General features: G+C 37.6%; 1 pseudogene; it reads left to right on the top strand.

The window, feature by feature from the left end:
• The first annotated feature begins 27624 nt into the window (after nt 1–27624).
• LOC149175564 (methionine gamma-lyase pseudogene) lies at nt 27625–112115 on the top strand (annotated as a pseudogene).
• Nucleotides 112116–144179: the final 32064 nt, after the last annotated feature.

Genomic DNA, 144179 nt, shown 5'->3' with positions numbered 1-144179 from the left:
AAAGATTTAAATCAAATTATGAGATTTTTAAGAGTGTACTCATTCATCATCAATCTAATTTTATATTAATAATAATAATTATAACTCAAGTATTATTTTTAAATTTATTATATTTTAATGATTATTTATAACTTATAGTATTTATTTAATAATATTTTCTATCTTTAAATTTGTATTTATGCTCTTCTTTAATTTTGAATTTATTTGTTATTTTTTTAAGAAAAAAATATTTTTTCCTATGCTAAAGTTTATTTTCATCTCAACATTCACTTTCTGAATGACTAACTTGATATTCTTTAAAATCTATATATTGATAAAAAAAATTATCATTATAATTAGAGTATAAATGTTTTTTATTAAATTATATAATATAATCTAATTAGTAAATTCACTAGATTATAAATTTTCATTGTTTAAAATTTATTTTTCAATATATAAATAGATTTTCAGTATCTTGAAAAACACCTGCAAAACTAAAATAATGGAAATTACAAAATTCCACATTATTATTTTCAAAACTCCAAGATAAATTCTCACATATGTACATACATACATACACACACACACACATATATATATATTACATTTTTTACATATATCATTATCATTATTATTTATTTATTTGTAAAACTCCATCATAAACTCTCACATACTTACATACATATATATATTACATTTTTTACATATATAATTATCATTATCATTTATTTATATATATTAATTTTTTACATATATCATTATCATTATCATTATCATTATTTATTTGTAATGATCATCATTGCAACTATCTAACCATCTTCTACTTATCACCCACACATTTGTTCATATCTTTCCACACCCACACATTGCAAGTGCCCTCCCTTAGACGCATCCTCTCCATCTTCGCACGTCCACACATTGCTTCTCTTTTGCTGCATCTTTCACCTTCGTGCTGTTCATTCTTCTTGTGCATCATTCTTGAATTGAGAGATTGATAGAATTTTGTCAATTTTGTCATTTTACGCCGAATTGCTTAAATGCCTTTCACATCAATGCATGGTTCTCCCACGCCAGAGTCATTGTAAATGCTTTGCAAATTCATTAGACATTGGACAATTTTTTTAAATTAATAAATAAAGACCATTTTAAAAAAATATGGTCATGCATTGTAGTTTAATAATGTATTTTAATATGTTTCTTTAGATGTTTTTGTGGTTTGGGAATTGATGAGAATATTGGAAGTGAAGTATATGGTTTGGAAAATTTCGACAGTAACTAGTGTTAAAGTGAGGTTAAAGAAGTTATGAAAGATTAAATGAAATTAATTATTTATATTTATATTTATATTTATATATATATTTCAAAAATATATTAATTATTTTTAGATAATTTTTTTATATTTTATATTAGCTAAAGATTTTTTTTGGAAATATAGCAATTTGATTAAGTTTGGAAATTTTATTTGTCATGTGATTGTTCGTTGATATCCATTTTGTCAATATTTATAGGGACATAAATAGTAGGCAAGTTATTTTATTGTTATTCAATGTTGATAATTAGGAAATTATAATTTCTTGATACAAGATTGAGCCATGTTTGAAAGAGGCTTTAATGTTGTGGAAAATTACATCCGAGTTGACTCCTTTTAAATATTAACTATTTGTATGAATGAACTAAACTACAAAAGAATCATATTCAACTTAGTCATCTTCTTTTGAGAGTTGATGCTTTCATTCTTGACTTTGTCACAAAGGTTAATGATATGCAATTTTCTATACACTAACACAACCATATTAAATAAATATGGTTGATAAACCTCAATATGCGTACATCAAACACATGCATATAACGATCAAACATAAAACCGACTAAAGAAGAGGATATTAGTTATAGATTCGAGCATCGCAACTTCACTAAGGTTTTCTCTGAGAAAGAACTTATTTTATATCTGGGCATCATCGACTAAAAGATACAAATCCCATGCAAAGAGAAGGGATAGAAAAAAAAACAAGCATTGATAGTTATACAATGTCCTCTTGAACCTTTCCATGCTCATTTCAAAAGTAGAACATGATCTAATACAAGGCTTATAATAATGGAAATGAAAGGAAAGAACAGGGAAAAAGACAAAACAAAAGCAAAACAAACTAACCTACTCCTAAACGAATAAAGGATAAACCATGCTTACGTAAAATGAAATTTCCAGTGCAACTAACAAAGAATCATTTGACCTATATTTGGGAGGGAACCAATGACAACAAAGATAATCAAGAACAACATATGAAAAGACAGATAAAACCCGATATGCTCCAAAGTTCGAAGACAGAAAATGCAAGCAAAAAAGTACGATAAGAAACATCTTCTAAACATTATGTTGATTCATCATGATGTTTACACATATCCTCATAGACTCTCATATCAAAGCATTGATTCTTACTTTCAATCTTGGCAAACATAAAGTAAGACAAGAACTTTTGTTTCGCAAACAGGCTTACCAAGTATGGCTCTTCCAACCATTGAGCAACAGGATCACAGAAAATAGGTGAAGGATCTTGATATTGAAAGATAGGTTGATTCTCAACATTTGCGATCACCTCATGAGGATTATTTCGAGGAAGAGTATCAATCTGATCATGCTTGGAAAAATCATCAAGATCATGAGAATCTGTCATAATCGTCAACGTAGGCTGAAGTGTCTCGACATCTTGACATGGTTCCGAGATATCTAAATATAGATCATAAAACATTTGTAGCTTAGAATAATTTATAATCGAAGGCATAAGATCATTATAAGATGAAACAATGAATATATTAAGACATGCATGATCAAATTTGATTTCTCGTAATGATCTGTAATTGTAAACTTGAATATTTTTAACAAATTGCAAGTGAAAATAATATCTATTTTGTTTAGAGGATCAATTTACTAGACACATAAAGAAAGTGAATTTAACTATAATTTACAGGAAAACAGAGACAAAATAAGCATATCTAAAACTCATAACAAAAAACATGATAAAGGAGTTCACCCCTCTCCTGGGCTACATCTCCTGGTCCAACTTCCAATGCAGGGCCTCTTTCATTAAGTGCTCAAAAGTGTGTTTACATACTTTTTCATTTCTCAAATAGAAAAAATGATGTCTTCAATGGATTCAACACTATCAAAATCCCCCATCTTGGTTCCTTCTACACCTCATTTGGCCAAAAATTGAGTAAGTTATGCTTGTTACCAATTTTTCCCAAATTCTATGGCTAGTCATCCCATAATTCGACCAAAATCTAGCTTGAGTGCCCCAAACCTGAAACCAACGCGAAAATCTAACGTACAATCCCACTTGATGAGAGAAATTGTAGGACCGTTATTCCGGCCATTAAAACCCTAGTTGTGAAAAAATTAGTGCCGTTGGCGGATGTGATGGCATTGGGGGCCGAGATTCTAGGGCCTAACTCCACCAATTGTTTAAGCCCCTCCGATAAGGCCACACTCTTGGTTGCATTGGATCTCGTTGACCTTGGGTTGTCTCCCTTACTCCACGCGCTCCTAGTTCTATGGTTGTCATGTGCCTTGGGGGTGGACCGCTTGGGTTGGCCCCCTCCGCATTTCCGCACGCCTGGTGCTATGAGGTGTCATGTGACCCTGGGGTTGGCCCCCTAGGGCTGACACCTTTAAGTTTCCACCTCCAGTCATATGCTTGGCTCCGAAGGTTTGTATGTGGGGTGATGTGGCCGCGGGTTGGGCTAAGGCCTACCCACTTGGCACCTCCTCTTGCGGTCCCATGGGCACTGGGGTGGCCAGGGGCTAGGGCTTATCCTGACCCCCTCCCCCATATGAGCTATGATTAAACTTTATATAGGACCTGTGGCCATAGGTTATAAAGAAACACTTGTGGCACTGTGGTGGAGCACCATGCTGCCACTTCGGAGATCTACTATGTAAATCCCATGGAGGCCCGATCTGGCCATAAACCAATTTTTTTGAACCAACCTTCGGAGGTAATGTGGTAAGCCCTGGTTGACCCACGTGGCCCTCCACTATTGGACCCAATTACATAGTCAACCAAACAATAATTAAAAATTTGAGCTATATGAGAATTTTTTTTTTTTTCTAAACATTAGAAATTTTGAATTATTTAACCAATCTAGTGAGGCCAGGTGGCAACCTGCCACTAGCCCAAATTGTCCAGTCACTTGTCCCTTTTGTCAAAACTTGTCTGTTTAGCAATTCGATAAGAACATGATATCGAGAGCATATGATATCGGTTTTGAGTGAAACGAATTGTGTTGGATTCAGATCACTGAGATCTATCCAATTGTTCAAGTTTAGATCTCTGTCGCACACTTTCAATTTTGAGCACACTTTTTGTCCCTTGGATCACTCCTCCCCATTTGAAGCTTTTGGACCTCCAAAAGCTCATTTTCAGTTAACAATTAGATGAGGGTACATTTCCCTGACCCTTCCAAACTCAATCCATTTGGCTTTGTTTGTTTTTGTCGCTTTGAGCTTCTCGTGAAAGTACTTCACTTTTGAAGTCTTTGTTTTTCTGTCAAAGATAGGACCTTGTTGCAATCCTTCAAGATGTTTATAAGAGAAAAAATTTGTTATATAAATTTGAACATTCTCTCCTCGACCTTCAATCAAAGAAGACATTCAATTTCAAATTCACTTCACCTTGAACATTATCACCATAATGATGCTTAGCATGTCTAGCCTTGCACATGGATCAACTCTTTACCAAATGTGATCACCATCACCATGCACCATCCTTCTTCAAAGCCAAAAAATTATGAAACCCAAAATAAGATGTTTTGGGACCAATGTCCTCTTTGTCAAATAGCCTTTTCATTTTATTTTTTTACCTCTAGATGCTTTAACACTAGAATCTTGTTCACACCAATGTTCAACAATGAAACATCTTGCTGCAATTGCACTTCATTTTGTTTACCTCTTTTAGGAGGAAAGTTGTTAGACCCCTAAAACATCTTATCACGTGAATTAAAAACCTCAATTAAGTCATATTCCAAACTTGATTCATATCCTTGAAAGGCTTTAGGTTCCTCAACATCTTTGTGCTTGAACATTAACAATGCAAAATTATGTTTTCATTTGTCCAACATTCACAAGAGATAAACTCAAATTCTTGTTATGCACTATAATAATGTACTCAATCACATTCTTGAACAAATGATATTTTTTCTCATGGCGATGAGAATTAGCTCTCCTATCATACATATATTGACTTTCCAAAACAATACCACATATATCAAGAAGAACTACATCAAGTTCAACCTCATCAAGAAATTTTGTAGTGATTTCAAATCTAAGTAATCATTTCTTTGTCACATGCAATTTTGAATTCTCACATACCTAACCTAAAGGATAAGGTTTAGGATGAGGAATGGTTTATAAATTCAACTTCTTGACAATGTCTTCTGAGATAATATTTGCTTGTGAACCACTATCAAACAGTGTATCTTTCTTGGTATGTTTTGAAATGACTCTTATGTGGAAAAGCTCTATTCTTGTTTTTTCATATTGGATATCATTAAGACACTTTGAAGGAATAGTACTAGTAATATCCTTACAGTTCAAACCCATGGCTTTGATCTTTGTTTCATCCCTGGAATCAGAACCTAAATCTTGTTGTGTAGTTGCATCAATATTTTCTTTCTCCTTCTTATTAAACTTTTTGGGTCTCATTTCAGGATGAAGTTTCCAACAGTGGTCTTCATCATGGCCTTCTTTAGAACAATGTTTACATGTGATATTTTCTCCTTCTTTCTTAACTACAACATTTTTTTTATCTTTGCCTTTAAATTTCCCTTTTCCTTTTTCTCCAAACTTGAATGAATTCTCACTAGTTTCTTCAGAAACATTTTTCACTCTTGCCTTAAAATGAGTTGCCTCTACACAAACTGCATCTAGTTTTGTAGGGTTAAACATGAGAATGGTATGTCTCAAGTAACTATGAAATCCTCCAACATATTTGCGAAAATTATCTTGAGATGACAAATATATAACCAAAATAAAATCTCTTTTCCTAAACTCTTGACTATAAGATTGCACATTTTTCCCTTTAGCTTGCCTAAAGTTTTGCCAATCCATGATAGCTTTTTGCATGTATGTTAATGGATTAAAATGTCTTCTTATTGCAACAACAAAATGATTCCAAGAGGATAAAACCTTACCATGTTTCTTCATGTCCTCTTGAGTTTTGGCTTTCCACCAACTTAGTGTTGCACCTTCTAATCTAATAGACACAAGTTGAATCTTGGTTTCATCATCCTTGATTCTTTGTATCCTGAAATACACTTCAATCTGATGAATACAATTATCTAATTTCTCAGCATCTACCTCCCCATTGTACATAGACAATTCAAACTTAATATCAAGCTTTAACAAAGGATTTTTACCATGTTTGTTTTGGAGAATTTGGTATCTACGGATAAACACTAATTCCCTAGATAAGTAGCCATATCTAGAACAATAGTTTAAATCACTTTATCCTTTTCCTATAAGCAATAGATAAGACAAAGAAGATGAGAATACTTACTTGTAGTTCCGCTTTCCTCTTGTCTCCTTTGTATCGATCATGTCGCTCCTTCTCGTACTAAACACACTTGAGAAGTACCTGTAAACATCAACAGAAGACAAAGAACCGATCAAAGAAAAAGATCTATTGATTACAAGTAAATGGAATCAGATACATTCACACATATAAGCATCACATGTCAAGATAAACATATGGAAAATGGTGCAAATACTTTATTGAATAAAAGGAAGAATTACAACTGTGAAGCCTGATTCGAAGTCACTCCTCCGACTTTGGTTCCATCCACATCACATCATAAGCATGACATTCTAGCATCATAATGACACTTACAATAGTATCAATTCTCAAAATAACATTATCTCCTTACAATTCATCAAAGTCCAACCCTTAATCACCTAGATGAGTGTTTAATTTATAGAAAGATGAAGGCGGTTATGTCATAAATGGGGGTATTAAATGGCCTTCCATACTTAGAATTAGTTCCATGGATGAAGGGATGAGAGGATAGGATGCATCTTAACTCATTCCTCATCCATTTTTAAGCTGATAGGAGTTGATAAGTGAGGGAAACTTCTAGATGATCTAGAACCAAGCAATATTCCTAGAACCCTATGCAAATTTCGCTCAATCTCGCCCAGCGCAGGTCAAAGTGGGCCGAAGTTCTTTGCAGAGCACCCTTGTATGGGCCTAAGTGCTTTGCAGAGTACCCTTACATGGGCCTACCTACGCTGGTCCTTCAAGGAGTCATTTCAGGATGTCTTCAGGCCATGAAACTATCTAGGAAGGAGGCATTCAATAGGTTAACTTGTTTAGGGCATGTAGCAACTGAAATTAGGGTTTGATGAGCCCTAAAAAACTAATCTACATGATGGAAGTGATGTTCCCAGATGGATTTGTAACAGTAGCCCCCTAAAGCATGAAGTCGAAAATAATAATGTCGAGTGATATGCTTTACAATGTGATGAGGAGGTTTCGAAGTGGATGGTGACCTACATCAATTACAATACGTAATATGATGATATTTTGATTTTTTTTCATGAATTGTTGAGGGAAGGCATACCCATGCTCAACATATAAACTTTCATTACAGGTACATAGATAGTCGTCTACAGATATAGACCCATGATCAGATGATTATCAATGTAAATCCATTGTAGGCATGATTTGGTACATTTCCTGAAATCGCAGCCCAGATGGATGAAACTAGATCCGGGGTCTTCTATCTCGTTCAATTGTTTGCTCAAGTATGAGTCTAACCATGTGAATATGTGATCTGAAGTCGAACATGGGGAGACACCATCTGATTACCAACTAATGATATAAGACGTTAACAGACAAGAGAGAAATCACCGATAATGATAATGATCCTCAAGGTATTGCAGTACATTTTGCATGATGTGAATGGATGATTTGATGTCTAACACCATACAAAGTCTTTCGATCGAAGGCTAGTGATGTCAACCTATTCCTGGAAGTGATAAACTTTCCATTGATGTATGCAAGCCTCAAGGTACTAGAAGGGTGTTTCTAGTCAACTTCTTGGATAATGTGTTGATGTTGACACGAAGTGACTCGTCGCAGGAGGGCCTTGATGAATCCCACATCAACAACACAAAACAAGTGTAATGATTTTGGAGACAAAATTTGACTAACGACACAAGGTTCAAGAATGGAAGTCATGAAAATGAAGGTTTATGGTACTATAAAGGATGAACTTAAACTGGATGACTTCTCTTGAACATGTCGGTGACACTGAAATGAATTGGTAGCATTGACCCAAAACAAAGTGATGGATGGTATGATAGACCAATGGTATCATAACCATTAAGTTGATAACCCAACACAAGTAGTCATGGTGATGAAGTGAAAGTGTCATGTTCAAGAGCGACTTGCTACCATAAAGTGGTTTTCCCCTTTTTCCATTTTCCCCAGTCATTGTTGACTAGTACCTATTTATTTTTATCAATCTTGAGGAGGATAAAATATGCTTGTTGTATAATTCCACCCTTTGGGTGAATCCATCGCTATGTGATGTTTTAACTAGTCTAGCGAAGGTGAAACTCGGTCTTGTCTAGATGGAAAATTTTGTCGCTATTTGATGTTATAACGAGTTTAATGACAAAGATAAATCGGTCCTTTTCATGTTTAGAGAGTTTGAAAAGGGACAAAAAGAAAACTCCACAATTTATTTTTCATAGATTTGTGTCTCAAGCCCGAAAAAGCATAAAACAATACGAGAGAGAACCTATTGACCATGTTCATCAACATATTCCTTTTCTGTAAATAATCTATCTCAGCCCGAAAAAGGGTTAAAATTATACTGATTAGATTTCATTTCCAATCCATTAACGAGCTGAAAAGGACAAGCGCTCGACAATATTTTCATATTTAGAGAGTCTAAAAAGAGCTTAAAGAGGACTCCATTTTGAGGAACAAGTGGTGTCTAGGGTAGCAACTGGTTCCGGTGATGTTGGAACTTCTCAAAACATGTTGATTTATGTGAAGAGGCTGGCTAATAAGACCACTCATTGCAACTGTTCCTCAAAAAAGGGTAAAAAAACCAAGTGAAAGTGTATGATCGTCCAAAGGGATGGTGGGCATGGGATGAAAACAACCAAGGCTCATCTGACGAAAAAGGCTGATAGAATGGTAATCATGAGGGTTAAAATGGAGATGGGTTCATTTTCACACAAGCTTGAACCATGGGGAACTATGCTTGGATTCAGTTTCATGTTTACACAAGCTTGAAATGAAAAACTATGCTTGGATTCAGTTTCATTTTTACACAAGCTCCAAACGAAAAACTATGCTTGGATTTAGTTTCATTTTTACACAAGCTCAAAACGAAAAACTATGCTTGGATTCAATTCATTTTTACACAATCTTGAAACAAAAAACTATGCTTGAGATTGGTTTACATGCCCCTAGCATGATGAAAGGGAGAGTCTCTTGTAACCAGATGGAAGTCGTTGTGGTGAAGCAGGATGGTTATCCAACACCTTTTTGTCTTTGTCCAGATAGGAACAAAGGTGAATGGGGTGATTCCCTTCACATAGCCTATAGGGAGACTTAACTTTACCACTAGGTGCATGCCCCCCAAGCTTCATTACATTCACCTAAGTAGACTACTTGTGGCTATCAGGTGGATGGAATGAAGGTTCATTTACGAGATCAAGTGAAAGACTCAACTGGGATTTTACGAGATGTACTCAAAGACTCAACTTGGAACTTTGCTCCAGGGGACCTTGTTTCATTTTTTAATGAGCTTGACACAAGACAAAGAACTCTTCTCAAATTCCTTGTTTCATTTTTTAACGAGCTTGAAACAAAACAAGGAACTATGCTCGTATTCCTTGTTTCATTTTTTAACGAGGTTGACACAAGACTAGGAACTATCCTCATATCCTTGGCTTCATTTTTTAACAAGGTTGACATAAGACAAGGAACTATCCTCATGGGAGTTGTTTCATTTTTTAATGAGGTTGACATAGTAAAAGAACTATCCTCATTTTCCTCAATCACGACTCATAAGAGGTCATGACTTCCAAGAGGTTCTCATCAGATGATAGAACAATTCTTTGGAAGGGATCCATAGCAAGGAGTCCATTAGAGAGATCTGGTTCCAATTCCCCCAGTACATAATGTACAACATCACTGAATTGATCGTCAGTTGATGTAGGCATGGAATGTGTTGCCACATAATTAACCCATGGCGGGGATGATATCATTGGTACAAAAGTACCATCTAGGGAAGACAGTTGACTAGAAGCCCTATTTGGACCGAGAAATGAAAGCTGGTCAACGGTGACAATTCTTCCTTCATGCGGGAAACAAATCACTCGAAAGAGTGTTGAAACAATAGCTCCCATGTCATAAATATAGTCGCAACCAAGAAGTAAATTGTAATCTAAAGGGCTTGGGACTACCATCACATTCAAATGTGCACATCAATGGCACTATTGTCCCACACACTCTGATTGATCTTGGGGCTGCCACTAATGTGATGACCAAGGACACCATGCTCAAGCTAAACCTCTAAGGGTCATTTAGAAAGACCACAACAATTATGAAACTTGCGGACCGTTCCACAGTCACCCCTGACGGAATTATGGTGGATGTGATGGTCTCCATTTACTCTTGGGAGTACCTTGCAGATTTCCTAGTTCTCCAACCTAAGGCTAAGCTTACTGGTTACCCTCTCATCCTTGGGAGGCCATGGTTGGCCACAGCTGATGCTTACATTAGCTACAGAGCTGGGAATATGACCATCAAGAATGGGCATATGTCCAAACAGTTAGTCTTATACCCTCCTGCTCAACCTACCCTAGAGAATGATTTAGCTTTATGGTTAGAGGAGGAGGAAGAAGATGAGGTTTATTCTACCGAACTTTATGCTTTGGAAGAAACCATAGGAGGAGGACAGAAATATGAGGATGACTTAATTGAACACCTGCTCTAAAGTCCAACTCCTAGTTCATTACCATTAGAAGAGGAAGTAAGGGAAACCTAGAGCAATCATCCTATTGACTTATGCTTGGCCAATTCCAACCCACTCCGTGTCAAAACCATAGAATTTTGCCTAGAGAGAACTTTGAAAATTAACTCATCTCTTTCTGCTTTAGAAGAGGAAAAGCTACACAACATGTTGAGAGAACACCTAGAAGCCTTCGCTTGGAGTTATAAGGAAATGAAGGGAGTAAACCCCTCAATGTGTACTCACCACATATACATCAAATAAGGTTACAAGCCAATTAGGCAACCACAAAGGAGGATGAATCCAGCTCTTAAATACATAGTCAAAGAAGAACTACAAAAAATGTTAGATGCAGGATTCATTTACCCTATCTCAGACAGTGAGTGGGTCTCTCCTTTAGTGTTAGTTCCCAAGAAAAATGGTAAGTGGAGGATTTGTGTTGATTATAGGGAATTGAACAAAGCCACAAAGAAGGATCATTTTCCCCTACCCTTCATTGACCAAGTGCTAGATGGCCTGGCAGGGAAGAAGTTCTTTTCTTTCTTAGATGGATTTAGTGGGTACAACCAAATCCAAATATGCCTAGAAGACCAAGATAAGACCACATTCACCTGTCCTTGGGGTAATTTTTCCTATAGGGTCCTTCCTTTTGGCCTATGCAATGCTCCTGCCACTTTGCAGAGAGCAGTATTGAGTATTTTTGCTGAATTAGTACATGATGCAGCAGAAATCTATATGGATGATTTTACACCTTATGCCTGTGATTTCCAAGAAGCCCTGACTAACCTAGGCAAAGTGTTGCACAAATGCATTGAAATGAACTTGTCTCTCAGTCCAGAAAAATGTGAATTCTTAATGACTAAAGGGACTATACTAGGTCATTCAATATCTCAGCAAGGCCTACAGGTGTACCCAAACTAAATAGCAATCATCCAAAGGGTCCCACCTCCACAAAAGCAGAGAGATGTAAGGAGTTTCTTAGGGTTAGCTAGATACTACCAAAGGTTCATAAAGGACTTCAGCAAGTTGGCCTCTCCTTTGTTTGGGTTGTTGGCCAAAGATTATGAGTTTATATGGTCAAAGAGTTTTCAAGAGGCCTTAGACATTCTAAAGGGTAAGTTAACCACTGCACCAATCCTTAGAGGCCCAAATTGGGGCCTCCATTTTCATATTCATGTTGATGCCTCACACAAAGCCATAGGAGCAGTCTTAGGTTAGGAAGAGGAGAAACTGCCCTATGTCATCTATTTTATCAGTAAGAACCTATCAAAGGTTGAGCTAAACTATATTGTGACCAAAAAGGAACTCCTGGTTGTTGTGGATTCATTAAACAAATTTAGGCATTACATTACAGGCTATCAAACATTTGTGCATATTGATCATGCTGCAATCAAATATTTAATGAATAAACCAGATGTGAATGCTAGAATCATAAGATGGTTTATTTTTTTACAGCAATTTGATCTAACTATTGTTGATAAGCCTGGTAGGGAAAATGTTGTTGTTGACTTTCTATCTCAGACGAATCTGCCTGCAGGTGAAGAAGTAATGGTAGTGACCAGTTACTAGATGAGCATTTGTTTGCTATTTTAGTTCTCTCCCCATGGTTTGCTGATATATCAAACTATCTGGTATCATCACAATTCCCACCAAACTTTCCCTCCAAAGAAAAGAGCAAGATAATCAGAAAGAGTACCCCCTTCACCTGGATTGGGGGTAGTCTGTTCAAAATTGGCCTAGATCAAATCTTAAGAAGGTGTGTAAGGGAAGAGGAAGTCTTTGGCATCCTTTTGACCTGTCATGATGGGCCTTGTGCAAGTCACTTTGTAGTAAATAGGACAACATTCAAAGTGTTGCAAGTAGGCTATTATTGGCCTACTCTTCATCAGGATGTGAAAAAGTATATTAGTCAGTGTGATCAGTGCGAGAGGATAGGAAAGCCTACTCCAAGAGATGAAATGCCCCTACAACCTCAAGTGACTTTCGAGCCATTTGACAAGTGGGGCATGGACTTCATTGGGCCTATCAATTCTCCTTTAAATAAAAAACAACACATCATTGTGTGCACTGATTATTTGACTAAGTGGGCTAAAACAAAGGTAATTAAGGTAGCAACATAAGAGAAGGTGGTTGATTTCCTAAGGGAGAATATATTCTACAAATTTGGGTACCCTAGAGAGCTAGTCATAGACCAAGGCAGCCAATTTACCTCCAGTTTGATTGAAGAACTACTCAGCCATCACAAATCAAGCATAGGACCTCCACTCCCTATCATCCACAAGCTAATGGGCAAGTGGAGGTGACCAATAGGGCACTGGAGAACATCTTAACTAAGGTAGTGAGCAGCAGTAGGAAGGATTGGGCAGAGAGACTAGTTGAGGCCACCTAGGCCTATAATACCACATGGAAGACCACCATTGTATTTACACCCTATGAGCTGGTCTATGGGAAAAAGGCTTTGTTTCCCATTGAGTTTGAATATAACACATTGAGGATGGTAGCCCAACTAGATTTGGATCTTAATTACGCACAGAAAGAAAGATTGTTACATTTGAATGGCTTAGATGAATTCAAAATGCAGGCCCTCCTACATACAGAGATAGTTCAACTTCAGATGAAGATCTCGCATAAAAAGCACATCAAGGAGAATCAATTTCAAGAGAGAGACTGGGCATTTTTATATGATTCGAGGTTTAAAGACTTCAAGGGCAAGCTAAGGACAAGATGGCTCATACCTTATGTGGTGGAAATATGCCATGACAATGGTTCAGTGCAAATCAGAACTATTGATGAAGAAGTCATTCCATTGCTAGTTAATGGACACATATTGAAAATGTACAAGAGGCATTTATCAAAACAAGAGTTCATTGATAGTATCAATAATACAGTGATGATGGTGGAGTAAGTTCTAGCTCCTCCCTCATCAGGTCACGGAAAAAGGGAAGAAAGAATAAGGATTCAGGTGAAAACCTCCATGAGGTGCCTTAATCCCATCTTTGGGTTGAAAACCTCATGAGGCGGCCCAAGGATGAAAAAAAATGAAAAAGAGTAAGAAGATCCCTGGGTGAAAACCTTCCTTGAGTTGCCCAAGGAAAATATCTAGGGTGAAAACCTCTCTGAGGCAGCCTAGGTGTTTCTTTTTTTTAATATAATAATAAAAAACAAGAAAAAAACATAATTGTTATTTGCAGGTGGGTGAAAAAGACAAGAAAGGAGCAAAGAGAAGATCCAAAGGGAACCCTTCCTCACATATATTCATCTCCTCCACTCCTTACCATGCATCCCTCCATCAATTCTATTGTTTTTCACTTCATTACTTCAATTCAGGTGAAGATTGTGTTTTCTAACAGAATCAACTCAACCATTACCATCATCCCTGCATCCACATACAATCCTACTTCCTCTGTCCATTCATTACAACATCCTCACAGTACCATCCAGCAACATGATCAATAAATTATAAGGGAGACACCAAACATTTCCAAGTGCTAATCTAGGAGCTCCACAGTAGCAGCAGCATTAGATCCAGGAGCTCCACAGTAGCAGCAGCAGCATCAGATCTTCAGTCACAGACACCTGCAAAAGCTAATAAACTAGTAGCAGATAGCATAGGAGGAAGAAGAATGACCATCAACAACACCTCTGGTCTTTGACAATTGTAGCATGGCATCAAGACCACAGGTAAGTATCCCACTCACTCACTCATATGCATCATTCGATCAAAAGTTGTAAAGGTTAAGAGGTAGTTGGTTTATAAGTGAAAAGGTGGAAAAAGGGAAATTCTTTAATAAGTCAAAATGGAATGCAAGAGTTCATAGATACAGTGTTGTTATGGCAACCATTTGAGAATGCTTGAAGAATTAAGATTTGGGGTAGAAATACCAATTCACCAAAGACTCATCATACCCTATTTCTTGATGCAATTGCTCATAAACTCCAGCAGCAAAGTAAAGGAAGGAAATTCCCAGTAGTTAGTTCACCATAGGTTGATCAAGATCCTCATTAAGGATGCCCTCCAAAGCCTCAAGATCCCCATAACATGGTCAGTCTTCAGAAACTTACCAGTAGAGGATGAAATCAAAACCCTCACCTTTGATGTTAGTCCTTATGTCAGTGAGGAGGCAAAACAAGAAGAAGAAGATATAGAGCTAGATGGGGATGAGATGGGTGAAGAAGAAACTAATACAGAGGAACATGCTGAAAGAAGACAAGGAGGATGATGCTAAAACAAGAGGAGGAAACAAAGGGAGAAACTAATGGAGATGTGAAAGAACAGCAAAAGGAAGAAGATAAGAAAAGCAGGGAGGACAGTTGCAGGAAAAGAAAGACCAACTAGCATATATGGCCAACCTCTCCTTGGAGGCCATCCAGTGTAGGATGCTAGCTAAACCCTATGCTCTTTAGCTCAGAGAACAATGGCTCCAATTTTAGATTAAAGCACTAGCATAAAGGGGCACCATGCCATTTCAGGGCTATAGACAGTTTATTGATCTTTGTTATCAAAGTGCACTAGAGGATAGGGCCAAAATGGCTGAGTTTTACTTGCACAATATGGCCCTCACAGACATGAATATTTGGGATCCTAATGCAAAGCTAGAATATCTACAATTAATGGTCTTGGCATCATGGATGAACCATGAGAAGTCAAGGGCTGCAAAGATGAAAAGAATATTGGCCAGAGAGAAAAATGAACAATTTTTTTTACCAGAGCTGAACAATCAAACCCCATGGCCCTAATCAACACCCATAATCTAATTGCAAATGATCCTTAGCTGGCACTTAGATATCTTACTTCCCAAGAGCAAGCAATTTCACATTTTGAGGATATGTTTAGGCTGCTAAGATGATAATATACATGCCTGCTAAAGGAGATGGAACACATTGCCACATAGCTTGAAGATCAGTGAATATCACTCCCCTTAAAGGTTGAGAAAAGCACTCAACAAAACACCTATGTATGAGAAATCAATGCAAAGGTTGAAGGTCAATTGGATAGGTCTAAAACTCAGTCCACCACTACTCCTAGGGATGCTAGAAGGGATAAAAGAAGAAGAGGAAAAGAGGTAGTGGGAGGAAGTAGAAAGGAAAGAGGCTACCAGAGCCATGAAGGACATGGACACTGACTAAGTTGCTCAAAGGATTAGCAACACTTTCACTTCCTAGCTTAGTCAAACCAGCTATTATCACAACTTATTGCATACTTTTGATTATATTTTGTTTATGAAATGAGTTAGAGTTGGATATTTGGCTTTGTGGTATAATGTGCATGTAATGTAGGAATAAAGGGCCTGACCCAAGCAGTCAAAGCTCCTCTTTACTGTACATGTATGCTTGCATAGAGTTTTGTTCTATTTATTTGCTTAAGTAGTTTCATGGTTTTCTATTCATTGGCTTAAGTAGCCTTATGGTTTTCACTATTTATTTGTTTAAGTAGTTGCACTTTCAGTACAACAACATAGCATAGATTATTCATGGCTTTCCTATTCATTTGCTTCAATAGCTGCATTTGTTGTAGTTTACTTCCATTTGTGTTTTTTTAATTAGTAGGTTAGCTAGAGGAAAAAGATCACTATTAGGTTGTGCTCAGGTGTCTCAACCTCAGCTCCTCCCTCTGGGACCATGACTTGAGGAAGGGACCCTTCAGCAACCCCAAAAACACAGGTTTCTGGTTCTCGCATGAGCTATGGTGTTTTTCGTTTGATGTAGTTATCTTTTCACCAACACTCATTTTCTCTGGTGCTTTCATTTAAAACCGCCTTCATCACATTCCTCATTCATCGCTTCCTTGCCATTCAATCACCAACAAACCTTCGCAATCACCGTCCGATTCATTATTTTCTCTAACTACTGCCTCACGTGAAGTCTTCCATTCACTTTATCATCTTTAAGTCCCCATCGTTGATCTGCCTCACATGATCTGACAGCTATCGTGTCACCTCTACACCTTTAGGTGCTTTAAACCCCCACCGTCGATATGCCTTGCCTGATCTGATGGCTATTGCTTCACCCGATCACCAACAAGCTTGGTCGATCTCCATCGTTGATCACCCCCGCCTAATCCAACGGTTATCGTGCAATCTTGCGTGGATTAGTGCACGAACATTATCCGCCCGAGAGCACGTGAGAAAAGTGGTTTTCTCGTGTTATGTGTCACACAGTAAGCCTAATTGCGTAAAAGTTCAAAATACTGCTTACAACCTGAAGGGCGCATGAGAAACTACTTACCGCCTTAGAAACCCGCTCCATAATTTCTGCACGTTTCTTTTTCCCGTGATACGATCTCTGCCGTCCATCTCTTGACTTCACCCACGCGATGAGATCTCAGTCATTCATCGCTCTTGTTAACCTCGTCCATCCATCTCTTGACTTCACCTGCGTGATCAGATCTCAACAGTTCATCGCTCCTGTTAACCTCATCCGCCCATCACTTGACTTCATCCCTGCGATTAGATCTTAGCCATTCATCTCCTTTGTTACCTTGATTCATCTATCCACTCACTTAACTCCTTGCAATACAATCTCCACCATTCATCCTATTCATCAACCCCATTCATCCATTTATTCACTTAATCCCCGTGATAAGATCTCCACCATCCATCTTCTATTCATTGATCGATCCAACTGTTCCTATGCGCTATTGCATCCTTATGTCCTCTTTCCGTTGATTTCAACCTCCGATTTATTTTTCCTCTTGAAACCCGATTTAGCCTAAGTTTCTTTGCTACACCTTAGTCTAGTTTAATGTTTTTTTACTTCCGCAACTTAGATAGCAGCATAAGATTAGTGTTAATTTAAGAATTCTTCTTAGCATAGATGTTTGGGTTGTTAGTTAGGTTATGGTATGGTTTATCATTTCATGTTGTTTTCCTCAATACTACAGTAGAATTACCTCTCCCAGAGGATAGATTTTCTCTTCTTCCATAAAAGAGTTAAGCTTCTTCTGACCCTATAGAATTCTGGCTTGGAACCCCTGGGGTCTCTTGGCAGATGAGTAGTGACAATACGCAATACCTTCACTTTTACTTGTGCATATAGAATTGTCACCTCCAAGTTTGTATGAACCCCGGTTTGATAAGTAAAGCTGGTAGCCCTAGGACTTGCATCATTCTTGTTGAAATACCTAGGCTCATCAGGGATCGACTGACAAAACTACGCAATTTTGAGAGACATTGTTGTGACAGGAAGCGAGTGTCTATCCCTCATGTTTGCGCAAATTCTTTAGTCAATGGAGGTAAGCCTGCTGACACATTCTACACAACTTTTGGGAGGAGTGAAGCCCCGGGTGATTGCCCAGTCAAATTCTTTGGTTGACCAAGGAGAAGCTTGATGGATAGTCTTGCGGGTGGTGTAGATTGAGATAACTTCTTGGGAAACTTATGCGTTGTTCTGGGTGATAGTCAGGGAGGTCGATTCCTGGATTGCACAATGCAGACTGCTTGGGATGCAACCTCAAGCTCTGCACAATTCTGGGCATCATTACTTGGTCACTGAGGCCTAAGACTGTGCAATGCATCTCATTGGAGATCCGGATGATGGAAGGTGGTCTGGTCGACAGATCTTCAGCAAAATGGTTAAGTGTGTGAGTGAGTGAACTCGTGTATACATGACGTTGTGAACACACACTCAACATGACTTGATGACAAGACACCTCAAACGAACAAGACGACATATGCTCAATGTGAATGACTAAAGGGTGCGAGCAACAAGTGCGACACTTGAGATAGATCGTTGAACGATCGCGATGACACTTGCATGAAATTGCATACAACTTCATGTGTGTGTGACAAATTCTAACATACTGAGCACAACTTTTACACATGAAGAAAATCCTTGAATATAGCCAGAACAAGACTACAAGCATGACATTGCAACCAACATGCTAAAAGAGGACCGACGAATGGTCAAGAAAAAAGGGTATAAATACTTGACACGAGCTCATGGGATGATCCTGAGTGTTTGCAAACATCAAGGAAAAACCAAGGAAGGCTCCAAAGTTGGATGTGGGCCAAAATTTTGGAGGGTGTTGCAGTCACTACAACAAAGGGATTAATATTTTCTCTACCACTTCTATCAAGCTATGAGAGATTAATGTTTGTACAAAATCATGGCATAAAAAAAACTATTGAATCTAAATATTTTGTTTACTAACAAGACAAAGGGACTTTTTATTGCTGAGAAATTTGGATTACATAACTCCAACATTGCATATAGCATGTGCATATGTAAAGACAATCTTATGACATAATATGAATGCTTTTCTAGAAAAGGGTAGGACATCTCAAAATTCAAACAACTACAAAGAAAGGCATAGATTCGCAAAGCTCCATTCTCGATGATATAGTGTGACCGTGCAATTTTGCATGTATGAAATGCATCTAGTACATAACTTGTGACTCAAATCAATGTGATCCAAAAAACTAGAATCTACGGGTGGCATCAAATAAGTTGCTATTAATTTTTACACCAAAAAAATTATAAGAGGAATTCTTTAGAGATTCTTCCCCAAGTTTGGAGCTTGGATTTCTCCAATTTCTATTATCTGCTGGTTGATGTTTACCATCCGGTCAAGGTTCTTTTTGAATTTTGGATTCTCAACATCCAAGACACTAGGAAATATCCTTGCTATAGTTCGGTTTGTTTGCATCAGTCAAAATAATACATTTCTAAATCCCATCCCACACAAAACATCACTAAAACTCAATTTTAGACACACAAAATGGCTTCTAAGTATTACGGTCTTAAGAAACTTCTAACCCACCTCAATGATAACATGCATATCAAAATCTTTTGTGTTCATTCCAATGCCTTCGTAAAATGTTGTCCTCTGGAAATCATTTAGGTACATCATCACATATAGCTGTTAAAGGAAAGAAAATGTACCCAAAATAAATCATTCACATGGAATGAAAAATAGAAAACATCTAATAAATATTGAATGAAAATATCAGAAATCATATTGCCTACATCTTTAGTATATATTAGATGTAATTCAAGATTAACTTGCCAAGAGATAGAAAAACCTTAACCAAAGCTTGGCCTTCTAGTCATTCAGAAACTATGGTTGCACTTTCAATAAAGCTGAGAAAAAGTCACGGTGCCTATTCTCATCTTGGTACCATTTCTAAAAGTACTTGAATATAGGATACACTTGACACTCCAGGTTTTCTCTTAGCTTCCTATAAATGGTAATATATCTCCAGTAGCGGATCTTCTCAGATAAGTATGTGGCATAGTGTATGAACTTAGGCTTGAAGAAAGTATATTTGTGTGCTTTAGTTAAGAAACCAAGGTCCAGTGCAAGATTGAAATTCAATAAACCTTTGTTCAGAAACCTGTAACCCAATGTGTCAAATATAAAGTTAAGAAATTCAATAGATAGATTACAACATAAAATGAAATTATAGTGGTAAAAAATATATATTCCAGATAAATACTTTATGTAATATAAGTTTTAAATGGAAATATATCTAATCTAGTAAACAATAGTCCCAACGAATGTTGGGAGCTATGAAAGGGGAGCCGTTTTTACAACAAACAACTACGACTCTGATCTAATAAACCATGCTTACAAAGTAAGATAGCATACCTTGCATAGAGAGCTTCATCTCTCGACTCGAGGGAAAATATCTCAACCACAACTGGGGTTGGTTTTCTACAAATGAACATTTGAGTTAGGTCATTTTCTTGCATACCCATTCACCAAGTCATCTCATAACATGACACAAATGGATATTCATCAAATCCAATTTTTTAACTCGATTGTTTCTTGTAATTCAATATCCATATCACATAAAGGCATCAAAATCTCAAGCCAAATATGTAGCAGAAGCCATCAAACCATGTTGACTTCAGAGGAAAAGTGATTGTGTTAACCCCTAATTATATCCTATTTTTCAAGATGTGTACATATCAAAATTTAATAAAGTTTAAAAAACTAGTAGTCACTCAATGTATCATTAAAAAAAGGATAGAATTTGCCCCTAGATGTAAGGTGGACTGTAGATTTTTACTGTAGATTCAACAACTTATGTGATATGCTAAAACATAAGACAAGAATCTACTCTACTCTTCAGCGGAAACCAAAATTGATCGATGAAAACAATAAGTAGAAAAGGAAGAATATCAATCGCACATAACACAATATTTCTCTAGGGAAAGTAACTGCTAAAAACCCCAACTATGTATATTTCATTAACCAGAAGCTATCAGAAGAAAATAAAATGCTTGTTCAACCTGAACAATTCTTGCACTAGAACAATCTATTTCTCTGCCTCACAAGCCAGTTCAAGCGAACACTTAGCCAATTCTGCTGCCTGCTAAGCCCCTACTTCCTTGCGCAATCCCTAGAGGAATTAACCCATATTTAATTGGGAAATCCACTTTCCATAACTGTGCAATCCAAACATAGGTCCTTAATTGATTTCATGCACCATCTGTACAACTCGAAAAATTATACAACTGATAGTACATTGTCCCTGAACTCTAATTTCAATTGGGTCTCCATTTGAACTGACATGCATGAGTTATTTATGAGTGAATATTTAGTTAACTGGTGTGGTACTGGTGATGCACTGGTGCACTACACCAGTACTAGACCTCTACTAGTTCCTCCAACAGTTAGAACTAGTTTAATTGACTATAACTTAGTTAGGATGAATTATCTAATTACAACTCAAAGAACTCAACCTGGGCTGCTAAAATTTAGGGATCACTCTACATGGCTCTAGATATACTTCCAACTCGCATTTCCTAATTCAATTAAGTCAATTTAACTTAATTAACTATTAAAAGTTTCTATGAGAATAAAATTTCGATTTAATTCACAATTTATTTGAAGGACAAATTAAATTGGAATTTATTTTTGCTATTTTAACATGTACAAGAGGGAAGTCACTTTCAAATCGCTGAAATTAGTGTCTTGTGCTTTTGTCTATGGCTTGACACAAACAATTTGGTAAGTTTGCAGGTTGTGGGTAGGTGTTTTTAATCCTTTAAAGGAAGTATTATAGGGTTACTTAGATAACAAATATTGGAGGGGAATTCACAAGTGTAACCTGATGCTACTGTGGTGGGATCCATTTCAGGGTGTAAATGGTGGAGAATTGTTCACTGACTTAGAGAGGCTCAAAATGTGTGCTAAGAAACTTAGACTTCACCTTGATTCAAAGTGTCTAGAGAGAAAGCCTTGGAATACTAGCTTGCTAACTGAGAAATGTTTTATTTTCAAGTTGGTTAGTTAAATCATGAAGGCCTTCCTTTTTTTTTACTAGAGAAAGAATAAATGGGTTTGTTAAACAATTCTTTCACTTAATACCTCATTAAGATTTTTTTTTTCCATTAAAATTTATATTTGTTGCTAATATGATAAAAGTTATTGAGGAAGGCCCTTGTCTTTAGGGAAGTAAAGGTATATTTTTTCAATTCTAGTTTTGAAACGTTTTTCTAACATCTTTATCCCTCTTCCATGTCAGTATAATCAAGGTTTCCAAACTTGCTTGTGCACCTCTAGCTTGAAATTGTTTTAGAAGAAATCAAGAATTCCATAGGGATTATAAATTGAACTGGATCTTTGTAAAGGTTGGACGAGGGTTAATTTTCTAGAGTTTCAAGGTAACTACTAGAATAGGACTCATCGAGTCTCATGGTTACTTGTAAGTTACTCAAATAAACAAAAAAAACAAGGGGAGGACATGGTTAATCTTGTCAAAAGTTCAAACTCTTCATTACTGGGCGAGTTTGCGTAGGGTTTAGCCTGTCCTTGGAAGACTCATTGAGCATTTCAAGGTTTAACCAAGTTCAACCTCATTCACTTGGTTAGCAACCTATGTATTGAAAAATTCATTGAAAATTTTTTACAACATTTATTCAAGGGTTTCATACTTATTGTTGGGCGAACCCAACTTGGTCAAATTTTGGTCAAAGACTCCACATTTTGAGGAGTGGAGCGGATGATGCCCGCAAATTTATATTCATCATGCAATTTCTAGAGGATTTTGGGTGGGTCAAAGCCCCTTATTTTGTAAGAGGCATCGGGTGTTAGTTCATTGTTTTGTCGAATCCATAGTATGTGGACCATAGTTTTGTAGTAATGGAATCTATATAAGGCAATGTAATACTTTGTCGAGGATAGATAAGTCACAAATGAATCATTGATCATACTTTTATATTTAGTCTGTATTTTTGGGCCTTAAAAAAAGGCTCTGCAATTGAGTGTGTGGAGGCCTAGAAGAGTCTGCAACTGAGTGCACAGACCACCTACAGTTGGTTGCACAGGTAAAAGAAGTGGTATGTATTAAATATCTATGTCAATAAAGAAGAAGAGGATTTGGAAAATTCTTGTGCATCTATGTTCATTATCTATGTTTATACATACTTTTATGCATGCTTTTTACTGAATTATGCGAAAGAATACATGTTATACTATTCTCTGATATGTTTATGTGATAAGTGAAAATATGTGAAGTAAATCATCAATGTGAAGTTATTTATGTATGCGAAGTTGTAGATAGGTATAAAACATAAGTAAAAACACGAATGCCACATCACGCATATCCCTCTGGATGTAGAAACTTGGTTATGCAACTTCCCATAATAGCTTTGGGTGAGACAATGATCTGCTTGTAGGTCGTTGATGAAAGGGCTTGTGGTTGAGGGTTTTGTTGGTGCGCAGTACACTCTAAACATGGGTCAAGCCCCCTTAAGCCAAAAAATGGTTCCATTATCAGGACCGGGATCTGTTTGAGGGACATTTTTTGGCATCTATCAAAGAAGGAAATCTAGGAGTGGGTTGAACAAAAAGAGAGAGAATTTGCAATTCAGGAAAAATAGAAATCCACGATTTTTTACTGAAGCCTGGTTGTAGAAGTATCTTTATATAAAACAACACGAGATATTATTCATGATTTTTGATAATGAACTATATGAATGGGTATCAAATTTGACCAAGCATAAGAATTGTTTCAAAACTGATGAGCTTGCCACATGGAGCCCGGAATTGATGCGACGACTCAGGAATACTAACAATAGGATCTTAATAGTGGTTGTTTTTTGGATTAACAGTATCCTAGGAGGATTTATTACTGAATTTGCAATAGAAATGACTATATCTTAGAGTGAATATTTTTCAAGGGCTCACGAGGTAAGTATTTGAACTCTTCGAGGTCGTGGATTAAAATGAATTTATGTGAAAAGGGCATACTACGAATGCAGTCGCATTAATGTTTTAACAAAGAGGGAATAAGTCTAAACTAGGAACATGATCTATGTGAAGTGGGAAGTGATATAGAGTAGAGTGCAGACCAAAGAGATTTATTGAGACTGACTATAGTCGCTTGGGATTAGTATTTGGACTAGTAGTTATCTCAGTCAATCCCAACTGCTATATGTCCAACTACTTGGTCAGGAAGTACGTTTTGAATGACTGTTGTAAGTATGAGTTAAGAGAGACTGATCGCGATAGACAAAGACCGAATGAAGAGCTAGAGCGAGAATGGCCCGCGCCCTGCTTCACCCACCTGCATGAGGTACGTTAGTGACTCGACTGATAAGGAGAGGTACATTAATGACTTTTTAGTTACTTATTTGAGAGGGGCCACCCAATAAGTAAAATGAACGAGTTAGGTGGGTCTGAGAGTGAATAAGAAGGGAGTAACCACACAACTCTGCGGTATTCCCCCTCCCATCCTGAAGGTGCACCAAAGTTAGGTTTCAAGAAAAATTAGGGCATCTTAGAGATCCCCATCCATCTACTCCCATTACCCCCCATCCCCCTCCCCATAATTCCCCTACTCCCCCCCCCCCCCCCCCCCCCCCCCCCCCCCCCCACCAAGCCCCCCAAGAAGAAAAATGGGCAATGATATTAAGCTACCTATCTTTAAAGGACTTGGATCCGAGGATCCTTACTAGTTCTAGTTTGTAGCTGATGAAAAATGGAAAGAAAGACAGATCATTGAAGAAGATGTAAAGAAGGCACAACTCATTAAGACGCTACAGGAAAGAGCACTAACATGGTACATGAAGTACTTTATGACTAATTCCACTGCTTCGTTGGATGATATTAAGAAAGCGCTGGTGTTAGAATTCAAGAAGTTGAAGTCAGAATCACAGTGCATCATAGAGCTGAAGGAAATCAAACAGTCGGCTACTGATTCTGTGTGGCAGTTGAATCAATGATTCAAGGTATAAATGGGACAAGTAAGCTTTAACATACCCCCATAACAAAATAAAGAGTGGTTTATAGCCACGCTACTACCACATATTAGGTTACCCTTGACGCAACAGAAGATCATGACTCAAGATGAAGCATTGAAGATTGCGATGAAGCTGCAAGCTTCGTTGATTAAAGATACTCATGTAGGAGTACAGCTAATTTAGAGCCAGCTAGCAAATTTGACCTTGGAATGGTAGGATCTCAAGAAAGGTAAAGAAACCAGATCAGAAGTATGGTGTAAAAAATGCAAAGTAGAGAGCCATTATAAGGATCAATACCTAGTGTTCAAATATTATTTGGCAAGTGGAGCACCTAATCCAGTAAACCCAGGATCAAGTTTGTGTGAGATTTGTAGAACGAGAGGCCAACATCGCTCTGAATGTTTCTATTTATTATAGAAGTACTTACAAACCCCAAAGCAATTGTTTTGCAACTTTTGTAAATGAGTAGGCTATGATGAGAGAAATTGTCGAAGTTATGACTTGATGATGGAGTGCATTGTTGATGCTTATAGGTTGCAAGCTAAAGGACATACACATGAGGAGCAAAGCCAGAATGTTCATTGAGGAGGTTTCCAAGGATGAGGAGGAGGAGGAGGAGCTAGTCAAGGATGTGACCAGATTATCTATTATAAATGTGGATAGGCAGGACACTTCGCAACAGACTATCAAAACCCTATGACAACCTGCAGCTATTGTAAGTCTCTTGATCACATGATAGAAGAATGTCTCGTCCTTATCACAAAGATGCTGGAGAAACAGAACCAATATCCCACAAAAAATCTTCAAATGATGAGGGCTGAGCTAAGGGAGGATGAACCACATATTAGTATTGTAACAAGAAGTGGAGCTGTGATTGTAGATGATAAAGCCAATGAGGAAAAGGAAGCTGAAGGTACATGGGTAAGAAAAACTACTAAAAAGTCTTTGCATTTTATATTCAAAAGGAAAATAAAGTATTCATGGAGACAAGGTGAAGCTTTATGGATGATGGGGATTTGACCTCTACTTCGTAGCCAACACAGAAGAATAACTGCCAGATAGTATCAGCTGCGACACAAGATGTGGATCCAGATATTTTGAAATCTTTTCTGCGGACTTGCATGAAGTTGTTAAGAAACCAGATAGATGTAGAAGGATTGTAGGAATTGATTGACTCTTGTGATTCTAAGTACCACGGATTAAGATGCATGCAGTAAACAACCTACATCGACACAAGAAGAGGACTGGAAAAGAAATTAGGCTTACTGCACTGATTCGAGAATATGACATGGATCAAGTTATCCTCGATCTAGGATCTAATGCCAATTTCTTGCCAAATTAGACTTGGGAATTTATGGGTAAGCCAAAGTTGCAATGGTCACCGATCTCGCTAAAGATGGTGAACGAACATAATATTGTTCCTCTAGGAAGGTTGTCAGGTATCATGATAGACATTGAGGAGTGTGCACTACTATTGACTTTGAAGTGATCAAAATTGTGGATGATATTAATCACTATCCTGAGTTGCTTGAATTGGATTGGGCATTTTATAACATGGCTATAATTAAATTGAATAAAAAGCAAATGATATTTGAAAGCAACAATGTGAGAGTCATTGTTCCATTAGATCCATCAGAAGGAGTGAGGGTATACTGAACCTTTTAAAGAGGGTTACAACGCAAACAACATCGACAACATTTACCAGATAACAAAAAAAGGAGAAGAATGGATCAATCCTACCACAAATGGAAAATCGAGTTGGGAGCTAGTCAGTTCCCGCACTTCAGATTCAGAAGAGGAATTAGAAAACTAGAAAAACAGGTTACATGAAGTATCTCCAAGACGATGTGCAAGGATCACTAAAACAGTACGTTGTATGAGAGAAGATATATGTGATTTACCTTTTTATGATGGTTTGCATAATGTTGATACTTTCTTTAGAGATTATGAAAGACAAGTGCCAGAATGTCAGAGCTTTTTAGCTATGGATATAGCCCTAAGAGCTACTCCTGCTAGATGGTGGGGTACACATAAGAATAATATAGGAGATTGGCAACAATGTCGAAGATTGATGTTGGTAAGGTTTGGTCAAGTAGAGATAGAGCTAGCAGATAAGTATGATGGTCAAAATGATCCTAGAGAACACATACAGTTCCGTATAATAGCATGGGAAGAAATTCCGCAAGAAGAATGGGTGCATGGATTCATCCATACCTTGGAGACAATTCCTCAGAATTGGTATTTGGAAACAAAACTGCAACATGGTACTACAAGTTGGGAAGAGATGGTTGATGGATTTATAATGATATTTAGTTTTGAAGATGATTGTCCACATATAGATGCATCCCTTGAGTTAGTTAAGAATAAGATTTTGAAAACGAAGTTCGATGTACATGGAAACCTGATTGGGTCGCGCAGTTACATAATGTAATGGAATGCTACAATATCAATGTAGAAGAGGACGAAGATCCTCACAATATTGAAATTGCAGAATATAAAGGTCAACGCGAAGCAAATGGACCTAAAATAGAGATGCCTAATATAATGAAGCCATTAAAGACGAAGAAGGTAAATATAGGGTTAGAAGATGAATTGAGGTTTGCAACAATAGGATATTACTAGGATGAAGACATAGTCAGCAAGATAAAAAAATATTTTGCATGAGTACCAGGAGTTGTTCCCTACTAAGTTCTTAGATATGAAGGGCATATTAGAAGACTTCGGAGTTATGAAGATTCCTCTCAAGCCTGATGTGAAAACTGTCAAGCAGAGACCTTATGGACTGAATCCAAAATATAAGGAAAAGGTGAAGGAAGAATTAGACAAGATGATAGTAGCCAGGATCATTGAACACATCGAAGATTCTAAATGGGCAAGTCCCATGGTGGTCAGGAAAAGAAGGAAAAAGGTGAAATCATAACTTGTGTGGACTTAAGGAAATTGAATGATGCATGTCTGCATGACCCCTTTGTTATAGACATTTTTGTGCCTTGCAGCTCCAAGCATGAAATGTCCATAAACCAAGGGCTCCTAAGTCCCTAAAAGTGTTGTTCTAACCCCTAAAGGAACAAGGTCAACAAATTACAACTTCTCCCAGAAGTTCTCCACCAGAAATTGCTCAGAATAAGTCAAAATAGGATCATTTCAGCTGCTCTACTAGCTAAGTGCATTGCATAGCACCTAAATCCACTGGTTAGGTGTGTTGCAATGCACCTAAATGCACTATCAGGGTGCGTTGAGCGGGAAATGACAAATGGCAGTGTCATTCCGCGAGGTGGAGAGACAATGGAAGCTTCCAGAATCTTCTCCTATGACACTTGCCTCACTAAATTCGACCAAGGATGAGTAAGAGGCCTTCAGTCTCCAAGTGGAAGCAAGAACTGACAGAGAGAAGCCACTAATCAAATCACAAGTTGACTCATCCTCCTTGCATACATCTATATATGGATCCCTCATCCCAGAGATCCAGAGGCTGGAATTTTGCACATTGTAAGGAATTGCTGTTGGTTTTGAGACACATATTAGAGAATTGGGTGATCTATGCTTTGTTGGAGGTGAAGAGGGGCTTCTTTGCTGGGAGGTTGATGCTGGGTCAAGAATCATCGGTTGTAACTCCTCCTGGATCTTCTTGTATATCAATAAAAACTATTTGAGTTTCTCCTCCATGCTTTTGTATCATTGATGCTTGTTATATTTGTATGGATAACTTAAATCTGATCCTAAGTTATTTATGAATATAAATCCATGTCTTTGTATAGTTTTCTTCTTCTGTGATCTTACAGGTACTTGGTGAAGCTGGGCAAGTAAGGGAGCAGGTAGCTGGAAGCTGTCAAAGAGGAGAGAGATTGGATCAAAGGACTAGCACAAGACACAGGTTGGTTCTTCCTATTCCTCTTTATTTATAGTTCATAAAGGAAATACAAAAGTAGTTTTCTCTGTTTGTTTCTAAGGCAGCTGTCACACCTTAGTGGGATAGAGCAGTTCTAAATAGACACTTTTCCCGTTAACAAAATGGCGACTCCGCTGGGGACGATTGTCTAGTTAGTTTGTTTGCGTATCTCTTGTTGTTTATTTCATAAACTTATAAGTAGCAATCGAACTGCATTTGCCATAACAAATGCAAAGTAGAAATCTGCTGCTTCAATCCATTCACTGGATCTATTTATGATTTGAACAGCTGATTCATAGACTATCTGATTACCCTTGTGATAGCTCTTAGACCCTCCTTAGATCTACCTCTGATTGTGCATTACTGATTGCTTTTACTTGGCCAAAAGCCAAAGACTAAACTGCAAAATGTGACCTAGAACCCGGATAGAATTCTCATTTCTGCCCCAGCGCAGGCACTGTGAAGAGGTTCTGCATTTCAACACACTTCTCGAAAGGGAAACCTGCGATGCAATGCAGTTTTTCTGTGTTACAGGTGCGCTGATCAGCCTAGCCTTGTGCAGTTGAGGTTCTTGTGCTTCATTCTTTCCAGTTTTGTCTCTGAATTTTGCAGCCTGTGATCAGTATATGACTGTTTCAAACCCCTTTTCCTTACTGATATTCTGCCTCATTTGTACAAAAGAACTATAGATGTTTTTGTGTGTTTGTTGAGTCATTTGCAGTTTTCCATTGCAAAAGTATAATAATCGTACTGTCATCCTTTGATTTAGATCTGTCACAAGTGTCGATTTCGATCGTAGGAGAAAGTTTATTTGTTGTTGACGGTCGATTATGCTTTTACTATTGCCTTTGGTTCGAATTTGTGACTTTCTAGTGTCAAAACGAATATTTATTTCAAAATCATAAAGTGTCGTAATCATCTCTACCTTTTGATTTCGAAAAGAAGCTTGTTTGTGTTTGTCGCTTGAAAGCAAATTCAGATTTGTACATCAACTTTCTTTTTAGCATCAATACTAAGAAAGTGAAAAACAAATACATGCATGTGCATTTGCATATAGATAGTCTGTTTGGCTTGATTTAGGAAAGTGCATTTACAGTGTGCTCTTTGCTCTTTGTGAAAAGATTGTGTCTTTCTTTCCCCCTAGTAGCTAGGATTTTCATTGTTGAAAAGAGATAAAAGTTTGTTTATCATCTTTAGATTGCATTTTAGGAATTACATCTACATCTTGTGGTGAACCCAAAAGGCAAACTTCATAAGAAAGATCAACTTAAAATAAATTCAATGAATCTAACAATGCTTTGGAACTTAACGCACAACATTTAGAGGTCTAGGCTAGAGACGTATTAAAGCATTGTAAAGCCTGGTAACTGTTGTCCTCACTGACGGTTGGGTGATTCCTCCGCTTTGAGACGATAAGTGCCAGTACGGACTTGTGCTCCCACGTACCGTCGAGTATATATTGGGAGACCCCTATAGGCTTAAATCCTTTATCCATAGGAAGCCGTGTCGGCCGCCCTACTGATCGCAATGCACTGAACACAGCATTCGGGAAGATTGACTGCCGTACCGTAAAAAGTATTCTGCAGTTTTGCGATTGGTTTGGTACTCACTCTACCTAGACCTCCAGAGCAGTCCCTTTCGTTCCTTTTCAGACTCTTTAACGGAAAAGGTCCATCTAAGCACTTGTCACTTCAGGCTCATTAAAAATCGAAGGAGACTAGAGTCATCTTTTGTTTTTTCTTGACTCTTAAAAATTGAAAAAACAAGTTGTGTCAAAGCATATAAAAATTTATTTTAAACGGAATATTCATACCCCTTTCCTACGTTGATCTTAGGTTGAGAAAATGGAGTCTACCAACCAAGGAATTCCCCTTGGTGGAAATCCTAGTCCCTTCTCCTCTTGGGGAGATGTTGTTGCACCCCATATGGCCACATTGTCGCTTCCAGGGCTGACAATTGGTTTGCCAGTATGGCTCTTCTCAACCTCTGTCGTTCAGAACACCACTATTCCTAAACAATCGAATAAGCAATTAGACGAGTCCAGAGTTGCCCACCAGCCTTCTACTTCCTCTAATTCTTCCTCTCCTCCTTCCTCTTCGCTTGATGGGGCTGGTAAAGCCAAAGGTCAAGTTCCTAAGGAGAAGAAGGAAAAGAAGAAGAAAGAAAGAAGAAGAAGGAGCCAAAGGCGAATGGGGGAAAACGAGTGTCGTCTAACGAAAATCCACACACTGCACTAACCAGGCCTAAATCGCCATGTGTCATTTGCAAAGGAGACCACTTTCATAGAGATTGTCCTTGCATCCCTCGGATATTAAGGGACTGGTCTCCTCGTTTGCACAACCCGGTGTCGTCAACCTCTGATGACCATGTTGAAAGTACACCGTCGACTAGTGAAAGTGAAGCCCCAGGACAAGGAGAAAAAGGAGAAATGTAGATTCCCTTGTAAACTGTGCGAAGGCGATCATGTCGTCCACCATTGTCCCTTCTTAGACGAAGCTAAAAGATTTTTGGATGATCGTCCGGTTTCACCGTTATGACTTCCTCCTGGATATAAAAAACTCTTGCCGAGTCCATCACTAGTTGAAAAGCCGGCTGGCCCGCTCAGGTGGTCGGTCGAAGCACCTATCATTGAAGATAAACCATCTGGATCCATACCAGACAAAAGTCAAAAGGTTGAGGCGGCAGTTGACCCGGTCTTGCCTTTAGAGGTTTTATCTTCAGATGATACAGTCACTGAAGAGAACAAGGATGACACCGTCCAAATTCTCTTCATAAACACAGACTCTGACGAACATGGGGGCAATTTACTCGTTCCTTTACCGCAGGAAGGAAGTTCGTCAGAGCCGTACCCGGCCGTCTATTCGGTCCCACCTCCAAGCAACCTAGTTGTCTCCTTCGACTGGAATCAACTAGGCAGACCCCGTTTACCAGCAAGTGTACCATTCCGAATTATCGTTCAAATATATAGAATGGTTATGGCTGGTACCATCATAGATGAGGGGGCTTCTGTGAGTATCCTTTCCTCAACTTCTTGGAAAGCGCTTGGCTCGCCATCGCTTTTGCCTGAGATGAGAAATTTGACAGGCTTTGATAAAGGAACCAGTCGACCTTTAGGGATCCTTCTCGATGTTCCCATAACATTGAGAAGGAAGATAGTTCGCATGAACATAATGGTAGTTCAAGGACCCTTGGATTATAACCTACTCCTTGGACGAGACTATATTTATTGCATGGAAGCAATTGACTCCTCACTCTTTAGAGTAATGTGTTTTCCGCACAAAGGAAGAGTGGTCAAGCTCGTAGACCAACTTCCATTTCCCGGATCACGCATAGCAAATAGTCATATACCATCCCTAAATGGTCTTTTCACGCAAGAAATGTCTCGATCTCCAGTCCGTCCTCCCGATGAGCGCAAGTAATTCGGGGGGACATAACTGAAACCCAGGGGGCATGCATCCTGGTCTGCTTCGGCAGGAAAACTTTGGGTATAGGGTAGGTTTCACGAGAGAATATGACCTCCGTACTCCCGTCCGTGATTGGAAGGGGGAGTTGGACTGGAACAATATTCTCTTGTCAAAGTTATGCGAGTTGGCGGGCATCGTCGCTCACCTTTGTTTATCTCAGTAGACATCGTCGAAGAAGTGTTTTGTTTACGCCGTAAATAGAACAATCTTTGGGTAACTTGTAAGAGGTAGGCCTCTCTCGGTAAAACAAATGTTTTGGTGGAAAGAAGTAGAGGTAACCTTGAAACTCTGTTTTATACCTGGGGGCATGCAAACCTTTTGGAGTGTAAGCAAAGAGTGATTATTTATCTGTTTTTTAGATTAGTCGTTTCCTAACTTGCATAAAGAAAGGATGTGGGGCAAAACTCTAAAAATTGCCGTTTTTATATGAGACATTCTTATCATATGACTGGATTAATCGAGCAGTGTTACCGCAAGGTTCAAGCTCGTTAAAAAATAAACCCGCACCGAGCAAATGTTTCCACCCGCGTTTAAGCTCGTTTAAAAATGAACTATTCCCTGGTAAATAACCACCGTGAATGTAGTATTTCAGCCATTAAAGCCTTGGTCGTGTTTGCACCGTCACCTCCACTTTTTCATTAGCCGATCATTCACATCCATTTGATTGTTTACCCATTTTGAGGAATAGCTGCGAAGAGTGATTTCACTAGCCATCCTTGTGACACTATCGTGATTGGAAAATTCCAAACCTTACCTGGAATCAGCTGCTACCCATTTTATCACTCGTTCCTCAAAAGACGAGTCTTCTTTAAGCTCTTTTCAACTGACTCGTAAAATATGAAAAGATTGCTGAGCCATTGGCCTCTCCAGCTCGTTAAAGGGATAGGAAGTGCTATCCCTCCTCTAGATTTTAATCTTTTTGGACCTGAGGGATTATTACACAAAAAGATCGAGCGCTTGTTTTGTTCGGCTCGTTAAAGCTATCGAAAATTCATCCCTTCTGTATTGTTTTATACTTTTTCGGACTTAAGGGATTAGATGACGAAAAAGGAATTTTGGAGTTACCTTTACGTACCTTTTCAGACTCTCTAAAAAAGAAAAGGACCGAGTTATCTTTGTCGTTAGACTCGTTAAAAATATTAAATAGCGACAAACTTGTCTTTAGACGAGAACGAGTTTCACTATCGCTAGGCTCGTTAAAACATAGCGATGGGTTTGCCCGAAGGGAAAATTATAGAACAAGCATATGTTATCCTCCTCAAGCTTGACAAAAATAAAGAGGTACTGGTCAGCAATGATTGGGGAAAAATTGGGAAGAAAACTCAAAGAATCTTTATTGGTAGCAAGTCGCTCTTGAACATGACACTTCCACTCCGTGCCCGAGTCGGGTTGGGTTGTTTCATTCACCGGTCACATCGCCATGGTCACACCATACCATCCACATTTGGGGTTAATGCTACCAATCCATCACATCAGTGTCGCCGACATGTTCAAGAGAAGTCATCCAGAAAGGCCACCTGTGTCCCGCCCACTACCATACATTATACTCCATTCTTTCATGACCGCCACCCTGAACCATATATCATCAGATCGTTTTCACCTCCATCAAAATCAATTGCTCCGTTTCGTGTCATTGATGTGGGATTCATTAAGGCCCTCCTATGACGGATCACTTCTTGTCGACATCAACTCATTATCCAAGAAGTTGATCTAGGAACACCCCATTCAGTACTTTGAATCTTGCATACCTCAATGGCAAGTTTCTCACTTCCAGCGACAGGTTTACATCAATGACCTTCGACTGAAAGATTTTGCGTGGTGTTCGACGCCAAGTCCTTTATTCACACCACGTGAATTGTACTGCAGTACCTTGAGGATCATTATCATTATCGGTGATTCCTCTCGCACTTGTTAACAGTTTACATCATTGATTGGTAATCAAGCGATGTCTTTCCATGTTCGACTTCAAAACATTTCTCACATGGATCGACTTGTACTTCGAGTGAAGATCGGACGAGATTGAAGACCCCGGATCTAGTTTCATCCATCCGGGCTGCGATATATATTCAGGAAAATAAAGACATTGAAATGTACAACATTGCAGCACAGATAATCATCCTACCAAAAGGATGATGGCTCTATCAGAATCATCAGTCTACCATCAGACGATTGTCTGTCCTATGTACATGAAAATGAATTTATAAAGCTGAGCATGGTGTTACACTAAAATTTTTCACCATGACTATTTGCAGTCAGTATGGCTCCATCAATAACCATACTGTCCTCCTTGGCAAGTCTTATACCTCTGCTCCTCATGTCAAACTCCAAAAAAGAGAGAAAGTCTTTAAAAAATCAATATAACTCTGGTTCCGCACTTTCTCTTACTCTTACCTGCGGGCACGCACCTCAAGTACATAATACCTGCGTACGTGTACGCTCTGTCTGTAAAGGGATGGGTGCGTACCCCTGTAAAATTCAAAAGGCGCAAGTTTTACTTCAAAAAACTTACTTGCGGTCGATTCTAGAGCATTCTAGAAGATGGTTTGACGTGGATTGAGCGCCTCCAGATGATTCATGCATCCCAATGAAAGAGGAACTTATCCCATGAAGAGGGGAGCTATCCCTTTGAAAGAGGGGCTTATCCCATTGATGGTGGACCTGTTTAACTTCCTCCAAAGCATTATAAATACAGGCATTGGGCCAGAGGCAAAGGAGGTTGAAAGCTGAACATTCCTAAGGGTAGATGCTGCTGAAATTAGGACTCCCTTATAGAGCTTGAGAGGAGAGATCACATTCCTTTCTTAGCTTCATTTGGAAGTGGGTGAGCTGATCAAAGTAGAGGAGAACTCTTGCTGGACCCTGGGAGGGACCTGCACAACACCAAGGCGTTGGTTGTAAGGTTTCTTTTGTTTCCAATTAATACAATTAAGTTCATTTTTCTCAACAAGTTGTTATATATAATTTGTTTCATAAACTCCTTGGTCTTTATGATGAATATGTTTTATTATATGAGTTATTCAGGTGCTATGTAATCATTTGCTTGTTAGTGAATGCAGGCTTCAAGGAGAAGGAGCTCATCTGGACCGAAGAGGCTTGGCTGCTACAAACAGCGTTGGACTAGAGGTAAGCCTTAAACACCTGGTTGCTTTTATTTTAAATGCATATTTAGGGAAATATAGTGCTTGATTGTTTTGTTTGTCACTAGAAAAGCCTTGCTTTCTAGCGAGGTCGGTTTTGTCTGCAAAATTGACTCTTTCCGCATGACAAAATGGCGACTCCACTGGGGAATCCATGGATTTGATTGATTTTTCTTTTGATTGATACTTTGACCAGAGAAACTGTATTTTCTATTTCTGTTTTTGACTTGATGATTGTGGGATTGGGTGAATTTAGTTAATTTTGAGTTAGTTTTCATTTTTCATAGTTTTGGGAGAGGTACGCACCCTCTGAGTTAAGCACAGTGCGTACTTGTACGCACTTTTCCTTTGTGCACAGAGCGTGGATGCACCTGTGTAAACAGGTTGCCTGCGCACCCTGTCAAAAATTTGAAAATTTTAAATTTTTCTCTTTTTTATCAGTTTAGAATTTGTTTATAGGTTTTAGCCATTGCCCAGACCTGCTTGTTCCCTGTCAAAAAACTTTCCTTGGTTAATTTCATTGGCATTCCTACTTTAAGCTTTTATCAATTGGGTGTTTTGAGTCTCTTTTTTGAGAAATTCTTAATTTGATTTCCTTTGGTCATTACTTGGAGGTTTGTCTCAGTCTTTTCACAATTCTGAATCTTTTTGCTTTTGTTTTTTCAAAACAATTTCCCCCTCATTCACCGGGGGGGGCTAAATTGTGTATAAGTGTTAATCACCTTTGAGTGTTTTTATTTTTTGATCTTTGGAACTCTCACCCAATTTTCTTGACTTGCACTTGATTGGTTCTTAGATTACATTAGAATCATCTTGTGTTTGAGAATTCTCTTGCATAGATCACATTTTCATAATTAGGATTCTCATTTTCAGAATATGAATGAAAAGTGTGCATAGATTACATTTGCATACTATTCATGTGAACTGTGCATAGATTACAATTGCATAGTTTACATTCTGAAAAATCAATCATAGATTTAGATTAGTTTCTTTGATTTGAATTTACATATTTTTATGTTTGTCTTTAACACATAAAAATAAAAATAAAAAAAAGGTTTTGAAATTGATTTGCATTAGTTTTTCTTAATGAAATTAGTGCATTAGAGAATTTGTTATATTTTCTCTTAGTGATCAATTTTTGCATTGTTGGAAGTAAATGGAAACTCTCTCCTTACTTTAGTTAGGATTCATCGAATTGAAAAGATTACATTATCATATTCGATTGCATTCAGTTTTGGGTCGGGTTATAACACCATTGGTTTCGTATCCATTTACCCATTTGAGTAATAACAGCCTTAATAACACAGCGCTTAATTAAAATTTATCTAGTAATTTTTACATTTTTAGGGCTCTTTCCACCAATCTAGCTTAGGCTAGTGTCTTGGAATAGGTTTTAGTTAACTCTCCAAGACAGTAAAACAAACAAGTAGCTGTATCTTGTGGTAGGAAGAAATCCAACTGTTGCATTTATGCTCTGGGAAAGCTCCTCTTAAAGGAGAAGCACGAGATCGTGTCCGAACCAGTGTGGGAATCAATCCTTCCTCATTGGGAACGACACCAGATATTCACGTATTAAAAATGGTAAACCTCGGATTAACCGTTGTCGAGGAGCCTGGGGTCACTTGTTGGTAAACCTTGGATTATGTCAAGGAGCCTTCAAGGGGATTGAGCTTGCTACTCTGCCCTTGCGTGCATATCGGATCATAGACTGTTCCCCCAGGTATACTTGTTTCAGTTGGTAACCTCAGTGGCCATATTCTTTAGGATTCTTCCTAAGGTGACAGTGGTGGGAAGATCCCACTATACCTGGAGCAGACATCGGCTAGACTCACTTGGATTTTCTGGGGGGTTCTCTTCACTCGAGACGGTTAAGTGGAGAAACTTGTGCCAGTTTATTCATTAAGCAGGTTGCCGGGGTAACTGTTCCAACTGCCATTTCTGTATTGAACTCTGCGACGTTGGATTTCATCACCAACTAGTGTTTTCAGTACGGAAAGTTATTGTTTGTGTGTGGTTTGACTCCTAGATTTGATAGTGCGTGTTAATTTGTTTGTTTTTACTTTTAGAGACCATAGGTGCGAATTGTGAATTGTTAATTTTAGTTTTAAATTGTTAATAAAATTCATTGAAGTTGAATATAATGGCAACTGTTCCAGAATTTACCAACCTAGGAACCCCTCTTAACGAGGATCCTAGTACTTTTCCTTTCTTTGGAAATGTTGGTCCTCCTTATATGGCTACTTTTTCATTACCTGGATTTACTATAGGTTTACTGATATGGTTATTTTCAACTTCATTGGCCCCAAATACTCCAATTGTTCCACCTCAACCGAATGATTCACCTCAACAGAGTTCACCATCTCAACATCACCAACCTTCTGTTGACCCTTTACCTTCTTCACCTAATTTTTCTTCCTCCATTTCTCCCTCTTTGCTTGGTAAAAGCCTTGATGCTAGTAACTAGGTGGCTAAGAAGAAGAAGAAAGGGAAGAAGAAAAAGAAGAAGAAGAAGCAAGATAAGAAAGAAGTCAACCAACCAACCACGACTGTAAGTGTTAGTTGTGTTGAGGAAAACTCCGACATGCATCCTAAACCCAAATACCCTTACAGGCTTTGTAAGGGTGACCACTTCCTTGTCAATTGTCCTGGTATTCCAAAGGTCTTGGAAGTATGGTTAGAAAAATCTCATCAACTTTCCATTGATCCATCAACCAGTGATAGTCAGGTTCCTGGGAAAAAGGGTAAAGTTAGGTTTCCTTGTAAGTTATGCAAAGGGAGTCATCAAACTCACATTTGCCCTCACATGGATGAAGCCTCAACATTGTTGGAAAACCTTACTGTTCCACAGCAAGAATTTCCAACTGGTTACCGTAAACTTTCTCCCAACCTACCGTCAACTGACGGAGTGATTGATCTAATTTCAAGTACAGTCGATCACACTCTTCCATTGGAGAGTGAAACTCATGTCACTCAGGTTGATGATCCATTAGTTGATCAAGTGGTCGATTCAATTTCACATTCGGTCAATCCCACTTTCCCTTTAGAGAGTGAACTTCATACCGCTCAGGTTCTTTTTGTTACATCAGATTCTTCTATGCCGGGGGGCATTTCACCTATTTCTACAGAACCCCCTCCAAGTACTGAGGTCTTTTCCTTTGATTGGAATAGACTGACAGAACCTTGTCTTCCTTCCTCCATCCCTTTCCAAATCATTGTCAAGGCTGGTGGAAGGGACATACATCGTACTCAGGTAGATGAAGGTGCTTCTGTTAGTATTTTATCCTCAACTGTTTGGAAAGCTTTGGGTTCCCCTCATCTTGTGCCTATTACGCAGAATCTGAAAGCTTTTAACAGAACCATTAGTGAACCTTTAGGGATCCTTCCTAAGTTTTCTATTACCTTGGAAGGTAAAACTGTCTGTATTGATCTTATGGTAGTTCGAGGTCCCTTGGATTTCAATTTACTCCTTGGGCGAGACTATGTTTATGCAATGAAAGCTGTCGTATCGAAACTCTTTCGCGTGATGTCTTTCCCTCACAATGGCAGTATTGTGACTGTAGACCAGCTTTCGTTCCCTAGTCTTGTTTCAACTACCAATAATATGACACTCCTAAATGTTCCTGATTCTAAAGTGGTATCTACCCTGCCACGGGTTAATTATGTGGCAACTGGTCCCATGTTTTCAGTTACCGATGTAAGTGAGCCTCTCACTGTTTGCTCATCTTCCTTTGATTTAGATCCGGTAATTGACATGGAAAACTCTATGGGATTACTTGAATACGATGTTCTTATCCCTTTTGAGTCCCTTGACATGTGTTCCTTCCAGAGAACTATTCTTCCTTCTGATGAAGACCTCTTGGAAGCCATGATCAAGGTGTGTCCATTGACATGTCTCTCTTCCAGTTGGAAGCCATGATCAGTGAAAGCGAGGATAGTTTCTTTTCCTATGCAAACCTCGTTAAAAAATGAAACAGGTGTCTACGAGGATAGTTTTTTCCTGTATCAACCTCGTTAAAAAATGAAACAGACTGCTATGAGGATAGTCCTTTTACTGTGTCGACCTCGTTAAAAAATGAATCAGTGAGTATGAGGATAGTTCTTTTCCTGTGTCAACCTCACTAAAAAATGAAACAACTCCCATGAGTCTTTCCAAGATTTCGAAAGTAAACCTTCATTTCATCCACCTGGTTGAATGCAATGAAGCTTGGGGGGCATGTACCTTGATTTGCATCATTATGCTGGGGGCATGCGAACTTATAACAAGCATAGTTTTTCGTTTCAAGCTTGCGTAAACATGAAACCGAATCTGAGCATAGTTCTTTTCCTGTGTCAAGCTCGTTAAAAAATGAAACAAATCCTCCTCTAATTGAGTCGAGAGTTTGACTAGATCTCATAAATGTTAAGTTGTATATTTAGGTTAGTTATTTTAGTTATTGCATAATTTTCTTACAGTTTTAGGTCGAGTCTTTCAAATGATCTCGTACATGAACCTTCATTCCATCCAGCTTGTACTTATTTGAATGAAATGAAGCTAGGGGGCATGCGCTCTAGCAGTTACGCTTAGGGGGCATCAAGCACAGTTTTCTCTCTGTTTCAAGCTTTTGTAAAAATGAAACCTATCTCGAGTTAATTTCAGTTATTTTCAAGACTCGTTAAACTCATGAAAATCCCGAGATTATTTTGCTATCTTTCATTCTCGTAAAACAAATGAAAATGCCGAGTTCTTTCCGTCTTTTCCTGCTCGTAAATTAAATTGAAAGTCGGCCATATGAGTACATTTTTATCATTTTTTTCGAACTCGTTAAAACTTACGAAAAAGTGAAACCTTGGAGTTCTCTTTTAAGCCCTTTTCAAACTCTCAAAATATGAAAAGATTGCCGAGTTTTTCTTTTAAACTCGTTAAAACAGAATTAAAAGACGGTCCTCTTACATCCCTTTTCTGACCGTAAAAACATGAAAAGATTGCCGGATTTTTGTTGTTTCAAATTCGATATTGGAAATAAAATGACGTGTCCTTGGTCGCTTTTTACTTTTCAGATCAGAGACACTAATCATGAAAGTACTCCTTGGTCGTAAAGATCAAGCAGTTCTCTCAAGTATTATTTTATACTTTTTCGGGCTTGGGAGACACAAATTTACGAAAAAGGTCAACCCTGGAGTCTTCTTAAGTTTTTCAGACTCTCTAAAATTGAAAAACGCCGAGTTTCTCCTATACTGGACTCGTTAAAATTTCACAGTAAAGGACCTGTTCGATTACAAACAGGAACGGACCACTCCTTCTTAGGGTTCGAATCTAAACTAAGTTGGACTCATCCGAAGGATGAGCTTATAATCAAGCAAATGTTATCCTCCTCAAGCTTGTAAAAAATAAAGAGGTACTTGCCAGAAATGGTGGGGGAAAAGAGAGGAAAATGAGCCTATTTGTTATACTCTGTCTCGGAAAAACCTTATCACCACTCTTGAACACGACACTTTTCATTCACTTGGGTTGGGAAATCCTTTGCCTAACAGTTGATCAAACCACATTGAAAGTCTTCAGCCGGTTTCTGGGTATTAACTTTGGGTCAATTATCACCAAGCCATCTGTTGTGTCGTTATGTGTTCAAGAGGTCACTGCAAATAAACCATTCATCTGCAAAATATCTGTCATCCATCTTGACCATCCCTGAGTCAGTCCTTACAGCTACATTTCTTCAACTTGATCTATGATTTCGTGTTGTGGGCTTTCCTGCAACGGATCTCTTTCTATCGACATCAGCACATTATCTAGAAAGATGATCTAGGAATCATCAGTACCTTGAAATCTGCATGCCTCAATGGCAGGTTTCTCGCCTTTGACGACAGGTTACATCAATGACCTTCAATCAAGGGATTCTGTGACATGTTCGACATCAACACATTCATTCACATCTCATGGATTGTACTGAATACTTTGAGAGCCATTGACATCACTGGTGGTTTCTCTCACACTTGTTAATAGTTTACATCATTGACTGGTAATCAAGTGGTTTCTACCATGTTCGACATCAACTCATTTATTCGCATGGATAGAATCGTACTATTTCGGGAAGCAGAAATGAAGACCCTGGATCTAGTTTCCACCATCCAGGCTGCGAGGAGTTTTGTATTCATTATACAGTAGACTAATTATAAACAGATGGCTGCATCCATACTGTGTCTACATGTGTCTATGATTATGATGTATTGCGAAATCATTCCTATATTAGAGCAGTAGTTAGTTTGTTAGTTAAGTTTTTGATCTGAGTATGGGAATGCCTACCTCAGCAATGATATGATCTCATATATGTATTTTGTGTTGAATATTTGCAGGTTCCGACTGGGCTCTCCAAAAGATAATCCTCGAAATGATAAAGTGCTTCACCCTTCCTAGATGATATAAAACTCTGATCTACTACAGACCTCGCACTTTAGGGGGCAATCTGTTACACTAAAATTTGTCACCATGACTATTTGCAGTCAGTATGGCTCCATCAATAACCATACTGTCCTCCTTGGCAAGTCTTATACCTCTGCTCCTTATGTCAAACTCCAAAAAAGAGAGAAAGCCTTTAAAAAATCAATATAACTCTGGTTCCGCACTTTCTCTTACTCTTACCTGCGGGCACGCACCTCAAGTACATAATACCTGCGTACTTGTACGCTCTGTCTGTAAAGGGATGGGTGCGTACCCCTGTAAAAGTCAAAAGGCACAAGTTTTACTTCAAAAAACTTACTTGCGGTCGATTCTATGGCATTCTAGAAGATGGTTTGACGTGGATTGAGCGCCTCCAGATGATTCATGCATCCCAATGAAAGAGGAACTTATCCCATGAAGAGGGGAGCTATCCCTTTGAAAGAGGGGCTTATCCCATTGATGGTGGACCTGTTTAACTCCCTCCAAAGCATTATAAATACAGGCATTGGGCCAGAGGCAAAGGAGGTTGAAAGCTGAACATTCCTAAGGGTAGATGCTGCTGAAATTAGGACTCCCTTATAGAGCTTGAGAGGAGAGATCACATTCCTTTCTTAGCTTCATTTGGAAGTGGGTGAGCTGATCAAAGTAGAGGAGAACTCTTGCTGGACCCTGGGAGGGACCTACACAACACCAAGGCGTTGGTTGTAATGGTTTCTTTTGTTTCCAATTAATACAATTAAGTTCATTTTTCTCAACAAGTTGTTATATATAATTTGTTTCATAAACTCCTTGGTCTTTATGATGAATATGTTTTAGTATATGAGTTATTCAGGTGTTATGTAATCGTTTGCTTGTTAGTGAATGTAGGCTTCAAGGAGAAGGAGCACATCTGGACCGAAGAGGCTTGGCTGCTACAAACAGCGTTGGACTAGAGGTAAGCCTTAAACACCTGGTTGCTTTTATTTTAAATGCATATTTAGGGAAAGATAGTGCTTGATTGTTTTTTTTGTCACTAGAAAAGCCTTGCTTTCTAGGGAGGTCGGTTTTGTCCGCAAAATTGACTCTTTCCGCATGACACATGGGAATGTTCGCCTGAGCTAGATCATGAAAGCAGTATGAAGATAATGTATTGTATTGTATCTTATTACAGGTCTCCTCCTAGCATTGAAAGAACTTCAGATCCTCATAATAAAGCATTTCACCCGATAAATGGCCTCATACTTTAGGGGGCAACTGTTATAGACATTTTTGTGCCTTGCAGCTCCAAGCATGAAATGTCCATAAACCAAGGGCTCCTAAGTCCATAAAAGTGTTGTTCTAACCCCTAAAGGAACAAGGTCAACAAATTACATCTTCTCGCAGAAGTTCTCCACCAGAAACTGCTCAGAATAAGTCAAAACAGGATCATTTCAGCTGCTCCACTAGCTAAGTGCGTTGCATAGCACCTAAATCCACTGGCTAGGTGTGTTGCAACGCACCTAAATGCACTATCAGGGTGCGTTGAGCGGGAAATGACAAATGGCAGTGTCATTCTGCGAGGTGGAGAGACAATGGAAGCTTCCAGAATCTTCTCCTATGACACTTGCCTCACTGAATTCGACCAAGGATGAGTAAGAGGCCTTCAGTCTCCAAGTGGAAGCAAGAACTGACAGAGAGAAGACACTAATCAAATCACAAGCTGACTCATCCTCCTTGCATACATCTATATATGGATCCCTCATCCCAGAGATCCAAAGGCTGGAATTTTGCACATTGTAAGGAATTGCTGTTGGTTTTGAGACACATATCAGAGAATTGGGTGATCTATGCTTTGTTGGAGGTGAAGAGGGGCTTCTTTGCTGGGAGGTTGATGCTGGGTCAGGAATCATCGGTTGTAACTCCTCCTGGATATTCTTGTATATCAATAAAAACTATTTGAGTTTCTCCTCCATGCTTTTGTATCATTGATGCTTGTTACATTTGTATGGTTAACTTAAATCTGATCCTAAGTTATTTATGAATATAAATCCATGTCTTTGTATAGTTTTCTTCTTCTGTGATCTTATAGGTACTTGGTGAAGCTGGGCAAGTAAGGGAGCAGGTAGCTGGAAGCTGTCAAAGAGGAGAGAGATTGGATCAAAGGACTAGCGCAAGACACAGGTTGGTTCTTCCTATTCCTATTTATTTATAGTTCATAAAGGAAATACAAAAGTAGTTTTCTCTGTTTGTTTCTAAGGCATTTGTCACACCTTAGTGGGATAGAGCAGTTCTAAATAGACACTTTTCCCGGTAACACCCTTCCCTACACCATTTATAGACAGTGTATTGGAGAATGTAGAAGGACAAGAGGTATATTCTTTCGTAGAAGGCTTTTTGGGGTACCATCAGATCATAATTGCACCAGAATAGATATAAGACAACCTTTGCTACGGAATGGGGCTCTTACTTGTACATAGTGATGCGTTTTGGTTTGAAAAAAGCTCCTGCCATCTTTTCCAGAGTTGTAGTTGTAGCCTTCAATGAATATATACACAAATTTTTGGAAGTTTACTTCAAATATTGGATAGTCTTTTGGATGTTGAAGAAGCATGTGGCCAGCTTGAGGTTGATTCTAGATACATGTAGGAAGTACGAGATATCATTGAATTTGAAAATGTGTATCTTTTGTGCACCATTTGGTATACTGTTGGGACATGTAGTTTGTAAGTAGGGATTAAGGGTGGATCCTGCGAAGATCACAATTATTGTGAATTTTCTAGCACCGAAAATAGTGAAACAACTGCACCTAACAATGGACACACTGGCTATTACAAAATTTTTATAAAGGGGTATGCATAGATAACTGTGTCGATGGAGAAATTGTTCAGAAAGGACGTGACCTTCAAGTGGAGCAAAGAGTGCTAGAAAAGCTTGGATGTACTGAAAGAAAAGACAGTGACTACGCCTATTCTTGTTTTCCCAAACTGGAATAAGGAGTTTCATGTACATGTTGATGCATATTGTATAGTGTTGGGTATAATACTAGCGCAGCCAAGAACAAGAGAAATTAATCACCCCACAAAATTTGCAAGTAGAAAATTGTAAAAGGCAGAGAGGAACTATAGCACAATACAAAGAGGGGTTAGCTATGGTATATGCATTGTAGAAGTTCAGGCACTATTTGTTGGGAGCACATTTCAATATTTTCACCGATCACTCTACGCTGAAATATTTGGTGAATAAGCCTGTTTTAGGAGGAAAAATCTATCAATGGTTGTTATTGTTCTTGGAGTATGACTTCGAGGTTGTCGTGAAGCCAGGAAGATTGAATGTTAGCCATAATCATCTATCAAGGATAGAGATAGAAGAACCCACAAGTATTCAAGGTAACTTGACTAATGCACATTTATTGGCAATCAGAGTCATAGATGATCACTTCGTAGATATTATTCAATTTCTAGCTACACGAATGGTGCCTGCGGAGTATACTATGAAGCATAAGAAGGAGTTGGTATTTAGAGAAGCTAATTTCTCGTTGATTTCTGGACACTTCTACAAAATGGGGTCGAATGAAATACTGCATAGATACGTCCCTAAATACGAAAGACATAGTATTCTGACAGAAGCCCATGGAGGAGTTGTAGGTGGACATTATGCAAGAAAGGCCACCATGCAAAAAATATTGAGAGTTGGGTTATGGTGGCCCATAGTACATAAGAATACAAAAGAATTTTACTAAGCATGTAATGTATGTCAAAGAACAGGGAAGCCATCTAAGAGAGATGAGATACCACTAGTACCACAAGTAACTTTGCAAGATTTTTACAAATGGGCTATTGACTTTGTTAGACCTATCAGTCCACCAAGGAAAAGGATAGGTGCGAGGTGTATAATCAGTGGAACTTATTATTTGACAAAATAGTCCAAAGCATAGCGAATGAAGGATTTGAATATATACTGTCCATATTTGGCTTCCCAAGGATTCTGATGAGTGACCAAGGGACACACTTCTTGAATAAGAAAATTGAAGCATTAACTAAGGAATTTCAGGCTTACCACTAGAAGAGAACTCCTTATCATCCTCAGGCAAATGGACCAGTGGAAGCTTTCAATAAGATTCTAGAGAATGCATTGACCAAGGTATGCAATGCGAACAGACATGACTAGGATCTGAGGATTCCAGCGGTGTTGTGGGCATATAGGACAACATGCAAGAAATTGACAGGGCAGACACCTTTTAGGTTGGTATATGGACAAGAGGAAATTTTTCCTATGGAGTACATTGGGACCAAGTTTCAGGATTGCATCATTAACAAATACGGTAGACCCTAACATTATGAAGGAAAGGATGTCGTAGTTATTGGCTCTAGAAGAAGACAAGTTCATAGTAGGGTTCCATTAGCAAGTGCAAAAAGTAAGGGAGAAATCTTGGAATTATAGGCACATAAAGAGGAAGACATTCCGGGAAGGAGATCTTGTACTGTTATATGACAACAAATTCACAAAGTTCCCAAGAAAATTTAAGACTCATTGGTTAAGGCCATATATCATCAAGGACATCTCTGATGGTGTTGTAGTTCAGCTGGCGAAGTTAAATGTTCAGTTGATTCCAGGATAAGTGAATGGTAGCAGATTGACAGTATACATGGACGATTATGTCCCTGCAACTTCACACTGAAATACGATGGGAAGAAAGTCTTAGTGCCAACTATTGTTTAAATTGGGCAAGGGACTATAAACTACTCTGCAGAAAGGGACTTCACCGAAGGGAGATTACTACGCAATACTCTAACGAAGTTCGAAGGAACTGTGATGAACAAAGGATGACTGCACCATAAGGGAAGGTTAGTCAAATTTGGCCAGAAATATGACCGTTGGAAGGAAAAAACTATCGTTAAAAGGAATTTTTCATTAAAAGGCATAGGAGAAACACATTGATGAGGCAGAACTGGCTCAATCTAGCATCGTACCTGCATTAAATGAGAAATATCTTAGCCAATCATGGGGCTGGAAATTCAAATTTGTTATAAAAACCATATCCCATGCCACATTTTACACTTCGTTGTCTGGAGAATTCAGTTTGAGAACTTGCAACTAAGTGTGAGAGAAGTGAGCTACTGCAGGTTTGAGAGAAGATTTGAAGAACTTGCTAGAGCATTTGCAGAGAAAGGGTTAATAGGAATTATGGAAACACAAACTGACAAAACCACAAAAACAAGCATACCCATGTCCGCAAGGCACATGAGGTCACCACAGAAGCAGGTATCCACAAAAGCACAGTTGCAAAAGAAACAAGAAAAGAGGCCAACTCAAATATCTAGGATAGAACAGAGGACATCTATGAGGAAGAAGGCACAGAAGGAAGTGCGAACAAATAACGAGGACAAGGGGAATAATCTGTATAGAAGGGGAAGAAACCAATCCAACAGAAGGAACCATAGGAGATTTATGATATTGAGGAAGAGGTTGAGGTGCACCGAAAGGCAACAGAAGGTGAAAAAATTACCTCCATGCTCCCACCCTATATACCACCAAGAAAACCAACCGTGAAGCCAGTCAAAGACCCAAAAGATGCAAATGTTGGCACGTTCACTCCATTGCTACCATAGGAAGTGTTGTTTGATGGCGAAGTGCTAGGGAAGATCCCACGACTGAATATGGAGGATTAGGATTTCAATTATCAAAACAATTACCCACAATTTGAGTCGAACAGATACCTGTAGTAGGTATATTACCCAGAAAGTGGAGTTACAAGTTTAGAGCCGCACCGGTGGGCTGCAGGATTCTAGAGAGCATGCATGTTAAATATGATAAATGTGCAAGAGTTCGGTAGAAGCACATCTAGTACAACCTGTGTACAACAACTTCTCACATTAGTACATGATGGATGCCTCTTGTTGGGGATGAGGATCCCGATCGATGAAATGTTGATCATAAGGATTATAGGACTGCCTCACCAAGGAAAACATCTCATAGAAGAGTTTGTTGGAAAGAATTAGGACAAGGTGATGGCATAGACGATGAAGGATAAATTTGGAATAGTGAAGAAATCAGATAGGTATAACATTAACTCCATTGATGACCAAGGGATGTGCTTTGTCACGCACATCCTACCAAGGGAAGATCATGCAAAAGTGCAGAGAGAATGAGATCCTCGTAGCCGTGGTTTCTTTGGCTATGCAGTGCAGAGCCGGGGTCCAGTTTAACTGGGCGCTCATTTGTGTAAGGAGTTTTTGGTAGACTATAGGGAAGCACGGGAGGAGGGGAAGATGTTTCAATATGTGTGGTTAATCATCATCATCGTGATAATTACATGGAAGGAGTGAGAGGACTCGTAGTTTCCTCTTGTCGAAGCAGATGTTTGTCAAGTAACGACGTATGCCTCCCTCTTGCATACTAAGGAGCAGTCGCGCGCAATCGAAAACATGATTTTCTTTGTACTACTGTCAATGGATTTATACATGGTGGGGAATCATCATCCAAGGTTGTCACCCAATCTGTAAAGGAAATATTGTAACATCGCAGACTTTAAAGAAGACTTCCATCAAGTCTATGTGAAGGCAAGGAGGGACCCGATGAGGACATGGAACCTATTGCGATATTTAGCAACCAAGGATGACTTACTCGTAGTAGTATAGCTATGGTCAATAGAGTGGGTGACTCCACCATGTAAAGATATTGGAACGGATAAGGGTACTCTGCAGGATGTAGGTCTGAGTGGAAAGGATACAAAAAAAGAACAAGGCACGAAATAGACAAAGCCAGAACAGAAACATGGTACTGAGGAACCCCTCAGCGATGAAGGAGTATCAGAGGAATCATCATTCATCATTAAAAAGAGGGTACCTACAACAACCACACCATGCATGAGGAAAAATTAGAGGCAAATAAGACTAGGGGTGCTATACCACTTGTCCTCACTGATGGGGACATTGACGAGATCGGGGAGAAGGTCCAGGAGGTAACAACAAAGACTTGAGATAGAATTGATGATTGCTATAAAGTGATCTTGGCCAAGTTTTAGTAGGATATCGCATACTTGAAGAAACTATCACAGGCATCGAGAAAACCATAGTAGATGACTCAACCACTTCAGGTAGATCGATGAATAGAGACAACATTCGGCATTAGGATTTTAAAGGTGCCAAATGGAGCACTATAGTTCGAATCACCGAATGATAGGGAACGAGCTAAAGCCTAGAGAAACACCAAGACGAACATTTTTGCGTTGTCATTTCAGGTACTGCATGATTTCCACCAGAGCATAAAAAATGAGTTGTAGGAGCAGGAACAACGAACTTCGTTGTTAACCACTCAAGTGGAAAAGGAGAAAGCTTTGCTGAAAAGGGAGCTGGAGTAGTTGGCTAAGAAAAGAGATGAGGTATGGTAGCAATAGCAGCAACTGGAAAAAGACATTGCAGACACTTGTAGCAAAGTTCCAGAGGTGGAGGTCCATGAAGAGGATCTACTAGCAGAAAAGGTTGTGAAGCTTGCCCTCGCGATAAATGAATCAAAGAATAAGCTCATGAAGATGAAATTTGAATATGAAGTGAATATTTTTGAGCTAAAACTAAAGTTGCAGCTAGCCACACCACCAAAAGTACGAGAGCAGAGGGAGAAGGATTTAAAATATGCACTGAAAGGAAAATCCGACATAATGGTGGACTATGGAAAATTACTAGATGACACTATGGAAATTTGGACCTCATTGTAGGAGCATCCAAATACTCATAAGATCGAGGAGGAGTTACAGGTGAAGTAGAAGTGATGGGAAGATATCTTGGCAACAGAGAAGACCCTACCAATCTCGCAGAGGCTTCACAATATTACTAAAGGAAAGAACCTCCAGAAATATATAAAAGATTTTTGGAGGAAGGAGCAGATCTTGCAAGAGAGGAATCAGCCATGGCAGGATGAGGCCCTCCAACATTCGCAGGAAGTGGATGGAAGGCTCAAGTAGTCAAAGGAAATGGATAAAGAAGTATTGAATAAGGTTGTTGGTCCAACTACAAAGGCATTATTGGAGGAGGTGCGTCAAGAGGAGAAACAAGTAGTAGAAATACTCCAGCAGTACAATGCAATCTATAATGGTATTGCAACAAAGATCAAGGGCACTGTAGTTGAGTGACTTGAGATGAGTCACAAGTGAGTGTTGGGGGGCCTATTAGGTGCAACTCAACTTGGTCATTTTTTGTCAAAGACTTTGCATTTTGAGGAGTGGAGTGCGCGGAACCTGTGAATCTCTATTCATCGCATAGTGTCTAGGGGCTTTAGGGTGGGTCAAAGCCCCTTATTTTGGAATGGGCATCGGGTGTTAGTTCATTGTTTTGTAGGATCCATAGTATGTGGACCATATTTTTTTAGTAATGGAATCTATATAAGTGTGTAGACCACGTACAACTGGGTGCCTAGGTCAAAGAATTTGTATGTATTGAAGATCTATCTTAATAAAGAAGAAGATAATTTCGCAAATGCTTGTGTATCTGTGTTCATTATCTATGTTTTTACATACAGTTATGCATTATTTTTACTGAATTATGTGAAAGAATACATGTAAGACTATTCTCTGTTATGTTTATGTGATAAGTGAAAATTTGAAGTAAATCATCAGTGCGAAGTAGTTTATGTATGTGAAGTTGTAGATAGGTATAAAACATAAGTAAACACATGGATGCCACAATGTGTATATCCTTCTGGTTACAGAAACCTGGTTCTGCAACCTCCCATAACCGCTTTGGGTGAGACTGCGATATGCTTGTAGGTCATTGTCAAAAGCACCAGTGGTTGAGGGTTTTGTTGGTGCGCAACACACTTTGAACCTGGGTCAAGCCCCCTTAAGCCAACACTTATTTTTTCTTTCGGAGAGAATAATTTACAGAGATAATTCTCCATCAAAACACATCACAATTCAATTTTGTTTTATGGATTTTCAATCCATGTGAAGGGGTTAATTACTTGGATAACAAATTTTGGGAATTTTGAAAGGATTGTGCAGCGAAAGTTTTGAATATATGCACTAAAGGTGTGACCAGACTTGTGCTCTAGGCCAACAACCTTAACCATAAAAGCTTTTCACAGAGATTGGAAGCAGCTTTTGGCTTATGCAAATTTAGGATTTTTTTTAAGCTTTACTGGTTTTTTTATCTTTCATAAAGCCTTAAGGAGAAAAAGAATGTTCTTTTCCTCTGTCTCGGATTAGTTGTAAATTTGTAATGCCTCATTCCATCTCTCAAGTGGGTTTAGGCATATGCCTCGCTCTTGTCCCATGTCATTTTGTAAATCCTTTGTCCTATCCCAAGTTGTTTTCAAGGGGGGATATTAGGATATTAGACCTTAGGAGTTGCTTAAGACCAACTCGGTCTAATTTATTATAGTCACGTGCGATTTTATTATCCAGTGGTCATCATTCTAGCTCATGTATAAATTCTGTGATGGTTCTCATGATGTAGTTATTTATGAAAAATGATTTATATCTTATCACCTAATTGGTTCATGATCTCTATTTAAATATCAGGGATGGTCACTTGTATTACATAATGAAGAGTAGAGTATTGTATTGGATATAGCCCTCCAATTCTTGCAAAGTAGTACATTATATTGCTTCATGGATGTATCACTTTGAGGGTTTTACCATGTAAATCTCGGTGTCTTATTTTATGGTCAACATGATTTATTCCTAAGTGTTATCCATACTTGTGATTAACTCACTTGTGATTTCCTAATATTGTATTAAAGTGCCTTTGAGGTTCACTCGATAGGAGCTTCGCTCAATATAGCTTTGACATATCCCGTGAGTTCATGGCATACTAAACAATACACCTAATTTGACTACATATTGGAAAATACCTCTAAAAATCACATTCTTTAACCTCCTACCAATACGAAACAAATACATGCTCCCCACTTAAAAACCCCCACTTTCACTAGATACTGTAGGTATCCATTTTTTCATTAATATTTTTTATACCCCTTTATATCTTTCATTAACTTTTAGCTCCATTTTTTATACTTGCCAATATAAAAACCCTTTACCCCCTATATACCCCAATATATTATGTCATTTTTTCCTCAATATATATCCCCGTATATGAACCCACGTGGTATGTCATTGCTACCCTAGTGAATCCCCCATAGTTCACTCCTCCTTGTTCAAATATCAAGCTAGTTATGTTGGGCATTTGAAGATATTCAGACCCCTATTTTGTTTTTGAGGTCAGACTTGTGGAGCTCAGATTATTAGGTGTTTAAGAACTGGGGTGCTTGTTCTATTTCAACAAAACTTGTGTATTTTTCGGAGATCTGACCACTCCATGTATTACAGTCAAATTTTAATGTTTGGTCCTTTTCTTATGTTGGGGCCCTCAACTCTCTCTTGAATTTTAGTTTCTTGGGAGTCATGCCACTTCATATAGGCACAACCATATATTTGTAGATAGTTGCAAGTGCACCCAAGGTTTGCCTAAGGGTTGGTTCCACCTTAGTTGCACAAGATAGTATATATAAATGTAAGGCTTTGGCCTAGTTTTGGAATATAATCTAGACAAACATATGCAAAACAAAGTATATATTTGTGTGTCCATATTTCAGTTCATGAGCAATGATACAACTTTTATGTTGCTTCGTGGATGTTTCCCTCTTTGAGGGTTTTACCACATAAATATTGGTGTCTCAGTTTTTATCAGTATGAGTTATGATTTTGTGTTGTTCATCTTGTGAGTAGCCCACCTACGATTTCTAATTATGGTATCAGCGTTATTGTGTGGTTAACTCCTTTTTTAATTTAAATATTAAGGTAGTTGCATTGAGTATTTGAAGAGTTTGAGATCATTTGTTCTGGTTTTGAGGTCAGAATTGTGGAATTCTCCTTATTAGCTCTTGAAGTTCTAGAGTTGTTCTGCTTCAACAAAGTGTGTGCTTTTTGGGATGATTTGACTATGCCATGTATTACATAGTTAATGCTTGGTATTTTGCTTCCTTTTACAGCAACAACTCTTCAAAATCGTTAGGCACACAATCATTTTCACTCACCGACTCCTTTGTCACCTCAAATACACTCAACAACACCCTAACTAATCCTTGTTGCAACTCTCCACCTTCCTAATCTACTGGGTAGAATACCTAGGAATAAACATTACATTATATTGTTGGTCCCTTTAGAAACTTAGGTGTGTTATTGTATAGAAGAATCAAGATGTAATGAACCATGAACTACAACTCTCTTCTCTTTTCTCCAAATGAAAGTCTTTTCCTCCTAATACAGTGAATAAGGCTACAAGTGGACCAGTTCCTGTTAGCTACAAAAGAAAAAAAATCTAGAAAAGTACCCAAAGAACAAGTTGATAACACTTCAAAGCCCCATCCACATCCATCCTATTAGGTTCACATGTGCTATGTTAAGTAGTTCTCCCTTGTATCCATATTCTAATGTGTTTAAGGGGCCATTAACTTCCACAAATGAAAGAAATTGTTTCCAAAGAATCATGTCCTCTTCGATTGTGAACATCATGATAAAAGTGATTCTTAACTCCACATCCTAGTCGTTAATAGGAAGCACCATTTTGGAAGCCTTTTAAGAGCACACGGTTTGACCATTTGCCTACTATGTCCTTGTTTATCATCGGCCATCAGGTTAGGTCCATAACAACTACCTTTAGGTACACAATGGTGTCTAAATTCATCTCTTGATTTTTGTATATGGAAGTTTGAAACTTAAATTATATATGGAAGATATATGTTGTTTAGGGCTACATGTTAACCCTATTTCTGTATAAAAAATGTGGAGGAGGATATCTAAATATTAATCTGTCATTTCTAGAAATGGTCTTTTGAGTTCCTAAAGTAACTAAGGGATTTGTTAAGTGTCTTCTTCCACTTTTTATGATTGGAAATAAGTATTCGTATTATAAGCCTTTGTACTTTGTTTTTTGAACTAATATATTTTTTACGTTCACTAGAAATCAAATTTAATACTTTGCTTGCAGTTTTCCAGTAGACGTGTTAGGAATAAATCATTTTTTTCAAGGGAAACCTCATAGGAAAACTGAAGGTATGTTTCCCCACATTTATGGATGGAACTCCCAGTAAAACCATCCACATAGACTAGTGAACCTAACCCAATGGGATTCAAACTAGGTGTAATGACTAAAAACATTGACAACAACTAATTGAGCTAACCCCTTGGGTTCTGTTAGAATTAAATATAGCAACTAACTACAAAAAAATCTTTAACTTTCCATTTTGATTGCTTTATTAATATTTTTCAGAGTTCACTCTGATTTATTTTTATGAGAATATATTTCATCTTACTAGAAGATACTACTGGTCCAAAGAATGTATACTTATGAATGTATTGAATTAATATTTCTCCAATGTTAAAAGTATTCTTTATTCATTTTATCAACATAGCAGAAACCAATTCTGCAAACGGCTCGAGCATTTGAAGTAGGAAAAGGATAATTACAAAAACAAAAATTAAAGTTCAGAAATTTTCTCGAAATCAATTTGTTGATGGTGCTGGACTTGCCAACATGTTAGGGGATCTCCCCGGTAAGAAGTCCCAACTAGACCTCAGACCATTTGGTGTAGGAGTCCCAGGAGTGGGTCGTATGGCATCGCCTTGACCGCGGTTGCACGAAGAGGCAAGTAAGATGTCCATGGTGGTAGCAAGGGTGTGACATGTGCAGCAAGCTAAGGAAGGTGTATGAATGGTTCTAACACATGGAAAGTTAGGTGAGTGCACCCCTTGGAAACATATGGAAGCACGTGGCTTGGAAGGGAACACATGAACAAAGATGCATCACAAACTGGAAAGTAAGTAAGCTAACAATCCAAAGTTATGGTTAAACCAATAGCACATCTCGATAATATTCATACATACTTATACAGAAAGAGTCCATACATGCATGCGTAAACAAATAGATACATATATCATTAGAGTAAGCAAGATCGCTAAAATACAATAACAACATATGCATGGAACGTGTTGGCTCTGTCATATTAAGAAGTGAAAGTTCCAATCATACAGTACAACCATGACCAACCACTAGCCCCGATAGAGGAATGTTACAGTCACCGCCGCTTGCTCCTCCAAAGAGATGTACTAGCTCTGCACTGTGGAGAAGCCAAGGCTCAATACAATTTACTCTCCAAACTTTCTCTAAGATACTCCTATCGAAAGCTTGGCTAACCAAAAGACCATACAATGAGTTATGAGGGACTATATATAGCAAAGGTGATGGGCCTCTAAATTAGACATAAATTAAGGCCCATGCCTCTAAATTAAAACATAAATTAAGGCCTATGACCATCCTTCAACACATTAAACCTCTCTTTTTGCATTAAATAATTTATTTTTAACTTTAATATATTCATTATGATGGTTTATGAATAATTGAATATTTGTGCCTAATATTTTTTTTGTGGAATATTATGAGAATATTAGGTAGATTATGAAGAGTTGGAGGAGGGATAATTTAGGGACTTGTTCCCTACTACTAGACAATCAATAAAAAATAATAATTCAACAAGATATTATGGAATTATGGCACAAATTGTGGAACTCCAATGATTGAGAAAATCTAGGAATGTGTTCCACTAATCAAGGGAGTAGATCCACCAATCAAGGGAGCGAATCCACTAATCAAGGGATTTCGGTGGGGAAAGCTTCCTCCATCCATGGGGAATGATTCTTAATCATTTTTTATAAGTACCACATTGAATTTTCCTCTATGGAATCATTGAGAAAATCTAGGAATGTGTTCCCTACCATTTAATGCAAATTCCTAGTATTGGGGACTAGATCCACTAATCAAGGGATTTTGGTGTGGAAAGCTTCCTCCATTCATGGGGAATGATTCCTAATAATTTTTTTTATGTACCAAGTCGAATTTTCCTTTAGGGATATATTTTTTCATTAGTGTTATTGTGGAGAGAGCTTGTATTCTTGCAGCTCCATTGTATTTTCTTGTGGGGATGTAATTCTATTGACGAAAACAATGAAGATTGGTGTCATGTTAAGCTTCTAAATCTTGTTCTCCTCCATAGGTCTCTGGTTTTCCTTGGCCTTGGCCATTCCAAGAGCCTTAGAGCCCTTTTGTATCATTTTATTTCCTTCTTCATTGCTTATTCACATGCATCTCTAGTTTTTATTTCTTTCTATTTCCGTATTTATTATTAATGATTTCTTGTTGTAGGATTGAGTTAAATGGTTCATGTAAGTTCTTTTGCAGGATCACAAGCATTATTTAATCCATGGAAAATCTTTGTAATTTCATAATAATCATTGAGCTGCTTGGATTAGTCTTCTTATTCCCAAATCTAGATTGTTGGACCTCCTTTTTAGCAAAGAACAGTAAATTTCTACTATTTTTTAGAGCATGCTAACGAGCTTCAATAGAACTGATTCCATTTGTGTTAGATCACAAAAACATTCTAGTTCATAACAAAAATTATCCCATTGAATTTTCACTTGATTTGGTTAGGAATTTTTTAGATTTACTAGCTCACTAGTTCTCGAATTTCTAGATTTTCAACTAGTAATGTTTTTTATTTTTTTGCATGGATTAACAAAGGTATTTTTGAGTGATTCCACTTGAAATGGGGACCTAAGGCATCCTAATTAATACAAAAATTTATCCCATCCAATTTGGATTTGATTTTCTTGGTAATTCGACGAATTATAGTAAATATGTATATCTTGTAGGAAATCAGGGGATCCTGTAGGAAATCATTGTATCATCTTGTAGGAAAGCCTGTCTTGAGGCCAAATTGAGGAAAAATCCTCCAAGAATCTAGAAAAAGGTCCTTACTTGTCTCCCAAACCTTCTAACCATTCACCAACATCTCCAAGCCACTTGCCACATCACCAAAAGAGATTAGCTTTCACACTCTCACATGAAAAAGACAAAAAGAAAAACTAATTTATTTTATTCATTTACATGCGCAGTAGTAGAAGGTTTGATGGTTTGAATCTACATGCTTAGGATAGTAGGATTGCATGAATGTTAACTTAGCATTCTTTTGAATCAAAGCCTCTTTGGAGTCAGTTAGAAAATGGTGTGTTTTAGCATTTGATTTCATTCTCTTTCCTTGTACTTTCTTTCTTGCAATAGGTTAAGGTTCCATTTCGAACATTTCATTTTCTTCAATTAGTTTATGATTTGAATTCAGTACATACACTCCATTACATTATGACAGCAAAGGAAGGACACATTGTATGTTGCACATATAGTACCGACATCTCTTAAGTTTTTTACGAACCCCGGGTTGATAATTAAAGTCTGTAGCCTTGGAGTTGCAGCATTCTTATTGCAATACCGAGGTCCATCACTTTTTGGCACCGTTGCCGGGGAGGTGTCAAAGTATGTATTGTTTTCTTCCCTAATTGATTCATTTCTTTTCATTTTTTTGCAAAAAATAAAATATTTGCATTAGGCATATTTAATTTCAAAAGTAGAAAAATGCATTGCATTATAGTTTTCATTCAATCATAAAAACAAAAAAAAAAATTCTCCAACACCAACCCACCCCCCATTTGATAATGTGGTGCATTAAGAGCCATATCACCATTCACTTTTGCAGGTATATGAAGAAGATGGCAAAGAATGTAGAAAAAATGGATGGAGATGATGACAATGACGAAGATCCTCTCAAATTTCCCATTCAAGATACTGATGATAGTCTGCACATGAAGAACATCCCTCCATCTTTTCCTCCAAAATTTCATGGTCTAAGGTCAGAGGATCCAGAAACCTTTCTCTTTGAATTTGAAATTGTTTGTAGATCTTATGGTTACTTATTAAAAACTCAAAAACTGAGATTGTTTCTGGAAACATTAAAGGATAGAGCTCTTAAATGCTTCATTAGTTTAGGGACTAATTCAATAAGATCATGGAATGATATGCAAAAGATATTTATAGAAAAATATACAGATCATGATCTTAAAGAAGAAGTCTTTAGAATGAATCAAAGAGAAGATGAAATTTTAGAGGATCTAATAGAGAGGCTCATGTATAATGTTAAGACGGCAAAACTACATCATTTAGGATCCGACACACTAAAAACCCTCTTACTTAGAACAATTAAGGATGCATGGATTGACATCCTTAATCTCATGAGTAGAGGTAATGTATATCAATTATCATTTGAGGAAATTTGTGAAACATGCAAACACATATCAAGAGAAAAAGAAAGAGTTGGTAAATCAACATCAAGATCAGTAAGTCAAGCTAAACTTGGAAAGTTGTTTGATGATTTTAAAACAGAAATTCTTAGCAATCTAACAAAACAAGTAGAAATGTTAAGAATGCAAGATGAAGGAAAAGAAAATGTTGATATTTGTGTTGCAGAGTCACATGACGTAAACATTGTCCTTACCAAGGTTGAAGGAAGTTTACCAAGAGGATAATGGAGCAAGTCAATTGCCAATGCATCATTGTTATGTAGCTCCAAGAGGACCATGGTACCTATTCAACCTGCTATGATGCAAGAGCCTAATTCACAATTTCAAGCTTATGCACATCCACCTCAAAGTAATTGGAACACACCCTTTCCTTGGCAACATTGGCCATCTCAACCCCAAAACCAATCTTGGCAACAAGGTTGGCAAGGAACTTATGGGAGCCATCCACAATATCCTCAGTATTTTCCTCAATATCCTCCATACCAAACTCCATGTTATCCTTACCATTCACCTCCACCACAACCACAACCCCATCCACATCCATCTCAAATATACGCTCCCACTCAACTACCTGTAACCCCATTTCCAAACCCACACATTGAAGTAGCTCATCCCACTTACAATGTTGAGGTACAACACTTCCAAACATATCATTTTGAGCTCAATGGTATTCACCATAGCACAGGAAGATTATTACAAAAAAGTGCTTCTCTTGATTCCATTGAGGGACAACATGCAGAGAAAGAAGATTTGAAAGAGAAGATCAAGGAATCATGGGCTACACTTGATGAAGAACAGACAGTAAAATCAGAGATTGAGAAAGCTCCCTTATGGTTACCATCAAATCCTCCATGTATTCAAGAGAACAATCACCAAAAAGAGGAAGATTTGAAGGTAATAGTAGAAGAAGACATGAATAATGATCCAGATCAGCAAAAGGACCAAGGACATCACAACTATATTGAAATATGGTTCCAGACAGTCACTAAGTTGCAGCAACACTCTCTTCTTCAGTTGTGCTTAATATCATCAAAGTCAAATAATTTAATCTCTCAAATTTAGGTACATGTCAAAGCATACATCTCAAGCCTGCACATCAGCTTTTTTGCCATCTTGATGTTCACATGGCTCCAATGGAAGTATTCTTATACTTGAAAGTGATTTTGTTTTTCAATTAGGGTAGGGTAGAAGAAAAGAAAAGAAAATAAATAAATAAATAATTTTAAAAAATGAATAAGACATTCCGGGAAGGAGATCTTGTACTGTTATATGACAACAAATTCACAAAGTTCCCAAGAAAATTTAAGACTCATTGGTTAGGGCCATATATCATCAAGGACATCTCTAATGGTGGTGTAGTTCAGCTGGCGAAGTTAAATGTTCAGTTGATTCCAGGATAAGTGAATGGTAGCAGATTGACAGTATACATGGACGATAATGTCCCTACAACTTCACACTGAAATACGATGGGAAGAAATTCTTAGTGCCAACTATTGTTTAAATTGGGCAAGGGACTATAAACTACTCTGCAGAAAGGGACTTCACCGAAGGGAGATTACTACGTGATACTCTAACGAAGTTCGAAGGAACTGTGATGAACAAAGGATGACTGCACAATAAGGGAAGGTTAGACAAATTTGGCCAGAAATATGACCGTTGGAAGGAAAAAACTATCGTTAAAAGGAATTTTTCATTAAAAGGCATAGGAGAAACACATTGATGAGGCAGAACTGGCTCAATCTAGCATCGTACCTGCATTAAATGAGAAATATCTTAGCCAATCATGGGGCTGGAAATTCAAATTTGTTATAAAAACCATATCCCGTGCCACATTTTACACTTCGTTGTCTGGAGAATTCAGTTTGAGAACTTGCAACTAAGTGTGAGAGAAGTGAGCTACTGCAGGTTTGAGAGAAGATTTGAAGAACTTGCTAGAGCATTTGCAGAGAAAGGGTTAATAGGAATTATGGAAACACAAACTGACAAAACCACAAAAACAAGCATACCCATGTCCGCAAGGCACATGAGGTCACCACAGAAGCAGGTATCCACAAAAGCACAGCTGCAAAAGAAACAAGAAAAGAGGCCAACTCAAATCTCTAGGATAGAACAGAGGACATCTATGAGGAAGAAGGCACAGAAGGAAGTGCGAACAAATAACAAGGAGGACAAGGGGAATAATCTGTATAGAAGGGGAAGAAACCAATCCAACAGAAGGAACCATAGGATATTTATGATATTGAGGAAGAGGTTGAGGTGCACCAAAAGGCAACAGAAGGTGAAAAAATTACCTCCATGCTCCCACCCTATATGCCACCAAGAAAACCGACCGTGAAGCCAGTCAAAGACCCAAAAGATGCAAATGTTGGCACGTTCACTCCATTGCTACCATAGGAAGTGTTGTTTGATGGCGAGGTGCTGGGGAAGATCCCACGACTGAATATGGAGGATTAGGATTTCAATTATCAAAAAAATTACCCACAATTTGAGTCGAACAGATACCTGTAGTAGGTATATTACCCAGAAAGTGGAGTTACAAGTTTAGAGCTGCACCGGTGGGCTGCAGGATTCTAGAGAGCATGCATGTTAAATATGATAAATGTGCAAGAGTTCGGTAGAAGCACATCTAGTACAACCTGTGTACAACAACTTCTCACATTAGTACATGATGGATGCCTCTTGTTGGGGATGAGGATCCCGATCGACGAAATGTTGATCATAAGGATTATAGGACTGCATCACCAAGGAAAACATCTCATAGAAGAGTTTGTTGGAAAGAATTAGGACAAGGTGATGGCATAGACGATGAAGGATAAATTTGGAATAGTGAAGAAATCAGATAGGTATAACATTAACTCCATTGATGACCAAGGGATGTGCTTTGTCACGCACATCCTACCAAGGGAAGATCATGCGAAAGTGCAGAGAGAATGAGATCCTCGTAGCCGTGGTTTCTTTGGCTATGCAGTGCAGAGCCGGGGTCCAGTTTAACTGGGCGCTCATTTGTGTAAGGAGTTTTTGGTAGACTATAGGGAAGCACGGGAGGAGGGGAAGATGTTTCAATATGTGTGGTTAATCATCATCATCGTGATAATTACATGGAAGGAGTGAGAGGACTCGCAGTTTCCTCTTGTCGAAGCAGATGTTTATCAAGTAACGACGTATGCCTCCCTCTTGCATACTAAGGAGCAGTCGCGCACAATCGAAAACATGATTTTCTTCATACTACTGTCAATGGATTTATGCATGGTGGGGAATCATCATCCAAGGTTGTCACCCAATCTGTAAAGGAAATATTGTAACATCGCAGACTTTAAAGAAGACTTCCATCAAGTCTATGTGAAGGCAAGGAGGGACCCGATGAGGACATGGAACCTATTGCGATATTTAGCAACCAAGGATGACTTACTCATAGTAGTATAGCTATGGTCAATAGAGTGGGTGACTCCACCATGTAAAGATATTGGAATGGATAAGGGTACTCTGCAGGATGTAGGTCTGAGTGGAAAGGATACAGAAAAAGAATAAGGCACGAAATAGACAAAGCCAGAACAGAAACATGGTACTGAGGAACCCCTCAGCGATGAAGGAGTATCAGAGGAATCATCATTCATCATTAAAAAGAGGGTACCTACAACAACCACACCATGCATGAGGAAACATTAGAGGCAAATAAAACTAGGGGTGCTATACCACTTGTCCTCACTGATGGGGACATTGACGAGATCGGGGAGAAGGTCCAGGAGGTAACAACAAAGACTTGAGATAGAATTGATGATTGCTATAAAGTGATCTTGGCCAAGTTTTAGCAGGATATCACATAATTGAAGACACTATCACAGGCATCGTGAAAACCAAAGTAGATGACTCAACCACTTCAGGCAGATCGATGAATAGAGACAACATTCGGCATTAGGATTTTAAAGGTGCCAAATGGAGCACTATAGTTCGAATCACCGAATGATAGGGAACGAGCTAAAGCCTAGAGAAACACCAAGACGAACATTTTTGCGTTGTCATTTCAGGTACTGCATGATTTCCACCAGAGCATAAAAAATGAGTTGTAGGAGCAGGAACAACGAACTTCGTTGTTAACCACTCAAGTGGAAAAGGAGAAAGCTTTGCTGAAAAGGGAGCTGGAGTAGTTGGCTAAGAAAAGAGATGAGGTATGGTAGCAATAGCAGCAACTGGAAAAAGACATTGCAGACACTTGTAGCAAAGTTCCGGAGGTGGAGGTCCATGAAGAGGATCTACTAGCAGAAAAGGTTGTGAAGCTTGCCCTCGCGATAAAGGAATCAAAGAATAAGCTCATGAAGATGAAATTTGAATATGAAGTGAATATTTTTGAGCTAAAACTAAAGTTGCAGCTAGCCACACCACCAAAAGTACGAGAGCAGAGGGAGAAGGATTTAAAATATGCACTGAAAGGCAAATCCGACATAATGGTGGACTATGGAAAATTACTAGATGACACTATGCAAATTTGGACCTCATTACAGGAGCATCCAAATACTCATAAGATCAAGGAGGAGTTACAGGTGAAGTAGAAGTGATGGGAAGATATCTTGGCAACAGAGAAGACCCTACCAATCTCGCAGAGGCTTCACAATATTACTAAAGGAAAGAACCTCCAGAAATATATAAAAGATTTTTGGAGGAAGGAGCAGATCTTGCAAGAGAGGAATCAGCCATGGCAGGATGAGGCCCTCCAACATTCGCAGGAAGTGGATGGAAGGCTCAAGCAGTCAAAGGAAATGGATAAAGAAGTATTGAATAAGGTTGTTGGTCCAACTACAAAGGCATTATTGGAGGAGGTGCGTCAAGAGGAGAAACAAGTAGTAGAAATACTCCAGCAGTACAATGCAATCTATAATGGTATTGCAACAAAGATCAAGGGCACTGTAGTTGAGTGACTTGAGATGAGTCACAAGTGAGTGTTGGGGGGCCTATTGGGTGCAACTCAACTTGGTCCATTTTTTGTCAAAGACTTCACATTTTGAGGAGTGGAGTGCGCGGAACCTGTGAATCTCTATTCATCGCATAGTGTCTAGGGGCTTTGGGGTGGGTCAAAGCCCCTTATTTTGGAATGGGCATCGGGTGTTAGTTCATTGTTTTGTAGGATCCATAGTATGTGGACCATATTTTTTTAGTAATGGAATCTATATAAGTGTGTAGACCACGTACAACTGGGTGCCTAGGTCAAAGAATTTGTATGTATTGAAGATCTATCTTAATAAAGAAGAAGATAATTTCGCAAATGCTTGTGTATCTGTGTTCATTATCTATGTTTTTACATACAGTTATGCATTATTTTTACTAAATTATGTGAAAGAATACATGTTATACTATTCTCTGTTATGTTTATGTGATAAGTGAAAATTTGAAGTAAATCATCAGTGCGAAGTAGTTTATGTATGTGAAGTTGTAGATAGGTATAAAACATAAGTAAACACATGGATGCCACAATGTGTATATCCTTCTGGTTACAGAAACCTGGTTCTGCAACCTCCCATAACCGCTTTGGGTGAGACTGCGATATGCTTGTAGGTCATTGTCAAAAGCACCAGTGGTTGAGGGTTTTGTTGGTGCGCAACACACTTTGAACCTGGGTCAAGCCCCCTTAAGCCAACACTTATTTTTTCTTTCGGAGAGAATAATTTACAGAGATAATTCTCCATCAAAACACATCACAATTCAATTTTGTTTTATGGATTTTCAATCCATGAGAAGGGGTTAATTACTTGGACAACAAATTTTGGGAATTTTGAAAGGATTGTGCAACGAACGTTTTGAATATATGCACTAAAGGTGTGACCAGACTTGTGCTCTAGGCCAACAACCTTAACCATAAAAGCTTTTCACAGAGATTGGAAGCAGCTTTTGGCTTATGCAAATTTAGGATTTTTTTAAGCTTTACTGGTTTTTTTATCTTTCATAAAGCCTTAAGGAGAAAAAGAATGTTCTTTTCCTCTGTCTCGGATTAGTTGTAAATTTGTAATGCCTCATTCCATCTCTCAAGTGGGTTTAGGCATATGCCTCGCTCTTGTCCCATGTCATTTTGTAAATCCTTTGTCCTATCCCAAGTTGTTTTCAAGGGGGGATATTAGGATATTAGACCTTAGGAGTTGCTTAAGACCAACTCGGTCTAATTTATTATAGTCACGTGTGCTTTTATTATCCAGTGGTCATCATTCTAGCTCATGTATAAATTCTGTGATGGTTCTCATGATGTAGTTATTTATGAAAAATGATTTATGTCTTATCACCTAATTGGTTCATGATCTCTATTTAAATATCAGGGATGGTCACTTGTATTACATAATGAAGAGTAGAGTATTGTATTGGATATAGCCCTCCAATTCTTGCAAAGTAGTACATTATATTGCTTCATGGATGTATCACTTTGAGGGTTTTACCATGTAAATCTCGGTGTCTTATTTTATGGTCAACATGATTTATTCCTAAGTGTTATCCATACTTGTGATTAACCCACTTGTGATTTCCTAATATTGTATTAAAGTGCCTTTGAGGTTCACTCCATAGGAGCTTCGCTCAATATAGCTTTGACATATCCCGTGAGTTCATGGCATACTAAACAATACACCTAATTTGACTACATATTGGAAAATACCTCTAAAAAACACATTCTTTAACCCCCTACCAATACGAAACAAATACATGCTCCCCACTTAAAAACCCCCACTTTCACTAGATACTGTAGGTATCCATTTTTTCATTAATATTTTTTATACCCCTTTATATCTTTCATTAACTTTTAGCTCCATTTTTTATACTTGCCAATATAAAAACCCTTTACCCCCTATATACCCCAATATCTTATGTCATTTTTTCCTCAATATATATCCCCGTATATGAACCCACGTGGTATGTCATTACTACCCTAGTGAATCCCCCATAGTTCACTCCTCCTTGTTCAAATATCAAGCTAGTTATGTTGGGCATCTGAAGATATTCAGACCCCTATTTTGTTTTTGAGGTCAGACCTGTGGAGCTCAGATTATTAGGTGTTTAAGAAATGGGGTGCTTGTTCTATTTCAACAAAACTTGTGTATTTTTCGGAGATCTGACCACTCCATGTATTACAGTCAAATTTTAATGTTTGGTCCTTTTCTTATGTTGGGGCCCTCAACTCTCTCTTGAATTTTAGTTTCTTGGGAGTCATGCCACTTCATATAGGCACAACCATATATTTGTAGATAGTTGCAAGTGCACCCAAGGTTTGCCTAAGGGTTGGTTCCACCTTAGTTGCACAAGATAGTATATATAAATGTAAGGCTTTGGCCTAGTTTTGGAATATAATCTAGACAAACATATGCAAAACAAAGTATATATTTGTGTGTCCATATTTCAGTTCATGAGCAATGATACAACTTTTATGTTGCTTCGTGGATGTTTCCCTCTTTGAGGGTTTTACCACATAAATATTGGTGTCTCAGTTTTTATCAGTATGAGTTATGATTTTGTGTTGTTCATCTTGTGAGTAGCCCACCTACGATTTCTAATTATGGTATCACCGTTATTGTGTGGTTAACTCCTTTTTTAATTTAAATATTAAGGTAGTTGCATTGAGTATTTGAAGAGTTTGAGATCATTTGTTCTGGTTTTGAGGTCAGAAGTGTGGAATTCTCCTTATTAGCTCTTGAAGTTCTAGAGTTGTTCTGCTTCAACAAAGTATGTGCTTTTTGGGATGATTTGACTGTGCCATGTATTACATAGTTAATGCTTGGTATTTTGCTTCCTTTTACAGCAACAACTCTTCAAAATCGTTAGGCACACAATCATTTTCACTCACCGACTCCTTTGTCACCTCAAATACACTCAACAACACCCTAACTAATCCTTGTTGCAACTCTCCACCTTCCTAATCTACTGGGTAGAATACCTAGGAATAAACATTACATTATACTGTTGGTCCCTTTAGAAACTTAGGTGTGTTATTGTATAGAAGAATCAAGATGTAATGAACCATGAACTACAACTCTCTTCTCTTTTCTCCAAATGAAAGTCTTTTCCTCCTAATACAATGAATAAGGCTACAAGTGGACCAGTTCCTGTTAGCTACAAAAGAAAAAAAATCTAGAAAAGTACCCAAAGAACAAGTTGATAACACTTCAAAACCCCATCCACATCCATCCTATTAGGTTCACATGTGCTATGTTAAGTAGTTCTCCCTTGTATCCATATTCTAATGTGTTTAAGGGGCCATTAACTTCCACAAATGAAAGAAATTGTTTCCAAAGAATCATGTCCTCTTCGATTGTGAACATCATGATAAAAGTGATTCTTAACTCCACATCCTAGTCGTTAATAGGAAGCACCATTTTGGAAGCCTTTTAAGAGCACACGGTTTGACCATTTGCCTACTATGTCCTTGTTTATCATCGGCCATCAGGTTAGGTCCATAACAACTACCTTTAGGTACACAATGGTGTCTAAATTCATCTCTTGATTTTTGTATATGGAAGTTTGAAACTTAAATTATATATGGAAGATATATGTTGTTTAGGGCTACATGTTACCCCTATTTTTGTATAAAAAATGTGGAGGAGGATATCTAAATATTAATCTGTCATTTCTAGAAATGGTCTTTTGAGTTCCTAAAGTAACTAAGGGATTTGTTAAGTGTCTTCTTCCACTTTTTATGATTGGAAATAAGTATTCGTATTATAAGCCTTTGTACTTTGTTTTTTGAACTAATATATTTTTTACGTTCACTAGAAATCAAAATTTAATACTTTGCTTGCAGTTTTCCAGTGGACGTGTTAGGAATAAATCATTTTTTTCAAGGGAAACCTCATAGGAAAACTGAAGGGATGTTTCCCCACATTCATGGATGGAACTCCCAGTAAAACCATCCACATAGACTAGTGAACCTAACCCAATGGGATTCAAACCAGGTGTAATGACTAAAAACATTGACAACAACTAATTGAACTAACCCCTTGGGTTCTGTTAGAATTAAATATAGCAACTAACTACAAAAAAATCTTTAACTTTCCATTTTGATTGCTTTATTAATATTTTTCAGAGTTCACTCTAATTTATTTTTATGAGAATATATTTCATCTTACTAGAAGATACTACTGGTCCAAAGAATGTATACTTATGAATGTATTGAATTAATATTTCTCCAATGTTAAAAGTAGTCTTTATTCATTTTATCAACATACCATAAACCAATTCTGCAAACGGCTCGAGCATTTGAAGTAGGAAAAGGATAATTACAAAAACAAAAATTGAAGTTCAGAAATTTTCTCGAAATCAATTTGTTGATGGTGCTGGACTTGCCAACATGTTAGGGGATCTCCCCGGTAAGAAGTCCCAACTAGACCTCAGACCATTTGGTGTAGGAGTCCCAGGAGTGGGTCGTATGGTATCGCCTTGACCGCGGTTGCACGAAGAGGCAAGTAAGATGTCCATGGTGGTAGCAAGGGTGTGACATGTGCAGCAAGCTAAGGAAGGTGTATGAACGGTTCTAACACATGGAAAGTTAGGTGAGTGCACCCCTTGGAAACATATGGAAGCACGTGGCTTGGAAGGGAACACACGAACAAAGATGCATCACAAACTGGAAAGTAAGTAAGCTAACAATCCAAAGTGATGGTTAAACCAATAGCACATCTCGATAATATTCATACATACTTATACAGAAAGAGTCCATACATGCATGCGTAAACAAATAGATACATATATCATTAGAGTAAGCAAGATCGCTAAAATACAATAACAACATATGCATGGAACGTGTTGGCTCTGTCATATTAAGAAGTGAAAGTTCCAATCATACAGTACAACCATGACCAACCACTAGCCCCGATAGAGGAATGTTACAGTCACCGTCGCTTGCTCCTCCAAAGAGATGTACTAGCTCTGCACTGTGGAGAAGCCAAGGCTCAATACAATTTACTCTCCAAGCTTTCTCTAAGATACTCCTATCGAAAGCTTGGCTAACCAAAAGACCATACAATGAGTTATGATTTTGGTGTGGAAAGCTTCCTCCATTCATGGGGAATGATTCCTAATAATTTTTTTTATGTACCAAGTCGAATTTTCCTTTAGGGATATATTTTTTCATTAGTGTTATTGTGGAGAGAGCTTGTATTCTTGCAGCTCCATTGTATTTTCTTGTGGGGATGTAATTCTATTGACGAAAACAATGAAGATTGGTGTCATGTTAAGCTTCTAAATCTTGTTCTCCTCCATAGGTCTCTGATTTTCCTTGGCCTTGGCCATCCCAAGAGCCTCAGAGCCCTTTTGTATCATTTTATTTCCTTCTTCATTGCTTATTCACATGCATCTCTAGTTTTTATTTCTTTCTATTTCCATATTTATTATTAATGATTTCTTGTTGTAGGATTGAGTTAAATGGTTCATGTAAGTTCTTTTGCAGGATCACAAGCATTATTTAATCCATGGAAAATCTTTGTAATTTCATAATAATCATTGAGCTGCTTGGATTAGTCTTCTTATTCCCAAATCTAGATTGTTGGACCTCCTTTTTAGCAAAGAACAGTAAATTTCTACTATTTTTTAGAGCATGCTAACGAGCTTCAATAGAACTGATTCCATTTGTGTTAGATCACAAAAATATTCTAGTTCATAACAAAAATTATCCCATTGAATTTTCACTTGATTTGGTTAGGAATTTTTTAGATTTACTATCTCACTAGTTCTCGAATTTCTAGATTTTCAACTAGTAATGTTTCTTATTTTTTTGCATGGATTAACAAAGGTCTTTTTGAGTGATTCCACTTGAAATGGGGACCTAAGACATCCTAATTAATACAAAAATTTATCCCATCCAATTTGGATTTGATTTTCTTGGTAATTCGATGAATTATAGTAAATATGTATATCTTGTAGGAAATCAGGGGATCTTGTAGGAAATCATTGTAGCATCTTGTAGGAAAGCCTGTCTTGAGGCCAAATTGAGGAAAAAGCCTCCAAGAATCTAGAAAAAGGTCCTTACTTGTCTCCCAAACCTTCTAACCATTCACCAACATCTCCAAGCCACCTGCCACATCACCAAAAGAGATTAGCTTTCACACTCTCACATGAAAAAGACAAAAAGAAAAACTAATTTATTTTATTCATTTACATGCGCAGTAGTAGAAGGTTTGATGGTTTGAATCTACATGCTTAGGATAGTAGGATTGCATGAATGTTAACTTAGCATTCTTTTGAATCAAAGCCTCTTTGGAGTCAGTTAGAAAATGGTGTGTTTTAGCATTTGATTTCATTCTCTTTCCTTGTACTTTCTTTCTTGCAATAGGTTAAGGTTCCATTTCGAACATTTCATTTTCTTCAATTAGTTTAAGATTTGAATTCAGTACATACACTCCATTACATTATGACAGCAAAGAAAGGACACATTGTAATGTGCACATATAGTACCGACATCTCTTAAGTTTTTTACGAACCCCGGGTTGATAATTAAAGTCTGTAGCCTTGGAGTTGCAGCATTCTTATTGCAATACCGAGGTCCATCACTTTTTGGCACCGTTGCCGGGGAGGTGTCAAAGTATGTATTGTTTTCTTCCCTAATTGATTCATTTCTTTTTATTTTTTTGAAAAAAACAAAATATTTGCATTAGGCATATTTAATTTCAAAAGTAGAAAAATGCATTGCATTATAGTTTTCATTCAATCATAAAAACAAAAACAAAATTTCTCCAACACCAACCCACCCCCCCATTTGATAATGTGGTGCATTAAGAGCCATATCACCATTCACTTTTGCAGGTATATGAAGAAGATGGCAAAGAATGTAGAAGAAATGGATGGAGATGATGACAATGACGAAGATCCTCTCAGATTTCCCATTCAAGATACTGATGGTAGTCTGCACATGAAGAACATCCCTCCATCTTTTCCTCCAAAATTTCATGGTCTAAGGTCAGAGGATCCATAAACCTTTCTCTTTGAATTTGAAATTGTTTGTAGATCTTACGATTACTTATTAAAAACTCAAAAACTGAGATTGTTTCTGGAAACATTAAAGGATAGAGCTCTTAAATGCTTCATTAGTTTAGGGACTAATTCAATAAGATCATGGAATGATATGCAAAAGATATTTATAGAAAAATATAAAGATCATGATCTTAAAGAAGAAGTCTTTAGAATGAATCAAAGAGAAGATGAAATTTTAGAGGATCTAATAGAGAGGCTCATGTATAATGTTAAGAGGGCAAAACTACATCATTTAGGATCCGACACACTAAAAACCCTCTTACTTAGAACAATTAAGGATGCATGGATTGATATCCTTAATCTCATGAGTAGAGGTAATGTATATCAATTATCATTTGAGGAAATTTGTGAAACATGCAAACACATATCAAGAGAAAAAGAAAGAGTTGGTAAATCAACATCAAGATCAGTAAGTCAAGCTAAACTTGGAAAGTTGTTTGATGATTTTAAAACAGAAATTCTTAGCAATCTAACAAAACAAGTAGAAATGTTAAGAATGCAAGATGAAGGAAAAGAAAATGTTGATATTTGTGTTGCAGAATCACATGACGTAAACATTGTCCTTACCAAGGTTGAAGGAAGTTTACCAAGAGGATAATGGAGCAAGTCAATTGCCAATGCATCATTGTTATGTAGCTCCAAGAGGACCATGGTACCTTATTCAACCTGATATGATGCAAGAGCCTAATTCACAATTTCAAGCTTATGCACATCCACCTCAAAGTAATTGGAACACACCCTTTCCTTGGCAACATTGGCCATCTCAACCCCAAAACCAATCTTGGCAACAAAGTTGGCAAGGAACTTATGGGAGCCATCCACAATATCCTCAGTATTTTCCTCAATATCCTCCATACCAAACTCCATGTTATCCTTACCATTCACCTGCACCTGCACCACAACCCCATCCACATCCATCTCAAATATACGCTCCCACTCAACTACATGTAACCCCATTTCCAAACCCACACATTGAAGTAGCTCAGCCCACTTACAATGCTGAGGTATAACACTTCCAAACATATCCTTTTGAGCTCAATGGTATTCACCATAGCACAGGAAGATTATTTCAAAAAAGTGCTTCTCTTGATTCCATTGAGGGACAACATGCAGAGAAAGAAGATTTGAAAGAGAAGATCAAGGAATCATGGGCTACACTTGATGAAGAACAGACAGTAAAATCAGAGATTGAGAAAGCTCCCTTATGGTTACCATCAAATCCTCCATGTATTCAAGAGAACAATCACCAAAAAGAGGAAGATTTGAAGGTAATAGTAGAAGAAGACATGAATAATGATCCAGATCAGCAAAAGGACCAAGGACATCACAACTATATTGAAATATGGTTCCAGACAGTCACTAAGTTGCAGCAACACTCTCTTCTTCAGTTGTGCTTAATATCATCAAAGTCAAATAATTTAATCTCTCAAATTTAGGTACATGTCAAAGCATACATCTCAAGCCTGCACATCAGTTTTTTTGCCATCTTGATGTTCACATGGCTCCATTGGAAGTATTCTTATACTTGAAAGTGATTTTGCTTTTCAATTAGGGTAGGGTAGAAGAAAAGAAAAGAAAATAAATAAATAAATAATTTTAAAAAATGAAAAATAAGAAAAATATTTAAGGTGAAAACCTCCTTAGAGGCACCTCAGATTGGCTCATTGATTGAAAACCTCCATGAGGTGGTCAATGGGTTAGAAAAAAAGAAAAAAGAAAAAGAGAAAAAATAAAATCCTAGGTCAAAACCTCCTTTGAGGCGCCTAGGCAGAACTACTAGTTGAAAACCTCATTGAGGCAGCTAGTAGGCCTAGAAAAAAAAATAAAAATAAATAAAAGAATCCTTACTCTATGCATGCATGTACTCTCCAACATCTACAAGCAACAAAAACAAGGTGGTATAAAAAAAAAAGAAAAGGAAAACACTGGTCAAGCCTAGTCAAAAGAAGTCAAATTTTGACTTTCTCCTCCTTCGCTCACATGCTCAACAAGGTCAAGGCTATGCCTATCCATCACCCTCATCTATTTCCACCATCCACTCATCATTTCCAAGCTTCTATCATCCATTTTCGTTGTAGTCCTACAAAACTACAGGATACTCTATTTTCCTAAAGGATGCAAAAATACATAGAGCAGAAATTTGTTTTTTCCATAACTTGAAAACCATGCATCCATTTGCCAAGATGTTTCAGGGGGTGATGCATATGGATGATGGTAACATTCTCAAGCAATTTCAGAAAATTCTAGTGCACGATTTCCAAGAAATTGGCCTCCATCACCTTCAACCATTTTTTCATTTTCTCGATGTCCGTGCATCCATTTAAAACATTATTTCATAGGGAGATGCACATGGATGATGGTAACATGCCCAAGAAATTTCAGAAAATTCCATTGCACAGTTTTCAAGAAATCAGCCTCAATCACCTTCAACCATTTTAGTTTTCTCAAGATCCGTGCATCCATTTTCCAAAATGTTTCTATGGGGAGGTGCATAATGACGATGGCAACATGCTCAAAAAGTTTCAAGTCAATCCAATCTACCATTTTGGAGATATGGACAAAACAAGTCGTTGTCCTGTAAACCTACAGGATACGGAACATCACCTATAAGATTGGAAGTGAGCAGTTTAAAGGAGATCTAGAGGTCAAAGAAGCTCCTCCAGAACTTAGTAGTAGTATCAAGATCATCAACATCACCATCCAACACCTACACATACACATCAACTCAGCAACAGCATGCATGTCTCTCCAACAACCATCAGGTAGGTAAAGGTATGCAATATTGTTGACCTCTTCTCTTTAGCATATTATAGTTAGAAAATTGTTGTCAATGCATGAGAGATGAGGTTTTATAAGCTAAGGATAGGTCAACAGTCTCAACCACCCTCAACTAGTTGATTGCAGCTCACTCCACTCATGCAATGTTGAAAAGTCAAATTATGAAGGGTGATGATTTCAAGGAATGAGGACAGCAGTTAAAAGAAGAATTTTTTGCAAAGGCCAAGGTCACCACAACACTCCAAGCCCTCCATCCACTTCGTATTCACTATCCATTCATCATTCATCCATCCCATTTCATTCTTCAAAAAAAAAAACAAATAGAGCATCCTCTCCATTTTCATGAAATTTCCATTTTCAGGTCAGCAAGAAGGACGGTCAAAGAGCAAAGGAGGATCATAAAGAGACACCTATCACTTGCATGTTTATTTTACTACTGAATACCATTCATTCCTCCACCATTTCTATCAATTTTTCCACTCCCTTACTTCAATTTACAAAGGGACTTTGTTTTCTACAGGATGATCTTGTAGGAATTACAATGACCCAGAAATCGTACAGGAGGTGTCCAAATGGTGGAACAAGGTAGAAAAAGGTTGATAAGGATATGGAATACCTTGCTAAACCAAAAAAATATTCAAGAACTCATCTTGAATAAGGGCAAGAAATCAACACTTTCAGCAGGGGGTATGATGGGCCTCTAAATTAGACATAAATTAAGGCACATGCCTCTAAATTAAAACATAAATTAAGGCCTATGACCATCCTTCAGCACATTAAACCTCTCTTTTTGCATTAGATAATTTATTTTTAACTTTAATATATTCATTAGGAAGGTTTATGAATAATTGAATATCTGTGCCTAATATTATCTATTTTTTTGTGGAATATTATGAGAATATTGGGCAGATTATGAAGAGTTGGAGGAGGAGATAATTTAGGGACTTGTTCCCTAATACTAGAGGATCAATAATAAATAATAAGTCAACAAGATATTATGGAATTATGGCACAAATTGTGGAACTCCAATGATAGGTATAACATTAACTCCATTGATGACCAAGGGATGTGCTTTGTCACGCACATCCTACCAAGGGAAGATCATGCGAAAGTGCAGAGAGAATGAGATCCTCGTAGCCATGGTTTCTTTGGCTATGCAGTGCAGAGTCGGGGTCCAGTTTAACTGGGTGCTTATTTGTGTAAGGAGTTTTTGGTAGACTATAGGGAAGCACGGGAGGAGGGGAAGATGTTTCAATATGTGTGGTTAATCATCATCATCGTGATAATTACATGGAAGGAGTGAGAGGACTCGCAGTTTCCTCTTATCGAAGCAGATGTTTGTCAAGTAACGACGTATGCCTCCCTCTTGCATACTAAGGAGCAGTCGCGCGCAATCGAAAACATGATTTTCTTTGTACTACTGTCAATGGATTTATACATGGTGGGGAATCATCATCCAAGGTTGTCACCCAATCTGTAAAGGAAATATTGTAACATCGCAGACTTTAAAGAAGACTTCCATCAAGTCTATGTGAAGGCAAGGAGGGACCCGATGAGGACATGGAACCTATTGCGATATTTAGCAACCAAGGATGACTTACTCGTAGTAGTATAGCTATGGTCAATAGAGTGGGTGACTCCACCATGTAAAGATATTGGAACGGATAAGGGTACTCTGCAGGATGTAGGTCTGAGTGGAAAGGATACAGAAAAAGAACAAGGCATGAAATAGACAAAGCCAGAACAGAAACATGGTACTGAGGAACCCCTCAGCGATGAAGGAGTATCAGAGGAATCATCATTCATCATTAAAAAGAGGGTACCTACAACAACCACACCATGCATGAGGAAAAATTAGAGGCAAATAAAACTAGGGGTGCTATACCACTTGTCCTAATTGATGGAGACATTGACGAGATCGGGGAGAAGGTCCAGGAGGTAACAACAAAGACTTGAGATAGAATTGATGATTGCTATAAAGTGATCTTGGCCAAGTTTTAGCAGGATATCGCATAATTGAAGACACTATCACAGGCATCGAGAAAACCAGAGTAGATGACTCAACCACTTCAGGCAGATCGATGAATAGAGACAACATTCGGCATTAGGATTTTAAAGGTGCCAAATGGAGCACTATAGTTCGAATCACCGAATGATAGGGAACGAGCTAAAGCCTAGAGAAACACCAAGACGAACATTTTTGCGTTGTCATTTCAGGTACTGCATGATTTCCACCAAAGCATAAAAAATGAGTTGTAGGAGCAGGAACAACGAACTTCGTTGTTAACCACTCAAGTGGAAAAGGAGAAAGCTTTGCTGAAAAGGGAGCTGGAGTAGTTGGCTAAGAAAAGAGATGAGGTATGGTAGCAATAGCAGCAACTGGAAAAAGACATTGCAGACACTTGTAGCAAAGTTCCGGAGGTGGAGATCCATGAAGAGGATCTACTAGCAGAAAAGGTTGTGAAGCTTGCCCTCGCGATAAAGGAATCAAAGAATAAGCTCATGAAGATGAAATTTGAATATGAAGTGAATATTTTTGAGCTAAAACTAAAGTTGCAGCTAGCCACACCACCAAAAGTACGAGAGCAGAGGGAGAAGGATTTAAAATATGCACTGAAAGGCAAATCCAACATAATGGTGGACTATGGAAAATTACTAGATGACACTATGCAAATTTGGACCTCATTGCAGGAGCATCCAAATACTCATAAGATCGAGGAGGAGTTACAGGTGAAGTAGAAGTGATGGGAAGATATCTTGGCAATAGAGAAGACCCTACCAATCTCGCAGAGGCTTCACAATATTACTAAAGGAAAGAACCTCCAGAAATATATAAAATATTTTTGGAGGAAGGAGCAGATCTTGCAAGAGAGGAATCAGCCATGGCAGGATGAGGCCCTCCAACATTCGCAGGAAGTGGATGGAAGGCTCAAGCAGTCAAAGGAAATGGATAAAGAAGTATTGAATAAGATTGTTGGTCCAACTACAAAGGCATTATTGGAGGAGGTGCGTCAAGAGGAGAAACAAGTAGTAGAAATACTCCAGCAGTACAATGAAATCTATAATGGTATTGCAACAATGATCAAGGGCACTATAGTTGAGTGACTTGAGATGAGTCACAAGTGAGTGTTGAGGAGTGGAGTGCGCGGAACCTGTGAATCTCTATTCATCGCATAGTGTCTAGGGGCTTTGGGGTGGGTCAAAGCCCCTTATTTTGGAATGGGCATCGGGTGTTAGTTCATTGTTTTGTTTTGGAATATAATCTAGATAAACATATGCAAAACAAAGTATATATTTGTGTATCCATATTTTAGTTCATGAGCAATGATACAACTCTTATGTTGCTTCATGGGTGTTTCCCTCTTTGAGGGTTTTACCACATAAATATTGGTGTCTCAGTTTTTATCAGTATGAGTTATTCTTTCGTGTTGTTCATCTTGTGAGTAGCCCACCTATGATTTCTCATTATGGTATCATAGTTATTGTGTGGCTAACTCCTTTTTTTATTTAAGATTAAGGTAGTTACGTTGAGTATTTGAAGAGTTTCAGATCATTTGTTCTAGTTTTCAGGTCAAAATTGTGGAATTCTCCTTATTAGCTCTTGAAGTTCTAGAGTTGTTATGCTTCAACAACGTATGTGCTTTTTGGGATGATTTGACTGTGCCATGTATTACATAGTCAATTCTTGGTATTTTGCTTCCTTTTACAGCAACAACTCTTCAAAATCATTAGGAAGACAATCATTTTCACTCACCGACTCCTTTGTCACCTCAAATACACTCAACAACATCCTAACTAATCCTTGTTGCAACTCTCCACCTTCCTAATCTATTGGGTAGAATTCCTAGGAATAAACATTACATTATACTGTTGGTCCCTTTAGAAACTTAGGTGTATTGTTGTATAGAAGAATCAAGATGTAAGGAACCATTAACTAAAACTCTCTTCTCTTTTCTCCAAATGAAAGTCTTTTCCTCCTAATACGGTGAATAAGGCTACAAGTGGACCAGTTCTTGTCAGCTACAAAAGAAAAAAAAATCTAGAAAAGTACCCAAAGAACAAGTTGATAACGCTTCAAAGCCCCATCCACATCCATCCTATTAGGTTCACATGTGCTATGTTAAGTAGTTCTCCCTTGTATCCATATTCTAATGTGTTTAAGCGGCCATTAACTTCCACAAATGAAAGCAATTGTTTCCAAAGAATCATGTCCTCTTCGATTGTGAACATCATGATAAAAGTGATTCTTAACTCCACCTCCTAGTCATTAATAGGAAGCAACATTTTGGAAGCCTTTTGAGAGCACACGGTTTGACCATTTGCCTACTATGTCCTTGTTTATCATCGGCCATTAGGTTAGGTCCATAATAACTACCTTTAGGTACACTATGGTGTCTAAATTCATCTCTTGATTTTTGTATATTGAGTTTGAAACTTAAATCTTATATGGAAGATATATGTTGTTTAGGGCTACATGTTAACCCTGTTTCTGTATAAAAAATGTGGAGGAGGATATCTAAATATTAATCTGTCATTTCTAGAAATGGTCTTTTGAGTTCCTAAAATAAGTAAGGGATTTGTCAAGTGTCTTCTTCCACTTTTTATGATTGGAAATAAGTATTCGTTTATAAGGCCATGTACTTTGTTTTTTGGACTAATATATTTTTTACGTTCACTAGAAATCAAAATTTAATACTTTGCTTGCAGTTTTCCAGTGGACGTGTTAGGAATAAATCATTTTTTCAAGGAAAACCTCGTAGGAAAACTGAAGGGATGTTTCCCCACATTCATGGATGGAAATCCCAGTAAACCATCCACATAGACTAGTGAACCTAACCCAATGGGATTCAAACCAGGTGTCTAACGACTAAAAACATTGACATCAACTAATCGAACTAACCCCTTGGGTTCAGTTAGAATTAAATATAGCAACTAACTACAAAAAGACTGTAATTTTCCATTTTGATTTCTTTATTAATATTTTCCAGAGTTCACTCTGATTTATTTTTATGAGAATATATTTCATCTTACTAGAAGATACCACTGGTCCAAAGAATGTATACTTATGAATGTATTGAATTAATATCTCTCTAATTTGAAAAGTATTCTTGATTCATTTTATCAACCTATCAGAACCCAATTCTACAAATAGCTCCACCATTTGAAGTAGGAAAAGGATAATTACAAAAACAAAAATTGAAGTTCAGAAATTTTCTTGAAATCAATTTGTTGATGGTGCTGGACTCACCAACATGTTAGGGGATCTCACCGTTAAGAAGTCCCAACTAGACCTCAGACGTTTGGTGTAGGAGTCCCAGGAGTGGGTTGTATGGTATCGCCTTGACCGTGGTTGCGCGAAGAGGCAAGTAAGATGTCCATGTTGGTAGCAAGGGTGTGACATGCGCAGCAAGCTAAGGAAGGTGTATGAGCAGTTCTAACACACGGAAAGTTAGGTGAGTGCACCCTTGGAAACATATGATAGCACGTGGCTTGGAAGGGAACACATGAGAAAGGATATATCACAAACTGGAAAGTAAGTAAGCTAACAATCCATAGTGATGGTTAAACCAATAGCATATCTTGGTAATATTGATACATACTTATACAGAAAGAGTCCATACATGCATGCGTAAGAAAATAGATACATATATCATTAGAGTAACCAAGATAGCTGAAATACAATAACAACATATGCATGGAACATGTTGGCTCTATCATATTAAGAGGTGAAAGTTCCAATCATGCAGTATAACCATGACCAACCACTAGCCCCGATAGAGGAATGTTACAGTCACTGTCGCTTGCTCCTCCAAAGAGATGTACTAGCTCTACATTGTGGAGAAGCCAAGGCTCATTACAATACTCTCCAATCTTTCTCTAAGATACTCCTATCAAAAGCTTAGCTAACCAAAAGACCATACAATGAGTTATGAGGGACTATACATAGCAAAGGGGATGGGCCTCTAACTTAAACATAAATTAAGGCCCATGCCTCTAAATTAAAACATAAATTAAGGCATATGACCATCCTTCAGCACATTAAACCTTTATTTTTCCATTAAATAATTTATTTTTAACTTTAATATATTCATTAGGAAGGTTTATGAATAATTGAATATTTGTGCCTAATATTATTTATTTTTTTGTGGAATATTATGAGAATATTCGGTAGATTATGAAGAGTTGGAGGCGGAGATAATTTAGGGACTTGTTCCCTACTATTGGAGGATCAATAATAAATAATGATTCAACAAGATATTATGGAATTATGGCACAAATTGTGGAACTCCAATGATTGAGAAAATCTAGGAATGTGTTCCACTAATCAAGGGAGCAAATCCACCAATCAAGGGAGTGGATCCACTAATCAATGGATTTCAGTGGGGAAATCTTCCTCCATCAATGGGGAATGATTCTTAATCATTTTTTATAAGTACCAAGCTTAGTCTGCCTCTAGGGAATGATTGAGAAAATCTTGGAATGTGTTCCCTACCATTTAATGCAAATTCCTAGTATTGGGGACTAGATCCACTAATCAAGGGATTTTGGTGTGGAAAGCTTCCTCCATTCATGCGGAATGATTCCTAATCATTTTTTATAAGTACCAAGTCGAATTTTCGTTTAGGGATATATTTTTGCATTAGTGTTATTGTGGAGAGAGCTTGTATTCTTGCAGCTTCATTGTATTTTCTTGCAAGGATGTAATTCTATTGACGAAAACAATGAAGATTGGTGTGATGTTCAGCTTCTAAATCTTTTTCTCCTCCATAGGTCTCTTATTTTCCTTGGGCTTGGCCATCCCAGGAGCCTCAGAGCCCTTTTGTATCATTTTATTTCCTTCTTCATTTCTTATTCACATGCATCTCTAGTTTTTATTTCTTTCTATTTCCGCATCAAGAATTAATCATTTCTTGTTGTAGGATTGTGTTAAATGGTTCATGTAAGTTCTTTTGAAGGATCACAAGCATTATTTAATCCATGGAAAAGATTTGGAAGTTCATAATAATCATTGAGTTTCCTGGATTAGTCTTCTTATTCCCAAATCTAGATTGTTGGACCTACTTTTTAGCAAAGAACAATAAATTTCTACTATTTTTTATAGCATGCTAACGAGATTGAATAGAATTGATTCCACTTGCATTAGATCAAAAAAACATTCTAATTCATAACAAAAATTACCCCATTGCATTTTCACTTGATTTGGTTAGGAATTTTTTAGATTTACTTGCTCACTAGTTCTCGAATTTCTAGATTTTCAACTAGTAATGTTTTCTATTTTTTTGCATGGGTTAACAGAGGTATTTTTTAGTGATTCCACTTGGAATGGGGACCTAAGACATCCTAATTAATACAAAAATTTATCCCATCCAATTTGGATTTGATTTTCTTGGTCATTCGATGAATTATATTAAATATGTACATCTTGTAGGAAATCAGGGGATCCTGTACGAAATCACTATAGCATCTTGTAGGAAAGCCTATTTGGAGGCCAAATTGAGGAAAAAGCCTCTAGGAATCTAGCAAAGGGTTCTTACTTGTCTCCCAAACCTTCTCACCATTCACCATCATCTCCAAGGCACCTGCCACATCACCAAAAGATATTAGCTTTCCCACTCTCACCTGAAAAAGACGAAGAAAAATGAATTTATTTTATTCATTTACATGCACAACAGTAGAAGGTTTCATGGTTTGAATCTGCATGCTTAGGATAGTAGGATTGCATACATGTTAACTTAGTATTCTTTTGAAGCAAAGCCTCTTTGGATTCAGTTAGAAAATGGTGTGTTTTAGCATTTGATTTCATTCTCTTTCCTTGTACTTTCTTTCTTGCAATAGGTTAAGGTTCCATTTCGAACATTTCATTTTCTTCAATTAGTTTAGGATTTGAATTCAGTACATACACTCCATTGCATTATGACAGCAAAGGAAGGACACATTGTATGCTACACATATAGTATCAGTATCTCTTAAGTTTGTACGAACCTCGGGTTGATAATTAAAGTCTGTACCCTTGGAGTTGCAACATTCTTGTTGCAATACCGAGGCCCATCACTTTTTGGCACCGTTGCCAGGGAGGTGTCAAAGTATGCATTGTTTTCTTCCCTAGTTGATTCATTTCTTTTCATTTGTTTGCAAAAAAAAAAAAAATTGCATTAGGCATATTTAATTTCAAAAGTAGAAAATTTCATTGCATTATAGTTTTCATTCAATCATAAAAACAAAAACAAAATTTCTCCAACACCAACCCACCCCCCCCATTTGATCATGTGGTGCAGTAAGAGACATATCACCATTCACTTTTGCAGGTAGAAGAAGAAGATGGCAAAGAATGTAGAAGAAATGGATGGAGATGATGACAATGAGGAAGATCCTCTCGGATTTCCCATTCAAGATACTGATGGTAGTCTACACATGAAGAACATCCCTCCATCTTTTCTTCCAAAATTTCATGGTCTAATGTCAGAGGATTTGGAAACCTTTCTCTTTGAATTTGAAATTGTTTGTAGATCTTATGGTTACTTATTAAAAACTCAAAAAATGAGATTTTTTCCGGCAACATTAAAGGATAGAGCTCTTAAATGGTTCATTAGTTTAGGGACTAATTCAATAAGATCATGGAATGATATGCAAAAGATATTTATAGAAAAATATAAAGATCATGATCTTAAAGAAAAAGTCTTTAGAATGAATCAAAGAGAAGATGAGAGTCTAGAGCATCTAATAGAGAGGTTCATGTATAATGTTAAGAGGGAAAAACTACATCATTTAGGATCCGACACACTAAAAACCCTTTTACTTAGAACAATTAAGGATGAATGGATTGATCTCCTTAATCTCATGAGTATAGGTGATGTATATCAATTATCATTTGAGGAAATCTGTGAAACATGCAAACACATATCAAGAGGAAAAGCAAGAGTAGGTAAATCAACATCAAGATCGGTAAGTCAAGCTAAACTTGGAAAGTTGTTTGATGATTTTAAAACAGAAATTTTTAGCAATCTAACAAAACAAGTAGGAATGTTAAGAATGCAAGATGAAGGAAAAGAAAATGTTGATATTTGTGTTGCAAAATCACATGATGTGAACATTGTCCATCATTACCAAGGTTGAAGGAATTTTACCAAGAGGACAATGGAGCAATTCAATTGCCAATGCATCATTGTCATGTAGCTCCAAGAGGACCATGGCAGCCTATTCAGCCTGATATGATGCAAGAGCCCAATTCACAATTTCAAGCTTATGCACATCCACCTCAAAGTAATTGGAACACACCCTTTCCTTGGCAACATTGGCCATCTCAACCCCAAAACCAATATTGGCAACAAGGTTGGCAAGGAACTTATGGGAGCCATCCACAATATCCTCAGTATTTTCCTCAATATCCTCCATACCAAACTCCATGTTATCCTTACCATTCACCTCCACCACAACCACAACCCCATCCACATCTATCTAAAATATACACTCCCACTCAACTACATGTAAACCCATTTCCAAACCCACACATTGAAGTAGCTCAGCCCACTTACAATGCTGAGGTACAACACTTCCAAACATCTCCTCTTGAGCTCAATGGTATTCACCATAGCATAGGAAGATTATTACAAAAAAGTGATTCTCTTGATGCCATTGAGGGACAACATGCAGAGAAAGAAGATTTGAAAGAGAAGATCAAGGAATCATGGGATGCACTTGATGAAGAATAGACAATAAAATCAAAGATTGAGAAAGCTCCCTCATGGTTACCATCAAATCCTCCAGGTATTCAAGATAACAATCACCAAAAAGAGGAAGATTTGAAGGTAATAGTAGAAGAAGACATGAAGAATGATCCAGATCAGCAAAAGGACCAAGGACATCACAACTATATTGAAATATGGTTCCAGACAGTCACTAAGTTGCAACAACACTCTCTTCTTCAATTGTGCTTGATATCATCAAAGTCAAATAATTTGATCTCTCAAATTCAGGTACATGTCAAAGAATACATCTTAAGCCTGCACATCAGTTTTTTTGTCATCTTGATGTGGACATGGCTCCATTGGAAGTATTATTATACTTGAAAGTGATTTTGTTTTTCAATTAGGGTAGGGTAGAAGAAAAGAAAATAAATAAATAAAAAGTTTAAAAAAAATGAAAAAAAAAAAAAAAATATAAGGTGAAAACCTCCTTGGAGGCGCCTCAGATTGGCTCATTGATTGAAAACCTCCATGAGGCGGTCAATGGGTTGGAAAAAAAAGAAAAAAAAAAGATCCTAGGTCAAAACCTCCTTTTAGGCGCCTAGGCAGAACTACTAGTTGAAAACCTCATTGAGGCGGCTAGTAGGCCTAGAATAAATAAATAAATAAATACAAGAATCCTTGCTCCATGCATGCATGTACTCTCCAAAATCTACAAGCAACAAGAACAAGTTGGTACAAAAAATATAAAAATAAATAAATAAATAAATAAAAAATTGGTCAAGCCTAGTCAAAAGTAGTCAAATTTTGACTTTCTCCTCCGCTCACATGCTCAACAAGGCCAAGGCTATGCCTACCCATCACCCTCATTTATTTCCACCATCCAATCATCATTTCCAAGCTTCTATCATCCATTTTCCTTGTTGTCCTAAAAAACTACAGGATACTCTGTTTTCCTAAAGGATACAAATATGCATAGAGCAGAAATTTGTTGGCATTATGATACAAGTGTTGTCCTTGATGGAAACTCACACAGATGACAAATCATAGTGCAACAGGTCAGTAGCAAAGAATTGATGATCAGACTACAAAGAATGAAGAAAGAAAAGTATATACGCAGGTGCACTATATACCAAGTCGTGTACACACGCAGGTTCACTATATACCAAGTCGCGTATATATGCAGGTTTGCTATATACCAAGTAGTGTATACATGAAAGATCACTATATACAAAGGCGCGTATATCGTACACACACACTTTTACGCAAGGAAAGGTGCCTACATGTCGGAAAACTAAGTTTTGGTTCCGTGGTATTTGGTCGATGGTATTTTGGTATTTGATCCTTGGTATTGTGTTCGAAGTGTTGAACCCAGGTATTGGGTCCCTAGTATTGGTTCTAAATGGTTTTGGAACATGGTATTGAGTAAGGCCTAAGACTATAAAAGGAGAAGAAGATCATTAGGTAGAGGCATTCAAAAGGTCTTGAATATATGATGAAGTATGAGATCTTGTATGCAGGTTATGGGTTCATGATGCTTTGCTTGATTTGAGCTAAGGAGGAATCTCACCGATTTATGGAGAATAAGATCTATGGATAGATCGGGATCAAATGGTTTGGAATGAATCATCTCTATATGGTTTGATTATGCTTATTCTAGATCTGTATACTGACGCATTTAATGTTCTGATCTGGGTATAACTTAAGTTCGAAATAGCTACAACTCTTGAATGAATATTTACAGATGTATACGCTGGTTGACTTGGATAAAAGCGTGTACGTACGTAGGTTATATACATCTAAGTAGTGTATACCATATACACTATCATATTTGAAGTTACAAGTGTTTCTAGTTGTTTATGAGTTCTGATGATTGTTTACTGGTGTCAGTATTCTGCATATTCAGATTGATTGATTATGTTTAGCTTCAGTGTTGATGGATGAGATCTATAATGGATCGGGATTAGAATGACTTATCTCTATGTGATCTAATGAACTAGATCTGGTTGCTAACATATGTATTATCCTTGTATATGTAATGATTCGGGTATGTCTGAAGTCAGGAAGTGCAGCGAAGTTATAAGTAAGTAATTAATGACATATACGCTGGTTCGCTTTGGTGAAGTTGCGTATACAAGCTAGTTTGGCACTTCCAAGTAGCGTATGCACTCTGATGCATGATTTTTGATGATACATTTGGTTCTGAATATTGTTGTAGAGTTCAATGTTCTGCTCTGTGTTCTGGTGATTGCAGTTTGTTGACTAGGATTAGGTGATTCAGAGATTGATGATGCTAATGTTGATTGGTCATGTGCTTCAATGATATTGATGGGTCCAGTATGAAAATTGGATGAAACGTTGCCTTTAGATTATGGTGTTGTGCTTTAGGAGTATCTAGTCTGAAAATTTATGAAACGTGGTACCTGGAGGAAGAAAGAGAAGGTTGTAGCCTTTTGTAGGTTGGCACCTATGTACTAGTACATTAACTAGTACAAGAGCTAAGGGGGTGGTAGCTCCCTTCCAGTAGTAGCTGGAAAACAAGTGAAGGTCAGAGCATTCAGTAGGTTGGCACCTACGTACTAGTAAAAGGATCGACTAGTACAAGAGCAAAGGGGGTTGCAGCTCCCTTCCAGGAGAAGCTAGAGAACGAGAGAAGGTTGTAGCCTTTTGCAGGTAGAAGCCTGTGTACTGGTATAAGACTGCAACAGTACAGAAATATTGTAAAAAGAAGTTTCTTATTAAAAGAAGATAGAGACGACTTGCAGTAGGTGGTTTTCACCTACATTGGGTTTCCACCGTATATCATGGTGTTCATGTGTGCTTCTTGTGTGTGATGATCTGTTATGTTTTACTGCTCCTATTTATTGTTCATATGGATAATAATGTTCTGATGCACTCATTAAGGATCAACTAAATGAATCATAAGTTTACTGGATATACTCTTGTTGCATTAAACACAGTTGCGTATACACGCGTTTGCCTTAACTGAAGTAGTGTATATGAATCTGAATGTGGAAATGAAAAAATTATATTCATTTGATAATATTGATTCACCCCCCCCCCCCCCCCCCCTCTCAGTATTACTTCCAACAATTGTTATCAAAGCAGGTACTTTGGTAGAAGCTTGGTCGCTTGAAGGAGATCCGTAGAACAATGGGAAGGAAGCTTAAGAAGAAAGCGCCTAAGAAGAGGAAGACATCTCAGAAGAACTATGACAGTGGGAGAATCGATTGGGGAATATGTGGAAGAAGCACTTATGATTCAGAATCACTTCAGAATGAAGATGAACAAGAAAAATAACTATCAGGTATGAATTTGTTATCCTCTAGTGATACATTTATCCATCCATTTGAAGATGATGAAAGTGATAGTGAAACAACTGAATTTGCTCTTATGGGTGAGAAATAAAGATATCATATAGAGGTATAATTTAAAAGACTTATAGACAAAATTAGAGATCAACAAGATCTATTGCACAAAAGGGAATGTCTCTCCAAAGAATAAGTTACCAAACTAAAAGCTCAACTAGAGGAAGGAAACAAGGTAAGGAAGCTATTCAAGGAAAAGGAAGATCAATGTCAAAAGTTGCAGGATGAAGTGACATCATTAAGAAACGAAGCAAATGAAAGGAGCACAACAATCAAGAAACCCAGAGAAAGATCCAGTTACTATGAAAGTCTTGAAGCTACGATCCTCTCGCTAAAAGAAGATCTTGAAGAATCAAATAAGCAGAATAAAGAACTACTCCAAGCTCTTGAAAAAAAAGAAAATGAAGTTCTTGAATTAATACATCAATTGGAAGAAGGAAGAAAAGTTGAAGAAAACATGAAAAAGCAGTATCGTGAAAAGGAAGAGCAACATCAGGTTGAGGTAAATATTGTAAAAGACAACTTAGAAGAAAAGGATAAGCTCTTACGATTTCAAGATAGTACTAAGATCTTGGATGATATTCTTAGTAGTCAAAGGTCTCCTGCTATCAAAACGGGTCTTGGTTTTCATGAATCTATTGAAGGTGAATCTAGTTCACAAAATAATACAAGGAAATGAGAGGTCAATCCCATCAACAACCAAGGAAAGAAATTCTTCAAAGAAAATATTTTACTCCTCTGATGAATAATGTTAAATGTTATGTATGTCATAATCTTGGACATGTTTCAGCCAGATGCAGAAATAGAATGGTTCAAGACCATCATACAGAAATATCATCACGTTCCAAGTACTTTAAGGGATATTGTTTTTCTTGCAATATGTTTGGTCACAAAGTTGTTGATTGCAATAGAAGGAATATGAAACATGTAAGATGTTATGCATGTAACAAGCTAGGACATATAGCAAAGGAGTGCAGGAAAAAAGTACGGGCACCATACCAAAAGGAGAAAACATCAACACACTTGATGATATGGAAGAAGAAGGAAGTACAGTCAGAAAGATGTGCCACAACACAATGTACAGACATAACAGACTCAGAGGAAGCTGAAAGTGTAAAACTTCAGTGTTCTCAATCTCATATGCAAGTTTCATAAAAATAATTCACGTATATACCCAAGTTAGACAGTGAACAGTCGCGTATATGTCCGTTTGAGAAAAGCAATGGGACAGGCTCAGGAAAAGGATATCATATGATTCAGTCCATTATTTACTCTATTTGATAATGGTTACAATCTGCTGATGATGTGTGGAAATGTCTTGATACTTGTAAGATGTTTAGAAGTTTTTTGATCCTAACTTGATGATGATGATGCCTTGATACTTCTTGCAGATATATGCATGATCACATCTGATAGTAAACAAGATGGCACAGGTTCAGGGGGAGCATATACTTTTAATAATGCATTGTTGGAATTATGGTTAGTAGTCCTCGATGATGATGCTTATATGGCTAAATGATACATCTTGCTATGATATGGTTATGAGTTATCCATGATAAAATCTCATATGATTCTTTGGGTTACATAGTTGGTGTTCAGATCAAATTTGTGGTTGATTCTCTGATGATGCATATATGGTGCTCACATGGTGATCTACATAAGGATAAGGAGAAGTACAAAGCTTGAATACAGAACTTCATTACTTGATGATGATTCACTCATATGCTGTTGTCAACATATAACATAGTTATGATGCAGGATTCCTATAGTTCTTGGCACTCATGTGGATGAGGATTGTTGCTGTTGATGATATCAAGAAATCTTAACAAATGATCTTGAGCTCAAGATACATAGTGCTAGATACATGGATGATTACTCAAAGTTGCATTGTTGGAGACATGATGATGATGAGTTCTTACCTATATGATGATAGGTTGATACTTACATATGTTGATTGATGCAGATGTTCCCAAGTGATGATACTTGGATCATGCAGATCTTGATGTTGATGAGATGGCTATGGTGTCTTTCACATATGATATAATGTGAATGATTCTATATGTCATATGCAGAATTCTATTCAAAAGGATGAGTTGATGCAGACATACCTTGTTATAGGTTGATGACTTATACACTAATGAACATATACAGGTTGCTGGTCTAGATGTTGTTGACAGATGCTTATGGAGCAGATCATACATTGTGTATGATAGTTGCTGATGACTATCATGATCTTATTTAGATGTTTGGTCTCTGTTATAAATGTCATATAAAGGTCATATCAAGACTCACGATGTAATAGTTTTTCTCTATCTATTGTAGTCATTTGATGAATCCCTTTTGGTCATATGATGTAATTTGTACCCCCACTATCCATGGGAAGGATGATGTAATATTTCAGTCATGTACAAACATTTGGTATCTGGCATATCCCCACTTGGTTGGGTGGATGAGTCAATATTGGTATATCCCCACTGGGTTGGGAGATGGATGTATGTATGAGTCTTTGGTGATAGGAAGGTCATTTGTGATAGAGTCATGTTCTTGTAGAACATCTTTTTGCAGACCTTGCTTACAGTCAAGGGGAGCATAAAAAACACACTTCAGCAGAGTAGATATTTTTGCATGTACTCAGAGGGAGCATGGACGGATTGGTACATCTTGGCATATACAAAGGGGGAGCTCAATCAGAGACTTCAGCAGGTACTCAGGGAGAGTATGGACAGTAGAATGTATATCAAGGAAGAAAATATCTTGCTTCGCCCTTTTCCCTTGATGTCAAAGGGGGAGAATGACTTGGTATGGTTGTTGCCATCAAGTCCAAAGGGGGAGATTGTTGGCATTATGATACAAGTGTTGTCCTTGATGACAACTCACACAAATGACAGATCATAGTGCAACAGGTCCGTAGCAAAGAATTGATAATCAGACTACAAAGAATGAAGAAAGAAAAGTATATACGCAGGTTCACTATATACCAAGTCGTGTACACACGCAGGTTCACTATATACCAAGTCGCATATATACGCAGGTTCGATATATACCAAGTAGTGTATACACGTAGGATCACTATATACAAAGGCGCATATATCGTACACACACACTTTCACGCAAGGAAAGGCGCATACATGTCGGAAAAATAAGTTTTGGGTCCGTGGTATTTGGTCCATAGTATTTTGGTATTTAATCCTTGGTATTGTGTCCGAAGTGTTGAACCCAAGTATTGGGTCCCTAGTATTGGTTCTAAATGGTTTTGGACCATGGTATTGAGTAAGGCCTAAGACTATAAAAGGAGAAGAAGATCATTAGGCAAATGCATTCAGAAAGTCTTGAATATCTGATGAAGTATGAGATCGAGCATGCAGGTTATGGGTTCATGATGCTTTGCTTGATTTGAGCTAAGGAGGAATCTCACCGATTGATGGAGAACAAGATCTAAGGATAGATCGAGATCAAATGGTTTGGAATGAATCATCTCTATATGGTTTGATTATGCTTATTCTAGATCTGTATATTGACACATGTAATGTTCTGATATGGGTATAACTTAAGTTTGAAATAGATGCAACTCATGAATGAATATTTACAGATGTATACGCTGGTTAACTTTGATAAAAGTGCGTACATACGCAGGTTATATACATCTAAGTAGCATATACCATATACACTATCATATTTGAAGTTACAGGTGTTTCTAGTTGTTGATGAGTTCTGATGACTGTTTACTAGTGTCAGTATTCTGCATATTCAGATTGATTGATTATGTTTAGCTTCAGTGTTGATGGATGAGATCTATAATGGATCAGGATTAGAATGACTTATCTTTATGTGATCTGATGCTAGATCTAGTTGCTAACATACGTATTATCCTTGTATATGTAATGATCCGAGTATGTCTGAACTTTGAAGTCAGGAAGTGTAGCGAAGTTATAAGTAAGTAATTAATGACATATATGCTAGTTAGCTTTGGTGAAGTTGCATATACACACTGGTTCAGCACTTCCAAGTTGCATATGCACTCTGATGCATGATTTTTGATGATACAGTTGGTTCTGAATATTGTTGTAGAGTTTAGTGTTCTGCTCTGTGCTTTGGTGATTGCAGTTTGTTGAATGGGATTGGGTAATTCAGAAATTGATGATGCTAGTGTTGATTGATCGTGTGCTTCAATGATATTGATGGGTCTAGTATGAAAATTGGATGAAACATGGCCTTCAGATTATGGTGTTGTGCTTCAGGAGTATCCAGTCTGAAAATTTATGAAACGTGGTACCTGGAGGAAGAAAGAGAAGGTTGTAGCCTTCTGTAGGTCAGCACCTACGTACTAGTACATTATCTAGTACAAGAGCTAAGGGGGTGGTAGCTCCCTTCCAGTAGCAGCTGAAAAACAAGTGAAGGTTGGAGCATTTAGTAGGCCGGCACCTACATACTAGTAAAAGGATCAGCTAGTACAAGAGAAAAGGGGGTTGCAGCTCCCTTCCAGGAGAAGCTGGAGAACGAGAGAAGGTTGTAGCCTTCTGCAGGTAGAAGCCTGTGTACTGGTATAAGACTGCACCAGTACAGAAATATTGTAAAAAGAAGTTTCTTATTAAAAGAAGATAGAGACGACTTGCAGCAGGTGGTTTTCACCCACATTGGGTTTCCACCTTATATCATGGTGTTCATGTGTGCTTCTTGTGTGTGATGATCTGTTCTATTTTACTGCTCCTGTTTACTGTTCATATGGTTAATAATGTTCTGATGCACTCATTAAGGATCAACTAACTGAATCATAAGTTTACTGGATATACACTTGTTGCATTAAACACAGTTGCATATACACACGGTTTGCCTTAACTGAAGTAACGTATATGAATCTGAATATGGAAATGAAAAAGTTATATTGATTTGATAATACTCATTCACACCCCCCCTCAGTATTATTTCCAACAAACAAGAACAAGTTGGTACAAAAAATAAAAATAAAAATAAAATTGGTCAAGGCTAGTCAAATTTTGACTTTCTCCTCCTTCGCTCACATGCTCAACAAGGCCAAGGCTATGCCTATCCATCACCCTCATCTATTTCCACCATCCACTCATCATTTCCAAGCTTCTATCATCAATTTTCCTTGTTGTCCTAAAAAACTACAGGATACTATGTTTTCCTAAAGGATGCAAATATACATAGAGCAGAAATTTGTTTTTTCCATAACTTAAAAACCATGTATCCATTTGCCAAGATGTTTTAGGGTGTGATGCATATGGATGATGGTAACATGCTCAAGAAATTTCATCAAATTCTAGTGCATGGTTTCCAAGAAATTGGCCTCCATCACCTTCAGTCATTTTTTTCATTTTCTCGATATTCGTGCATCCATTTAAAATGTTGTTTCATAGGGAGATGCATATGGATGATGGTAACATGCCCAAGAAATTTCAGAAAATTCAATTGCATGGTTTTCAAGAAATCTGCCTCCATCACCTTCAGTCATTTTTAGTTTTCTTGAGTTATGTACATCCATTGTCCAAAATGTTTCTATGGGGAGGTGAATAATGATGATAGCAACATGCTCAAAATTTTTCAGGTCAATTCAGTCTACCATTTGGGAGATATGGACAAAACAAGTCGTTGTCCTGTAAACCTACAAGATGTAAAACATCACTTATAGGATTGGCAATGAGCAGTTTAAAGGAGATCCAGAGGTCAAAGAAGCTCCTCCAGAGCTTAGCAGCAGCATCAAGATCATCAACATCACCATCCAACACCTACACATACACATCAACTCAGCAGCAGCATGCATGTCTCTCCAACAACCATCAGGTAGGTACAGGTATGCAATATTATTGACCTCTTCTATTGAGCATATTATAGTTAGAAATTTGTTGTCAATGCATGAGAGATGAGGTTTTATAAGCTAAGGATAGGTCAACAGTCTCAGACACCCTCAACTAGTTGATTGCAGCTCACTCCTTCACTCATGCAATGTTGAAAAGTCAAATTATGAAGGGTGATGATTTCAAGGAATGAGGACAGCAGTTAAAAGAAGAAATTTTTGCAAAGGCCAAGGTCACCACAACACTCCAAGCCCTCCATCCACTTCATATTCACTATCCATTCATCACTCATCCATCCCATTTCATACTTGAAAAAAAAACAAAGAGAGCCTCCACTCCATTTTCATGAAATTTCCATTTTCAGGACAGCAAGAAGGACAATCAAAGAGCAAATGAGGATCACAAAGCGACCCCTATCACTCGCATTTTTATTTTACCAGGATTACCATTCATTCCTCCACCATTTCTATCATTTTTTCCACTCCCTTACTTTAGTTTACAAAGGGACTATGTTTTCTACAAGATGATCCTGTAGGAATTACGGTGACCCAAAAATCCTTCAGGAGGTGTCCAAATGGTGGAACAAGGAAGCAAAAGGTTGATAAGGATATGGAATACCTTACTAAACAAAAAAAAATATTCAAGAACTCATCTTGAATAAGGGCAAGAAAGCAAGCTAATGGTCTCAAGAAACAATGACTTTTCTTTGAACAAATATGTCTTTGGGCTTGTCCTTGCAAAGCTTACAGCCAAGATTCTTAATGCACAAGAAAGAGGCCACCAGGGCCATGGATGAGGCACAATGAGGTCACTGAGTTTCTTAGAGTATGAGCAACACTTTCAGCAGGGGGTATGATGGGTCTCTAAATTAGACATAAATTAAGGCTCGTGCCTCTAAATTAAAACATAAATTAAGGCCTATGACCATCCTTCAACACATTAAACCTCTCTTTTTGCATTAGATAATTTATTTTTAACTTTAATATATTCATTAGGAAGGTTTATGAATAATTGAATATTTGTGCCTAATATTATTTATTATTTTGTGGAATATTATGAGAATATTGGGCAGATTATGAAGAGTTGGAGGAGGAGATAATTTAGGGACTTGTTCCCTACTACTGGAGGATCAATAATAAATAATAAGTCAACAATTATGGAATTATGGCACAAATTATGGAACTCCAATGATTGAGAAAATCTAGGAATGTTCCACTAATCAAGGAAGCAGATCCACCAATCAAGGGAGCAGATCCATTGTGGAACTCCAATGATTGAGAAAATCTAGGAATGTGTTCCACTAATCAAGGAAGCAGATCCACCAATCAAGGGAGCAGATCCACTAATCAAGGGATTTCAGTGGGGAAAGCTTCCTCCATCCATGGGGAATGATTCTTAATCATTTTGTATAAGTACCAAGTCAAATTTGCCTCTAAGGAATGATTGAGAAAATCTAGGAATGTGCTCTCTACCATTTAACGCAAATTCCTAGTATTGGGGACTAGATCCACTAATCAAGGGATTTTGGTGGGGAAAGCTTCCTCCATTCATGGGGAATGATTCATAATCATTTTGTATAAGTACCAAGTCGAATTTTCCTTTAGGGATATATTTTTTCATTAGTGTTATTGTGGAGAGAGCTTGTATTCTTGTAGCTCCATTGTATTTTCTTGCAGGGATGTAATTCTATTGACGAAAATAATGAAGATTGATGTCATGTTCAGCTTATAAATCTTGTTCTCCTCCATAGGTATCTGAGTTTCCATGGGATTTTCCATCCCAAGAGCCTCAGAGCCCTTTTGTATCATTTTATTTCCTTCTTCATTGCTTATTCACATGCATCTCTAGTTTTTATTTATTTCTATTTCTGCATTTAGTATTAATGATTTCTTGTTGTAAGATTGAGTTAAATGGTTCATGTAAGTTTTTTTTAGGATCAGGAGCATTATTTCATCCTTGGAAAAGCTTTGGAAGTTCATAATAATCATTGATTTGCTTGGATTAGTCTTCTTATTCCCAAATCTAGATTGTTGGACCTCGTTTTTAGCAAAGAATAGTAAATTTATGCTATTTTTTAGAGCATGCTAACGAGCTTCAATAGAATTGATTCCACTTGAATTAAATAAAAAAACATTCTATTTCACAACAAAAATTACCCCATTGCATTTGCACTTGATTTGGTTATGCATTTTTTAGATTTACTAGCTCACTAGTTCTCGAATTTCTAAATTTTTGACTAGTAATTTTTTTTTTTTTTTGCATAGGTTAACAGAGGTATTTTTGAGTGATTCCACTTGTAATGGGGACCCAAGACATCCTAATTAACACCAAAATTTTTCTCATCCAATTTGGATGTGATTTTCTTGGTCATTCGATGAATTATAGTAAATTTGTACATCTTGTAGGAAATCAAGGGATCCTATAGGAAATCACTGTAGCGTCCAGTAGGAAAGCTTGTTTTGAGGCCAAATTGAGGAAAAAACCTCTAGGAAGATAGCAAAGGGTCCCTACTTGTCTCCCAAACCTTCTGACCATTCACCATCATCTCCAAGCCACCTACCACAACACCAAAAGATATTAGCTTTCACACTCTCACATGAAAAAGACAAAAAGAAAAACAAATTTATTTTATTCATTTACATGCATAGCAATAGAAGGTTTGATGGTTTGAATTTGCATGCTTAGGATAGCAGGATTGCATACATGTTAGCTTAGCATTCTTTTGAAGCAAAGTCTCTTAGGAGTTAGTTAGAAAATGGTGTGTTTTAGCATTTGATTTCATTCTCTTTCCTTGTGCTTTCTTTCTTGCAATAGGTTAAGGTTACATTTCAAACATTTCATTTTCTTCAATTAGTTTAGGATTTGAATTCAATACATACAATCCATTACATTATGACAGCAATGGAAGGACAAACTGTATGCTGCACATATAGTGTCGATACCTCTTAAGTTTGTACGAACCCCAGGTTGATAATTAAAGTTGGTAACCTTGGAGTTGCAGCATTCTTGTTGCAATACCGAGGCCCATCAAAAGGGTGGGGTGACCCTTGACATTACCCTTTGTGACTGTTCATCTACCCTCATGACTCTTCAACTACTCTATGATTGTTACATTCAACTATCGACACTTGAACTTCCACTTGACAAGATGTTACATACAATCTGCGCATGTACCCATGTGAAACAAAATAGGCTTGAGCAAGCCATGAAACACATCACTAACACTCGAACAGTTGTGGTAAGACCACCTCTTTGACATCCTTCCAATGATTGATGGTGGCAAACTAATTCCAAGCTTGGTCGTCCGTGATGATGTCTATGCGCTCAATGGTGACATCCTGTTGAAAGAGAACTCTTGCCTCCATTGCATCCGAGTATATTGATATGGCCCCACTGTCCAACTCATTTGATAGCATGAACATCATCATTTTGAGTGTCACTGGACCAGCAACATACTGATGCATTATGTCTATGTTGATCTCCAAGTGTGTGTTGGTGACCATGCACATCAACTTGTTGAAATACATGTTTAGCTCTAGTCGAACTACCTTCTTGTCTTCGCCTCAGTGAGTGTGCCAAATGGGTGGGATCGCATGCGTGTGAAAAATGACATCCATGCTCTTGAATACCCTTGCATTTGATCGACAACACTGCTCACCCTGTCTGCTCCATTCCAGCTGCTAGATGGGTCAATAACTTGTATGGGCAAAGTTTCATTGGTGTGTGTATGTTGTGCCTCCTGATGTACCTGTTCCCGATGCAACTCCTTCTATTGTCTATGCAGCTTCTGTTACTTCTTTTCTGTCTCTCTCTCTCTACCTTGGAGTTGTTGCCTCATATCCTTAATCTCTAAAGCTTCTTTCATCACAAATGGATCTGCTTGAGCTTGCAACTCTTTTCTACCTCTACGTTGTCAACAACCTTCCTCTTGCATTTATCACATGCAAGTGTGCTACCTTATACTGTTGTTGATGGTGCTGCTCATTGTGACGCTGATTCCATTTCATCTTGATATCCTTGTCCATGAACAACTTGATGTCTTCATATATGGGCAAGTTCATAGACACTCGATCGACTACATCCCCAGTTGTGCTCTGAATGGTGTCTTCAACTCTGCTCTCCTGGAAGCCATTTTACCTGTGCTGCTGAAAGGTAGAAGAACACTCGTGATACATGGAGACATAGAAACACTCATGACAATAAATATGTTAGTCAAAAACTAAAAAAACTAGAGGACTAACATGCAACATACATGTGTGTCTGTCTGTGAAGATTGCACAATTTTCACTCGGAAGCTGGGCGACTAACTGCCAAAACTATGCAAGGCATAGTAATTGCTATCAGGAGGTTGAATGAATACTGGAACTGTGCAATGCACAATCCATCTTGGCCTGCTAAGGACTAAAATTGTGTAATGCGCAATTTCAGTCAGCAGTGACATGCAAACAAGCAAACTACATTGCACAGTTTCTGGGGCCGGCAAGGCACTGCCTCCCAGAATTAGTCAATGCAAGCCTGGAGGTCAGTGTTAGGCTAGACTTGTATAATTTATGGAGGGAAGGCAGAGCCTTCACTTCCAGAAATGTGCAATGCTAGCTGGGAAAAGCAAGGTTCAGGCTAAGGCAGCCCAAACCCGTCGACGGGCAATTGAAAACATGAGAAGTCTGAATGCATGGTGATACTGAGTGTAAACAAGAGTGAATGATCATGCATTCAAATAGTAAGTGCATGATTAAGAAAATGGGAAAGCATGCATGTGTGAGAAGTGAGTCGCCGCAATGGCAACCATCGGTGCAAAAACAGTGTCATGCATGTGACAACACTGAGATGCGAATGAAAACTAAAACAATGCTTCTACAAGGTAACCTACATTAAAGCAAAAACAAGTGCTCATTCAAATCAAGAAGACATCACTCACACAAACTGAAACACAAAACGCAACAGAAACGCAATGCAAGACATGAAAAGTAGACTTTCCCTTAAACAACTAAGCTGAAAGTGTCGAAGACTCCTCGATGTAATGTGGGATGTCAGAGTTGTAAGATCGATGTGAAGAATGAGCTTTGCAATGTTGGGTTCACGAGTTTTGATAAGATCGAGGTTATGATGTGCATGCCACAAATCTAGGAAAAAGTGACACTTGGCGAGAGGTTCCTAAAATGAGATTTGCATGTAACCTCCAACTACTAAAAATAGATCCCTGGATCTAGGGATGCCTTTTGCATGCTACCTTTTTCTATTTCAGGAAGAGCATCCTATGCATGAAAATTAGTTTTGCTTGGTCTCGGAGGGAACCGGTCAACCTGAAGGCACATGCGACAACCTGCTTGACTGAGAGAGGGATTTGTGCAATTTTTGAGAGGAACTGGGCTGGCTGTCATAGAGGGATTGCACAATTTTTGGGTGGAGTAGGTGGATGTTGCCCATAACTGCGCAATTTTTGGGAGGATTTTGGTTGTCTATCCCAGAGGGATTGCATAATTTCTGGGAGGAGCAGGTGACTGCTGCCCAAAATTATGCAATTTCTGGGTTGAGCTGCAGTGCTGGGCCAGATTGCACAATTTTCCTAAGGAAGACTATCTGACTTTATTATGAAATTTCTGAGTCCAACAGGCTGGCCAACAGATTTGCGCAATTTCTAGAGGGAAGGTTTGTTCCCCTCCAGAATTGTACAATTTTTTGAGGTAGCTGCTCAGCGAGCAACTAACCCAAGTCCAGAATGGTAGACTATGAGGGGAGAGAAGCAAACTAACATGCACAGGCTAGCAAGCTACTGAAAAACCAATGATGCTTATGTACTTGACAGTGCAAGACATGTTTCTAAGGATGGTTGGTAGGGAGGCTCCAAAACGAATCTAAGGAAAACTTTTGGAGGGTGGTTGTAGCCGCTACAACACTTGGCGACACACTGGAAGAACTCCAGCTCTATCAATGGACCTTGTTTCTGAAAAGAAAGTTTAACACCTCTATAAGTATTGTTCAGTTATATGTTTGTCTTGGTTTCCACACTTGCTTGATTGTAAGATGCAACATCTTCCAAGCTTTTGGTCGATCAACAAACATTCCAAGCCCATCCAACACACCTATTTCGATTGGGGATGAGGGGTATATTGGTGCACAAGCCATATGGTCGTTAGAGTTCTAGTTTCATCTCTGGTGTTACTTCAGTGCCAATAGGCCTAAAGAGTACCCCGGCAGAGTCACGCAAGAACACAAGCATTTATCTGCTGCCAGCGAGCCTGGTCAGTACCCCAATGGAGTTACTTGCATCACCTCTTTGCACAGGAAGCCTTTCTCTTCTTTCACCTTCTTCATTTTTCATTTTTTTCGAAATGTTTTTCCATTTTCATTTTTCATTTTTCATTTTCGTAACTCTGCATATGACTTATTATTCATTTCAGAGGTAGAAGAGGGATCCCAACTTATTGATAACAGAAGAGGTTGTTCCTTCAGAGAAGTAGTTTGTATATACCTCTGACGTGCTTGTTAAGGTTTCCCCCTCACCTTACTCTACTTGACTGAGTTGTCAAGGATTAACCCAAAAACAACCGACTAGAGTAGGTGACACTATTTAGCATGCAAGCTTTGTGTTTTCACCAAGGTTTGCTTGGAACAATACGCATTTTCCATTGATGTATCATGGACTGAAGACAAAAAGTTCTTCATGCAGAGGCAAGACGATAGATAAACAAGTATTGATAGTTGCATAGGTCCTCTTGTACTTTACCAAGCTTGTTTCAAGAGTCACATACAGTTTCATGCGAAACTAACCTACGAATGTAAACAAGCAAGCAAACAACAAAAAAAAGCAAAAGCAAGAGTAAATGCATAATCAAAGCGAATAAGAAGAAAAACATGCAAACAAACATGCAAGGTAAGAATCCAACATACATGAAATCAAACAAACCAAAAGAAAACACTGCTCCTACTCCTAAGCTAATGGTGCATGGGCCTGGTCACATGAAGTGATATTTCCAATGCAGCCACCAACGCATTGATTGACCCATGTTGGTGAAGGCATGGTTCATGAACAACACAGTTGCGCAAACCAGCAAGCATGAAAGATATAATGATGAATACGAACACACTCCAGGTTTAAGTGCATCCACAAAAAAGAAATGAGTGAAAGTGCATGACATGCACTCTATGGACTTGCCATGGTGTTGTGCTACACTGTGAGTAGATGTTAAACATATGCATTCTCTTGACTATGACATGCAAGAAAACGTGACAAAGGTAGACCACTTACATTACGAAAGTATTGTTGCTATGTAAGATTCCTCCAATGCAAGAGCAATGGGGTCATCTAGTTTGAGTGGAGGAAATGAAATCTAGGTTTTTGGTTGATCTTCAATGCAAAGTAGAGAGTGATGGGGAGCCTTGCATGTTTCAACAATTTCCTGATCGAAAGTGAAACCAACCTCAGGACAATGAAGGCCTTACATAACCATCAACTCGGGCTGAAGTGCCTCGACAGCCTATGGGGTTTCATCTTCATTGATAGGTAGATCATCAGAGACCAGTGGCTTAGATGGATTAATAGCGAGTGAATCAACATCGTGATAAAATTAAGAAGTACAAAGATCACGAAAACCACGATCAAAAAATTTGGGTTGTTCGTCGGCATCCTCATGATTTGATGAATTGTGCTAAGGGATAGATGAGAAGCAAGCATGTTCACCCTCTATGTTTTCAAAAATGGCAGATGACAGATTGGATGGATTTTCAGAGGAAGATGTGTCCTCTCGACAATGTAATGACAAACTAGCATCCGACATGTCTTGTGAACGATCAAAAGTAGAAAAATCTAGAAATGAGTTTTCATAGGGGAAATCAACAGTGGCATAATGACAAGGGATGTTAGGATAGAGCGGGTGAGGCACGGATGGAAGGGAGTCATCCTTCACCACTAGTTCTTCTTTAGATTCCCACACACACTCATAATTAATGATGGCACAGGTTGGCTGCATAACACCAACTTCGTCGACAAATTGATCCTCGTTCACAATAGGTGCGGAGTTAGGAATGGAATAACACGAGACAGTACAATCTGGAGGATCAATAGAATGTGGGGACAGAGGAGTTGTTTGATGAGGTGAAGTCGGATAGTCACTCCTGACAACAACTATGCCTACCTGTGATTGCGCAGCTTCATCACCGAAGTGTGCTAAGTGGGGTTCGAATGATTTCAAGAATTGCGATTTTCGGATATGTGAAGAAGATACTCAAATCTTCCATCGAGAAATTCCCAATCAATTTCATCTTCAGGAAATTGGTATGGAAAATTATGAAAGCGCATGTAAAACTGTTCAAGAGATTCATCAGGTGATTTCCGTAACTCCATAATTTCTTTGTTGAGTGCTTTACATTCAAAGCGGTTGAAAGCACAGTCTATCTTTGCAACTAGATGAGAAAGAGAATGAATAGATTTTTCAAGCAGCGTGGCACACCAATGCATGGGGTGCCCTCAAAGCGTGTAGGCAAACAACGTGCAGGTCATGTACTCTTCAAAGATTCCATGTCTTTCACATGAGCCTACAACGTCGATCGTGTGCCTAACCAAGACTACATAGCCTCCACCATCGTATGTTTTATGTGACAAGTTATCCCCAAGCTCTTCTGATATTTCAAAGTTGCTTCCATAAGACATACAATCTGGAAGAGAAACTCTCTAGTTAGTCATGATAAATATGCAGAGATTCAAAATAGATTGGTAGGACTCATTTGTCATCTAGCCCTCCTTCTAGTGCCAAAATGTTGATGGTGTTGGACCCGCCAACATGTTAGTGGATCTCCCCAGTAAGAAGTCCCAACTAGACCTCAGACCATTTTGTGTAGGAGTCCCAGTAGTGGGTTGCATGGTATCGCCTTGACCGTGGTTACGTGTAGAGGCAAGTAAGATGTCCCTATTGGTAGCAATGGTGTGGCATGTGCATCAAGCCAAGGAAGGTGTATGAACAATTCTAACAAACGGAAAGTGAGGTGAGTGCACCCCTTGGAAGCCTGTGGAAGCACATGGCTTGGAAGGGAACACACGAGCGAAGATGTATCACAAACTGAAAAGCAAGTAAGCTAACAATCCAAAGTGATGGTTAAACCAACAACACATCTCAGTAGGATTCATACATACTTATACAGAAAGAGTCTATACATGCATGCGTAAGCAAACATATACATATATCATTAGAGTAACCAAGATAGTTGAAATACAATAACAACATATGCATGGAACTTGTTGGCTCTGTTATATTAAGAAGTGAAATCTCCAATCATACAATACAACCATGACCAACCACTAGTCTCGATAGTGAAACGTTACAGTCACTATCACCTGCTCCTCCAAAGAGATGTACTAGCTCTGCACTGTGGAGAAGCCAAGGCTCGTTACAATACTCTCCAAGCTTTCTCTAAGATACTCCTATCGAAAGCTTGGTTGACCAAAAGCCCATACAATGAGTTATGAGGGACTATATATAGCAAAGGGTGTGATGACCCTTGACATTTCCCTTTGTGACTGTTCATCTACCCTCATGACTCTTCAACTACTTTATGGTTGTTACATTCAACTATCGACACTTGAATGTCCACTTGACAAGATGTTACATACAATATGCACATGTACCCATGTGAGACAAAATAGGCTTAAGAAAGCCATGCAAGACATCACTAACACTTGGAAAGTTGTGGTAAGACCAAATCTTTGACATCCTTGCAATGATCGACGATGGCGAACTGATGGCAAGCTTGGTCATCTGTGATGGTGTCCATGCACTCAATGGTGAAATCATATTGAAAGCGAACTCTTGCCTCCGTTTCATATGGGTACACTGATATGGCCCCATTTTCCAACTCATTTGATAGCATGCACATCATCGTCTTGAGTGTAGTCAGACCAGCAACATACTGATGCATAGTGTCTGTGCTGATTTCCAAGTGCGTGCTTGTGACCATGCACATCAACTTGTCGAAATACATGTCCACCTCTAGTCAGACTTGCTTCTTTTCTTCGCCTTGGTGGGTGTGCCAAATGGGTGGGATCGCATTCATGTGCATAATGACATCCATGCTCCTGAATAACCTTGCATGCGATCGACAACATTTCTCACCCTTTCTACTCCATGCCAGCTACTGGATGGGTCTATAACCTATATGGGCATAGTTTCATCGGTATGTGTATGTTCTGCCTCCTGTTGTGCTTGTTCCTGTTGCAACTCCTTTTGTTGTCTGTGTAGTGCCTACTACTACTTATCTATTTCTCTCTCTGCCTTCGCAATGTCACCTAATAGCCTTAATCTCCAAAGCTTCTTTCATCACAAGTGGATTTGCTTGACCTTGCAACTTTGTTTCTCCTCTACGCTGTCAACAACCTTCCTCTTTCGTTTGTCACATGCAGTTGTGCTACCTTTTGTTGTTGCTGATGTTGTTGTTCACTATGACATTGTTGCCATTTCATATTGATATCCTTGTCCATGAAAAACTCGATGTCTTCATAGATAGGCAAGTTCATAGACACTTGATCGACTGCATCCCCAATTGTGCTATGAATGTTGTCTTCGACTCTTCTCTCCTGGAAGCGATTGTACCTATGATGCTGAGAGGCAGATGAACACCTATGATACCTGGAGACATTGCAACACTCATGACAAGCAATCTATTAGTCGAAAACCAAAACAAACTAGAGGAGTGACATGAAACATACCTATGTGACTGTTTGTGAAGATTATGCAATTTTCACCGGGAGGCTGGGAGACTAACTGCCAAAACTACACAAGGCATGGTTTGGGCTATTAGGAGGCTGATTGATTGTTGGAACTAAACAAAGCACAGTCTAGCCTAGCCTGCTAAGGACTAAACTGTGCAATGCAAAATTTCAGTCAGTAATGACATGTAAACCAGCAAACTGCATTGCGCAGTTTCTGGGGCCACTAAGGCACTGCCTCCTAAAATTGTGCAATGCAAGCATAGATTTCAATGTTGGGCCAGAATTGTGAAATTTCTAGAGGGAAGACAGAGCCTTCACTTCTAGAAATGCGCAATGCCAGCTGGGGAAGGCAAGGTCTAGGCTAAGGCAGCCCAAACCCGCCGACGGGTGACTGAAAACATGAGAAGTTTGAATGCATGGTGATACTGAGTGTAAACAAGAGTGAATGATCATGCATGCAAACAATAAGTGTAAGATTCAGAAAACAGGAAAACATGCATGTGTGTGAAGTGAGTCACCGCAACGGTGACCGTCGGTGCAAAAATAGTGGCATGCATGTGAAAGCAGTGAGATGTGAATGAAAACTAAAATGATGATTCTACTAGCTAACCTACATTAAAGGACAGCAAGCGCTCATTGAAATCAGCCAGACATCACTCACATGAAGCGAAAAAAAAAATCGACAGAAACGCAACGCAAGACATGAAAAGCAAACTTATCCTGGAACAGCTAAGCTGAAAGTGCCGAAGACTCCTCGATTCAATGTGGGATGTTAGAGTTGTAAGATTGATGTGAAGAATAAGCTCTGAAGCATCTGATTCATAAGTTTTAATAAGATCGAGGTTATGAAGTGCATGCCACAAATCTAGGAGAGAGCGACACTTGGTGAGAGGTTCCTAAAATGAGCTTTGCATGTAACTTCCAACTGCTAAAGATAGATCCCTACATCTGTAGATGCCTTTTGCATGCTACATTTTTCTACTTCGAGAAGAGAAGCCCATGCATGAAAATCATTTTTGCTTGGTCCTGGAGGGAACTGGTCAATCTAAAGGCACATGCGACAACTTGCTTGATTGAGAGAGGGATTTGCATAATTTTTGAGAGGAACTGGGCTGGCTATCGCAAAGGGATTGCGCAATTTTTTGGAGGAGCATGTGACTGCTACCTAGAACTGTGCAATTTCTGGGAGGAGTTGGGTAGGCTGTCCCAAAGGGATTGCACAATTTCTGGGAGGAGCAGGTGACTGCTGCCTAGAATTATGCATTTTATGGGCTAAGTTGTAGCGTTGGGCCATATTACTCAATTTTCCCAAGGAAGATTGTCTAACTGTATTACGCAATTTCTAAGCCCAGTAGGCTAGCCAACAAATTTTCTCAATTTCTGGAGGGAAGGTTGGTTCCCCTCTATAATTTCGCAATTTTCTGAGGGAGCTGCTAAGCCAACAACTAGACCAAGTCCAGAATGGCAACCTGTGAGGGGAGAGAAGCAAACTAACATGCACAAGCTGGAAATTTACTGAAAAAACAATGAAGCCTATGTAATTGACAGTGCAAGATATGCTGCTAAGGTTGGTTGGTAGGGAGGCTCCAAAACGAAGCTAAAGAAAAATTTTGGAGGGTGGTTGTAGTCGCTACAACACAATTGTTTCATAAAAACTTGAATCTGGAAAATATGTACTTCCATTGAACTGAGGATTTCATATTTATGACTCTCTATAAGATGATTATTAGCAAGGTCCATACCAATATGGGGGAAAAATGGAATACATGGCACCATACAAGTCAAAGAAAATATGCCCATTGTCACCCATACTCTTTCAGGTTTATATTGACAAGCTATAAGATCTCATTTAAAAGTGATAAAGGTGGTTTCCTTCTCTGTGGGATTTTCATCGAAAGAATTTCATTGAAGGAGTCAAATTCTACATCTATGCTGGAAAGAGGTTTGCATTCATTCAAAGTTGCAATGCTAGAAAGGATAAGTACATTGAACGTAGTAAATCTACCCATTCCTATAGATACATTTAAAAATGTTAAATTTAATGCTTACCTATAAAATATTTAAGATGGTTACATATAACTTTAAATAAGTAATAAAAAGATAGCCTTTGGATGGAGGTCTCTGAACTGTAGGAATTTACAGGGTAAGTTCGTCAGAAAGAACACCAAAAGGACACCGCTCACAACCAGATCACATATCAATACACTAATATTTTTGACGTGGTTAAAACCCTCAAAGAGGGAAACAGTCCACGGCCTGAGCCAACGCGGCCACTTCAGGCAATTTATTAATCAAAGAATGAAAATTTACATAAGCTTCTCTCATGCACGGATTACCCTACAAATGACCCTCCATGCGCTTTAAATAGAATTCATGGACCAATCGGGTGTCAAGCCACGGATCAAGTGTCGGTAATACCGAGGAGAGAATGAACCGTCGGATCACTACATATCGTGACCGTCGGATTGTAAGTTACAAAATGTACAACGGTAAATAAACACACTTTACCTAACTCTATACCTAACTCTACACTAGACCAAGTTGTACTTAACTATTTCCTATGTGTCGGAATATCCTAACATCACCCCTTAAGAACAACTTGGGATAGGATTGAAGGATTTACAAATATGACACAATAGGAGAAGGAAGGAGGCACTAGAGCCTATCCCCCCTTAGTGACAACTTCCTGAACTCCAACCATAAATCGAAGTTTAGTGAACTTCGCCTCTGTGAGAGCTTTTGTGAAGATGTCTGCAACTTGATCATCTGTTGAACAATATTGCACTTCAAGAACATGGTCGTGAATGAGCTTTCTGATGAAGTGCATGTGCAGTTCAATGTGTTTGCTGCACTGATGTTGGACTGGATCTTTGCATAGCTGAATGGCACTTTGATTATCACACCAAAGTGTAGTCGGATGCTGCTGCTGAAAGCCAAACTCTGACAGGATCTGACGAAGCCACAATGCTTCCTTACTAGCTTCTACGGCACCACAATACTCTGCTTCTACTGATGAAAGAGAAATGGCACCTTGTTTCTTACAAGCCCATGTAAGAGGTCCTGAACCAAGAGTGAACACATAACCGGCAGTAGACTTCCGATCATCAGGGTCACCAGCCCAATCGGAATCAGTGAAACCAACCAATAGAGGAGATGCTTCGGCACTGTAATGAATCCCAAACTGAACTGTACCTCGAACATAACGAAGTATTCTTTTGGCTGCTTTCCAATGACTTTCACGGGGGTTTTGCATGAACCGAGCAACAAGGCCAACAGCAAAGGAAAGGTCAGGACGAGTATGGGTTAGATACAAAAGTTTTCCTACAAGTTGACGGTATAAGGTAGCATCAACTTCAGGAGAAGTACAAGTGACTGAGAGTTTGACTCCAGACTGAAAGGGAGAAGGGGCTGGCTTACAGTCTTCCATGTGAAAATGACGTAGAATATCACAAGCATACTTGGACTGGGAAAGGGAAATACCCTCCTTGGTTTGCAAGACTTGAAGACCGAGAAAATAGTGTAAGTGTCCTAAGTCTGTCATTTCAAATTTCCTTTTAAGGCTAGACTTCACATGGTTTATAAGGTTGGGATCACTACCAGTAAGGATAAGATCATCAACATAAAGAACAAGGATGATAAGAGAGTTGCCCACTTTCTTGGTGTAGACAGTATTGTCAGAATGACACCTAGAAAAGCCAGATTCTAAAAGAAAGCTATCCATTTTGGCATACCAAGCCCGAGGAGCTTGCTTGAGACCATAAAGGGATTTCTTAAGTTGACAAACAAGGCTGGAGTCTGTTTGTATGAAGCCAATGGGTTGTTCCATATAGATTTCTTCATGCAAGTCCCCATGCAAGAAGGCGGATTTAACATCCATCTGATGGACTTCCCATTTGAAGGAGGCAGCAAGGGAAAGAACAAGGCGGATAGAGTTCATTTTGGCAACAGGGGAGAAGGTTTCAGTGTAGTCAATGCCTTCAACCTGTGAAAAGCCCTTAGCAACAAGACGAGCTTTATGTTTATCAACTTTCCCATCTGGCCCATACTTGGTTCTGTAAACCCATTTGCATCGAACAAGTTTTCGTCCCTTTGGTAAAGGAATAAGATCCCATGTATCATTTGCCAATAATGAATGATATTCTTCATTCATAGCTGCTTCCCAATCTGGATGGCCTGAAGCTTCTGCAAAGGTGTCAGGATCATAATTTACTGGAGCTTGAGCCAGTAAAGAAGAGGCTCTCTCGAACTAAGAACGTGTACGTCGCTGATCTGTAGGATCACCGGCAAGATCACCTGCTGCATCTCGAGTAGCACGAACCCATTTTGGAAGCTTAGGAGCTGAAGGAGGATCCTGAGATGGTGGGGGAGGATTGTCATCCTCACTTTCATCATCTGAAGAAGAAATGTTTTCAAAGGTAGAAGAGATAGGGAGAGGTGGCACATCCGCCGGAGTAGGCTCGCAGGCCGATATATTTTCATCAAATTTTACATCTCTTCTAATGATAACATTTTTGGACTTAAATGGAATAAGTCTATAGCCTTTTACATCTTCAGAATATCCAACAAAAGTACATTTTTCACTCTTAGGTTCTAAAGCTTTATGCTTTTCATCTGGAATATGGGCCCACGCTTCACTTCCAAAAACACGAAAGTGACTTACATCTGGTTTGATTGAGCTCCATGCTTCTTCTGGAGTGATATTCTTTAAAGCCTTAGTAGGAGTGCGATTTATTATGTAATTTGCACAGTTAATTGCTTCTGCCCAAAAACTAAGACCAAGTCCTTTAGATTGTAGCATACAATTAGCCATTTCCTTTAAGGTGCGATTCTTCCTTTCAGCTACACCATTTTGTTGTGGAGTATATGGAACAGTATGTTGCATTTGAATTCCATTCTCAGTGCAATAGTTGATGAATGTTTTTTTAACATATTCTCCGCCATTATTAGATCTTAACTTAAGAATTTGATGTCCAGATTGTTTTTCAACAAAGGCCTTGAAGGCCAAAAAAGTGTTAAATACTTCACTCTTGAGTTTTAAGAAGTATACCCAAGTGCGTCTGGAGAAATCATCAATGAAAGTTAAGAAATACTTGCAACCAGAGAATGACACAACTGGAAGTGGACCACATAAATCACTATGCACAAGCTGTAAAGGGGCTGAGGCATGCCAAGAGGCACGTTTTTCAAAACTGTCCCGATGATGTTTTCCGAGTACACATCCGGAACACACACCATCTCTGCAAGATACCATAGGAAGACCTGTCACCATATTTTCTTTACATAGATGCTGAAGGGAGCGATAGTTTAAGTGACCAAATCGCTCATGCCAAAGTTTGCTCACTTCATCGTTATGAGCAACAAATACTGAGGGAATATTTGATGACCCAAAGTTGTGAAACTTATACAACCTTGTAGAATCATCAGCAATGCCAGTAGCCAAAATCTGTTTAGGATCTTTTAAGTCCTTGATTACAACATCATGAGGTGAAAATTCAATGATTTTACCTTCACCTGAATGAGTTATCTGATATACAGATAGAAGGTTGCAGGATAAGGTTGGAACACATAATACATCATTAAACTGACCATTGTCTAGATGAACAGTTCCAGTCCCTACAACATTAAGAGATCTATCATCACCAACATATATATTTTTGGTGTTATAATCATTTAAAGAAGAAAACATGGCTTTGTTTTTGGCCATGTGATAAGAAGCTCCAGAATCAATGAGCCACTCATGAGAATGAGAAGAAGAAGATACATTTAATGCATAACCAGACCGAGATGATTGACAATGACATGCAGAAAGTGCCATTCCTGAAGATGAAGTTGAAGTTGAAGATTGCCCCAAATGAATGTTATGCTTCTTCATTGCTGCTTCCAAGGCTTCCATATTTTTAAAGCATTTTGATTCTAAGTGGCCATCTCGATTACAAAAATTGCAATGTCTATCAGTCTTCTTCCATTTGTTTTTATTGGTCTTATCATTTTGCTGAAATGATTTTTCATTTTGGGGCTGAAATTGCTTAGGACCCTTGTTTGGTTTAGGACCATTCTTTTTAGGATATGACTTCTTAGGATTCTTTTAATTTGGTTGTTGCTGGGCGGCTAACGCTTTCTTGGAAGAGTTTCCAAGATTAAGAAGACCAAGGTGTAAGAGTTTTTCTTGTTCTCTTATTAAAGAATCACAAAAAGAGTCAAAGGAAGGGGGCTTGTAGTCTTTTCCTTGAGAAATGAAGGCTTCTCTTGTAGAATGGAAGGTGGAAACAAATACAGAGTAGGCTGGTCCCAACTTAGTAAGGATGGAATAAATAAGGTTACTATCTTCTTTCTTAACCTTAACACCTTCCAAAAGATATCTAAGGGTCTTGAACTTAGACAAGAAATCTTCAATGCAAGAAAAATTATTAGGGTCCAATGTAAGCAACTCATTTTCAAGTTGATGGGCTTTAATTTCATTTTTAATCCCAAAAACTTTATTGATTTGTTCCATTGCTTCATGAGGAGTATCAAGTTCTGCAATATGGAATCTAAGATCAGGAGAAATAGACATCCCTATCAAACCACGTGCTTGATCTTGTCTATTTTCCCATTTAGCAGCTTTGTCTTCATCTTTCAGTTTCTTTTCTTGGCCTGTGGCTATTCGGTAGAGACCTTTACTTCTAAGTAAATCCTCCATGTAGGACAACCATTGGAAGTAGTTGGTGCTGTCAAGGGTAACTTGGTATTGAATTTCCATTTCAACAGAAACTAAAGCTGAAGATGCTAAAAGTAAGTGTTCCAATGGATAGATCTCGAAAAATTAGGCTGGTTTAAAAAAAACGGCTCTGAAAAAGGCTTCCGGATGAAGAAGTTATGGCTTTTTGAAAAAAAGTTGTTGAAGTTGCCGACGAAGTGCGGGAATGTGCGGAAATGAAAAAGTCCGCCCCCACAAAATGGAGACTTGAACCCAAGACCTCTACTCTCTTAAAATATCTTTGAACCAATTGATCTATACAAAAAATTTGAGAGAGAGAGAGAGAGAGAGAGAGAGACTTGAACCCAAGACCTCTACTCTCTTAAAATATCTTTGAACCAATTGATCTATACAAAAAATTTGAGAGAGAGAGAGAGAGAGAGGGGGGGGGGGTGCTTTGGGTTGCGTGCTTGCCTTGAGAAAGCTCTTTTTCCCTACAAAACACAAAACACAAAACCCAACACAGACATGCAAAGAAAACGAACCTTATGGCTCGAAGTTAGCTTTACCCAAAAAACTAAATATTTTCAAAAATGAACCTTGCGGCTCAAAGTTAGCTTTGGCCGGAAACTAAATATTTTTCTCAATGTTTCTGATTTTCCGAGATCACCCTAAGGCGCAGGGAAAAGAGCATACGCATGAGAAAAATCCTTCCTTTCTATTTCTGATTTGCCCAGATCGCACAGAGTCGCAGGGCAAAGAGCATACGCAGAAATGAAAGGTATAGATCCGGTTAAAAAAAAGCTAAATAAACCGAAACCGAAATAAGCAGAGAGAAAATAACAGTAAACTGCAAATAAACACTATATACCTCCAGATCTTAAAAATGACGCAGCTAGGGCTACCGGAAACCTTTTCGTGTGAAATGAAAGGGGTTCCTCACTGGAACATATGCTCCGAACACAACAGAGCAGTCCTCTCAGCCCGAAAGCAGTCAGAAACAGCAGATTTAGGAAACAGCAGTTGGATGCAGTTCTACCGGCTTCAGATTTGGATCACCAACGGACGCGGCCCTCAAATAGCTCTGATACCATGTAGGAATTTACAGGGTAAGTTCCTCAGAAAGAACACCAAAAGGACACCGCTCACAACCAGATCACAGATCAATACACCAGTATTTTTGACGTGGCTAAAACCCTCAAAGAGGGAAACAGTCCACGGCCTGAGCCAACGCGGCCACTTCAGGCAATTTATTAATCAAAGAATGAAAATTTACATAAGCTTCTCTCATGCACGGATTACCCTACAAATGACCCTCCATGCGCTTTAAATAGAATTTATGGACCAATCGGGTGTCAAGCCACGGATCAAGTGTCGGTAATACCGAGGAGAGAATGAACCGTCGGATCACTACATATCGTGACCGTCGGATTGTAAGTTACAAAATGTACAACGGTAAAGAAACACACTTTACCTAACTCTACACTAGACCAAGTTGTACTTAACTATTTCCTATGTGTTGGAATATCCTAACATGAACTCGTTACACCCTTCTTCACATGTTCAAGGAATTTTTTATAAATGACATGCTTAATAAAGATTTTAGACTAATTTACACAACCATCATTGATGCAAGAATCAAGCAGTCCTTGCTTCACCGTGTTTATATGATTAGGTTTCTTCTCACTTTTTAGGTCATCTTGAAAATATTCATGTTGCATTACCTCTTCAATTTCTAATACAAAGGCAAAAAATTGAATAAAAGAAATCAAAAATTTGCAGGCATTATGCCTAAGTGAGAGGTCTTCTAATGACATATCATACACACAATGTGAGATAATAAGCAAGGTATATGGCTCACCTATATGGGAGAATAATTGAGGGGATATTTTCTCATATAACAAATCAACATAAGGTCATCAATTGAGAATAATTGAGGGGATATATTCTCATGTCGATTTTCTCACTACGTACTATAGTTCTAGTGATATTTATGCAATATCTTCTATTTTATTTCATATGTGTAGCCATGGAGACCACCTTGTGGTCTCTGGGTGTTTATATGGAGAAACCCATGCACTACTAGCACATTTTCTCACAAGGGGCTATGGAGTTCCAACATTTTTTGTTGATATACACATGCATGAAGATGTGAAAAAAAATTCCATAACACCATATATAAAGGTTTTATACTTTGATTCCATGTCAAACCAAATTCTAGCAGTTGCATACATTCTGTCTCTTTCTACCATTCCACATGAGAAAATTGTAAAAGTGGTGGTCGATAACACCTTTTCCCCCATGACCTTATCCCCCTACAAAACTGTTGATGTTTTTATTCATAGCATTTCCAAATATATCAATGGGGTTGTTGATGTTATAGGAGGAGAAGTATGTGGGTCTGTAGAGCTAACAATGAATTTGAAAGTGCCATTTTGGATCTCGAGGAGGCTTCCCCACTTGGGAATAAGGATGAAGGAGCATTGCCACAGATCATATACACATGCAAGAAAAATGAGGAAATTGGGAATTAAAGTTATTTATCCCAACCTTGAAGATCACCCTCAATAAGCCCTTTCAAAATCCATGGTGAATGTGAGTTTGGGTATGGAGGGATGTTGTGTGTATACATGGAGACTGAGGAGAGGGCCAACAGGTTCATGCACCACCTGCAAAGTTATATACAATTTTGGCTAATGGTCTTGAGCTCATCAAGGAGAATAATTGAAGGGATATTTGTTCATGTTGATTTTCTTGTATTTTCTCATAAGTACAGGGGATATTTACTCATAAGAAACAAGCCATATTCGAATACGTTTTGTATACTAGCTTATTCACCCAGTGCAACACTAAGTTTAGGTTAGTAATTAAGTGACTTATGTCACATGTCATAAACCGAGTTATGTTATATTAGATTAGAGCTTATTTAATAAAGAATTTCTATGCAATTTAGTGTTGGGTCCTTCATTTTTTAAGGAATAGAAGTTGCAAAGGAAAATCAAAGCGGTAGCAAAATATTTGTTTTGGGAATTGCACAACGGAAAGTAAGGGTGCACACTGAAAAATCTGGAACCAATTTTGATACAGTCAACTAGAAACTAAGGTAATGGCTCGAGTTTTTGGAAAACCACGGATCAAGCGAGCAAGGAATTGAGTACTAGATCAAGTGAACACGGGCTATAAAAGAAGATGCAAAGGAGCGAGAAACAAATTTTAGAAGGCTTTACGAAAGTTTAAATGACATTGCAAAGATTAGATTTGGATTGTGTAAAAGAAAGATTGTTTGTAGGCAGATTTGATTATGTAATGATGTATTTTGCTAGTTGTTTTAAGTTGTAATATCTACGCATAAGCATATAATGTGCCATAATATGTACTTAAGGATTGTTGTTTAATAATAAAATGTGAATGGGAGTTTTGTTGCATGTTTATGTGTTCTTTACCCCCTTTTAAAAATTTTGGTATATTGATTATTCTCTTTTAAATGCATAATTTAGCTTCTTGGAAATGAATGTATGGATGGTTTCATAGACTGCATAATATATACTTCTAGATCTGATTCTATAATTTTATGGTTTTGTCTTGCCTCAGATGAGACACTCCTTTGATCCAAGCGAGTGAGAATGTGAGAGAAGTGCTAGACTATGTGGAAATCTTTGTTAGAACCCTAGGATGAAGCCTGGGTCATTATTCAATTCAAATTTTCCACCAAAAAATGGTTCCATTACTAGGACCCCAAGCTTCTTAGGGGATCTAGATCATGTGGCCAAGGCATATTGGTCAGGAGATCAAAGAATGGTGGCATTATAAATTTGATCAATTTGTTTTGCAGCAAGTACAATTGAGACAAAAGGATCAAGATTAGATTCAAGATGATGTTATGTATGCTGAGTCTGCTTGTGATCAATACGAGATATTTTGGTGCAATTTTCTTGAGGACTTAGAGAATTAGTTGACTTGACTTCAACATAAATCGAGTGATGTGACGCAGTCAAGGTTACGTGGAACTTGGATTGTAGCTGATTTGAAAAGTAGGGTAGGTGCAAATTCCCCCAATTTGTGGTCTACCATACGATCTATTACATAAATGGGTAAATGTTCCCTCCCATTATGAACAGCAATTGTATGACCGATCATTTTGGGTACAATGATGGATGCCTGGGACCAAGTAACTATTATCTTCTTTTCTTCTTTTATGTTTAGATTTTTAATTTTCCTCAATGAATGATTAGCCACAAAAGGATTTTTTTTTCAGTGAACGTGCCATGATCAATTACCTTTCTTTCCTTTTTTTTATGGATATCCAACCATTCTTACTCACGTCGACGAAGGATTGAAGCATCACTGTATGTATTTCTCTTCTGACTTTTCTTTCCAAGTGCACTATAGCCCCAGGGGGTCACAGGTTTTTTCTTGCCAATTGGGGTTCTTCCTTCCCCACCTCCATGAGGATGGTCTACATTGGTTGGATATAGATTTAACGAGATCTGTTGACTTTTGGGTTGACAAAACTCTTGAGAGCTACATCATTGAATTTGCAACTAGGAAGCACCAATCCTTCTCTTGTGCAAAATCCATATTCAAGTTTGGGCTATGGGGGTGACTACTAAAAGAGATTCCCCTTTGGATTAAAGTACTGATGGTTGAAGGCAACTTGTTGGTATTTGTTGGTACCATTCCATTGCCATCCTTTTCTTCTGGAAACACCATCATTTGTCTATCTTTTTCTTCCATAAACCCTCATATCCATCGAAATTGATTAATCAATAGCATTATATTTGTTAGTTTACATTAAAATTAATTTGTGAATTTTTATGTTAGAAATTAGGAATTTTCAACAAAAATATTACAGGATGTCATAACTTCCTGTAAATGGTTTATGATGTGACATGTGGCATGACAGGCAAGTCAAAGCAATGGATGGGAACGTGATCTGTAATGTACATGCATGGTGAAAAATCGATTCAACAACAAATCTAACGCTCCTGGATATGCATTCAATGCTGGTCAAACCCAGCCCTTTTGGTCACAAAGGCAGCAAAAAGCCATGGTTTCCCAAACTGATTTCGTTTTGCTTTTCGAAATCGGTTTAGATTAGAAAGGACAAAAATCACTCTTTTGTAAAACTAGAAACATCTGCTTAATGTATGTACATTCGATTTAGATAGGAGACAAGCAGATAAAGACTGCATATTGTATTGTTTCAAAAACGATTATCATCTCTGTGTATTATTCCAGAATGCTACTCTTGTATGTGATTTCAATCTTCAGAACTTAATTACAGTCACCATTTTACTCCAACAGTGTTTATGTGTTAATATTCTCATTGCTTGAAGTTTCTTCAGTGTGCCAGTGAAACGTGGACGGGCCCTGCGTGGAATTGGTACACTGTTAATTTCATTTCCATAGTGTTTTGAATTTGAATAGTGTGCATAGTGTTTAATATTATTTTCATGTCTGTGAGTTTATCGATTTGATTAGAAATTCTTGCAAATGATATTTATGGTGATAGCTTAAAGATCTGATTGTTAGATCATTGAATAATATCTTGTAAAAGATTTGATCGATCATTAGATTTCAAAGCATCTCCGTAGACTCTGTTTCCATGAATTTAAAATTCAGTGTGCCTTTGATTTTCATGAATGCTTAGTGTGTTAGCTATAAAGAGATTTTGTGCATAACATCCTTGTAAGAGGGTTGAAAGCTCAACCTGGCAATACGCTGTATCTTTAGGACAATTAGATAAACTAGATGATAAACTAGATGATCCGAGTGCTAAAGTGTGAGAGGAAACATATTTTAACCTCCTGTAAAGGAGTACTGCAACCTATCACAGCAAACACTTAGTTAGGTAGTCCGGATCCTTTTAGGTCTATAGACTTTAGACGCGTGCCTCTAAGTTTACCTACCCTGGTCGATAATAAATCTAGTCTAATCTAGCACCCTAGATTGGCCACTATAGTATTTACACAAGGTCAAATGGTAGCTTAAATTTTTAGTACTGTCAAAACGGATTAGGGGAGAGGAATGTCTTGTAGTTGCGTGAGAATGAAGAAGTTATTATAATGAAACAAAAATAGTTACGAAAGGCGAAAAATTTTAGAGCATTGAGGAGGGAAAGAATAGTTGACGAGTGGTGAGAAAGGAATTGTTTGGAAGTTAGGGTTAGAATAAGTGAATTGCAATGCATAGGAGACACCGTAAGAACTTTGGTGGTGCGAAACAAGGAAATGGAGATTCAGGAGTTGCAGAAAGGAAATGACAAAAAAAGGTTCTTTTCCTAGAAAAATAGGAGCTAGCAGTGGGAGTAAAGTGGAGGGTTTAGAGGTGGCTACTCAAATACACGTGGAATTAGAGGGATTTTGGAAACCTGAGTCAACTGACCAACTGACTATGTTACGAGATGAGAACACACCAGTAGATGATGATTTGTACTTTGCGATGAGGCAAATTTTCTTTGAGGATGATTCAGCACTAGAATATAAAACCTCGCAACATAGTAACCTTCCCCTGGTGCCATATCAAAGTCTTGGTCTTCTCTTTTCTAAGGTACATAAGCTTATTAAAGTCCAACTAGTGCATAGTCGATATAAGGGTTAAGGTAGTTTTAATGGTATTGGTCAGCGAATCTTAGCTAGTTCTTCACAACCATATTCCTTAGGATTTATACTTGTTTCCTCAAGGCAATCAGCTATGGATGGAGATGCAGTTGGCTCACTTACCAAATACCCAAAATTTTCTAGAAGGGGGGGTGAAGAGGTCAAACAACACTAGTATTTATGTGACGCTATCTGGAGAGTTCGATTGACCCCTGACACAACTACACTTTTTAAATTTCAAACTACATTGTAGGATAGAGGATTGTGGTGGTTTATCAAATGGATCGATGCTAACTACAATGCCAGTATGGATCTAGTCAAGCAAAAGTTTATTAAGGAATTTAAGTTACCTCAGTCAAATTATCAAGTATTTGTAGAATTGTTTGATATTCTCTAATGGGAGCGAGAATGTGTTTGTCAATGTATGCAGAAGATGTTATCATCAAATTGCCTTATCACATTGATCTACATCTTCACAAAGATTGCTTCATTAAGGTCCTATTACCAATGACTCACATTCCTTGTCTCAGAAGAAGATAGATACACTTCAATATGCTTTGGAACAAGTGATGCATATAGAAGCTATGGCTGGCTATTCGCAAGATTGTAGAACCAGTGGTTCTTCAACAAATCCTGCTATTGTGGGCCTTTAGAATTAGATTTCTACCTTGATAGATAGATTAAAATATCTTGCACCTTTATGTGCCCTGAGACCCCATATTTAGTGTAATCACTCTTAGGTGGAAGGACATCATGTCACATAATTCCCATGACTAAGGGGACCAGGACCGTCTAGTGGCCCGATGGGACCTCCTCCACCGTAATCCCATGAAGTTGCACAAATTTCATGTTCTCTTCCTTTTTCGAGCCATACACAACTTTAGACATTTAGAAATCCTCAAGGTATGTCAAGCAATGATTATCATGAGAGCTATCGAAGTTTTGGTCATTCACCTCACCTATGTCCAATTCTACAGAAGTACTCCAATGTTCACAATAAATTGTTTTGTGAATTTTGTGGATCACCCAGCCATCATACAGATCAATGTAGGCCCTTGGATTCTTTAGCTTACCACCTTGATCATTCATCCTTCCAAATCAATGAGACTCCTGGAGGATGAGGAGAGGGAGCTCCCAGGGGAGGAAGGATAAGCGAGAAAAGCCCAATTAGGTGTCATAATTGTCATGAGGAAGGTCATGTCGCAAGAGAATTCCCTATGACACGAAGACCTTGGTGTTCATACTATCAAGTGAATATCCATGAAAATGAAGATTGTCCTAAACTTATTGCGCAGTGGGATGAGCACAATCGGGCTAAAGGAGTTAATTTGTTCTGTGTGGAGCCTTGGGATTTTAGTCCTACAATGCAACCTAATATCAATGTTGTTACAAGAGGAGGAAATAAGACAGGAGTTGTCATTGGAACTCCTAATTATCCAACCATAATAAGACCTACATCTCCAAAGAAGTCTTATGAACCAAATAATCACAAGGAATATTATAGGGGCACAGTTGAACTTTTCCATCAATTTATTTCTTCGCAAGGATGTCATAGTGAACAGCAGGATCAAGTAAAGGTTCATGATGAGAAAAATTCTATAGAACCTTTCCAACCAATAATGGATTGGTTTAATCTATTTCTACAAATTATGAATGATGAACAAATTATGAATGATGAACAACTTGCTGGTTAGTTGTGAAAAAGGTTAAAAGCTATTGTTAAGGATGATGTGTTTTCTGAAGAACCAATTTCTGTGAATTTACCTGAGCGGAATTCCATATGAGTATAGCAGAATAAGAAGAAAAATGGAAGGGAGTTCTAGGTAGACACTCAGATCTTAGGTTTTTAAATTAAGGACTCCATGTTGGACTTGGCCTCGGATGCCAATATTCTGCCAAGAAAAACCTGGGAAGCTCTTGGAAAACCCAAGTTGGTATTTTCCCCTATTCAGCTACGAATGGAAAATCGATATTGTATTCTTCCTATTAGAATACTAGAGGATGTCGAAGTTGATATTGTTGGTGTCACAATATATGAAAATTTTGAAGTTATTGACATTATTTGGGATAAATATCCATATCCATATTTATTAGGCATCGAATGAGATTTTGAGAACTATGTAGTCATTAATTTGAAGTGGGATACTATGAATTTTGAAGTGGATGGCATGCGAGTCATACAACCTCTTGATCCTTATCAGGGCCCAGCATTTACTAAATCAGTGGATGATGTTGAGTCACCTAATTTACTAGCCCAATTATATAGACTGACCGTTGGGAGGTGAGAATATTATATTAACCCCATGACAACTGGATCTATCAGTTGGCAGAGTATTAAAAGTACCGAAGTTGTCTTTGATGCTACGATGGAAGATTGGAAACCAGGAGATCATGAAATTCATTCCCGACATTGTGCCCTTGTTTTATGTGTCCACTAGATTGGTACTGAGGTATGTGAGTTTCCCATCTTCAATGGTACTAATTATGTTGTAAATTTTATTAAAGAAGTTTATTCTTGCATAGAATAAAGTCAAAAGGTTCCTCTCATGTGTGTTTCTTTGCAAGAAACCACGTAAGATCATGGGTAACCCATCAGGGCTAGCTTCAAGATTGGAGCATAATTAAAGTTGTCATGCTTTATCATTTTATTCCTCTGAATGAGCTCTTAGGTAAAATCCCCACTTATGATGGTCGTACTTGCCCACAAGAGCATGTTGAGCATTGTTTTTTTGTATGGCAAGTTGATGGCCTAACAGTTGAAATGTGACCGCATCTATTTATCCATTCCTTAGCAAATGTTCTGCAAGCTTGGTATTTGCAGGAGGAGTTGAAACACCAAACAAGGGATTGGGATGTGTTGTCTTTTGAGTTATGTAAATGATTTTATTTTTCTAATGCTAATGAAAGGATAGTGCAAGCCCTTAGAGTTATCAGAGGAGTATTATTTTCAGTAGGGGACACTTTGGAAGAATGTAGCATGTATGGAGACTTTGCACACCAATAAAAATGGTGGTTCCATGAAGCTATTGTTTGCAGTAAAGTTAATAAAAATATGGATGATGACCTGGAGGAGGTAAGACATTTGTCCTTTAAAGCGTTTGAAGGGGAAAAAAATTTAAAAGAGGATCCTCTACATGATGCTCCACATCTGCAACCTCTTAAGTTGAAGAAGATGAATATCGAGATAGAAGATAAAACAAATCTTGCTGTTATTGGGGACTATTGGGATGATCAAACCACTTGGGAAATTTTTGAACTGCTCAAAGAATATGAGGACTTATTTCCCTGTTCCATCTCAGAGTTAAAGGGAATTAAAGGACATATGGGAGAAATGAAAATAGCACTGAAGCCAGATGTGAAACTAGTTAAACATCGGCCCTATAGATTGAATCTACAATTCAAGGAGAAAGTGAAGAAGGAAATTGACAAAATTCTAGCTGTTGGTCTTATATTCCCGGTTGATGAAGCTAAATGGTTAAGTCCCATTGTCATCAAGGATAAGAGCGATTTGAATGACATTCGAGTGTTTGTTGATTATTGCAACCTCAAAAACGCATGTGTGCATGACCCATTTCCAACTCCCTTTAGCGATGAAGTTCTAGATAATGTTGGGGGAAATTAGGATTACTCTTTTACTGATGGTTTCTCGAGGTATCATGAATTCTGTATTGCAAAAGAATATAAGAAGAAGACCATGTTCACTATCAAATGGGGGTCCTATGCTTATAATGTTATGCCCTTTGGGTTGAAGAATGCACATGTTATTTTTTCGTGTATTGTTATTGCTGCCTTCCGTGAATATATAGATAAGTTTATTGAAGTTTATATGGATGATTGGACTATTTATAGCCTACTCAAGAATCATCCTAGTTTTCTACAAATTATTCTTAATAGATGGAGACAACTTCAAATATATTTGAACTTGAAGAAATGTATTTTTGCTCTTCCTTTTGGAACACTATTGGTGCATATCATTTGCAAAGGCATATGTGTGGACCCTGCCAAAGTTGTGGTAATACTGAACATGGCCATGCAACAATTCTCATCAGATCGATCAACACTCTACAGAGATGAGATAGAAGATAAGATTCAGACAACCACCTCTATTTGTGACACTTTGCCAAAAATTATGTAGGAGTCACAACCAATGTTCAACCAAATTTCCTATTACTATGGTGTTCTTGCGAAGAATAATGTAGTTATTGATCCCTTGCGCGAGAAAGTTAAGAACCTATTCCAGCAAGCACTGATGACTTTAGATCTGGAAGTGAAGGAAAAACTCTTGGATCAAGCTGATGTATTAGATGGTCAAACTAATCAATTGGAAGACATGTTGCATGCAATTAAACACATTCTTTGTGACCTCCACCCAGAGGCACATAAAATTTTTATCACTTTGAGCATGCTTTCCACTAATGGCTAGTCAGCAGGTCTAGGATCTTGTCCAGTCACAACCCAATGATCTCATTGCATAGATGGTTGAAGAATCTTCAACTAAGCAGGGAAAAGTTTAAGGATAAAAATTTATTTGAAATTTTAGAAACCTTAGCAAATATTACTAGTCCCTAATATGAAAATTGTAAAATGTTTGGTGAATATTTTGTGAAAATATTCAAATCTCTAATGATTTTATATAGTCTCTATAAGATTTTGGCAATTTTTAAGGTAAAATATTTTTTAATATAAAATTTGGTGAATCCTTTTCAAAAGAAATGGACATTCACGAATCTATTTTTTGAAAAAACATGGAAAATTATCCCACCTACGAATATTAGCCCCTAAAATTTTCCTCGCAAGTAAGGTATCTACACTTCTAGACTCGTGTAACTCCTCTGTTACTGCATTCACCACATTTAAGGAGTCGACTCTTCAAAGTGTTCTAGAGTTGGGTCCTTCATTTGAAGGTACCATAACTGATCAGAGTGGAAGTCAACCAGCCTAGAGTTCAAATGCAGCAGTAACACATTAACTCAAGGGCGAGTCAATGGATTGTTGTGGGGGCATGTTGGGTCCTTCATTTTTGAAGGAATAGAAGTTTCAGAGGAAATTTTGGATAAAGTCACTGGAAGTGGAGCACAAAGAAATCAAATCGGCATCAGAATATTTGTCTTGGGACTTGCACAATAGAAAGTAAGGGTGCACACCAAAAACGTTGGAACCTATTTTGATACAGTCAACATGAAACCAAGGTAATGGTTTGAGGTTTTGGAAAACCATGGATCAAGAAAGCGAGGGATCGAAGACCAAATCAAGTGAACGTTGGCTATAAAATATGCAAAACAATAAGAATCAAGTTTTAGAAGGATTTACGAAAGTTTAGGCAACATTGCAAAGATTCAATTTGGGATGTGTAAAAGAAAGACTGTTTGTGGGAAGATCTGATTATGTAATCATGTATTTTGATATTTGTTTCAAGTTGTAATATCTACGCATGAGTCTATAATGTGTCATAAGATGTACTGAAGGATTGTTTTTAATAATAAAAGGAGAATGGGATTTTTATCGCATGTTTATGTGTTTCATGCCCCCTTTTAAAAAAAATTATATGCTGATTATTCTCTTTTAAATGCATAATTTAGCTTGTTACGAATGAATATATGGATGGTTGTGCAGACTACATAATATCTAATTCTAGATCCCCTTCTATCTTTCTATGGTTCTGTCTCACCTAGGCTGAGACACTCCTTTGATCCAAGGGAGTGAAAATGTTGGTGAGGTGCTAGAGTACGCAGAAATATTTGTTGGCACCCTAATTCATTATTTATTCAAACTTTTCCGCCAACATTTAGTACGTGAAATTGACTCCCTTATATGTATTAACATCCAAACAATATTTTAGATGAGCCAAGTATATAATTCTGACAAAAAAGGGCAGGAAGTGAGGATATCCAAACCTAGTAAGTATATAATTTTACATAGAGAAGAAGCATTTGTTGACTCATACTACTATAGTGTTTTGCTACATGATAAAATATCTCTAGTGCATACTCTAACAAGAGATCAGGATAGAGCTCATCATTATCGGTGGTTCAAAAAAACCAATGTTTTAGAGAGAGAATATTTGGATGATCCAAAAGGCACATTGTTTGTAGTTCACGGTTATTACATCATTAAATTTCTCTAATGTGCAAACCTTTCCTCAAATTTTTCACTCAAAAAGAGGGTTGCATCTTCAGAGATTTAATCCCTTTTAGTGCTTGGTATATCTAGAGTTAAGATGGATCTATGTTGATCATATAACACAATAACAAGGGGACAACAAAGAGATGTAGATAAATTGTGCAATAGTAATAACATCTACAACTAGAAACAACATGCTATTATGGCCTAATATTGTCAATGGATGTCCCTGGCTTAGTGTTTGAAACTTTAAAATTGGTTGCCAACTCTTTCAAATGAAAATTGTAATAATTTAAAAGATTTAACCCTAATATTTGAACTAAAATTACATCCCATGTTCTCAAACATCACATAACTCCTACATGATTACATTTTAAAATGGAAGCAAGGTATTGTTCACACAAGATTTTATGCCTAAGGTATATCATTTTAAAAAATAACATGAAATCTGAAATTGAGAATTATTGCAAATTGAAGTTGTGACCTGTAGTAGCAATCATATTGTAGAAGAGCCATCCAAAATTGTAGAGGTGCCATCCAGAAGTGTCATCCAAAATTTCAATGGTGCCATCCGATGTTGTAGAAAGTTGACCTGTAGTTGCAATCATGTTGTAGAAAATCCATCCAAAATTGCAGAGGTGCCATCCGAAATTGCAAAAGTGTCGTCCAAAATTACAGAGGTGTCATCTGAAGTTGCACAAGTGTTGTCAAAAATTATAGAGGTGTCATCCGAAGTTGCAGAGAGCTAGTCATTTGAGAGTTTCAAGTCTTATCTGAAGAGTTGTAGGTATCATATGAGAATTGTAGGTGTTATCCAAGGGCCAGTCATCTAAAATCTAGTTAGAAAGTACTATTCTAAGGTTTGTCATTCATCATAGTGACCCGAAGTCTCTAGAACATCTTAGTAATATGAAAACCACAGTCAGAAACATAGGTTCGAAAAGAGGATTGCAAAAGTATAATTATTACAGTGATCTAGAATTGTAGAAGTTTGAAGGTGACATTCCTTTGTTGACTAAGAGGAATTCCTTTGAAGAAGTTGACTTGTAGCTAGTAGGTTTGGTTGTAAAATCTCACTGATTTCCTCTACATTTGGAAGTTTTGGTGCTTCATTACTTTATGTGAACATGCATTTCTTCCACATGTACAAAATTGCACATGAACATGCACTTCCTATGAACAAGAAACATACATTTGTGCTTGAAAAAGATTTTGAATTACCTAGAGGAATGTTTTAAACCTAGGGAAAAGGCATCCTGAGAACCAAATTATTCTCCACATATTGGTACCCTTACACATGTTGATGAATATTTAAATATGGAAAAATAGCTTCTACTCATGTGATTCTAGATCACATATAAGTTTTATTACCGTAACCCATGAAGTTTAAAAGGCATATGATAGTAGTCATAGCTGTAGAAATTCACACTGTAGATTAAACTTATTATGCAATGTACTAAAGCAAAATACTCAATCTATTTCTGCTATCAAACTTGTGGAAGCTTAATCGATTTTGAGCAAGATCAAACAAAACACATATAACAGAGAAGAAGATTCAATCACACATGAAACACAGAAGAATACTCTGGGGAAAGCCTCAACTAAAAACCCCGATCTATGTATTATCATACAAGTGGAAATATGTCTGGATTACACAAAGCGTTAGCTCACAAGCTATCCAGCTCTCAGTACAATCCTACTACTACTCATAGACGGTCAAAGGCTTCTCACAAACCTTCTCCTCTACCCTCCAAGCCTCCTATTTCCTTGCGTAGTTTCTCCTCGGTCCTCAAGCTACCACCTGTGTGTAATAATCCCTCACACACTACTTTTACCTCTGAAATAATTGCACGAACCTGAAGGAGATAGTTACTTCTCCATGGATGAGTTTCTTATATAGGAAAAATCCATCCAACTGATAGTACATTGTCCCTCCTCTGATCTCAACTGAGTCTCTGACAGAACTGACATGCATGAGTTATTTATGAGATAATATTCAGTTATCTGAAGTGCAGCAGTTACATGCATGAAAGCATTAACTAACTGAACTCACAATTAATTCAACAAATTGTTTGAATTAATCTAACTGGAGTTGACTCAGTTAACTGAGCCAACTAATTACAACTCATCCTTATCTCTTTAACTGATGGATAAATTCCTCAATCAATGGAGAAATTGTTGCATGTCCTCACATAGACTTCATGTTTGATTTTCTACAACTAATTAACTCAAGATGAATTAATTAATTATTTTACAAACAGCTGCTAAGATCAAATTAGAATTTTACTTCTCAATTTTAGTTCAGGGACTAACTAAAATTGGAATCCATCCCGAAATGCTATTTATAGAAATGTTATTTTCAGCATTTCCATTTTTCATTCCTTGTTGCTATGTCCAACACTAGTACCCGAACTGCTATTTATAGTAGTGTTATTTTTAGCATTTCTTGTTGCCATTTTCAACACTTCCTCTCAACAAGAAAGGCATTCAACTCGAACCCAATCCTAAACCTTTGGAAGGTTCTGCATGCAACACTTCTCCCAAGTGTTGTTGCTCCAGCAAAATTCTCCCAACTGACCTCCTTGTTGGGCCAGAAACATCCTCTGATGATGAAGCTTCCTCTACCGCTAACAAGTGCTCCCTTTGTGACCTCTGAGATGCTGCAACACTCCATGCATCTTGCACCATTGTACACCTCTTTGTGCCATCCTGCACTAGTGCAACACTCTTGTGCCTCTCGCATTATTGCAGCCTGCTAGCTCTGCACTGTCTTGGGATTCCTGCACTGTAGCTCTCTCTGTTGCTCCATCCGTATCTACCTCTAGCCACTGAGTCAGTCTTGCTACTCCTCATCAGAGCTCTCGTAGCAAGGTCTAATCAAAGAGGTTGGGTACCTCAATGATCCTACCCCTATTCCAGCCTTCTTGGGACTACCACTCCACATCACCCCACCTCCTACCTGGAGGTATGGATGCATGTGATCCCTTTGCCCACTTGGCTCAAAATGATTAGGTGCTCATGTCCTAAGTGTCGTAAAATGCTCAAAATTTAGAATGATCAGAACTGGTTCAAAGTTGAACGAATGGAAAGTTCTCGTCTTCTTGATTCTGGCGCTGCAAACGGTTCGAAAAATGGTCACCATATGAGGAAGTTATGGCAAAAAGAAGAATTTGTCAATAACATTGAAAAATTTAATTTTTCAAAAAAAAAAAATTTAAAAAGAAATATTCCGCAGAATATTCCTTAGAATATTCTAGGGAATATTCCCTTTACACAGCCAATAGAAAGCTGCCACGTGGCAGGCCCGGAGGCCGCCACGTGGCCCCAGATGACGTCAGCAAGCATTATATGGGCGCATATTTAAAATTTTTGGGAGTTCAAAGTTTTGAACCCACGACCTCATCAACCATAATACAACGCCTTACCGTTAGGCCACGGGAGCAGCTCTTATCATATGGGCAGAAAAAAGTTGATTTAAATTTTAAACTGTTTGTTGGGCGGGAAATGAAGAGGGCCAGCCCCTAAGCGGCCAGCCCCCATTCCATATGACTGCGGCCCAGAACCTAGGGCTTAAGCCCCAACCGCCAGCACACTAACCACCAACACGCAATCTGAGGTAAACGGTCACATGCGCATTTAATGTAACTGCAGTCAAGTTGGCGGGAATATTGGCGGAGCGCCAAAATTGGCGGGCCTACCATATTTGGCGGGCCTAACTGGACTCCAACTAAAGTTAGCTGGAGTGTTTCTAGGCATAACTGGAGGAAAACTTTAATTGGCCATAACTTTGGCTAGGAAAGGTGGTTTTAGACAAAATTTTTTTCGATTTTGGGTATTTTCGACCTTTTGAAGCCATTGGTGTAGGTCTTACAGCCATCTGAGGTCATTTGCAGAGGTTTTGGAGCCGTGGAAGTTCTAGGAGCCACCAGGGCCCAGTATTGTGAAGACTGTATAGGGTTGCAGGTACCCATTGGAGGTGAACCAGTAGTCAATCCTGAAGGATTCAAGTGTTATGAATCCATTTTTACCATCTATTCCACCTGTAGATGCTTCTATTCAGCTGTATATTCAATCTGAGCATTTAATGAAAACAAGGAAAGGCCCATTTGGGAGCTTTGGACCCAGCAGACGTAGCCCAGGAGGGGTGAACTGCTTTATCAACTTCTTTTGCATCTGTGGTTGATTTATTTTGCAGAACAAATTCGTTTTAGTGTGTTAAACAATAAAAGGAAATAAATCTGCTATGCTTAAATGGGTCATGAACAGCTGAAAATTTCATTTTTTTTCTTTCTGCAAGACATGGACATCTTTTAAACATGTATGTTTCTGAATTGAATACCTTGCAAACAATTTACAAGTAGTTTCAAATTCAGATCAAGTTGGTATCAGAGCAGGGTTTTGTGCAAAGATCTTCTAACTGTCTTGCAAGTATTGATGCTTACCAGGTTGAAACTTAAAAGAGGGGAAGGACAGTTGACTAGAGAACGAGAGAATCCTCAGTCAAGGAAGGCCAGAGAGCCATCACCTCCACCTTCAATTTCACCCTCAAGAATCTCAACAGAAGCTTCAAGAATGTCTGCACATGAAGGAGAAATTCCTGCAGACATGGATCCAAAAGAAGAAGAAAGAGTCTTCAGAAAGGCTTTCTTGGACCTCACTGAAATGGTGAGGATATTGTATCAAGAAAGAAATGAGAAATTGGCTGGAGAAGGGTCCAAACATCCACATGAAGGAGAGGGCTCTTCAGGAGGTAAGAAGGATGATGATCATTCCAAGAAAGGACATGGAGGAAATGGTGATCCACCACCCCCATCGTCACCTTCTTCCTCTTCATCCTCGTCTTCTTCTTCTGTGCATAAGCATAGATCCTCTGGAAAAAGTCCTTTTTTGAAGCTTGATGTAAAATTCGAATTACCTATGTTTAATGGTGAAGTGAATGCAGAAAAGCTTGACAACTGGATTAGGCAGTTGGAAGTTTACTTGAGGATCCAGAATATGCATGATGATTCCACAAAGATTCAGTTGGCTTCTTTGAGAATGGATGGAGCAGCATTGGTCTGGTGGGAGGCTAAGACTAAAGAGGAGATCAAGAAATTTGGTAAGGTTACCTTAACATGGCCTGAATTTCTGTTAGCCATTAAAAAATAGTTTTATCCTCTTGCTCACATGCAGAAAGCCATTATGAATTGGAAAAATTTCAGACAACTTAAGGGTCAGAGTGTCCAAGACTACACCCAAGAATTCAGGAGAAGAGCTCTCTTGTTAGGGGTAGATTTACAGACCCAGAAAACCTTGCTGAAATACATTGGTGGCTTGCATAGCTACCTTAGACACACCATCTTGATGTTTAACCCTACTAGCCTGGATAAGGTTTGTGTCCAAGCTACCCATTTAGAGGCAAGGGGAAAAAACACATTTGAAGAGGGTAGAAACAAGCCCCCCAAGGAGAAAAACAAAGAGAAAACCTCCAAGGGAAAGGGCAAAAAGAATGCATCTGTCAAACAGGAGAGTGAGAAAGTGATTTGTAAACATTGTTCTAAACCAGGCCATGAGGAGAAAAACTGTTGGAAATTACATCCTGAAAAAAGACCTCAATCTAACAAATCCAAAGGGAAACAGAAAACTGTTGCTACTACATCTACACCACAGGATTTAGGGGATGATTCAAGTGATGAAACCAAAATTGCACCCATGGGTTTGAAAAAATTGAAGGGAAAATAAATTGAAACTCAAGCCAGCACTAGTACCTCAAACTGCCATGTACAAGATCCTAATGAGGAAGAAAGAATTGAACTGTTTCATGTGAGGGTGATTTCAAAACATACTAAAATTGAAACACTTTTTGATAGTGGGTCACAAGCAAACCTTATATCAGAGGACTTGGTCAAGCAGCTTAAACTTGAGACCGTTCCACATCCGAAGCCATATCCACTTGGATGGATTTGCAAGGATGCAAATTTACAAGTTTCAAGAAAGTGCACATTGCGCTTTGCAATTACTGCACATTTTATTGACACAATTGAACTTTATGTGGTACCTTTTGATATAGCAGGAATTGTTTTGGGAAGTCCTTACTTGTTTGACAGGAAAGCTATCTTTCATCGCCATGAAAACAAATATCATTTTTTCAAAGATGGCAAGGAGTTCATTGTTAGAGCTCATCACAAGAAGACAAATATAGCGATGGTGAATGCAGGACAGGTAAAAAGGTTGGTCAATTCAAGTAAGAATTTTGTTCTTCTTATGATTAAGCACAAGGTTGATGTCAATCATGAGTCATTTGACAATTGTGATCCAAAACTTAAGTCAGAACTGTATGATGTAGTTGATGCATATCATGAGATGTTTCAGGAGCCAACAGGTTTGCCTCCTAAGAGGGAGATTCAGCATGAAATCCATTTGCATCCAGATTGTCCTCTTCCAAACATAGGCATGTACCGCATGTCTATTATGGAGAATGTTGAAATAAAGAAGCAAATCAAAGACTTGTTGGACAAGGGTTTCATAAGGCCAAGTACTTCACCATGTGGGTCACCGATTGTATTGATTCCAAAAAAAGATGGCACTTGGCGTATGTGTGTTGATTTCAGGGCCTTGAACAAGATAACGGTAAAGAATCATTACCCACTCCCAAGGATAGATGATTTGCTAGACCAGCTGAAAGATGCTCGATATTTCACTAAGCTAGACTTGCGCAGTGGATATCATCAAGTAAGAATTGAAGAAAGTGACATTTGGAAGACAGCCTTTAAAACCAAACAAGGACTCTTTGAGTGGCTTGTGATGCCGTTTGGTTTGTGCAATGCACCTGCAACTTTCATGTGGGTAATGGATGATGTCTTGCGTCCCTTTCTTGATGATTTCGTTATTGTCTACTTAGATGACATCTTAATTTTCAGCAAGTCTAGAGAAGATCATGTCATGCATGTTAGGAAAGTGCTTGATGTTTTGAAGAAGAATTAGTTATTTCTTAAAATGTCAAAGTGTGAATTTGGAAAGACTTCTTTGGTTTATTTGGGACACATAGTAGGAGGAGGTGCTTTGAGAATAGATCCTGCTAAAATAGAGGCTATTGTGAATTGGCCTACTCCCAAATCCATAACAGAGGTAAGAAGTTTTTGGGTGCAGCTCAATATTGGAGGAAGTTCATCTCTAACTTCTCTTCTATAGCAGCTCCATTGCATGCAGTGACAAGTGTGAAGCATGCTTTCCAATGGGGAGGCAAGCAGCAAAAAGCTTTCGAATCTTTGAAAGAGAAGATTAGTTCAGCTCCGGTCCTTGCATTACCAGATTTGAGACAGCCATTTGAGATACAAACCGATGCTAGTGATTATGCCATGGGTGCAGTTCTTCTACAACATGGTAAGCCTATTGCTTTTCATTCTGAAACTTTTAATGGTGCTGTTGTAAATTATCCTACATATGATAAGGAGTTGTATGCATTGGTGCAAAGCGTCAAAAAGTGGAAACAATATTTGATGGGCAAAGAAACTGTTATACATACTAACCATCAGCCCTTACAGTACTTGCAATCACAAAGCAAGTTACAACAGTCACGACACTTCAGATGTATGGGCTTCTTGCAACAGTTCCATTTGGTAATAAGGTACAAGAAAGGTACTCTGAATAAAGTTGCTGATATGCTTTCAAGGCCTATTATTGGTGCTGTTACTTTACTTAATAATGATTCCATTGTACATGATAGTTACATAGAACAATATGCATCTGATGATGACTTTAAAGATGTGTATGCTAACTTGAGTAAAGGGAATCATGTAGAGGAAAATGACTATCACATGCATAACAATTTTCTGTTTCATTTGGGCAAGTTGTGTATACCACAGGGGGAGAGGATAAATGTCATAAGAGAAGCTCATTCTTCTCTTATTGCTGGCCATTTTGGTGTAAGTAAAACAGTTTCACATCTACAGAGGTATTGCTATTGGCCTTGCATGGTAGATTATGTTTCAAGGTTCATAAGAGGTTGTTCATTACGTGCTACAAGCAAGCCTAGTAATAGGAAGCTTGGTTTGTATACTCCTTTTCCGGTACTTTCTAGACCATGAGAGAGCATCTCTATGGATTTTGTAGGAGGTTTGCCAAAATCTAGAAAGCAGCATGATTATTTATATGTAGTAGTTGATCGTTTCAGCAAAATGTGTATACTTATGCCTTGTAAGAAAACTATAACTGCTGAACAAACTGCTGAATTATTTTTTCATCATGTATGGATTCACTTTGGTTTGCCTACTTCCATTATTAGTGACAGGGATTCCAGATTTGTGGGGAATTTTTGGTCCAACCTATGGGAGATGATGGACACAAAGTTGAAGAAAAGTACTGCTTTCCATCCCCAAACAGATGGACAAACAGAAGTTGTGAACAGAACCATTGTGCACCTCTTGAGAGGATATTGCAGCAAGCATCCCAAGCTGTGGGATGAACATTTGCACTGCATACAACATGCTTACAATCGTGCCAAGCACTCTTCCACAAACACCTCACCATTTGAAGCTTGTTTTGGTTACTTGCCAAAATCACCTCTTGATTTCATTCTTGAGAAAGATGTTGCCATTGAGGGACATAGTGATATTGACAAAGCTCGTTCATTCATTGAAATAATTCAACAAATTCAAGAACAGCTTGAGAAGAGTCAAGGCAAGTACAAGGAAAGACACGACAAGCATAGAGTCGACCACAAGTTTCAAGAAGGGGATGAGGTATGGTTGTACATTAGGAAGGAAAGGATGCAAGGAGAAGGTAAAAAGTTGAAGCCTATTCGTTATGGTCCATTCAAAATCCTCAAGAAGGTTGGAAATAATGCTTTTCAATTAGATTTGCCTTCCTACATAAAAATGTATTCTGTTGTCAATGTGGAGAACTTACGTTTGTATGATCCTCCTTTGATTGTTGATCATGAAAGTGCTATTCAGCTGCCATCTATAGAAGATTTCTCGCCAGAATTCTTAGATGAGCTGAAAGAAGATACAATCCTTGACAGAAGGACACGCACTTCAAGGAGGGGCAGTGTAGATTATGTTCGGGTTGGTTTCAAAGGCAACAAACCGAACAAGGCAAAGTGGATGGAGGTGGACAGAGTGAGGGAGCTGTACCCTCACCTCTTTAACAAGTAGTTGAAGGCTTTTGGGGTTCAAAAGCTTCCCAATGGGGAGGCGTGATCAGGGGCTCATGTCCTAAGTGTCGTAAAATGCTCAAAATTTAAAATGCTCAGAACTGGTTCAAAGTTGAACCACTGGAAGGTGCTCGTCTTCCTAATTCCAGCACCACAAACGGTTCGAAAGACGGTCGCCGTATGAGGAAGTTATGGCAAAAAGAAGAATTTGTCAATAACATTGAAAATTTTAATTTTTCAAAAAAAAATTAAAGAAAGAATATTCCGCAGAATATTCCAAGGAATATTCCCTTTACACAACCAATAGAAAGCTGCCACGTGGTAGGCCTGGAGGCCACCACGTGGCCCCAGATGATGTCAGCAAGCATTATATGGGCGCATATTTAAAATTTTTGGAGTTCAAAGTTTTGAACCCACGACCTCATCAACCATAATACAATGCCTTACCGTTAGGCCACGAGAGCAGCTCTTATCAATGGGCAGAAAAAATTTGATTTAAATTTTAAACTGTTTGTTGGGTGAGAAATGAAGGGGGCCAGCCCCTAAGCGGCCAGCCCCCATTCCATATGACCGCGAGCCCAGAACCTAGGGCTTAAGCCCCAACCGCCAGCACACTAACCACCAGCGCGCAATCCGAGGTAAACGGTCACATGCGCATTTAATGTAACTGCAGTCAAGTTTGCGGGAATATTGGCGGAGCGCAAAAATTGGTGGGCCTAACTGGACTCCAACTAAAGTTAGCTGGAGTGTTTCTAGGCATAACTGGAGGAAAACTTTAATTGGCCATAACTTTGGCTAGGAAAGGCGGTTTTGGACGATTTTTTTTTTTTTTGGGTATTTTTGACCTTCTGAAGCCATTGGTGTAGGTCTTATGGCCATCTGAGGTCATTTGCAGAGGTTTTGGAGCTGTGGAAGTTCTAGGAGCCACTAGGGCCCAGTATTGTGAAGACTGTATAGGGTTGTAGGTATCCATTGGAGGTGAACCAGTAGTCAATCCTGAAGGAATCAAGTGTTCTGAATCCATTTTTACCATCTATTCCACTTGTATATGCTTCTATTCAGTTGTATATTCAATTTGATCATTTAATGAAAACAAGGACAGGCCCATTTGGGAGCTTTGGACCCAGCAGACGTAGCCCAGGAGGGGTGAACTGCTTTATCAACTTCTTTTACATCTGTGGTTGATTTATTTTACAGAACAAATTCATTTTAGTGTGTTAAACAATAAAAGGAAATAAATCTGCTATGCTTAAATGGGTCATGAACAGCTGAAAATTTCATTTGTTTTCTTTCTGCAAGACATGGAAATCTTTTAAACATGTATATTTCTGAATTGAATACCTTGCAAACAATTTACAAGTAGTTTCAAATTCAGATCACAAAATTTCCCCCTACTGGAGCTCTCTGCATGAGCAAATGCCTCCACTTGGTCTCCTCTCAGCATCTCCAGTTGTGGCTACTCCACAACCTCCTAAAGTTGCTTCACCAATTGCGGCTCCTCCACAATTGTCTGAGACTTCTTCTAGCGTTGTATGTTGAGACATAATTTACTCTCCCTCTCAACCACCAAGCATCTAACCTTTGCCTTGCTCCTCAAGGCTTTGCATGCATCTTGTACCTTAAGTGAATACAAGTTCTTGGCTAGCATACCAATCTGTTTCATCTTTCCTACCATCATGAAATTTTCTGGAAAAAGAGCTGATTTTAAATCAGCGATATCTCCCTCATCCGAACTCCAATTCAACCCATTTTTTTCGAATTTTGGTCTTTTTCCACAAGGAATCTAGATCTGTTATTTGTTTATGAAATTTTTTCACAAAAATTTTTAGATCTGCTCTGAAAACTCACAGCCCAATTTTTTTTTTACTTCAATTTCTCTTCTTCGTATATCGTTCACAGTTCTGATCACCTTTGCTTTGATATCATGTATAAATTCCCACTGTAGATTAAGCTGATTATGCAATGTACTAAAGCAAAATACTCAATCTACTTCTACTATCAAACTTGCGGAAGCTTAATCGATTTTGAGCAAGATCAAATAGAACACATATAACAGAGAAGAAGATTCAATCACACATGAAACGCAGAAGAATACTCTAGGGAAAGCATTAGCTAAAAACCCTGATCTCTGTATTATCATACAAGTGTAAATATGTCTGGATTACACAAAGCTTTAGCTCACAAGCTATCCATCTCTCGTTACAATCCTACTGTTGCTCATAGACATTCAAAGGCTTCTCATAAACCTTCTCCTCTGCCCTCCAAGCCTCCTATTTCCTTGCGTAGTTTCTCCTCGGTCCTCAAGCTACCACCTGTGTGTAATAATCCCTCACACACTACTCTAACCTCTGAAATAATTGCACAAACCTGAAGGATATAATTCCTTCTCCATGGATGAGTTTCCTATATAGGAAAAATCCATCCAACTGATAGTACATTGTCCCTCCTCTGATCTCAACTAGGTCTCTGACAGAACTGAAATGCATGAGTTATTTATGAGAGAATATTCAGTTATCTGAAGTGCATCAATTACATGCATGCAAGCATTAACTAACTGAACTCACAATTAATTCAAAAAACTATTTGAATTAATCTAACTGGACTTGACTCAATTAACTAAGCCAACTAATTACAAATCAATATTACAACTCATCCTTATCTCTTTAACTGATGGATAAATTCCTCAATCAATGGAGAAACTATTGCATGTCCTCACATAGACTTCATATTTGATTTTCTACAACTAATTAACTCAAGATTAATTAATTAATTATTTTACAAACAGCTGCTAAGATCAAATTCGAATTTTACTTCTCAATTTTAGTTCAGGGACTAACTAAAATTGGAATCCATCCCGAAATGCTATTTATAGTAATGCTATTTTTAGCACTTCCATTTTTCATTCCTTATTGCTATGTCCAACACTGGTACCCGAACTGTTATTTATAGCAGTGCTATTTTTAGCACTTCTATTTTTATCATTTCTTGTCGCCATTTTCAACAATAGCAAATTATGCAACAAGCAAAAAAAAATCACCTTGAAAGGAGACAAACATATTTTCTTTTAGCCTTAGCATCAAAAGTGTAATTGCATAAAAGGAATGTTGGTCTAATGCCAATAGGTCTCCTACAATGAATGCACAGGAACCTAATACATAGACAATGTTTCTCTTTGATTAGCTACACACGACTTGTTTCCCTTTCCAAATATCAATAATTTTTTTCCAAGAAAATATAAAATGAGAATAATATTTTACTATATTCTAAAAGGTGAAGATGTTGAAATCATGCCACAAAGTGAAAGGAAATAAAATATCTTTTCTCAAACCACCAAATATATCAAGAAAACAATAATTATTATAATAATAAAACTAGATCTATGGATCTATGAGCACCAAGGGTTAGCTCAGTTGGTCAAAATCAGTGCCTCACCATTCGAGAGGTCACAGGGTCCATTATGCCTGAAGCCCTTGGGGTTAGGCCTTGCTAGTGGGTCGCGGTGTTAGATTCCCTTTGGGGTCAATCAGCTCAGATTTTTCCGTGGACGTAGCGACCACCCGTTGACTAAGGTGTCCGTGAACCACAGCCAAAAAAAAAAAAAATCTATGGATCTATGCATGAAATGAGAAATATAAACAATCAAGGGACTAACAACATATTTGACCAAAATAAACCAAATATTTCAAACTCGACAAAATCCTCTAAGCACAAGAAACAAACAAACCACTAAAATTTTGCAAGATATGAGAGCTAGACATCAACTCAATTTCATGTTCTTGAATAAGCCCATTGTTGTTTAGCGTTAGTCTTCGTAAATTAGTTATTTATCATTTAATACTAGGACACTATCTATGTGAAAATAAATAGGTGTTGGCTTCATCAAATTTGACTTCATTTCTAGCCAAAGATCAAATCCATTTCATTTCCAATACCACTATGAAATCACACCCTTTATAAATCTTAACACCTAACCACTTAGACCCCTCATATAATCCTTTTCATAGCCCAACCAAAATATATCCCTAACAAAAATTCAAATTTTCAAAAATATAACATGATCATGTAAGACACTAAATACTAAATATGAACACTACTAGATAGGAAACAATTCAATTCCAATTCAAACAACCTTCATGAAATGAAGAAAAATCAATAACTCATTCTGGGAAGAATGCAACATTCTTGTAATAAATAATCATGTTGACACTTGAGTTGCTAGTGTTATGTCAAAGCAACCATTACTCACTTCCCAAAAGTGTTGAAATATAGGGTGGTGCTAAAGTTAAAGACACAAAATACAAAAAGATAAAGATATGACAAAAAAATAGACCTGCAAGACTATATTGGTTGAGTGTGACAAGGACATAAATAATTGAGACTAGAGAGGTTTATAGAATGTGGTATTGTGTGATTAGTGGTATGGTGGAGAGACCTACCAAGAAAATAAATTGGTCCAGGGAAAGTATAGTAGGGAGATCCATAGAGAATTTATGTAAAAGGAAGATGAGAAGTGTTGTCTTCAAGTTGGGTTCTATTATGGTAGAATTTTTTTGGTGATAAGAAACAATAACAAAAGACTTCCATCAATAGGTAAAAAGTAGATTTTGGAAATGAGTTGGACTAAATCATGTCATCTCATCCCTTAATGGTCCCAAGGATATGTTGGGATATGAAATCTTAGTACCCAAAAGACTTGAAAGAATGGCCAACAAATCATTGAAAATAGTCTATATAAAATAATGTTGGTCTCATGCCAATAGGTCTCCTATGATGAATGTGTAGTAACCTAGTACATAATTTATTTTCTCTTCACTTAGCTACCCATGGCTCATTTCCATTTCCAAATATCAATAATTATTTTCCAAGAAAATATAAAATAAGATAGTAGTCTACTAGACTATAAAAGTGAAGATGCTAAAGTCATGCCACAAAGTAAAAGGAAGTAAAAACAACTTTATTCAAACCAGAAAATATATGAAGAAAACAATAATAATTATAAAAATAGATCTATGAATCTAAACATGAAATAAGAACTAAAAGCATTCAAGGGACTAACATAATCTTTGACCAAAACAACCAAAAATTTCAAAGTCGACAAAGTTCTTTAAACACAAGCAACAAGCAAACCACTAAAATTTTCCATGATATTATAGCTAGACATCAAGGTGGTTTCATGTACTTGAATAAGCCCATTTTTTCTTTCCGTTAATCTTGTTAGCTTATTTATGTATCACTTGATAATAGTTAGACACTATGTATTTGAAAAGAAATAGATCACAACTTCATTTCCTGTCACAGATAAGAAACACACAATGTAATGATTAAATATGAAACATCAATCTTAAAACAACATGTATCAAAGAAATGTAACTACAATGTTACAATGAAAAATACAAAATATAGGACCTATTTTTACCTAAAATTGGCATATAGTAATCTTGCATGATCAATGGAACGTGTATACCAAAATAAGAGTCCCCTCACATATATCGAATTAGATTATGTCTTAGGGTAATATCAATTTCCCAGTTCTCATCTTGGTCCCCATTTTCTACATTTTCAACATGATATTCTCCAAATGAACTCTCACTATGAGCCTCCAAAGTATTATGTTATGTATCATGTTCATTAGGTAAATTTATTATTATGTTTTCTCCCCTTCTATCACAATCTGAACACCAAAGAGTTAGTGCCCATCCATATGGAAAATTGTTAATGTCATACTTTGTTACATATAATCTCAAACATGTATTCATATGTTTATCAAGCTTGTTCCTCAACTTTGACTTCAATAATGACAATGCACTCATCCTCCACTGATGCTAAAATCATGGTTTGACACGAATCTAGTAATTTGAAATATTTTGATACGATTTCTTGCAGGTATTGGCTAGCACTTAAAGTAGTCCGTAACATTGTTATAGCACCATTTTCATAAGGAATATCTAAAAAATGATATTGCTTCTACATTGTTTTAGCAAGGCATCCACCTTGTTGATACAATTTTGATGAATCTAAAATACCTTCAATCTATTCTCCATGTATCAAGACATTTAATTGCAAAAGTGGTCTACTAAGAATTTTAATCTCTTTTGAAAAATGGCTTTTAACGTTATTGGACATTGACAATTGTTCCAATATTGAGGGTATAGCACAGACATGGCCTCCAACAATTTATATTGAGGAAATCATTCACTTATCTTGATGATAGTGATCTTGCAATTTCTATCAAATTTTGTCTCATTGAAATCACAATATTATCAAAACGGTATCTTGACATGGGGCACTCTATGGTGATTCCTGTCGTCTTACTAATATAATGAAACAGAACCATATACCGACACACTATGATACATAGTATCCCCTTTTCATCAAACATAAAAAATAAAAATAAAAATAAAAAGAATTATTATTTTCTATATTGATGATGATAGTCGAACTTGTAAACTCTAAACCAGTAAAAGACTTTGGTATCATATACAAATTATCCAATGCAAGGCATGCTGACTTTCTTACATTTATGTATTCTACAATATACCTTATGCGATTCTGAGACATTTTCATGAGGACATTCATTTCATGTACCATAGGAATAATTCTAGCAAATGTCAATAATGTCTCTATATTAGTTAGTCGAAAAAGAATATCTTAAGCTTTGTCTTCATTGTAGTGATTTTCATACATCAACCCTACCAAAGACTTTAACTCACTAAATAATCTTGAGATGATCCGTTCAATGAGATCCATCTTGTATAAACATCTTTCAATAGTTTTTTACCATCCATAACACCATCTGCAAATTGTTGAAACTCTAAAAATCATTTGGGGCTATGAGTGAACTCTACATGAGTCTCACGTACAAGATCTTCAACTTTTGAAACTGATCCAAACTTTCTTAATATTTTAAATGCAAGATTCATCCTATGATTCATACAATGATTATTAATCATTTATGATTAAGTTTGTAGATGTATCCTAACACAAAGACCACTCCTTTGTCCTTTCATTATTAATCCTCCATATGCTCCAACACATACCAAATTTTTTGCACTCATTAAATTATACATACCTTTTTCCTTCAAACTATTAAAAACACGTTCATAAATACTATCAGTTGTAGAAGTCTATCTCATATTTTTAATCCCAAGTAGATAATAATTCTTGATATGGTAATTAACCATATAAATTCTCATGCAAATCCATGAAGTATTATCTATAGTCGTAACCTCATCCAAAGACAATGCCAAAAACCTAGAATTTGCAACCTTCTCTTTCAAATCATCCTTTTCTACTTGAGCTAGATATCTTGCCCATTCTCAATCACTGATTACATACCAATGAGAAGATGGAAAGTTTGACACTTGAAGAAAAGATAGATATTTCATGTGATCTAGATAATATATCATAGGATGATGTCTAGATAAGATTTGAAATACAGTGCTCAATTGTATCATCTTGGATTAAAAAATGTCTTTACATCGTCTTTTCAAATAGAAATATGATGGTTCCTCCACTTGCCTCAAGTTTTCTTTTACTTATTAAATATTTCTTGTATTCTTTTGCATATTGGATATGTCGACATCCCTTAGAAGATTTCCATCTGAGAATAGATTTATCTTCGCCATTTACAATTTTATTTTCATACTCCTTTCCTACATGCTTATGTATTATATCTAGCTTCATCTGAAATTTCACTACCTTGCGAGTTTTACAACTACATTAATTATATCTAACTTTTTGGAAAACCTTGTTCTCATTTTTAGGAGGTATTGCTTCAATAAATGGAAAACTTGAGACCCACTCTTCCTGGAATTGTCTCCCTATGGTCCACTAGCCTTTTTTCCTTTCCCGTGAATGGATTATGTCACCTTCCGAGGAAAAATCTTCAACATTTTCATCACTAATTTCTCTTGAAACTGCATTTATCTCACCCTGATCACTTGAGGAACCTATTCTTTCATCCATCATATGGATATCAAATGCATTTTCATAAGAGGTAACATCTCTCTCAGTAACAGACTGTTCAAAGGAGCTTGAAGCATGAAGAAAATGTGTATTCTTGGATGGAAGCTTTTGAAAGTATGATAATACATCCATTTGCCTTTATGGTTTCTTCCCATGATTATAATTTGACATCTCACTGAATATTCCACAAGTAAAAAAGTTAAATCGAACTATAAACCTGGATCAATAATTTCCAAGAGTTGAGAATTACTAGATTTGTAAGTAGTATTAAAAGTAAAATAAGTGCAATGTTTACAAAAACCATTAAGAATTTTTTTATCAAAAAGTTATGCCAGGCCTAAAAGAAAAAGTAAATCATTATACGCAAAATGATAACATCATGATTCATCGTCTATAAAACAAAGATCATTCAATGTAAAATATATAAAAAAAATCCATTAAATTAATTCATATCTGCAAATCACCTTATGAACGCTCAGAAGCTTTAAACAAAACAACAAAGCATTATAATAAATTTAATAATCCTTTACAAAAAACCTCTCCATCCAAAGATTGTGTGTGTGTGTGTGTGTGGGGTGATAATGTTCTCAATGATAAAAAATTAATTAGAATAAGTGTTTCTTTGCACCTATAGTTTTCCACTATACAAATTTTAAGGTTGATGTCTTTATAAATTAACTTATACATACTCAAGAATAAATAGATATTTACTTCATGTATACCCATGAAAAGATGCACATTTCATATATATATATATATATATATATATATATATATATATATATATATATATATATATATAAACACATTTGTGTTGTGCACCTTATTGGAATTGCGTATAGCGGGAAGATATGATTTTTTTTTTTATATAAAAATATACCCTTTATCTTTTATTGTAATTAATGTTTCCAACAATATCATACAAACTTATGATCCACTCAAAATTGAATTCTTCTACCACTCAATATTCTAACCTGACCTATGGTTACAATTCTTCTACCCTTGAAATTCTTGTACCTAACCTGTTGTAGAAATGCCCTTCTGCCCTTGCAATCATAATCCCAAAATTTATTTCATGAGAATTTTTGAACTTCAATTTTTGTTTTTGTAATTATCATTTTCCTACTTCAAATATTGGATCCATTTCTAGAATCAATGTCTGCTAGGTCGATAAGATGAATCAAGAAGATTTTTTGCATTAGAGAGATATTAAATCAAGATATTAATAAGTATACATTAGTTGGACCAATAGTATCTTCTAGTCAGATGAAATATATTCTCATAAAACTAAATCAGAGTGAACTCTCACAAATATTAATAAAGAATCAAAATGAAAATTTCAAATTCTTTTGTAGTTAGTTGTTATATTTAATTCTAAAAGAACCTAAGGGGTTAGTTCAATCAATTGTTGCCAATGATTTTGGTCATTAGATAGTTCCATGCAATTCAACTTTTGTTTCCATCCAACATCCACTCAAATTTTATGTTCTCAAGTTTCTTCTTCAAAATATAAGTTCTTCTTTGAGGTGAGTGTTACAAGGACAATAATATTGTACATATCTAAAGTTATAACTTGAATAAATGATATATTTCTCATGTTATTTAAACATATAACTCAAATAATTGACTAGCGACAAGGGTTTATATTTTTGCATAAAGGTTTGCATCTAAGACCTGTCACATCATTCTTATTGCAGCATCTGACCTTCTTGTAATCTAAACAACAGAAAGGGGTCAATCCATAACCATACTGCCTAAATGCCTCATTAACGTTTCCTAATGACTTCCTTAGTATGATTGTTGGTCATATCTGAAATTTGCAAATTCCTTTTTATTGATGTTTGAAATTCACATAACAATACATTGTTTAGCTTTTGAACTCACTAAGTATCAAATCTAAGCATTTCTGGGCTAGACAACTTGCTCTTGAGCCTGATGTAACCCCACAAATCTGCTAGATATTTTTAAAAGAGTCATAAAACTGTTGGTTTATGATTTTCTAAGGGTATATCTCATCTTCTTGAGTTTTTATGTTTTTCAAATAACATACCGGAATTGCAAGGTTAATAACATCATTTCAATGAGGATCATAAAATCATAGGGAATGGCATAAATGTTTTAGTAATTTGAGGGAAAAAAATTCTTAGAATGATTTCCTTTAACCACATTCCACTACAACAACTTAAATGGTATTACATGTATGGGGTTGATTTTCACTACTAATTCACATGATAGTTTTTACATAATTCTAGCAACACACTTATTCTCCATTGATATTTTTCTTATCATTTCACAAGGTATTGAGCAAAAAATAATTAGATTTATTCATGATAATAGGCTAAGCATTTTATGATTGATTTTTGGCACTAAATTGTTGTCTTGGCATAATAACAAAAGCATGTGTGGAGATTAAACTTATTTCATGTTTGAATAAACATTGTTGGCCTTAGTGATAATGTCATAACCATCTTAAATCATAGAGATAAATGTACCCTGGATGTCAGTAACAATTTATACATTTATCATGGTTGAAACTGAGCATTAATGGTCATAATAAAGATGTCCTCGTTATTCTCAAATACACTTGTATTGTTTGTGCATGGGATTGAAATGATAACATAGTACCATTCTCTACATAATTGATATCCCTCATTTGCAGTATCCACACCACAAGACTATCATACTCCAACTTAGTAGTGTGTGTACAGTTCTTTGTTGGTTTCTCTACATAGTACTAAGATAGTCTATGGTCAATAAGAACAATTCATATTTACGCACAGTTCAATGCTTGATTCATCTCTAGTAATTCCATGCATTGTTAAATATCCATTTCTAAGTGAAAACATAAACAAATGTTTGTCTAAGCATAGATATGATGGTTATAATGACACGAACCATACCCATTTCACAGTTTATTGTGCTAAATGTTTTTGGAAATTTTCATTATTGTTACTAACTGTAATCTCAACTTATGGTGGTGTATTTTCTTTAAATGTTGGTAAGGTAAGGGTAATAAAAAAAAATATAGGGGTATATTAGTAAGGGAAGGATAAGGTGATCCATCCATCCCAGCATCTGGTGTTAATAAGAGAATGTCCAGTTCCATATCCCATTATGGATCTACCAAAGGAAGCAAAGGCAGAGTCCCAATCACACAAACCCATACAAGTCAAAGAAAACAATTTTCACTACATACCATTAGCAGAGAACCAGAGTGAAGTGGTCTCCTCATCAGAGACGTGCATGCCTTGATATCCACCCAGCAAATAACTATCATTATTATTTTATCAACAACCATCATGGGTATAGTTAAAGTTAAAGGTACAATGAAATTCACAAATGACCAGTAAACATTTTTATTATTTATGTGGCTCACTAGTGCTATGCCTTACTCACATTGTTGACTTGGGTTTGAATAACAAAGAATTGATAGAGAATAAGAATATCGTGCATGCAGAAGACAATCAACAACTCTAGGACAAAACTTTAGTGAGACAGGGGACACTTGTTCCCTTTCCAGAATGGCCTAGTGTTTAAATTGAATGGAGATATATGCTTTGATAAGTCCACAGGTCCAACAACTTCGTAATCACTAAAAAAATTAAGCGCATCAGTTACATACGTGAATCCTATGTAATTAGCACCGAATTTGTAATTACCTTTTGCCCTAATCTAATGCATCAATTCAAGGCTTATGAAAAAAAGAAGTCCCCTTCATATAAAATACTAAACTCTAAATCCACTCGACCTGTTTAAAAATGGATGACAATTTGGTGTTGCTTGAGTCTAGAAAGGGAATAACACGCCTTACTCGACCAAGCATATGAGCAACAAGGGAAACTGGGTAAGTTGAATCTGTAACTAAATATGTGCTTGTATATGATGGTGTTTGTCACTTTGATCTATTCAGAAATTCATGTGTAATGAAATGAATGGTGAAACCGAGGGTAAGATGGATGATATCGTCCTTTTGAAACCCTCTGCAGGAAAAATTTGTTCATTTGCAGTCGAGACCATTGTCTGTTGGCAACTCAACAATGAGGAGGACTATAGATACAGATTTACACAGGAAAACCCCTAAAATCCAGGTGAATTCAATGGTAGACTTGATTACTAAGAATGGTAGAGGGTGAAAAAGGACCTAATCGGTGCTATTCCTGGAAATCAGGGAAATTGGAGCAAATACGACCTGAAAACTAGGCTAATCGAGGCTTGGAATGTTTATGGTGCTTATTTCTCTTGGCTAAAATATAATAATTATTTATATTTTAAATATTTGTTGGGATAACTATATAAAAGGCCTTTAATATAAAAAACTCACCCCTCCAAAATATAAAATCCCTTAAATTTTTCCCATGGGCTAATATTCGCCCCTAAAAGTTTCTATGATAAAAATTGAACAACAAACCAAAACAACAATTGTACAAGCTAATAACAATAGAAATGTCAGATTCCATGAAAATAAATGGGAAAAATAACATTCATAGAATAAAAGGTGACAAAATCCATAGAAGAAGCAATGAAAAGCAACACATGGAAAACTTACCCAAAAAAGCACCACAAACCAAATCCAAAGCTCCATGATTTGATGGGAAAGGCAAGAGCTCCATTGTTGATTTTGCAAATGATCTCTAATATCATCTATTATATAGATCTAGCCCCATGGGTTTAGGTTAGGGTTTATGATGTGCATGCCTAAAATCAAGGAAAATGTGACACTTCTCTTAATATAAAAAAATAACTACTTTGTGCCACTTTTCAAACATTAATTGTGAACTTCCTACTTCCTAGGGATTAGCATTAGCTTATTTCAGGAAACTACATTGTCCCACTATAACAGGAATTGTGCAGTTGCTAACAACAATGAATTGTGCAATTCACTAACTCAGTGGATTGTGCAGTCTTGAGAGAGAGATAACACAGTTTGCATGCTCAGTGAATTCTTGTCTTCTAATATTGCATAGTTTTGATCCTCAAGGCATAGCATAGTTTCTGGTGACATAGAATTGTGTAGTTCTAAGAGGGAAAACTGGCAGTTGGAGCAAGATCAGGGTGGATGTTGGCTTGTGTTAGAAGTTGTTTAGTTGTCATTTATAAGACTTAGTCATCAT

The sequence above is a fragment of the Pinus tabuliformis genome, chromosome 4_1, assembly GCF_031772625.1.
Source record: "Pinus tabuliformis cultivar Carrire ecotype Pingquan chromosome 4_1, CPIR1, whole genome shotgun sequence".
In the NCBI taxonomy this organism is placed as follows: domain Eukaryota; kingdom Viridiplantae; phylum Streptophyta; class Pinopsida; order Pinales; family Pinaceae; genus Pinus; species Pinus tabuliformis.
Note: the sequence above shows the minus strand (reverse complement) of the source record. Positions and strands in the feature narration are given on the sequence as shown.